This window comes from Lissotriton vulgaris, chromosome 5 (genome assembly GCF_964263255.1).
Source record: "Lissotriton vulgaris chromosome 5, aLisVul1.2, whole genome shotgun sequence".
Lineage (NCBI taxonomy): Eukaryota > Metazoa > Chordata > Amphibia > Caudata > Salamandridae > Lissotriton > Lissotriton vulgaris.
In genome coordinates this window covers 1,613,163,712-1,613,307,890 of record NC_141693.1, presented here as the reverse complement: position 1 = coordinate 1,613,307,890, position 144,179 = coordinate 1,613,163,712, and the positions used below count along the sequence as shown (strand labels likewise).

The 144,179-nt window shown below is 46.0% G+C and overlaps 2 protein-coding genes across 2 annotated transcripts; both read right to left on the bottom strand.

Annotated features, from left to right (window-relative positions):
- Window positions 1–25,362: 25,362 nt before the first annotated feature.
- On the bottom strand, window positions 25,363–127,846 carry LOC147716824 (uncharacterized). Its single transcript, XM_086919781.1, has 2 exons — window positions 127,741–127,846; window positions 25,363–26,177 (listed from the first exon to the last, which is right to left on the bottom strand). The coding sequence occupies exons 1-2, from the start codon at window positions 127,844–127,846 to the stop codon at window positions 25,363–25,365; spliced, it is 921 nt and encodes a 306-aa protein (XP_086775907.1).
- A 34-nt stretch (window positions 127,847–127,880) lies between these two features.
- LOC147716823 (olfactory receptor 6N1-like) lies at window positions 127,881–128,801 on the bottom strand. Its single transcript, XM_086919780.1, has one exon. It carries the CDS (start codon window positions 128,799–128,801, stop codon window positions 127,881–127,883), a length of 921 nt encoding a protein of 306 aa, XP_086775906.1.
- Between the last annotated feature and the right edge of the window lie 15,378 nt (window positions 128,802–144,179).

The following is a 144,179-nucleotide window of genomic DNA, read 5'->3' as shown; positions in this document are numbered from 1 at the left end:
AGGGCTTGCTGTGGAACTTGCCCCCTGAACTGCGCCCCAGGAACATTGGGCGCTACCCCCCTGAAGGAAGCTGCTGCTGGCGTGTGCTGCTTATCGCTGCAGCGCTGATCGAGGAGACCGAGAGCGTCGTGCCTCCCTGCCGCGCTCCTCGTGACCCAGGACATCTGTATCCCCCCGAGCACCGTGACCGTGGACTCAGCAGATCGCATTAACAATGTGAGGCCCAGCCCGCCGCTGGCCCGAGCACCGTGACTGTGCCTGCCCTTGAGCCCAAGAGAACAAAGCGAAGGAGGACCCGTCTGGTCCAAGCACCGAAATCTACTGAGCCCCGCGCCGTAGATTCCTCAGCAAAGACGGACTACCGCCCTGTGTCATCCCCCTCTGATTGGCGTCCTGCCAGACAGCCCCGCTGAAAGGGCACCACCGCGATCGGCACTTTGGCTGGGTACGTCCGGCACTTGGGGACCGTACTGCCACTGTCGCCGCACTCAGCCGCCTCCTTCAGGGCTGACGCAAACACTCTGACCCCTCTGACCCCATTAAGCACTGCCGCCCCGGGTGACCCGTGACCTGCACAGCCTCGAGCCGCAGCTCGCCTCGCCCTCCAGGGAAGCAACGCGACGTGGGACAGCCCCCCTTTCAGCCGTCCGCTTCAAAGATCACCAAGACTAAAACTTAAGGTACTGGGCGCTGTAAGGGGAACTGTGCGCCTTGAAGTGCCCCCAGCGCATTGCCATACATAGACTGTGTGCCTTCTGGAAGTAATCAAGAACTGTGCGCTTTGAACTGTGCGCCTCGAAGTGCCTGCGTTTCCCTGACTCCCGTGTGCGCCTCGTACTCGGCCCCATAAACAAACCGCCCTCGCAGCGTACAAGAGAGCCGTACGCCTCCCCCAGCTGTCACAAAGATTTAGGGCTGGGTGCATGGTATTGCCACCCCCACCCTGAAGCGTGCGCTGAGGACCGTTCGCTTGTAAGGCCGGTCCGGCTTGCCTGGTTCAAAACGACCTGTACGTCTCGTTGCCATTGACTGTACAGTACGCCGCTCACGCGAGATGCGTAAGGTTTAGGGGGGCACTCGGAGGAAAGCCGAACGAAGCGCACAGCAGCACTGCAAAGCACACAGAAGCGCTAGAAGGCACAGTACCTTATTGAAACTGGGCAGAAGGCCCCAAGAACACCTTTTAAGACTATTTTGAAACGCTGAATAAGATCTATGGTATATTTACAAGTTGCTGGAACCTTGCATTGAAAGTAACAAGACTGTATTTACAAGCCTATGTTAAATATATATATAAAGATATATTTTTACTAAAATACAGTTTGGTGTCATTGTGTGGTGGGTTAGTGGTCATTGTGTGTGATGTTGCAAATGTTTAACCCTATGTACTCCAGAGTTTAGCCTAGACTGCTTGCGCCACACTACCTAGAGGGTGAGCAGGGGTTATTTCTGGGAGTAATCCTTTGCCCTGACTTAGAGGAGAGGCTCCCTGCTTGTCGCAAGTACATACCTGGCCAACCAGAGACCCCCAATTCTAACACGCGCTATACAAATCTCTGACTTGACTTGACTGTAATTACTTATCTCAATACCTATGACTCCCTCACAAAACTCCTTCATCAATGTTCTTTTCACCCATTTTACCTTAGGTCTTGAACTTTTACAGGGCTCACCCAAGGGCAACACCAGTCCAAGAGTGTGTACAAACAGAGGGTATCCCCGACTAGAGTTCCTAATTCGGGATAATTCAAACAATTGGAAATACGGAACAATTAGGAACTGGTTAAGGTGAGGGCTATGACTGACATTAGACAACAAGAATAGTGTTTAAACCAAAGTTTGTGTACAAAAATATTTATTCTTTATTTAATCTTAAACGTTTGTTTTTTAAAAAAAAGGAGAAACTTTACATGTGAAGAGCTTTCTACATGTATTGAGTACTGTGGATTCTTCAAATACATTTCAGTACATATTAAAACATGGCTATAGGTTACAGAGTACTACGCGCGTTTCGGCTGTGAGCCTTCATCAGGAAGCCATGATTGTTTCCAGTTGCCCTGTCCGGTAGATGGATAATAAACTCCAAAATGGAGTTCCAAAGGAGATGTAGCGAAACGAGAGTCTGGATGGTAGATACAGGTGCAACAATAGGTGTAGGATAATGTCTGAGGTTTCCTTTTGAAGTGTATATATTTGTTGATCAATCGGATATCAGACTGTTACTGATGCCTCGTATTGTGGGTCCGCTATATTAATTCTGTTTGAATAAAGGACCAAGCGATCCAATAATGGATTCCAAGTGTTGTTGGGCATGAACAAGCTGGAGTTAGAATGCCTCAGTTCCGCTTCATGGGATCTGTTTGAATGGAGAGCCGAGCGATCCGATAATGGATTCCATGTGGTGTTTATGTACGAGCAACCCTGAAGTCGGAGTGCTGCGATTTCCGATCCTGGCGAGTGAATGCTTTGCAGCCAGGCTTGTTGGCGATCCGATGGGGGGTTCTGAGTGGCGTCTCTGGAGGAGGTTCCGGTGACACCAGTCCAAGAGCCACATCATTGGTCCTGTTATGAACATTAGAGTATGTCCCATTAGACAAGAAGAAAAATCCTGGGTGTGCATAAATAGGCCTATCATAATCCGATGCAGAATATTGAGTATTTATTCTGACAGTACTTAGAACATCTTCCCTTACCAATGGAATTGCCTCTTTATACAGCACCAGTCCAGAACAATGTTTGTACAATGTCAGTACTGTTGATAATAGGACAACAAGCAGGATAATAACCAGCTTGCCGTCAATTTCTTTGTAATTCCAACCTAGCAACGTTATATTTTGTTCCTTCATATAGAAATTATCACAAAAGGGTGTTGTTATCACAGTGAGGATAACCCTCTCCCAGTGGCTTTCAATGGTACAAACATGGTCTTGAATAACGAGATCCAAACACTCCTTTTAGCTCTACAATGTCAGGGGGTTCAGTATTTGTATAATTTACTAAGGATAACAGATATGCAGTCCATAAACTAGTGACAGAATCAGTGGGTTAGCATGCTGTCCCTTTACCAAAGAATCTGTTATGTGCCTCCTAGAATATATTACTCAAAACAACTCTCTTATTTCTTTTTGGAAAAAGACCTTAACCTCCACTGCATGAAGGTACGCTATAAGCATTTTCCTAAACTCACAATACCACAGATTGTCATCAACAAAATTGCAAAAATCACATAAATCAGTTTTCTTTCAAAGGTTCACACCACATTATGTTGAGCAACATAAACCACCACCTGCTCTTCCTCTGCAATCAACCTATCAAAGGGATGCATAATGAATGATGAAATGGGGATAAAATGCAAAGGAAGTATACAAGTTCCCAGTGTCAGTCAGAGCCTCACTGGTACAGGCTCCTGTTGTTCATCAATACGTTGGTCCTCTGGGGCACCGGCGGTGGAGCTTGCTCTGTCCTAAGCTTGTATCCCACATTGATCATTGAGGTGTCCCTTCACTGTATAATTCTATTTTCCATTTAGTGGGTCGATTCCGATTTGGGAAAAAGCGATCCGATTCGCTGTACGGAGAGTTTTTCCCGTACGAATCGTACACCTACAATGTCCCCGTACGTACGAGCAAGTACAATTCCAACCCAAAGCGCCACTCCGTACAAATCGTACCAAACACTGTACAACTTTAAAGTACATACGGATTGTCTCCGGGTGACGCTGTACGCTACGTCCGTATGGAAATAGGCAGCCATTTCCGGACCCGGAGGTACGATCCGTGTTGACAACACTCCGTACGGCCCTTTTGCTGCGAGAGCTGTAAACAGCCGTAAATCCGGATTTCGGCCCGAACTGCACCCCGGTATACGACATACACGACATGAACCCCTTCGAGCGTGTCTTCCCAGCCCTGTACGCCTACGACCTTGTATATATAGAAACCGATGACGGCGCAGAGGGTGAGTACAACGTACCGCAACAACGGAAGTATACCTGTACGGTCCGCCACACGCTAGCGCATATCGACATTGCTACAGTGATACGTGCCACACATACGCCATTAACGTCGGGTATGGTGCGCCACGCGCTAGCGTATATCACCATTGCAATAGTGATACGTGCCGCACATACGCCATTAACATCAGGGTACGGTGCACCACACGCTAGTGCATATCACCATTGCAATAGTGATACGTGCCGCACATACGCCATTAACGTCGGGGGTATGGCCACCAACCTCACGAAGTGGATCAGCGACTGCCCAGACGACCTCGCCCCTCTGAAGACCCCGCCCAGCAGACCCGACAGCAAGAAAGCCCCATGGTTTACCGACAAACTCAAGAGCTCCAAGAAGAACTGCAGAGCCCTCGAGAAAGCCTGGCGCAGAGACCCAACACGGGACAACATGACTGCCCTCAAGCTCGCCACCCGAAAACACCACCAACTGATCCACGCCACCAAGAAAACTGCATTCAAGGAACGACTGGACAACAACGCACACAACAGCAAGGAGCTCTTCAACATCCTTAAAGAGCTCTCCAACCCCAACGCCGGAAACAACGACATCACCCCTTCGCAAGACCTCTGCAACTCCCTTGCCTCCTACTTCTACAACAAGATCGCAGACATACATAACAGCTTCAGCACTCAACCGAGGCACGCCATGACTGAACCACCGCCCCTCACCACCACCCTCCACACCTGGACCCCGATCAGCACCGAAGACACCGTCCGCACGATGAACTCCATCCACTCCGGATCTCCGACCGACCCCTGCCCTCACCACGTCTTCAACAAGGCCGACGCTGTCATCGCACCCCACCTGCGGGACATCATCAACACCTCCTTCGACACCGCTACCTTCCCGGAGAGCTGGAAGCACGCCGAACTCAGCGCTCTACTAAAGAAGCCATCTGCCAACCCCACCGACCTCAAGAACTACCGCCCCATCTCGCTGCTCCCGTTCCCTGCAAAAGTCATCGAGAAGACCGTCAACAAACAGCTGGCATCCTTCCTCGAGACGAACGGATCCCTCGACCTCTCGCAGTCTGGCTTCCGGGCCAACCAAAGCACCGAGACCGCCCTGATTGCAGCAACCGATGACATCCGAGCCCTGCTCGACAACGGAGAAACAGTGGCCCTAATCCTCCTGGACCTCTCCGCGGCCTTCGACACTGTCTGCCACCGTACCCTAGTTCAGCGCCTCAGCAACGTCGGAATCCAGGAGAAGGCACTGGAGTGGATCATCTCCTTCCTCGCCGGAAGGGCACAGAGAGTCGACCTCCCCCCGTTCAGATCAGAAGCCACCGAAGTCATCTGCGGCGTTCCTCAAGGCTCCTCGCTCAGCCCAACCCTCTTCAACGTCTACATGAGCCCCCTCGCAGCCATCGCACGCCAGCACAACCTCAACATCATCTCCTACGCCAACGACACCAAGCTGATCCTCTCCCTCACCAACGACCCCGCCACCGCCAGAGCCAACCTACACGAAGGGATGAAAGAGGTAGCCAAATGGATGAAGAACAGCTGCCTGAAACTGAACTCGGACAAGACGGAAGTCCTCATCCTGGGATCTTCACCCTCCGCCTGGGACGACTCCTGTTGTCCCCCCGCCTTAGGCAGCGCACCCAAACCATCAGACCACGCACGCAACCTGGGCTTCATCCTGGACTCCTCCCTCTCCATGACCAGACAAGTCAACGCCCTCTCCTCTTCGTGCTTCAACATCCTGCGCATGCTACGGAAGATCTTCCGGTGGATCCCCACCGAGACCAGGAAGATGGTCACCCAGGCCCTCGTCACCAGCCGTGTGGAATACGGCAACTCCCTCTACGCCGGAACCACCGCCAAACTCCAGAAGAGACTCCAGCGGATCCAGAACGCCTCAGCACGACTCATCCTGGACATCCCCCGCCGCAACCACATCTCCGGACACCTGAGAGACCTGCACTGGCTTCCGGTCAACAAGAGAATCACCTTCCGTCTCATACACACAAAGCCCTACACAACCAAGACCCAGGATACCTCAACAGCCGCCTCAACTTCTACGCCCCCAAACGCCAGCTCCGATCGACCGGCACCGCCTCGCCGCCGTCCCCCGCATCTGAAGAGCCACCACAGGGGGAAGGTCTTTCTCCTACCTCGCCGCCAAGACTTGGAACGCACTCCCGACCCACCTCCGCCTGACCCAGGACCACCTCGCCTTCAGGAAGCAGCTCAAGACCTGGCTGTTCGAGCAGTAGCAGACCCCCCTCCCCTAGCACCTTGAGAGCCTCCGGGTGAGTAGCGCGCTATATAAATGCTTTGATTGATTGATTGATTATGGTGCCCCACACGCTAGCTCATATCACTATTGCAATAGTGATACGTGCCGCACACACGTCTGAAATGTTGGGGTCCAGTGTGCCACACGCTAGTGCATATCACCATTGCAATAGTGATACGTGCCGCACATACGCCATTAACGTCCGGGGTATGGTGCGCCACATGCTAGCGCATATCACCATTGCAATAGTGATACGTGCCGCACACACGTCTGAAATGTCGGGGTCCGGTGCGCCATAAGCTAGTGCATATCACCAATTGCAACAGTGATACGTGTCGCACACACGTCTGAAATGTCGGGGTACGGTGCGTCACATCTGAGTGGTGGATGGAAAAGACCCCCAGCAGTGCCCAACAGTGCCCAGCAGTGCCCAACAGTATAGGGGGTAGGTGCACAGGACTCCCAGCAGTGCCCAACAGTATAGGGGGTGGGTGCACAGGACTCCCAGCAGTGCCCAACAGTATCGGGGGTGGGTGCAGAGGACTCCCAGCAGTGCCCAACAGTATAGGGGGTGGGTGCAGAGGACTCCCATAAGTGCCCAGCAGTGCCCAACAGTATAGGGGTGGGTGCACAGGACTCCCAGCAGTGCCCAGCAGTGCTGAACAGTATCGGGGGTGGGTGCACAGGACTCCCAGCAGTGCCCGACAGTATAGGGGGTGGGTGCAGAGGACTCCCATAAGTGCCCAGCAGTGCCCAACAGTATAGTGGTGGGTGCACAGGACTCCCAGCAGTGCCCATCAGTGCCGAACAGTATCGGGGGTGGGTGCACATGACTCCCAGCAGTGTTCAGCTGTGCCCAACAGTATAGGGGGTGGGTGCACAGGACTCCCAGCAGTGCCCAGCAGTGCCCAACAGTATAGGGGGTGGGTGCACAGGACTCCCAGCAGTGCCCAGCAGTGCCCAACACTATAGGGGGTGGGTGCACAGCACTCCCAGCAGTGCCCAACAGTATAGAGTGTCGGTGCAGAGGACTCCCAGCAGTGCCCAGCAGTGCCCAACAGTATAGGGGTGCGTTCACAGGATTCCAAGCAGTGCCCAGCAGTGCCCAACAGTATAGGGGGTGGGTGCAAAGGACTTCCAGCAGTGCACAGCAGTGCCCAACAGTATAGGGGTGGGTGCACAGGACTCCCAGCAGTGCCCAACAGTATTGGGGTGGGTGCACAGGACTCCCAGCAGTGCCCAAAAGTATAGGGGGTGGGTGCAGAGGACTCCCAGCAGTGCCCAACAGTGCCCAACAGTATAGGGGGTGGGTGCAGAGGACTCCCAGCAATGCCCAGCAGTGCCCAACAGTATAGGGGTGGGTGCCCAGGACTCCCAGCAGTGCCCAGCAGTGCTGAACAGTATAGGGGGTGGGTGCACAGGACTCCCATCAGTGCCCAGCAGTGCCCAACAGTATAGGGGGTGGGAGCACAGGACTTCCAGCAGTGCCCAGCAGTGCCCAACAGTATAGGGGTGGGTGCACAGGACTCCCAGCAGTGCCCAGCAGTGCTCAACACTATAGGGGGTGGGTGCACAGCGCTCCCAGCAGTGCCCAACAGTATAGGGGGTGGGTGCACAGGACTCCCAGCAGTGCCCAACAGTATAGGGGGTGGGTGCAGAGGACTCCCAGCAGTGCCCAGCAGTGCCCAACAGTATAGGGGGTGGGTTCACAGGACTCCCAGCAGTGCCCAGCAGTGCCCAACAGTATAGGGGGTGGGTGCAAAGGACTCCCAGCAGTGCCCGCAGTGCCCAACAGTATAGGGGGTGGGTGCACAGTACTCCCAGCAGTGCCCAACAGTATAGGGGGGGTCCACAAGACTCCCAGCAGTGCCCAGCAGTGCCCAACAGTATAGGGGGTGGGTGCAGAGGACTCACAGCAGTGCCCAGCAGTGCCCAACAGTGCCCAACAGTATAAGGGGTGGGTGCAGAGGACTCCCAGCAGTGCCCAACAGTATAGTGGGTGGGTGCACAGGACTCCCAGCAGTGCCCAACAGTATAGGGGGTGGGTGCACAGGACTCCCAGCAGTGCCCAACAGTATAGGGGTGGGTGCACAGGACTCCCAGCAGTGCCCAGCAGTGCCCAACAGTATAGGGGGTGGGTTCACAGGACTCCCAGCAGTGCCCAGCAGTGCCCAACAGTATAGGGGATGGGTGCAAAGGACTCCCAGCAGTGCCCGCAGTGCCCAACAGTATAGGGGGTGGGCGCACAGTACTCCCAGCAGTGCCTAACAGTATAGGGGGTGGGTGCGCAGGACTCCCAGCAGTGCCCAGCAGTGCCCAACAGTATAGGGGGTGGGTGCAGAGGACTCCCAGCAGTGCCCAGCAGTGCACAGCAGTGCCCAACAGTATAAGGGGTTGGTGCAGAGGACTCCCAGCAGTGCCCAGCAGTGCCCAACAGTATAGTGGGTGGGTGCACAGGACTCCCAGCAGTGCCCAACAGTATAGGGGGTGGGTGCACAGGACTCCCAGCAGTGCCCAACAGTATAGGGGTGGGTGCAAAGGACTTCCAGCAGTGCACAGCAGTGCCCAACAGTATAGGGGTGGGTGCACAGGACTCCCAGCAGTGCCCAACAGTATTGGGGTGGGTGCACAGGACTCCCAGCAGTGCCCAACAGTATAGGGGGTGGGTGCAGAGGACTTCCAGCAGTGCCCAACAGTGCCCAACAGTATAGGGGGTGGGTGCAGAGGACTCCCAGCAATGCCCAGCAGTGCCCAACAGTATAGGGGTGGGTGCCCAGGACTCCCAGCAGTGCCCAGCAGTGCTGAACAGTATAGGGGGTGGGTGCACAGGACTCCCATCAGTGCCCAGCAGTGCCCAACAGTATAGGGGGTGGGAGCACAGGACTTCCAGCAGTGCCCAGCAGTGCCCAACAGTATAGGGGGTGGGTGCACAGGACTCCCAGCAGTGCCCAGCAGTGCTCAACACTATAGGGGGTGGGTGCACAGCGCTCCCAGCAGTGCCCAACAGTATAGGGGGTGGGTGCACAGGACTCCCAGCAGTGCCCAACAGTATAGGGGGTGGGTGCAGAGGACTCCCAGCAGTGCCCAGCAGTGCCCAACAGTATAGGGGGTGGGTTCACAGGACTCCCAGCAGTGCCCAGCAGTGCCCAACAGTATAGGGGGTGGGTGCAAAGGACTCCCAGCAGTGCCCGCAGTGCCCAACAGTATAGGGGGTGGGTGCACAGTACTCCCAGCAGTGCCCAACAGTATAGGGGGGGTCCACAAGACTCCCAGCAGTGCCCAGCAGTGCCCAACAGTATAGGGGGTGGGTGCAGAGGACTCACAGCAGTGCCCAGCAGTGCCCAACAGTGCCCAACAGTATAAGGGGTGGGTGCAGAGGACTCCCAGCAGTGCCCAACAGTATAGTGGGTGGGTGCACAGGACTCCCAGCAGTGCCCAACAGTATAGGGGGTGGGTGCACAGGACTCCCAGCAGTGCCCAACAGTATAGGGGTGGGTGCACAGGACTCCCAGCAGTGCCCAGCAGTGCCCAACAGTATAGGGGGTGGGTTCACAGGACTCCCAGCAGTGCCCAGCAGTGCCCAACAGTATAGGGGGTGGGTGCAAAGGACTCCCAGCAGTGCCCGCAGTGCCCAACAGTATAGGGGGTGGGCGCACAGTACTCCCAGCAGTGCCTAACAGTATAGGGGGTGGGTGCGCAGGACTCCCAGCAGTGCCCAGCAGTGCCCAACAGTATAGGGGGTGGGTGCAGAGGACTCCCAGCAGTGCCCAGCAGTGCACAGCAGTGCCCAACAGTATAAGGGGTTGGTGCAGAGGACTCCCAGCAGTGCCCAGCAGTGCCCAACAGTATAGTGGGTGGGTGCACAGGACTCCCAGCAGTGCCCAACAGTATAGGGGGTGGGTGCACAGGACTCCCAGCAGTGCCCAACAGTATAGGGGTGGGTGCACAGGACTCCCAGCAGTGCCCAGCAGTTCCCAACAGTATAGGGGTGGGTGCAGAGGACTCCCAGCCGTGCCCAATAGTATAGGGGGTGGGTGCAGAGGACTCCCAGCAGTGCCCAACAGTATAGGGGGTGGGTGCACAGGATTCCCAGCAGTACCCAACAGTATAGGGGGTGGGAGCACAGGACTCCCAGCAGTGCCCAACAGTATAGGGGCTGGGTGCACAGGACACCCAGCAGTGCCCAACAGTATAGGGAGTCGGTGCAGAGGATTGCCAGCAGTGCCCAGCTGTGCCCAACAGTATAGGGGGTGGGTGCACAGGACTCCCAGCAGTGCCCAAAAGTATAGGGATGGGTGCACAGGACTCCCAGCAGTGCCCAGCAGTGCCCAACACTATAGGGATGGGTGCACAGGACTCCCAGCACTGCTCAGTCATAGGGGTGTGCATGTCCAACATCATACAGCAAGTGCATGCCTGTAGGTGTACATCCCTAACTGGGAACACTCATGATAGTTGCATATCAACACATCACATACAGCAGTGACCTACTCCACGGAGAATGGTATCCTGTCACACACTGGGTGACACACCACATGTGGGTGTATTATCAGATCCCACTTGTATATCCACCTGTCTACTTCACTGGCACACACCGCTCCATCATGACTCAATAGTGTGTAGTCATGTAACAAACCACCAAACAAATGAAGCACAAATGGACTAATAAAGTGTCATGTACATCCCGGACATGATGTGAATGTCCAGGTGGTGCAACATGTACTCCCTCATGGATGTAACAGGGTAGAAATCCCCTAGATACAAAGAACCAAAATGTATTTTGTGTGTCCAAATATTAAAAATGTACAATCTGAATTATAACGTCAAGGCTGCTAACATTTTCATGCATAGTGTGATAAAGTATGATGGTCTCCCTGAAGGCATTACTACATACTACAAACCCAAGTACAGTGAGTAGCATGGATGGCACTGACCGATTATCTGAATTCATTTGTGAGCAGGCATGGCCATTGCCGAAGGGAAGGTACAAATCTATAGGGAATCAACACAAACGTCATCACAACAATTGCGTAACTGTCCGTAGTGAAGATCACATGTGGCACTGAGGAAGGGACACTCTTTGGGACAATGTCTGCATGCAAACTGCACACACACCAATCTAGATATTTTGCTGAAACATTGGGATAGCACAAACATGCAATGGTCCTCCTCCTTACTATCAGGAAATAGACATATGTTACAATACCCAAAAATGAACATTACACCAACTCGTAGGCACACAGCAGCTAAAGCAATTTCCTGAAATGCAAAAGTTCAGAATGAAAAATGAAAAGCTTTATTCAGCGCCACAATCAAAAATACGAAAATAATGAATCCAGGCTCACAGAAGGCCAATGGCCAGTCCAAATAAATGTCCTCAACAGTGGTGGCGTTGTGGATGTTGTCACACCCAAACTTGCCTGCACATGGAGTTCTGATGTCTGTGGACACATAGGGGCATCATCGGGGCAATTGTCCGGGACCCCAGGGACAGGAGAGGGAAGGGCAGGTGTAGTGGGTGCAGGTGGGGTGGATTCCTCCACAGTGGCCGATGCAGCGCAAAAGGATGACAAATATTCAGCGCTGCACACTGCTGCCAGTTCAGACAAACTACCACCTGAACCAGGGGACACAATGGGGGTGGAGGTAGAGGGCTGTGAGTCAGGTGTTGTGTGTCTGTGGATGCATGTGTGACATCTGTCCCCTCTCCCTGTGGGTGTGCCTACATCCCCTTGAGATTGGGTTTGTGGAGATTTGCGTTTCGACTGCCGTGTGGGTGTGCTGGGTGTGTCTGTTGTGGTGTTTGACCTGTGGCGTCTGTGTGTAAGTTGGACTGGTATGGGAGAGGGTGAAGTGGATGGGTCTGAAGGAGGGGGGGGCTGACGCTGCAGGATGGACAGTGCTGCTGTCAGTGAAGACTCTATGGTTGCCAAACTCCGACTTTGGCCAGACATGGCTGATGACATGCCCTCCATGCATGACAAAAACTGTGCCATGATGTGTGTTTGGCCATGGAGGACAGTCAGCATTGACGTCTGACCTACTTGGATCTGCCGGAGCAGGTCCACAGACTCAGCACTGAGGGTAGCAGGGGAGACAGGGGCAGGGGCTGCGGTGCCGGGGAAAAGGGAGACACAGGGGGTAGCACGGACTCTAGGGACCATAACAACTGGGAGGGTGGAGATGAGTCTGGAGGAGGAGGGGACAGGCATAGTTGTTGTAGATGGCATAACTGCATATTCCCCCTCCTCCTGGGAGTCCGAATCCGAGACATCCGCATGGTATGATGTGTTGTGCTCATGAGGTCCGGCCGCCTTACTCTCCTCACCCTCTGTGCCACTGCCTCCGTCTGACTCCTCAAATCTGGTGGCACTGTTGCTGGGTCCCTCTGTCTGGTCCGTGCCTGTGTCTCCTCCAGATTGTGGTGATGATGCTGTTGGCAAGGAGAAAATGAAAAATATATCAGTCACCTGTACACATCAGACATATCAGCAACAAATCATTTGGGGACATTTCTAATCATGGCATGCATCATGAGTCACATGCCACATAACTCTGCACATATATAAGTCTAGTAATGCACAATTGTAATAGACACAACGCTCATTGTATACAAAGATACAAGTAACAGACCAGGCCACAACTTGGATGAGAGGATAGGTGTTGATCAATCACCGTTTAGTTGCCCACTCTGCCACCCAAGTCCAGACATGGTCATGTTCAAATCAGTTTGACCCTGTGCCACATAGGAAGAGTCCTGCCCGAACTGCCATGTGATGCCATCCCTGGACCTGAAACAAGTTTTCCATCACCTCTCACTGACATCACAGCTGTCTACAGCTAGGCTTGTGTGAAACACAGATGTGTATTCAAACAAGCATGGCTGAAGACGGCTGTAATACCAGAAAGTGGTTCCAGGAACCTTGTTCCCAGTACAGCGAAGGCATGGCTTGACAATTATGGCTGGACTGTTCCCATAAGGCACATTGACAGACAGATTTGCACATGACCATGTTTGAACTTGGGGGGCAGAGTGTGCAACACAGAGGTGATGGATAAAACCCTGACCTGTTGACTGGGTGTAAGTATATGAGTGCTACAGAGGCTCCCTCAATCACCACACACTTTAGTGACACTCCTCAAAGGGGCATCTATCACCAGACTATAGAGTTGCTAGAACATAACACACACTGGCTGTCAATTGAAGTGGCACACATGTCCAAAATCCAGAAAAAGACAAAGCTAATGTGCCTACAATTGTGAATGTGAAAAACATTGATGCATACTTGACATACCCACAACCACATGGGAAATGAAAATACAGTAGTGTTCACACCAGGACAAAACTGCGTTGCACCACCAATCCATACATGTAGCAAACAACGATGTGGAACAATCATCTCTGTGAGCCAATAACATCGCCTGTAAATCCAACAATGACTGCATTGTCCAGCAGCACAGGCTAAGTGCATAGTGACAAGTTCACATCAGAAATAACATACATAGCACACCACTGACAAGGCTAAACAGTCAGGCCCATCACACCTCCCATGCACAACACCCCAATCACTCCATCAATGTGAGTGATACAGCTCAAGTAGTGAAAACTCACAATCTGGGTATCAATAACTGGGCAGCTATATTAAGTAAGCCAAGGTCACATTGTGTGGCTGCCCATTAATATTAGTCCCCAACAACCTGCAACATTTCTTGTGAATATGCACACACGCACTGCCCAGTGTGAGTATGCACAAACCAAATTTTGTATACATGGACAGTGTGCACATGTAGCTAACACATGAGAAATACAAAGTATACCAGGGACAAAAGCCACTGAGGCAGACCCGTGCTGAACTACATGTTGAGACTCATGATCAGTGCCAAAATATCATGAAGGGCAAACACAGTGCACAGGTTGTGGAACAGGTAAGGTACGAACACGTGTCACAGGCCTCCATCCAACATGATGATGTGCTAAGCAATATGCATACTAATACATTGCACCCTAGGAGGACATGCGCAAAAATGAAATACCCAAAGCAGGGGACAAATGTGGAGGAGGGGAAGGGATGTAAAAGAGTATCTGCTGAATATGGGGCATTGAATTGACAATGCATAAAGTGCCTGTCTGACCAGACCACCCCAACTGTGGGAGTGTTACCAGGCTTCGGAGCACTGCAGATAGCATGTGACAGACATGACAACAAACAGACATGTACCTAACCCCTCCTTGCTGCTGTCCCTCCTGCAACTGCCTATGGAGGTTCGGAAAAACCTCCTCCTGGGAGTCCGAATCCGAGACATCCGCATGGTATGATGTGTTGTGCTCATGAGGTCCGGCCGCCTTACTCTCCTCACCCTCTGTGCCACTGCCTCCGTCTGACTCCTCAAATCTGGTGGCACTGTTGCTGGGTCCCTCTGTCTGGTCCGTGCCTGTGTCTCCTCCAGATTGTGGTGATGATGCTGTTGGCAAGGAGAAAATGAAAAATATATCAGTCACCTGTACACATCAGACATATCAGCAACAAATCATTTGGGGACATTTCTAATCATGGCATGCATCATGAGTCACATGCCACATAACTCTGCACATATATAAGTCTAGTAATGCACAATTGTAATAGACACAACGCTCATTGTATACAAAGATACAAGTAACAGACCAGGCCACAACTTGGATGAGAGGATAGGTGTTGATCAATCACCGTTTAGTTGCCCACTCTGCCACCCAAGTCCAGACATGGTCATGTTCAAATCAGTTTGACCCTGTGCCACATAGGAAGAGTCCTGCCCGAACTGCCATGTGATGCCATCCCTGGACCTGAAACAAGTTTTCCATCACCTCTCACTGACATCACAGCTGTCTACAGCTAGGCTTGTGTGAAACACAGATGTGTATTCAAACAAGCATGGCTGAAGACGGCTGTAATACCAGAAAGTGGTTCCAGGAACCTTGTTCCCAGTACAGCGAAGGCATGGCTTGACAATTATGGCTGGACTGTTCCCATAAGGCACATTGACAGACAGATTTGCACATGACCATGTTTGAACTTGGGGGGCAGAGTGTGCAACACAGAGGTGATGGATAAAACCCTGACCTGTTGACTGGGTGTAAGTATATGAGTGCTACAGAGGCTCCCTCAATCACCACACACTTTAGTGACACTCCTCAAAGGGGCATCTATCACCAGACTATAGAGTTGCTAGAACATAACACACACTGGCTGTCAATTGAAGTGGCACACATGTCCAAAATCCAGAAAAAGACAAAGCTAATGTGCCTACAATTGTGAATGTGAAAAACATTGATGCATACTTGACATACCCACAACCACATGGGAAATGAAAATACAGTAGTGTTCACACCAGGACAAAACTGCGTTGCACCACCAATCCATACATGTAGCAAACAACGATGTGGAACAATCATCTCTGTGAGCCAATAACATCGCCTGTAAATCCAACAATGACTGCATTGTCCAGCAGCACAGGCTAAGTGCATAGTGACAAGTTCACATCAGAAATAACATACATAGCACACCACTGACAAGGCTAAACAGTCAGGCCCATCACACCTCCCATGCACAACACCCCAATCACTCCATCAATGTGAGTGATACAGCTCAAGTAGTGAAAACTCACAATCTGGGTATCAATAACTGGGCAGCTATATTAAGTAAGCCAAGGTCACATTGTGTGGCTGCCCATTAATATTAGTCCCCAACAACCTGCAACATTTCTTGTGAATATGCACACACGCACTGCCCAGTGTGAGTATGCACAAACCAAATTTTGTATACATGGACAGTGTGCACATGTAGCTAACACATGAGAAATACAAAGTATACCAGGGACAAAAGCCACTGAGGCAGACCCGTGCTGAACTACATGTTGAGACTCATGATCAGTGCCAAAATATCATGAAGGGCAAACACAGTGCACAGGTTGTGGAACAGGTAAGGTACGAACACGTGTCACAGGCCTCCATCCAACATGATGATGTGCTAAGCAATATGCATACTAATACATTGCACCCTAGGAGGACATGCGCAAAAATGAAATACCCAAAGCAGGGGACAAATGTGGAGGAGGGGAAGGGATGTAAAAGAGTATCTGCTGAATATGGGGCATTGAATTGACAATGCATAAAGTGCCTGTCTGACCAGACCACCCCAACTGTGGGAGTGTTACCAGGCTTCGGAGCACTGCAGATAGCATGTGACAGACATGACAACAAACAGACATGTACCTAACCCCTCCTTGCTGCTGTCCCTCCTGCAACTGCCTATGGAGGTTCGGAAAAACCACGGCCTGGACCCGGAGCAGGTGGGGTGAGGTGACGTGTGCCGCCATGCCGGTGTGGAGCTTCAGCTGCACGCGGGCGATACGGCGGCTCCAGCACCGGATGTCCTGCCACCTCTTGCGGATGTTCCGGATCTTGCGGTGGGGCCCCCCACAGACCTGACATCCCTGACAGCCCTGGCTATGGCCAGCCAGATCTCCCCCTTCTCATAGCAGATACCTGTCAGGAAGACAAAGTGAAACAATATCAGTACACCTGTTCCATGTCCCAAAGACACACACTTGCACCACATTGACGATGGCAACAGGGAAGAGGATTCTGACAGGACTTGCATCATTGTCCATGTGAATGTGGCCTGTGAGCAAACACCAATGCACTACATGCCTTTGAAAGGCAACAGATTCCCTAAGGGGTGCAAACCACTCACTGAGCATTGCTAACACTGAACAAGATATGCAACTTCAGGGGGGTGGACAGAACGTGACATGCTGTCACATATCCCACTACACCTAAGAACTCTCAGCAGACCACACATGCACGCCCTGGCACAGATCACTTGCTTATCAGTGTCAACAGTGTATACAACCTCATTTTGCACATGTCACACTTTACAAAGATGTAACACAGGCCTCATGCTAACTGTCCAAGTCATGCACACGGCACTGCATACTTGTCATATCAGATGGGTACAGCTGTGGCATACGCCATGCATCAGTGTTGCTAAACATCACATACACAATTAGCCTGGAGACAAGGAACATACACACTCTTCAATGTCCATGACTTCAAAGCATGCATTTGTCAAACATCCACACAGGTCACGAGAAACAATTGACAACAGTGAGTACATTCATTTGTCACTCTGGGGGAACACTGTTACACCTCAGTAAAATGGCCAAAAACTTGCAAGGTGTGGCACAGCAAAAAGAGTGATTCACAATGCATTGAATGTCACAGTTAGCAGTAAACACTATTTAGCTATGGAGCACATTGATGAAAGTTCCCTACTCATGAAGAGTTGACCGATGTCAAGGGTGAATTCTATGCCCTGGGACACATGCCACATGTAATTGGGTCCATTGATGGGACACATGTTGGACTGGTGCCACCGCAGGCTCAGGAGCAGGCCTTCCGCAACAGGAAACATTACCACTCCATAAATGCCCTGGTGGTGTGTCTTGCTAACATGATGATTTCCCATGTTTGTGCACGTTTTACATGATCGTGCCACGATGCATTCATCATGAGGCGGAGCAGGGTACCACAGATGATGCTGCAACTGCGCAACCATCTGGCATGTCTTGTTGGTGGGTAAACACTGTTCCTCATGTATGTCTCAACGTAATTTATCTCTCTCACGGCTTCTCATTACACACTCATGGCCATGATGTAGTGTTGTAGGAGACGCCGGATATCCAAACATGCCGTGGCTCATGACTCCACTATGCAACCCCAGATGGGCACCATCCGCCACAGCGCCGCCGACTTCTGCATATCGAGCTATTACGCTCCTGATCCAGACGACTCTCCACGCTGGACAAGGCAGTACCGATTCCTCCATTGTTCATGGAATCTGCTGATCCGATGATTTGCCTGTTGTAATACGCAATTGCGTTAAAAGGCAGTGTAATATTTAAAGACAACAATGACTATATTTTTGTCCTGATGATGATGCCCCTCACTTAACTTAGGCATTGAAACGTCGTCGACCAAAAAAAACCCTTATGCAATATGACATTTAAAATATTGTGAAATGCAATGGTGTGGTTATGATAATCTCTGTCTGTAACACTGACTACAAGTACACAGACATATTTTTGCTTTGCTCCTTTTACCATTCTGTTCGTTGTTTTGTCTGAATGTTGTGGGTCACGGCTGTGCCCACTTGTTATTAATGTGTTCATTCAGTTTTATTAAGAAAATTGTTAAATAAATTCCTTGTACGGCTGGACAAAAGACATAACACCTATCAGGTGTGTGATTATTAGCTCAGTATACCATTGTGTCCACGAGTAGGGACCACTGTTTTTTGTAACATGTTATTGTCTTCAGAGCAATGCCACTGGGCATGTACATTGGCTAATGCAGCATGGCCTCACAAACAACGTTATCCTATTGTGTAGTAAGTGTGTTTACCACACTACATTGTGCCTTATTGCTGTCAACGCACATCTCTTGCCAGTCTGCATGCGTTCAATATGGCATTGTTTACGATGATTGTTCATATGTGTTTACGTGTACAGTAACAACATGAATGTTGTTGGTAATGGCAAATGTACCTTATAGTGCCTGACGTACATGGTTGTGTATGTGTTGTTTAGCTTGCTACACACAACGTGCAGGCTACACCTGCTGACGCTGTGTGTCCTGTGCCCCGCTAGGCCTTAGGCTGCCTAATCCTGTGCTCATGATCTTTGGCGACTGTTCACACATTTTGCTCACGGTGACCCATGGGTAACCAGACACTCCAGCCTTCACATACACATGTCACTTTGTGCCCTGCTAGAATCCTTGATTTTGTGTGCTTGTTTAGCATGTTGTCTCACCCCTTCTGCCGTCATGTGTTCACTCATTCCTGCTGTTGCATCCCCAGCCACAACGCAGTACCGAGTGGCCAGATCCTGCACCACACACGCCTACAAGATACTCCTCCATCCACGTATTCTTAAAGCATGCCGCAGCTTGTCTGTGCCACTGTTGCACAACCTCCATGACAAAGGCAGGTCCGTCAGCACCGGCAACAAGCACACTGCAAGACACTCAGCTCATTTCCTGACTCATGTGACACAACAGACTCTTGCTCCAGCCACCCTCCACACAGTGAACACCAGACAATCATCCACCTGGTATCACGCTACCACAAACACACCCATGACAGCTTCTCAGCCTGTGTGTGCAACTCATACTGGCAACACGATGCCGCCCCACATAACAGTGCGTCTATGTACAACCAGGTTATTTTTGTATTTTTTTTAAATTCCATTTTTATTGCAGAATCAGAATTATACAGCATACGTGTATCCTTGCCCTTCTCCGCTTATCACCCACCCCGTAAGGTTACTTCAGCATCACACAGCCATTCAGCCCACATCCCGGAGGCAGGGCGGCGAGAGTTAAGGAACCGGGAGTAAGCCAGGCGATAAGACAACAATGATAACAGTGAATCGACATCAGTCTATGTGGGCTTGTCGAATGGATCTGCTTTTTTAGAACCTACCCCCCCCCCAAACCCCCAACCAACAACTCACCCCTACCGGTTAGCATTGAGGAATAATGGACAAGGCCAGCGCCCTCATTCCACCCAAGGAAACTGGACCAAATAGACCCATTTATCTGCCGCCATCCGCTGTCCATGCACACAGTAAGCATCCTCACGCCTCCCTCGGGGCCCCCCCAACCTCCCACCCCCCACCCATTCCCTGAATTGCCACTGGTGTGAGCCATCTGCAGGACTGTAATCTGTCATTCAGGAGCTGAGGGAACCACACTCATGCAACCGTGCGCCATCCGGGAACTCACTATCGGCCTCACTCTGCCTTGTCCTCGTTATGTTATGTTATGTTACAGTCTTTTGTATTGCGCACAGCTGCCCCAGCTAAGGGGCGTCCTGGCCCATATGTCCTGTGACAAGTATTCAATCAGCGCTTGCACCAAACACTCCCATGCCCGTGCCATTTCCAAGCCTCTCTCATCAGCGGTGCGCGCTGCCTGTCTAAGCCGGATCATACTTTCACTCTTGGCCCATTTACTCAATTCCATCGCCCAGCGCTTACTGGATGGGCCCTCTGTGGATTTCCAGCGCCAGGTGAGCTCTCTTTGAGCCAACATCAGCCTGTACAACCAGGATATGTGCCTCGTACAGCACACACACAACTTCCAGCAGCACCACATTGTACTGTGTTACCTCGTCAACACAACAGCACCACATATCGCCTTCATTACTGTAACGTGTTAGTACGCAACATCAGCACACCACTTCTACATAGCCATCACAGACGGATAGTCCAAAACCCACAGGGACCACACACCAAAACCAGGATTATGATTGGTCCAACTTAACGAGGTACACCCTCAGAGTCACATACAACACCAAGGAAACACTCCGCATTGTCAAACATCTGCACATCCGGTATCACACCAACAGCCTGACTACCCTCATTGTAACTATCATCTACAGCTCACCAATCCTACACACACAATTTGGCTAAGCCATCTATCAAACAATCAATCTATTCAATTTTTGAGCGCCCTACCTACCCGTGAGGGTCTCAATGAGCTGGGGGGGGCTGCTACAGATCAAAAAAACAGGTCTGGAGAAGTCTTCTGAAGGCCAGCAGGTCCTGGGTCTGTTGTAGCCTTGTAGGGAGGGTGTTCCAGGTCTTTGAGGCAAGGTAGGAGAAGGTTCTGTCACTGACGGTGGTTTTCTGGAAGTGAGGGACTGTGGCAAGTGCGAGGTTTGTAGAGCGGAGGCTGCGGGTGGGTGTGTAGAAGCTGAGTCGGTTGTTATGGTATGCTGGTCCGGCGTGGTTAAGAGCTTTGTGTGCGTGGATGATGAGTTTGTAGGTGATCCTGTTGTTGACAGGGAGCGAGTGCAGGCCTCTCAGGTGTGGTGTGATGTGGCCGTGTTGGGGAACTCGAGGATCATACGTGATGAGGCGTTCTGGATGCGTTGCAGCCGTCTCATGAGTTTGGTTGTTGTAGCTGCATAGGGGGAGATCCCGTAATCCTGTGAGATCGTGGAGACGGCCCAGATGACTGTTTTGCACGTGTTTGAGATGATCCATATAAAGATCCTGCGGGGCATTCAGAGGGTGTTGAAGCAGGAAGATGAGATGGCGTTGTCCTGCTTGGTCATGGTGAGGGAGGATTTGAGGATGAGCCACAGGTTGCGTGCATGGTTGGTGGGTTCTGGGGCTGTTCCTAGCGATGTTGGCCAACAGGAGTCATCACAGGCTGAGGTGGTGGGGCTGTGGATGAGGTCCTCCGTTTAGTCAGAATTGTGGTTCAGCCTGCTGTTCTTCATCCATTTGGCAATGGCCTTCATTCCTCTGTGGAGGTTTCCTTTGGCAGTGTGTGGTTCTTTGGTGAGGGATATGATCAGCTGTGTGTAAATGGCGTAGGAGATGATGTTGAGGCTATGTTGTAGTGCAACATGGGTGAGTGGTGCCATATGGATATTGATCAACGTCGGGCTGAGGGATGATCCCCGTGGGACGCTGCAGATGGTCTCAGTGGTCTTGGAATGGAAGTGTGGGAGGCAGACGCTCTGGGCCTTTCAGGGGAGGAAGGCTGTGGCCCAGGCCAGGGCATTCTCTTGGATTCCGGCATCATGGATGCGTGCTGTTAGGGTGTCTTGGCAGACCGTGTGGAAGGCTGGTGATAGGTCCAGAAGGATGAGGGCGGCTGTTTAACTTTTGTCCATGAGGTTGCTGATGTCGTTGTTGGCGGTGATGAGGGCGGTGTCCGTGCTGTGGCTGCTGCGGAATCCAGACTGGGATGGTCCCATGATGTTGTTGTCTTCGAGGTAGCGGGTCAGCAGTCTGTTGACAATCTTCTATGTGACCTTTTCTGTGAAGGGGAGATGGCCCTGAAGTTCTTGAGGTATTTGTGATCCGCATTTTGTATATTCACTAAGACGTTGATCTCAGCATTCTCCCAGCTCCCACTGAAGGTAGCTGTCTCGAAGGAGATGTTGATTGTTTTTGGGAGAAGAGGTGCGCTGGCTTAGCTAGATTTGTTGAAAATGTTGAGAAGCCATGTGTCAGATGGGGATCCGGAGTGGATGGAGTCCATGGTCCTGATGGTGTCTTTGTCGCTGACGTTGTGCCAGGCGGTCAGGTTATTTTTGTGGGTGTTGGTATAAGGGGGGGTGGATTTGTTTGTGTGTGGGGGGTAGCGGAGTGGAAGCTATTGTGGATGTCGATGAACTTACGGTGTCAGAAGGTGGACAGTGAGTCACACAGGTCTTGTGATGGTGCTATGTCATTGGTGTTGTTGGTGGGAGTTGTGAGTTCAATCACAATGTTGATGTGCTGTTTGCTGTTGTGTGTGTTGCTGTCTAGGCTGTCCTGTTGGTGGTCCTGATGAATTGGTGGTGTCCGCTCTTGTGTGCGGTGTAGCTGTATGGTGTTTGGTTGCAGAGCCAGCTCCTCTACAGCTTCGGACAAGTGCACTTGGAGGTCCTGAGGTCTTTGGTGAATCATGCGGCTATCTTGTTGTTGTGATAGGTGGCGGAGGTCTTGAGTGTGGCGAGGGTGTTGGTGCAGTCGTTGATCCACTGTTTGAGGTTGATGGCAGCGGAGTCGGGGTAGGTTTGGTCGGCGGGTGGTCCCAGGGCGAGAGTGGCGGTCAGTTAGTCCACGGTGGCCTTGCACCAGCAGCGGCGTGGCATGTGCTGTGTGCAGGGTGGTGTGGTGGGTTTACTGAAGATGAAGTGGAGGCATCTGTGGTCTGTCCAGTGGTGTTCGGTGGTGTGGTTGAAAGAGATGTGTGGAGTTGCGGAGAAGATGGGGTCCTGTGTGTGTCCAGCGGTGTGGGTGGGTATTGTCATGAGTAGTTTTAATCCGAGGTTGAAGAGGTTGTTGATCATGGCAATGGAGTTTGCATCGTTGTTGTTCTCAAGCTGGAAGTTCATGTCCCCGAGGAGTATGTAATCCGTGGTCGGGGTCCAGGTGGTCTGTCGATGAGTGTTCCTCTGAGGGTGTTGTTGGCTTCAGTGTGGATCTGTAAGTGCATGTGCTAGGCGGTGTGGAGGGTGTCGTTGGTGTTGGTAGTGACTCTGGGAGTGTTCATATGGATGATGGCGATTCCTCATCCCACTCTGTTGGTGCGTTGTCTGCGGGAGATCTTATAGCCTTCTGGGATGGCTATGGCGATGTCTGTTGATGAGGTGGTGTTCAGCCTGGTCGCCCTCTATGACACCAGCCAGCCCAACTACAGCAAGAACCACCACCTCAAGTGCAATTCAGGGAAAACTGAAATCTGAAATCCTCCCTTTTGGCCAGGACAACCTTTTCTCCCCTAAACACTGGTGGCCCCAAGATGCCGAAGTCCCGCCGAACACCATCAAGTCGGCCCGCAACCTCGGGATCAGGTTTGATGAAGCACTATCTTTCAAACAACAAGAAAGCACTGTGGCAGGGTCCTGCTTTAACATTATCAAGGTCCTCAGAAGGTTCTTCGACCTCCTCCCCCTGACAGCTAGAAAGACGGTAGCAGTGGCCCTCATCACATCCCGTCTGGATTATTGTAACAGCATCTACGCAGGCTCCAACAAAATTGTTCTGCACAAACTACAGATGGTTCAGAACGCTGCCGCCCGCCTAGTGTTGAGACTTCCTAGGAAGTCATCTGCCTCAGCAGCACTCAGAACCCTACACTGGCTACCTATCCACAAGAGAGTGCTATTCAAAATCTTACTTATCACGTTCAGAGCCTACCACCAGTCGGGTCCCACCTATCTGTCCCAAAGGTTTGGAAGATACACTCCCTCCCGCTCACTCAGATCCTCCAACCTGAACCTACTGGTGGTCCCCAGATTCAGACTCTCAACTAAAGGAGGAAAATCCCTAGGAGTGTTGGGAGCTAGAGCCTGGAACAAGCTCCCAGCCCACATACGTCTGATCCCCTCAGAGAACCTGTTTCGTAAGGCCCTCAAAACCTGGATCTTTAATGCCTCTGACACCCTTTGTCTAGCACTAATTTAATTCAATTTAACCCCCTCACCGCACAAATTACTTTCAGGTCCACTATCTTTCCCTCTCTCCTGGTGCTATGAGCATTTCCTTTCTTTCCTCCTCTGTGACACGTTATTACTAGCGCCAAGATGCTCCGTGGAGTGTAAGTCGCGCTCTATAAAAGCCATATCATATCATATCATACACAGGTACAAGTAACAGACTCCAGGAGTACTTGTGCAACTCCAGGGTGCATGCACACACCTCATCCTCAACATCCCCTGCAACAGCCACATGACCTTCCACTTGAGATACCTACAATAGTCCCACAGTCAACTGCAGGTTCACTTTCATACTCCTCAGCCACACTCAGTAGGCACTCCACAGGCCCAGCCCAATAAACTAATATGGACGTCTACTATCCAACACCCCGTTGCCCGCAGTCCGTCCTGCCGCCCTTGGCCTGGGCACCATTCATGACATCCACAGTACAACTGAATGCGGCTGATAGTTCTCATACCTCTGAACACAGATCCTGGTACTCCCTCGTGGACACCTACATATTACCCATGATCTGTACAACTCCAAGTGACTCTTCTGTCCCTGTCTTTAATTGCAGTATTGCAAGCCAACCCCCCCCTTCTACATTTTGTAACCATCACAGGTGTGCATTGCTATCCATGTATGTAGTTGTTGGAATATTGTGACCTATGTGTGTCCTCAACCGGACTCAGATCCCAGTGTGTGGATGGCTGCAGTTTGTTCAACACTCTGGCATTTTTTACATGTCCCCACACATATGTTTTTGCATCTGGGTACAAAACGTCTCCATCACTGCGTATTATGTTATTTATATTTATTTTCTGATCTTGTGCGTGAAACATGAGTAGGTGCTGTACCAAAAGGGGGGGAATCCAAAGTTCACAGCTGGAGATTTGATGCCTTACAGGTTGAGTCAACAGAGTCCAGGCCACAGTGCTTGGCATCATTGGGCACACTGCGACCAGCAAGTCCATGTGGGAGAGGCAGAAAGTCAATAAGGTGATGCTGTTGCACACGAAGGCAAGATGCCAGACCAGGTGACCTGGGAGCCTGGGAGTTGTGCATGGCCCTATGCCTCTCAACGTCTTGTCCATGGATGACCCACCTTCCTTGGGGTACCCTCACGTGCAAGTCTTGACGATGCCTGGGATGCTCCGTCTGACAATTCCTCCTCCTCCTCCCTCCCTGTGCCTGTTGTTGGTCTTTGCCTAGATGTTTCTGGCCTTGTGACACAGGGAGGGTGCTGTATGTTGACAGCGATCAGACGGAGTGATTGGTTAATTTCCCTATGCACCGTCATGAGCTCATCCAGTCTTGCCTCCACCCGACCCTGGTGTCGTTCTTGACTGGCATGTAGCTTGGCCTGCTGATTTGTCATTTTGTTGAGGGCCTCCACTACCAGGCTGAACTCCCTTGTGTCCCGCTGGTATACATCCATGATGTCTCTGAGTTCTGCCATACCGCGCCCTGCAGCTGGCTGGTCAGGTTCTCGCCTCCGCCTTGCGCTACTCCCACCACCCCTGTCCACACCAGCCCGGCCTGCATTTGTGGGCACATCAGGTCGATGGGACCCATGAGTGCTGGCAGTGGTGGTGTCGTCTGCCACCTCCTGGGTGCCCGGCGAACCTTGTCCCTCATTGTCAGACTGGCTCTGTTGTGGATTATGGGCAGGACTCCGAGCTATCTGCTGGGATGTGGCGGGAATGGGTGTGGTGGTTGGCACAGATGTATCTGTTCCAGCTGCTGCACGGGTTTGGGATCCAGAGGGGCCAGGTTGGTTGGGGTCATCCACAGTGTGTTGAGAGGCATCGCTGTCGGTGGGGTCAGGGCCGTGCTGAGCCTGGGACTGTGATCCATCTCCCCCCTGGTTGGGGGTAGTTTCCACACGTTCCCCTGTGGGTGTGAGAGACAAACACTGTTAATGCACTATCATGCAACATCCAATTTTGATATCCATTGCCGTTAGCACTGTTCTACCTACTTTGGATTGTTGTAATTGTTCACTTGTGTATGGGTATGCTGTGGGATGAGATTGACATGTGCTCAGGGGTGCTTGACATGTTGGGTACTGTTTACGATGACTGGCACAGCCATTGCTGTGGTTTGTGTCGCCAGCACCACACAGATATAGCTGTGCTCTGTGGGGCCCAATCTGCCCAATGCAGCGTCAATCCTTATGCCTGGTTCAAGCATGCACAGGGTTTTAATGCAGCATGTTTATGATGGAGACTGAGTGGAATTTTGCTGATTTCATTCAGCAACTTTTGAGAGGTGTTGCTGTGCCGTGAGGGCCACCCACTGCCAACCCCCCAGGACCAGTACACCTACTTCTGGCACAGGGCTTTAGAACATGGCACTTCTCCAAGATGCATTACCTTGTCAATACAGAGGTCCATGGTGCTACTTGAGTGCATCCACAGCGTTCCAAAGCTGTGGCAACAGCATTGTGTGAGAGGCACAATGGACTTGTGATTCAGCACTGTGCTTTTTTTGCTTGGATGCGTCATCAGATCAGTCTTTTTTATGTTGTGTTACATGATGATTGTGACAGTGGTGCACTCCATTGCCTGTCCCCAGAGGCTCAGTTTCTGTAAGGGGTGTGTGTGACAGGCCATGCTAGTAGTTTGAGTGTGATTTGCAAGTGGGCGTCCCTTGTGGTGTATCTGTCCCCCCATGAAGCATGCTGCCATGATAGTGGTTGTGAGTTCCTGTGCAGGATATCTGACCTTGTCCTGGTATTAGTGTTTGCACGGGTCACAGGAGGTCCTTGTGCTGCCTACACCAGGGCCCAGTGTCCGCTATCTTGTCAGTACTTTCACACTCCCTGTGCATTGAGCATGGTGCATGGGTGTGTACCTGGGCCATATGGGTTGAGTGCAGCCTCCTACACTACACCTTGCACCCTCTCACCCTCCCCCTTGCAGCCTTCTGGCACTCCCCTTACACCCACCCCCATACTGTTAGACACTGCTGGGAGTCATAGCCACACCCCCCATACTGTTAGGCACTGCTGGGAGTCATGGCCACACACCCCCACACCACCCCCATACTGTTAGGTACTGCTGGGAGTCATGGCCACACACCCCTACACCCCCATACTGTTAGGCACTGCTGGGAGTCATAGCCACACACCCCACACCACCCCCATGCTGTTAGGGACTGCTGGGAGTCATAGCCACACCCCCCCACACCACCCCCATATAGTTAGGCACTGCTGGGAGTCATGGCCACACACCCCATACTGTTAGACACTGCTGGGAGTCATGGCCACACCCCCCCACACCACCCCCATACTCTTAGACACTGCTGGGAGTCATGGCCACACACCCCATACTGTTAGGCACTGCTGGGAGTCATGGCCACACAACCCCACACCCCCCACACTGTTAGGCACTGATGGGAGTCATAGCCACACACACCCACACCACCCTTATACTGTTAGGCACTGCTGGGAGTCATGGCCACACACCCCCACACCACCCCCATACTGTTAGGCACTGCTCGGAGTCATGGCCACACACCCCATACTGTAAGGCAATGCTGGAAGTCATAGCCACATACCCCCACCCCCCACCCATACTGTTGGGCACTGCTGGGAGTCATAGCCACACACCGCCACACCACACCCATACTGTTAGGCACTGCTGGGAGTCATGGCCACTCACCCCATACTGTTAGGAGCTGCTGGGAGTCATGGCCACACACCCCCACACCCCCATACTGTTAGGCACTGCTGGGTGTCATAGCCACACAACCCCACACACCCCCATACTGTTAGGCACTGCTGGGAGTCATGGCCACACACCCCCAAACCACCCCCATACTGTTAGGCACTGCTGGGAGTCATGGACACATACCCCCACACCACCCCATACTGTTAGGCACTGCTGGGAGTCATGGCCACACACCCCATACTGTTAGGCACTGCTGGGAGTCATGGCCACACAACCCCACACCCCCCATACTGTTAGGCACTGATGGGAGTCATAGCCACACCCCCCCACACCACACCCATACTGTTAGGCACTGCTGGGAGTCATGGCCACATACCCCCACCCCCCACCCATACTGTTGGGCACTGCTGGGAGTCATAGCCACACAAAGCCAAACCACACCCATACTGTTAGGCACTGCTGGGAGTCATGGCCACTCACCCCATACTGTTAGGAGCTGCTGGGAGCCATGGCCACACACCCCACACCCCCCATACTGTTAGGCACTGCTGGGTGTCATAGCCACACACCCCCACACACCCCCATACTGTTAGGCACTGCTGGGAGTCATGGCCACAACCCCCCACCACCCCCAGACTGTTAGGCACTGCTGGGAGTCATAGCCACACACCCCCACACCACCCCTATACTGTTAGGCACTGCTGGGAGTCATGGCCACACACCCCTTACTGTTAGGCACTGCTGGGAGTCATGGCCACACCACCCCACACCCCCCATACTGTTAGGCACTGATGGGAGTCATAGCCACACACACCCACACCACCCTCATACTGTTAGGCACTGCTGGGAGTCATGGCCACACACCCCACACCACCCCCATACTGTTAGGCACTGCTCGGAGTCATGGCCACACACCCCATACTGTAAGGCACTGCTGGAAGTCATAGCCACATACCCCCACCCCCCCACCCATACTGTTGGGCACTGCTGGGAGTCATAGCCACACACCGCCACACCACACCCATACTGTTAGGCACTGCTGGGAGTCATGGCCACTCACCCCATACTGTTAGGAGCTGCTGGGAGTCATGGCCACACACCCCCACACCCCCCATACTGTTAGGCACTGCTGGGTGTCATATCCACACACCCCCACACACCCCCATACTGTTAGGCACTGCTGGGAGTCATGGCCACACACCCCCACACCACCCCCATACTGTTAGGCACTGCTGGGAGTCATGGCCACATACCCCCACACCACCCCCATACTGGTAGGCACTGCTGGGAGTCATGGCCACACACCCCATACTGTTAGGCACTGCTGGGAGTCATGGCAACACAACCCCACACCCCCCATACTGTTAGGCACTGATGGGAGTCATAGCCACACACCCCCACACCACACCCATACTTAGGCACTGCTGGGAGTCATGGCCACACACCCCCACACCACCACCATACTATTAGGCACTGCTGGGAGTCATGGCCACACACCCCATACTGTTAGGCACTGCTGGGAGTCATGGCCACACACCCCCACACCCCCATACTGTTAGGCACTGCTGGGAGTTATGGCCACACACCCCCACACCAGCCCAATGCTGTTAGGTACTGCTGGGAGTCATGGCCACACACCCCCACACCACCCCCATACTATTAGGCACTGCTGGGAGTCATGGCCACACACCCCATACTGTTAGGCACTGCTGGGAGTCATGGCCACACCCCCCACACCCCTACATACTGTTAGGCATGACTGGGAGTCATACCCACACCCCCCCCACACCCCCATACTGTTAGGCACTGCTGGGAGTCATGGTCAAACACCCCCACACCACCCCCTTACTGTTAGGCACTGCTGAGAGTCATGGCCACACCACCCCCATACTGTTAGGCACTGCTGGGAGTCATGGCCACACACCCCATACTGTTAGGCACTGCTGGGAGTCATGGCCACACACCCCCACACACCCCTATACTGTTAGCCACTGCTGGGATTCATAGCCGCACACCTGCACACCGCCCCCATGCTGTTAGGCACTGGTCGGAGTCATAGCCATACACCCCTATGCCACCCCATACTGTTAGGCACTGTTGGGAGTCATAGCCACCCCCCCACACCACCCCCATACTGTTAGGCACTGCTGGGAGTCATGGCCACCACCCCCACACCACCACCATACTATTAGGCACTGCTGGGAGTCATGGCCACACACCCCATACTGTTAGGCACTGCTGGGAGTCATGGCCACAGACCCCCACACCCCCATACTGTTAGGCACTGCTGGTAGTCATGGCCACACACCCCCACACCAGCCCAATGCTGTTAGGCACTGCTGGGAGTCATGGCCACACACCCCCACACCACCCCTATACTATTAGGCACTGCTGGGAGTCATGGCCACACACCCCATACTGTTAGGCACTGCTGGGAGTCATGGCCACACCCCCCACACCCCTACATACTGTTAGGCATGACTGGGAGTCATACCCATCCCCCCCACACCCCCATACTGTTAGGCACTGCTGGGAGTCATGGCCACACCCCCCCACACCACCCCCTTACTGTTAGGCACTGCTGAGAGTCATGGCCACACACCCCCACACCACCCCCATACTGTTAGGCACTGCTGTGAGTCATGGCCACACACCCCATACTGTTAGGCACTGCTGGGAGTCATGGCCACACACCCCCACACACCCCTATACTGTTAGCCACTACTGGGAGTCATAGCCACACACCTGCACACCACCCCCATGCTGTTAGGCACTGCTGGGAGTCATGCAACACCCCCCCACCCCCCCATACTGTTAGCCACTGGTGGGAGTCATAGCCATACACCCCTATCCCACCCCATACTGTTAGGCACTGTTGGGAGTCATAGCCACACCCCCCCCACACCACCCCCATACTGTTAGGCACTGCTGGGAGTCATGGCCACCCCCCATACTGTTAGGCACTGCTGGTAGTCCCCCATGTTACATGTGTTGTTTGTATACTCACCAGGCTCCACGGCTCCTTCGATTCCATGAACTCCCACCGTTGGTAGCAGGGCCATGACTTTCTCCTCCTAGGGATGGCATTTTGCAGGTCTGCGGGGAAAACCACCTTCAGTGGGATGAGCGTTGGCGTAGTCCTCATCCATCTTGCGCTTGTCCATCCTCCGCAGATCGTACCACCTGGTCTGGCAATTCTTCCTGGTGCGCCTGATGGGTGCAACAGCATTGACCTTATTGACGATCTTCTTGCACAGGCGTGTTTTTTCAGCTATGCTGGTTTGTCTGACCAATGCACCAAACAGCTGTGGCTCAACTCTGATGACTTTATCTGTAAGGATCTCCATCTCCGGGTTAGTGAACTTTGGATTCTTTGGTGTGGTCATGGTGTGGGGTGTATGTGATTGGGGGGGTGATGGTGTGTATGGATGAGGGTGTGTGGGTCTGTTTGTGAAGGGGGTGGTGTGTGTGTGAATGAGATAGGGTGTATATGTCAAGGTGTATGGCTGCAGTTGTTGGTGTGCTATCAGTGTCTTTGCGCAAATAGGTATGTTGCAAAGGATGATGGGTTGTATGTGTGGGCCCTTTTATTGGTCCATTTGTGGGTGTGGCTTTTTTTAGAATTTTTGGTGGGTGTGTTATAAGGGGTGGGTGTGACTTGGGCCCTCTGTTTGCCTGTTTGGATGTAGCCAGGACATTGGTTTCCTATGGTGTGTACACAGGAGACATGTTTTGTGGGGTTGTGCGACTCGTTTGCACCCTCTTTGTGCTGGTTTTGGGTTTTGTGTGCGCTTTATTAGTGGGGGGTGTGCAGTTTGTTTTTGTTGTTGTTGCTGGCTCATACGGGATATTTTTGGGGTGTTTGCGTATGCTTTATTGAGTGGTGTGCGGTTCGTATTTGTTGGTGCGTCTGGCTGTTACGGTCCGTTTTCGGGGTGGGCGTTCGTGCACGCTTTATTGAGGGGTGTGCGGTTCGTATTTGTTGGTGCGGCTGGCTTTTACGGTCCGTTTTCTGGGTAGGGGTTCGTGTACGCTTGATTGAGGGGTGTGCGATTCGTATTTGTTGGGGCATCTGGCTGTTACCGTCCGTTTTCGGGGTGGGCGTTCTTGTACGCTTGATTGAGGGGTGTGTTTTTTTCATATTTGTTGGTGCGGCTGGCTGTTACGGTCCGTTTTCAGGGTGGGGGTTCGTGTACGCTTGATTGAGGGGTGTGCGGTTCATATTTGTTGGTGCGGCTGGCTGTTACGGTCCGTTTTCGGGGTGGGGGTTCATGTACGCTTGATTGAGGGGTGTGCGGTTCGTATTTGTTGGTGCGGTTGGCTGTTACGGTCTGTTTTCGGGGTGGGCATTCGTGTACGCTTGATTGAGGGGTGTGCGGTTTGTATTTGTTGGTGCGGCTGGCTGTTACGGTCCGTTTTCGGGGTGGGGGTTCGTGTACGCTTGATGAGGGGTGTGCGGTTCGTATTTGTTGGTGCGACTGGCTGTTACGGTCCGTTTTCGGGGTGGGGGTTCGTGTACGCTTGTTGAGGGGTGTGCAGTTCGTATTTGTTGATGCGGCTGGCTGTTACGGTCCGTTTTCAGGGTGGGGGTTCATGTATGCTTGATTGAGGGGTGTACGGTTCGTATTTGTTGGTGCGGCTAGCAGTTACGGTCCGTTTTCGGGGTGGGGGTTCGTGTACGCTTGATTGAGGGGTGTGCGGATCGTATTTGTTGGTGGGGCTGGCTGTTACGGTCCGTTTTCGGGGTGGGGGTTTGTGTACCCTTGATTGAGGGGTGTGTGGTTCGTATTTGTTGGTGCGGCTCACTTATACGCGATGTTTTCTGTACGAATCATGCTTCATGCCCGACTACGTTTGCCTGTACAAATCGCGTACTTGGTCCCTGGTCTGGATCGTACTTGTTAGTTCGTACGGCATGTTTACACATCGTACAGTATGAGTTCCGATGACATTTCCTACGGGTCTTTGATTGTGGTTTGTACGGTTCGCTGATATTCGGATGTATTTTCGGGATTCAGATCATACTACGCAATTCGGACAGTCTTTTTTCATTCATACGGAGACGGCTACGAATACGAATCGTACGACGTTTTTTTCTCCCGAATCGAAATCGGCCCAATGTTCAAACAACTAACTAAAGTAAGCAGAGATTCTTCATCAAACTCAATAGATCTCAGTTGATACTGTAACTCAGTACAACCTTTCTTATTCAGTCCATCCCTAATCTCTTTTCTCCTTGGATGCACTTTCTTTCAGCTGAGAGCGCAAATTGTACCTTGTAGCTCTAGGCACAGAATGAGGTACAAATAAGGGCTCCTGGATAGCTTGTATTTACGGAGGAAGAGCCGCATTCAGTACATTTTCATTCTCCTTATCTGTTTGCGTCCAAGTCAGTTGGGCATCCCTGAACAGGAGTCCCGATGCCATCCTTCACCCACTGGTCATAAGGCAAAGGCAGAGGGACCCTGCAGCAATGGGTAACATGGATCCACTTCTTGCGGCCAGTGACCTTCACTGCGATGCGTGTTACTAAAATGCTCTGGCCCCTTCCACCACGGCTACAAACTCTTCTTCCGCTGGAAATTCTTAGTCAATACGAAGTCTCCATATCATGGCCAGGTCCCTCTGGTGTAGAGGGCAGGGAATCCCGGACCTGTTGGTGAATAGAGCGTAAACTTTCTGTTAACTGGCCAAGATAATCCAACAACAGAGGGTACTCAATATCAGAGAACCAAGGAAGTCACGGGATGCCCCAGACATTTACCCGGTTTTCAACCATGACCTCATACAGTGACAATCCTGTTCTAAAATGAGCTGTAACCACTGTTACCCTGTCGTCATGAATGTTTGCCAATTTCAGTTTGAGAGTACAATTGTACTTCTCAACCAAACCTGCTGACTGTGGATGATTGGAATCATGACATTTTTACTTTATATGCAATCCTTCACAAATCAATTAAATCACTTTTGCATTAAAATTACTTCCGTTATCACTCCAGATCACTCGGGCAAGCCAAAACAATGCAAGAAATCCTTCAGGAGTACCTTTGCATTCGTAATGGCCGTATTTTCTTTAGTGGGTTATAATAAGCAGTAGGATTTTTCCTTGGAAAATTAGCTTTAAGGGATAAAACCTCACTCCTCTTCCACGGGGTAAACACCAATTGTTCCCGAAAATGCGCCTCTATACCTGGTCTGTGAACATTTCCACTGTGGTCCGTTAACTCTGGTATTTTTGGGTGATATATAGGGCGAACCTCCGGCATCGGAAACTGAAATACCAAGGTGGGACTCTTCTCATGCAACCAACCCCTATAGGCTATTAAGGTTGTGATACTTCCAAAAACTTGGCCAAGTTCCCTTCCACTAGCATATACGTGATCTTTAATATCAAATAGAATTTGTGGTGCATAGTCCCGAAAATGTTGCTGCCAGACCTTAATTAATGTAGCAGACATATGCTTAAGGGTGTGCTGCTGTACGAAGGGCTCATAATCTTTCATCACACTCCAAACATCCTCCACACTGTAACTAGGATTCCGACCCCATGGCGCAGCCTGATTGGCTACTACCTTCTTCTCCTCATCCCACACCTCAGATCGAACAAATGGTTCCATGCACTCCATAAATCTCATCAATTCTCTATCCTCAAGTCCACGAACCAGTGTTTTACTACTTAAAGATATGGGGGATGGAAAACCAGGGAAGGAGAAGTGACAGAAGTAACAGGTATAATTGTCGCTGGCACTTGTACTGAAGGGGAGATAGTAGAAGAGGATACTGGAGTCTAGACAGCAGGTGTGCTAATAACCACAGTTGCCAAAGATGGCGAGGACAAAGAAGAAGCAGGAAGTGCTGTGGCCACAGCCGTGGAAGCAACAACTGTAGATACAGGAATGGTTGGAACAGATGTGGCAGGCTACAGTTACTGTGAGGAAACAGCGGGATATATCCTCTACGGGACATACGGAGGTGGGGCCGAGTAACTAACAATTTTTCCACAAAGTATAATTTTCTTCTTGGGCCAAATACGATCTGTCAATTTGCAACTAAAACCTCCTATCTGCACATTCAATTTCTGTCTCCTGTTTTTCTTCATCCTATGTTACTGCTTTCTGGGTCAAAGTCTGTATCCTTCCTTTCCAAGCATCTTTTTCCTTCTTTAACCGCTTCTGTCTAGCTACTTTCTGCCATGTTCTAAGAGAGTCTAACATAGACAATCTACTTAATCTCTTAAATAACTGTTTCTATAAGAGCCAATCTTTTGTTCATCAAATGTGCTCATCAGCGGCCACTGTAACTCGGCATTCTCCCTCGTATATTTGTGCCATAATGTACTAAACATAATAGGCCAAGACCATGCTTCGCATACATATCAGAATTCTGAGTGCCTTCTGGAGGCGCTGGCTTTGTTTCTTCCCAATCGAGCATTTATAGAACATCAGCAACAACATCATGAGAAAATCTTACTGATGCCAGGCATTTTTCAAAAAGAAAACAAGTTAGCTATTTATGCCTGACAAAGCAATTGCAAATGCTTTTATCCCAAAACGGTTCTCAGATGTACCAAATTCAAACCACAATGGTACCATATCCTCAAAGAACCAAAACAAACTCTCCTGATATGAGTAGATCAAACAATTCTTTTCTCCACTGCTGACTCTTCAGACAAAACGGTCAGATCCAAATGTTTCGCCGTTGACGACTCAAGTCGGGATGACCACTGGGCGAGGCACAGTCCAGCGGTAAAAAGGGACAGCTGCGAGTATCAGGAACTCTTCATGCAGGGATCCGTGATCCGTCAGTCCAACCCGATGATAGCCTCGACCTCCCCCCCTGTCCATGAGAAGAGGATGATTCACTCACCAAAAGGAGTCCCTGTTTGGGCGGCAACTAAAGGAAGTGGCCCAATTTGGGTCACTCACAACCCCCTCTCAGCCTTCCATACCAAATGAAGAGTCGGTCAGACAGTAGAGAATACAAACCAATATTTGTTTACTCAGGTACACTCAGAGTCGAGCTCAATCTGCCCAGTTGCTAAGACTGCTGCAGAGGGACTGAAATCGACAAGCATAAAGATGCATTATGAAATTTCCAAACTGGGATAGAACACATCCATAATGGAATTTACTAGGCAGGTGCTTCAAACTTGCAAAGTAAAAAAATATAGGAAATGCGTTTCGGTTCTGAGGCTGGGCACACACTATCTACTACTTAGTGTTGCCCTGCCCATACCTGCCACTAGATGAGTGGGAGACGGCCTTATCTAGTGGGAAAGGTATGCGGTAATAAGGACAGTGTATTCATTAGTGAAGCAAATTCAGCAGAGGCCTTTTCTCAGAATTGGCAAAAGACCAATTTCAATTGTGATTCAAAATGGCGCCCAAATAGAAAATGGTGCAGCGAATGCTAACTTACATATGATATTATAGAAACAAAATCATTTCTATTCTAACAGAAGCATACCTCCCACACCGTTTACGTGCAGATCCTATATAGGTTTATAGAAACTAGATGACATGGCTCCCCCTATGTTGGTTTGGTACTTATTTAACTGTCAAATCTGAGTAGTTCAGCAGTGCTTTTCTCAGAGACCCCCTACTTGCATTATTCCAGAGACGCCATGGGAGGGAAAGATCGGCCGCAGCTGACTAGGCATATCCTTTCTATTGGCTGTAGGTTTATTCAGGCTTGAAGGACAAATAGTTCCTATTCTGCTTAAATCCTTATCTCAGTTTCCTTGAAACTCTTCCTTGAAACTTTGTCAACAATGGCTGACAAAAATGCCACTGGGCAAGCACAGCATTCTGCAGTCAGGGATGAAGAAATAGAAGGGGAAATAAACATTTTAGAAATTGTTAGGTATGGCTTTTCTCAAAAGGTAACAGACTACGGAGTCACAGCTAGGTGTGGGACAGTAACTTTCGGGATTGAGGCTCACAAATCATATAGAAGAGAGGTATTCTATTCATGGGTTAAATTTCCACAAGCAGATGCTCAAACAAATACATGTCATTCTTACACTGAATATGAGCCACCAAATAATTACTGTCTGTATGAGGACATTGGAATTCCGCTCACGTACCGGGAGCACATAAACTGGTTTAATAGCACTCTTCTCCATAAAAAGGACAATTCAAGACTAGGTCCACTCAGAAGAGATGGAGGCACATGGCAAGTCCTTGTGGCATACACACCACATCCAGAGATTGACATATGGCCAGTGGCAGACCTAAGTCTACATCATAAAGAAATAATAAAGCTTTACAAAAACCTGACACAGTATGTGATGAGAATGCTCACACTTCAGCCAACAAGACCTACACATGTAGTCCAAATTCTGGGTTCTACAACTTTAATGACACCACAGTTGCAGTTATGGGCAAAATGCCCCCTAAACATGAGCAAGTGCCATCCTAGATAGCTCAGAAAATAACACAGCTAGAGGCAGTATTTCCACACACAAGCCCTCAAGAAAAACACAGAATGCTAACAATCTGCTTGCCTATGGGGATAGCTCCCCAGATAGAGGATTGTATCACTTGGGATACAGTTTTCCCTGCCATATATACCAGAACTCATGGTACCCCGTCATTAGCAGTAAAACCAGACATATTAAGACAAATACAAACTGAGTATGGAGCAGAGCCTGCTCTGAACTTAGGGATGAAATTATTAGGTAATTCTGTCCCGGTATCCGCTATAATATTAGCAAACAAAACAGAGGAGACAGATGCAGTGGCAATATGCCAACGCCTGAGGGATTTCACACTTATGCTCAATTTGGCTGAGATAGTTTGGGAGCTAGAGCAACAACACCTCAAATGGGTGGTCCTTGAAAAAGAGAACACCAAGCAAGCACCTGATTCTTCCAAGAAGAAATGGGATAATAACAATAAAAATAAAGAAAATTGAGAAAATAGATCTCTATCTAGGAGTGGGTCTCCTCAACAGGAGCCCTTTGAAAGGAGATACAACCTTAGGAATAGAGATACCATTAAAAAACCTGACAGGTATCAGGATACTGGTACATGTTCCTCTCGGTCCTTTTAGGGCTCACCAAGAAACTCCGAAGAAGAGGATGGTCAGAACACAGACAAGAAGAGCATTCAAAGTCCAAAGATGCGCCACAGGCTTACAGCTACACTTCTAAAAAAGAATACAAGCCACAATCTAAACCTCAATTTAAAAAGAAGAAAGTAGCAGGTCTCAAAGTTAGACATGCCCAGAATTCTGAGGACTCAACTACTGAACGGGGAATGGGCGCTGGCGATGTTAGACAGTGCAGCAGAAGTAACAATAGCTCGCCATATTCTGATGGGATTTCTGGTGACAACGGAGTTGAATGAGCATATCAAGTGGAAAAACCTGATACGTATGAGGGTAAGTGTCCCACATAGGTTACATAAGATAACACTCAAAATTGAGGGGGACAAACCCAGAAAAGTTACAGGTTTCTTTTGGGGGAACTGGACTTACTGCTATGACATCCTTTTAGCTGAAAATGATTGGCCACCTGAAAGGGAGAAATTGTATTTTTACCAGCTTTTTTCAACCAGGTTCCAATATACTTAAAACATACATGAGTGCCGCAGTGGGCGGTAGCCCTTGCTCCAGCACTTTCTCGCAACCATATTTGATGGGATGCTGAGTCACCACACCATGTAATCCCAGAAAAACTAGTCAATCTCCACAGAGACAGTACCCAATAAAAACAAGAAGTGAAAAAACAGGTCAGGGAGATCTTATATCAACTTTCACCTCTCCGATGAATAATCCTTTGTTTACCATAATGAAACCCCAACAATTTATACAGTCTAGTTTTAGACTATCGACATCTGAACACACGCACAAAGATATTTGCAGTACAGAATGCACATAGTGCCGCATTAATGAATAACATTGTGCTGAAAAAAGCCAAAACAACACTAGATATCTCAAATGGATTCTTCGGCCAAAATATAGCGACTGAAATCAGGTCTCTAGCAGCATTTTCCACACTAGGTTCCCAGGGTCAATTTTGTTGACTTCCCCTGGGGTATAAGAATAGCCCCGGGTTATTCAGCACTAGGGTAACAGAAATACTTCAGAACTTGGATGATGAGCCATTGTCCTATATAGATGATATTTATCTAACGGATGATGATTTACAGGCTCACTTGATCAGGGTGAGCACCATCATTTTGGGGTTTGCCTCAGAGGGCTACAAATTCATTTTAAAAAAATGAAAAATAGCCCACCTCAATGTCCTATTTTTGGGATACGAGCTATCAAGTGAAGGAAAAAGCCTGACTCAAAATGTGGCACAATTAAGCATAAAATGCTAAGGGAACAGGTAGCTGAGTTGAAAAACGAACTACAGAGAGCTCACGTGATACACGCGCTGAGTCACCAACGTGATGGCTTTCACGTTGAAGGGATATTATTGGCTGATGTAGCCGCAAAGGGAGCAGTACGAACTGCTGCTGTAGCTGCAATCACTGGTTCAATAACGAGTATCAAAGGACAGATATTGGTAGCTGTCATTGCTTCTCGCAAAAACAGCCCAGCCTTAGTGGAAGGTTTTCAACTGAAATACTCCTACAAGTTAGATGCAAGCAACATTCTATATGCTCAGATTCCAGGAGGGGGGGATAAAGTAATACCAAGCATGGATCGCAGATTATGCCTAATACTAGCTGCACACGAGGGTCTAGGTTCTGTACAAGCAAGGATTACTGCAACAGTTTCTTTACTGAAACAACACTATTGGTGGCCTGGTTTAACAAAACAGACAAAGACTTTTGTCTTAAAATGCGACATCTGTCAGCAGATGAAGAGTTCCACTGTAGCACGTCTAGTGCAGACACCTTTGCTTAGATCAAACAGACCACTAGCATGTGTCTATCTGGACCACTGCGGCCCCCTACATTCAGATGGGGTTCACAAGTATATATTGGTGGCTGTGGATTCATGCTCAAGATTCCTATGGGAATGGCCTCAGCTCTAGGCTGAACCTCGAACTGTTATAAAAGGTTTGCGAGTCTTCATAATGACATACGCAGTTGGCACATTACATTCTGATAGAGGCCTCACGTTTAACTCTAGAGCTTACAAAGAAGACATTGAAAGGTTTTGGTGTGGCATTGCGGTCCTTCTCCTACCATCCCGAGGGAAATGTGGTTGTGGAGATGAAAAAACAGGATTAAAGCAGTCTTTAACCCTTTCGATGCTGATGACGAGCTCTGCTCGTCATCACCCACGGGTGTTGTGTGCTGATGACGAGCTGAGCTCGTCATGAAACCAGCAAAATGGTAATTTGCAGCACAGCGCAAAAATCACCGCAGCAGCGATGCGGTTAACAGCAAGAGGATTAGGCTGGGAGGTAGTTGGTTCAATCACCTATATAGGGTTCAATGTGCCCTCAATACCAAGAAGTTCTCTAGGGGGTGTCACTCCTTATGAAGTCCTATTTGGGACAAGAATGTGGGTACCTGAGATCGATTGTGAAGGCACAGTGGTGGATGAAAAACCATTTGACATCAACAAACGTTTGGCTGTTTAACAGGATCTAGAGGATCTGAATGAATCCAGAGCACTACTAAGCAATGTGCAACAGAAATAGACCACCACTGGGAAAGTCAAACCAGCCATGGCAAGACCTGTCTGGATCCCAAAAGTCAGGGATCTGGTCAGAGAAATGATTGAAGACAAGAAGAATTTAGGTCATTCTACAGAAAGCCTATACCTGTCCTGGCTGTCGAAGGAACAAGAACAGTACTTTTTCCGCCCCTTGCCGAAAGAAAAGAAAACAGATTTGTCTCCATTGCCTATACTGAATAGTAGGCCTCCTGGGCTCCTGAGTAGCCGACACACTCTTCTTGCTACCATACAGGAAGTTCAGATAGAAAGACTCATAACTTTCGAAGAGTCACCAATACGATGTGATGGAATTTCCTACATTGAAATGGAACTCGTTACCATGGAAACAGAACTGCAAACTACAAGTGAAGGACAAATATCAATTTGACCTAACACTTATGTCTATATCAATATGCCTCAACAAGAGACACCTGTCGGTTCCACAAAACCTGATGAGCTACCAAATGTAGACTGAGCTGCATCTGGCTACTTCATCAATTTTGATACCTTCTCTCTTGATCCCAGTGAACCTGAGACTACGCCAGCTCCAGTTTCCTGTAAGCAACAAATTCATGGGTTTTACACTTCTCTCAAAAAGATTTACTTAGTTTCACCTTGGCTCCAGCTCTGGATAATATCTGGAATATTGTTTTTTCTGTTCTGTATTGGCCTAGTGACTGTTTTTTACTTACCCATAAATGGAAGTTATCTCCCAGATTTCTCTGCAGTATCAAATGTGAACTTGGTCCTGAAACCTCATACATTATTTCACCGTGAACAATGGGACTTGTTTTCTGTGAACATTGCAGCTGTCTCAATTACTGATGATATTGTTTGGAACAAGGTTGATTTTGATGTATTTGGCCCTACTGAAAATACCACATTTATTTGAAATTTCTCTCAATGATATCATTACCTCCTGTACATTTTCTGATGATTGGGATACTGAAACTGTAAATAATATGTTGCCTGATTTGAAAAAATCTGCTGCATTTTCAAACAATTAAATGTTAGAAGACACATCCGACTTTGATAGGATGTACTGTTACCATCATTGTGGACAATAATTTTTATGCAAATTCAGTATCCCTCATAATGTTTTCACATACCGCCAGTGGGAACATTGCCCAACACACCGAAAGTTCTCCTATTTGTTGGGGTTTAACACTTGACCTGACCTCATTTTACTATAAGGCTGCATATACACCTGCACAGAAAAATAGGTTGACTAACATTAAAAAAATGTTTTCTCCATCCTTTACTTCCCAATTGTCTGAACAAGATTTTGACTTATAGAAGGACACTTTAGACACATAAACAGTCAGGGGTTCTAAGGAATGGCAAGTTCAGGGAACAGAAGCACTATTTAGAGTGCGCCTCATTGCGCAACAAATGATATTTCTGAATGAAACTGTGCAACAGCCTTCCTGTCTTGAACTAGCCAAGAACAAGGATTTGAACACACCACGGTTTCCCACACCTTCACACATCAATTTTACATTAAGTGGAGGGGATACAATAGATGACATTGTTCTGTACAATACATCAGACCCCAATTGGAAAGAATGGTTAGTTTGGCCCATAGACACAAACAGATGTCAATCAAGATTCAGGGGAACAACCGAAGGGTTTAGTATCCATAGTCCAGACCCACGACATGTACAAAGAGAATATCCAGGGATAGTGACATCATACAGTATTGAGAAGTTGTGCCTCGATTGGCTAAAAACCTTGACACTGTCGCAGGTGAAACAACACTAATCTTTAATCTCAGATAGGGTGGAATTAAGGGATTTTTTACTAGGTACCCGAAAGCCATATCAGAAACGTTTCTATTATGCTGTCTATAATGAAATCTGGAAAATTTCTCAACAAGAAGCCGTAGAGAGACCTGTGAAATAGATAAAGTTAACCTAGAAAAGGCATTAGCAGTAGTTGACAACGGTCTGACTACATTAACATCCAGGATTTATTCACTGGGCAGCATTGTATCTTCTGTTTTAGATATACCACAACAAGACTTGTCCATAATACAACAGAGACAATCTCAACTATGTTCTATTAATGGTATTAAGCTGGACGCTGCAATCACTGTGTGATGGTTATGTGCCTTGGAGATTTATCAAGAGTATGTCTCTATTTTCAGCATACAATATAACTGAAAAACAGATTACGATGGCACAAAGAGGAGCAAAATGTTCAATGCTTCGTATTGAAAAACTTGACAAATTACCTTTTACTGTGGCAGAGTCACCAACAACAGAATGGTTAATTCATGGCCATATAACACTACTGGTCCCAACTTTCCAGTTTCAGTATTTCCTAGAGCACCATCAGGCAGGTAGAAATGAAGCGATGGGTAGGGAATTCATCAAGGAATCTTGAGAATTGCTGTACACATTTCGATGTAGGAATGGGGTCATGGAAGTGTTCCTTAGTGGTACCAACTGCGAGAATTCCTTAAGTGGATCTCTCATAGGCCAGGATATCATGCTTCATGGGGCCTATATTGGTTCCGTTGCTAACTTATCCTGCCACTTGGAAGGTTCCCCAGCTGCCGTGATGAATCCGGTATTCGAGTTACTTTTAAATGGCAGTTACTTGATGCTGAATAATCAAGGTTGTTTTGGGATGCTCCCGGGCATCACATATCCTGTCACTGTAAGCTCCAAGGGTTACTTGCTGTATGAAAGTATTGTTTCCACCGACCCATACAGTCAGGGAGGTGCCGTTATGGCCTTCATTGAATGTTTCCTTTATACGGTTTTACACTCTAGCAGAATGAAAGCCATGCTTCTACAGTAAACGTGCCCTTAAGCTCTGCCTGAGAAAATTATGATCGCCAGGTTGCAAGGTCCTCGGCTGAGATACAGGCAAGGGTAAGAACAAACTGTCCTTGCCATTTCACAGAAATGGTACAACATATCTTTAACATGTCTGATATGACGGTATTGTCCACCTATTTAAGACCATAGGTTATGGATTGTTAAGCACCTTACAGGCAATCCTCAGAGTTGTTCCCAACTTTATACACTCTGTATTCTGAAGCATTTTTGGGGGATTCTCACTGATCCTGTTCCTAAAAGCAGGTATCCTGATTGTCCTTTTCCTGCTATGCAATGGACGTCCCAGTCACCAAGGAGATGGAATGCACGCTCTTAGAGCGCTGATACCGTGATCTCATGGTAATCCATCTGTGCACACCTCGTCTTTGAGAACTAAGCAAGTCTTGGTTCTTGTTATTTAGACCAGTCTGGATTGACTGTATCAGGTGGTAGGAAAATTCTACCTTTTTCCACATCAACCAAATTTGGAATTTTAAACAAAACACTTTTTCTAAACTGCATGCGAACATATTTAGTAGACTTCTATTGCATGCACTAGTTTTCTTTTCGAGCATTTTTTAGAAATGTTACAATTTTAAGTTCTATTTTTAATGGACTTATTATTAGTTACGCACCCCTTTTAGGTGTGCAGAGAATTTTTAGTATGTCGCCCAGTCGGATGAGGAGTGGGTGTTAGGTTTCATATAGGTACCCCAATATAGGCTAAGGCCATCACCTAGCCTTGCACCTATATTCTCCCCTACCAGTACACTACATAATGGTTCTTAGTACTGACCTTTTACCTGGTTGCAGTAATGTTCAAAGAAGACATGGGGTTTTCTCAGAAAAGCTCAAGCTTCATTCATTATGCATGAGGATTCTTGTCATCACAGCCCGACAACAGGCCTACCATCTCCTGCATAAAAACTATGTATAAGGGTCATTCCTTCCCTCATCCCAGTACAACATGAAACAGAAAGGTGAGTCCTCAGGGGCTACCACTTTGGGTATATATGCATCATCTCTTGCTGAGACAGGCATAGGAGAAAAGGACTTCCATGCCAACACACTGAAGCGAGACGCTGAGGCTCCTGAATGGCAACACTTCAGCTCGCAGTGGTCCTGCATCCTAGGCGGGGTGTCCCTCTCGAGACCAAGACGGGATCCCACAGCCTCTCACTTCAGGTATTGTGGTTGACTTTATCATAGGTAGATTATTGGCTTTTACAATCACATACATGCTAGGTACATTCAGGTTAATCTATTTAGGGATGCATCTTAGGGGTACGCATTCTACTATCATGTATTTTGTATACTTGCCTGTATTCATTGTTTTAGCACGATGGTAGACATCTACCATCCTTTTACGCTGTTGATACTCGTAATCATTTATATCTGTTATTGTCTAATGGTTGTTTCAGCACGCCTATTTTATACTAGAATGACGCTGGTTCAAATGCTTATTGAAAAACGTTCACAAACTGTATTCTGTGCATCTCTCTAAGTTGAAGTGAACACGAGTGACTGAGCGAAAAGTAGTACACTATTGCCACAATTCTGAGGGATCAGGGTTTTCATGTTCAATAGTTGCCAAGAACTATTCTCTCCTTGGTAAGAGGGGTTTCTAGTGGCACTGTGAGCTAGCTGGTATACAGTCTAACATACCTGGTAGGGGTATCTAGAATCAGTCCGATGCAAAAACCACAGTTGATGGACAGAATGCCGAACAATGTCATACATTCACCCCAGTACAGAGATCTGGTCCTAAATCCATCATTTTTTTACACTCCACACCACCCGAGTTCAGACATGGCCATATGCAAATCAGTCTGACCGTGTGCTTCATGGGAACAGTCCAGCCCGAACTGCCAAGCCATGCCTTCCCTGGACCGTAACTGGGGCGGTGAGAAGTGCAAAAAAATGATGGATTTAGGCCCAGATCTCTGTACTGGGGTGTATGACATTGTTCTGCATTCTGTCCATCAATTGTTGTTTTTGCATCTCTCTCAGGGTGTCCAGCTCGTGACCAAGACAGGGTCTCACAGTCTCTCACTCCAGGTAATGGGTTGGCTTCAGCCTAGGGGGATTCTTGACTCTACACCTATATACATGCTAGGTAAACGTAGGTACGTCTAGTTAGGGTTGCATCATAGGAGTACACATTAGTATTGTCATGTATTTATATGCTTGCATATATTCAATGTTTTACCACCATGGTAGAAATTTACCATCCATTTATTCTGTTGGTGCTTAATATTGTTTATATCTGTTTCTGTATTATGGTTGTTTCAGCACACCTATTTTACACTATAATGACGCTGGTTCAATAAATGCTTATTGAAAACGTGTCCCCAACGTTTATTCTGTGCATCTCTCTAAGACATAGTGAGCACGAGTGAATGAGCGAAAATTATTGTACTGTTTCCAGGATCCCTGATGGGACAGGGTTGTCATGTTTGATAGCTGCAAAGAACTATTCTCTCCTTGGTAAGAGTAGTTTTACAGTGGCACTGTGAGCTACCTAGGTATACAGGCAAACATACCCGGTGGGGGTGTCTGGAATCAGTCTGGACACCAATCCCACAGTCTATCTTGTCTAAATGAATTGATCCTATATAGGTTTATAAGAACTATATGACACCTCGACCACAAAAACGGCAGCAGATCCCAGATTGGGGACCCCATGCTGTAACAGGTGTCGAGTAACTGCCATGCAGCAGCGGGCTGGAATCGCAATGGGACTAGCCATGAATCAATAGCAAAGGATGCAAAAGGTAGCACAAAAGTGGGTCAAAACCTTTTAAAATCAAAGCTGAAGCCCCTACAGCAATAGGAAGACCCTACAAATTGAGGAGGCACAGCCCCTACACCCCGGACATCTCTGGGAAATTGTGTGAGGGCACTGTGGACAAGCACAGGTGCTATTCAGGGGTCTCGCAAATAAGTACCAGACCAAACGTTGGTGCCGCAATGTTGCAGGGATTCTGAAAAATCACAGAATTATGCTTGGAACCATATAACATTAGTAGGGGGGACTGAGTTATCCTATCACCTTAGTACCCATGATCCTGGAACCAATTAGCTACAGGGCCTCACATGCCCTTCTACTCACTCGCCGAGGAACAAGTGATTAAACACCCCAGAAAACAACACTCCCAACTCTCTCAGGAATTGTAGTGACAGGCCACACACTTTTGCTCTCATACTTATCCACAATAAGTTTTGACAGAGACACGAGAAAAGTTTAAAATATTTATTTTAACTATCATGCTCTACCATGCAGTATACGTGCCACAATAAGTAAGAAGGTGCCTAACACAAATTCGGTCAGCATAGTAAGTAGTCCTTAAACTACAAAAAGAGCTGTCATAGTATTGGACTGGGTAGACTAACCCCTCCTCCCCTTCTACAGAAGTAAAGGGATTGTATACATATTATCAAAAGATCTCTGGATAAGTTCTACATCTCAGGTGTAGTCGTGATCTTCTGAAAAAATATCCCTGCAAGTGTGTTATTGTATGTCTGTTCATATCTATATGACAAAGAGTATGTGTTCCCAAACATCATCTGTATTTGTGTGTTTTTTCTAGGTGCTTGAGCCTGACCAGAACAAAATAACAAGGGGCATGGTTGTTTGCCCTTCTCTACAGTGTTCAGACTAAATCCCAGGAAAGAACAGAATGCAAAAACGTCAGGTTCTCTGTGAAAGTACGAGGCATAAAGCTAAATAATTTTGTATACTTACATGTGCAAAGCAGAGTGCATCCTACTTAGTTACATTACCGCCTTTTTCCATTTATATTCTCTTTCCAATATGCATAACCTTGTTCTGAAAACGAATCAATAACCTGTGCAGCATGAATAGACCTGTGATTTATAATTAAAATCTTTTTCGCCATTTCTGGCTCTTGGGACGAACAAAAAGCAGATAGGTCAGGTGACATCACTACTAAATTGAGAAAAACATAGAAAACCTCTGGGAAACTTAATCAAAAGAATTCTACAACGCTCATATTGTGTGTCATTATATATTTCTCTTGGACTGTTGTATCAATCAGTGTAGTGGTATTCACAGTTATGAAAACAAAACAGTTTGTGATAATGCTCCACATTTGGATACGGATCAAAATTGTGCATGCAGCAAATAAACGTAAGTCAGCAATTAATTATTTGACTGCATTAATGCCCACTGAATTTGCAAAAGGACCGGAAAGGATGTTTACCAAGGAGATTTTTTTTAATGTAATGAATTTGAATCATTTTTTGTCATATCCGTAATTTGAAAATGAACTCTTTCACGAACGACATCATCTAACACAGGATACAGAGTGATTTTAACAGCATGATAATCTATTTTTGCTCTGTATGAAGAAGAATGTGGTTGCAATCTCTGAACCACTTACAATAAAAAAATCATAATCAAAATTATAATCCATATTAGGATGTCCATAATTACAGTAGCAATCCAGATATATGATCATGGTAAAAAAAAAGGTAACTTTCATGGAACCAGCAACAAATAGAGCAATTTGTAGCATTGATTAACTGGGAGAATGTTTATTCCACTGGCTTCAAAATCTGAATGAATGTCGTTTGCTTATAGCACAATTCTTTCCACTTGGATCATTTCCATTGATGTAGATTCTATTTGGTGGTTTACAATACATAACAGTTGCAGATATTTCATTTGATGATATGCAGCATTAGACTTTCTTGGTGAAGATGGTGCTTGCATCATGTTGCCAAATTACTTACTTGATGAAGTAGGTACTAGGTTTAAAGCTGGAGATACAGCAGGTCAGAAGTCGCCAGAATGGAGGCAATGCTTTCAGTGTGAGTGTTTGCTCTTAGTGTAGTTCCTCCAGAGTACTGAAAGGGCATATTGGTCTAATATGGAGGCACTTTGGTGTCATTTGGGGGCTGATGACAAAATCAGCCACATTGTGTTTTTTAACGCGATCAATGACCACCTTCATATTTTTCTTCACAACTTTATTTTTAATGGTGGTCGAGTAAGAATTCTTCATGTTGGACAGCTTTTTTCAAATTTCCTGAATCCAAGCATCACAATGAGAAAGGTGAATTTGGTTGTGACTCTGCCACCCATCATGGGAAATCAAGATCTGGTGCATACATTATTATTTCAAAGAGCAACTCGGATGGGGTGCAGCCACCTAATACTCATCTAGGCAAATTATTTAGCTCTCTCTGTGCCCACTACAGATTGTGATACCATGACAATTATGTATTCAATGCCCTAGCAGTCAAGGCTTGTTTAACCATGCTGTTGGCTCTCTCTATGTCAATATTTGATTCCAGACTAAACAGGGGCAATATTAGTAGTCATGCTTCCAGAGTAGGCATAGCACCTCGGATTGCCTTAATCAGACCCTCCAGCTTATCGCGATTTCGCGATTTGCAAAAAAATCGCAAAATCGGCCGATCCGTGCAAATGCCGCGATATTTACAAAAACGGCCGCGAAATCCGCCGTTTTTGTAGCCAGTCAGCAGCAACGTCTCCTTTCCATCTCGCATCTGAAGACCTCGGGCTACAGTTACCTGGTCCAACCCCGGTTTGGCGGTTGTCCAGAGTGCAGTTATCTTTAGAACGTGTAGCCTTTGATTGTTTAACGCATCCTTGGGCACTCCATACAAACCGGATGCATGAAATGGGCGTTTGATGTGTTGGATCCGGTGAGGTTTTTTTTCCAGTTTAGGTCCTGCGCACTCTACGGCTATCATCAGGGTGAGGTCACAGGAGGAGAGGCCCTCGGCCTGAAAACTCGAGGGCCCCGCTAATCCTCTCATTACGGCTCCCGTAATCCACCGTGACAATGAAATGTTGATGGCCCTTCTCCGAGAGGGCCTACGGGGCTCTCTCGGCAGGAGGCGCACCTCGCCCTGGCAGGAATCTGTCCTCGCGGATTAGAGACTGCTCCAGCCCGGTGACTGCTGGAAGATGGAGGAAGGAGCGTCTGAAGGGGGGGACGGAGAGAGAGGGGGAGCTAGAGGAGTAACAGAGAGAATAGAAACTTGAGGAAGGAACATCTGAAGGGGGGAACAGAGAGAGAGAAGAGAAAGAAAGAGAGACAGGGAGCGAGGAAGAGAGACAGGGAGAGGGCGAGAGAGAGGGAGGAAGAGAGAGAGAGGGAGAACGGGGAGAGGGAGGGCTGCAAGAGGACAGAAAGGGAGTGTGGAGAGGAGCTGGAGGAGTACCAGAGAGAATAGAAACTAGAGGAAGGAACATCTGAAGGGGGGAACGGAGAGAGAGAGAAGAGAAAGAAAGACAGACAGGGAGGGAGGAAGAGACAGGGAGAGAGAGAGAGAGAGAGGGAGGAGGGGGGAAGAGAGAGAATAGAAACTATAGGAAGGAACATCTGAATGGGGAACGGAGAGAGAGAGAAGAGAAAGAAAGAGAGACAGGGAGGGAGGAAGAGAGACAGGGAGAGGGAGAGAGAGAGAGAGAGGGGGATGAGGGAGGAAGAGAGAGGGAGAGTGAGAGAGCGAAAGGGGGAGGGGGGTCTGCAGGAGGAAAGAAAGGGAGAGGAGCTGGAGGAATAACCGAGTGCACGTTAACACAATAATTTTTTCAGATCAAGTTAATCGATATTAGAAACCATTAAGATATTGTTTTCTCTGCAAACAGCTCTACAAATTCTTCTTCAGCTTTCATTTTCGAACGCTAAGCTGCCAGCTGTCTCTTCTGCCCTGTGAGTTGTCACTTTAGACCTACTTCACTCTACAGCAGCACTCGGTCACTTGCCACACCTTACACCTGAGAGATTGCGCAGCTTCATGCTGGTATTTCTTAAGTCCACTAACCATTGCTTTTTCATGCACGTTACAGCTTTGATACCCAGGCTTTGAGAGGTCTACTCCTACACAGGAACCTAGACTTGTGACCACTGATAGTGTAAGATAGTGTCAGTTTTTTTTGTCGGTTACCTATGCCGTTTTCTCCAACGGCAGTGTAAAGTGTTATAGAAGTCGAATCTTTCTTTAACGCTATCAGTGTCTTTCCCAAGCTACGCCAGGGAGGAGCACTGTCCTTGCTTGCTACCAAAAATGGACCAGCGGCTCGAGACTATTTATGATCCCGTGTCTGCAGTTCCGGGGGGGGGGGCGGGGGCTGCTCCCCGCCGCGAGTACGTTTGTTAGCCAGACCCTCCAGCTTATCGCGATTTCACGATTTGCAAAAAAATCGCGAAATCGGCCGATCCGTGCAAATGCCGTGCAAACGCCTGCAAGGAACACGGCACAACTCACAGCAAGAAGGGAGAGAATGCTTTTCGAGGGAAACAAAGTGTCTACATTGTAATTAAACCAAATATACATAGCTTCATGATGTTAAATAACTAAAAAAGCTAAGATATCTGTGTTTCTTGTAGGAAAAATGGCCAAATAAAATGCCGCAAAATTGCCGCTAAATTTCCATATTTGTGCCGCTAAATTTCCATTTTTGTGCCGCTAAATTTGCGAATCCATGCCGCTATAACCTGGGGGGTCTCTTAATGGTGAAAGCAGAACCGTTGTCTGAGGGAAATGTATGTACTGCTCCCAATGCTACCAGACACTGCAAGTCTTTTATGATTGCCGGTGGCAATTGTTTGTGTTTAAACCCAAAGGATTCTAGGGGCAGATGTAAGAAGCACTTTACATATTTCAAATGGCCCATCGGACCGTATGCACATAGTAAAATATATTTTGCCATGTACAGAAGGCATTTTGCCTTGTGCAGAAGGCAAGCTGTAACTCTATAACTTGTTACTCAATCGTATTTTGCTTTTGGAATTCGGTATTAGGAAAGGACGTGTTTAGGGAGTCTCTTCCTAATACTGAATAGCACTGTAAGTAGGAATGTTTTGCGACCGGGAATACGGAAGCAAAACATTTGCAGTAACCACCAACTTCAACTTGGTGATAACCCATTTGCAAATGGGAAGGGGACACGAGGGGCCCCTTCCCCATTGTGAAACTGGGAGCCAACATTTTTTAGGAGTGGTCCCACAGATCACTTCCTACTCTTAAAAAAGGAAAAGGTAGCTTTTCATTTTCATTTTTTTTAATGCATCCCATTTTTCTTTAAGGAAAACAGGCTGCATTTCAAAATAAAAAACTGCTTTATTTAAAAAGCAGTCACAGACATGGTGGTCTGCTTTTGAACTTTGCTTACATGTTCTCCCAGCTATGTTCTTTTGTGCTTTCCATAGCAGACTGCCGATGCACACTTGCCAGGAGATTTCTGTTTAAATGGATCCCATATAGGACAGGCCTTAAGGCAGCTATATCTGAGACTGGTCATACACCTTGTTCTGCATAGAGGGGGAGCGGCTGGGTTTCATGGCACAATTTTCTTAAAAGTTTAGAATGCTTTATTGAAGTAATAACCAGAGTAAAACATCAGTACATGGTCATGTAGCACAAAAAGGAAATAATATATATATATATGACAACAATGCCATTAAAGCCCTCTGAAGGTACAACTTGTACTTAAAGAAAATGCATTGTAATATTTTAGCATTTTAAAGAAAAGAAAGAAGAAGAGGGAAAAGAAAAGAAAAGGAGGAAAAGAGGAGAAAGGGGAAATGCATCAGAAGTAAAAACAAAAATACATAATATTTAAATAAAAAGTTGAACATTATAAAGAGTAAAAAGGTAAAATTGTTACCATAAATAGAAGTGAAATCAAGTAACCAGCCTAGATAGAAAAGAGGTTAATGGTAACCACAACAAGTCTTTTTTGATTAACAAAGGTAATGTAGTGGCATGAGCACGATCAAGCCGATGATGGTGCCACCAAGCTTGATAAGAAATCTTGGAGGTGTCCTTCCAGTTAGTGGTGATGACCTGAAGGAAATAGCTCAAAACAAGCCTATACATTTCCTTACATTACCCTGAACATCCCAAACAGGCAAGGTACTACCCAAAAATACTTGTATAATATCAAACGGAACATTGGTAGATATTATTTCATTCAATTTCAACCAAATAAGAGACCAAAAAGACTTAACTAAAGGGCAAAGGAAAAACATATGAAGGACGTCACTATTCTCATGAATGCAAGACCAGCATTTTTTCGTGTCCAACAACTTGAATCCGTGAAGATCAGTAGGGGTAAAAAAGAGTCTATTAGAAAAATAATGTAAAGCCTGCGTTGTGTTACCTGCGCTAGATGCAGTATGTATTTTAGACCAAATGGAGTCCCAAATTTGAAATGAAAAATTGTGCGCTAATTTATTTCTCCCATAAAAGTTCTAAATTGGATTTAGTTCCAGCAACCACAGGATGGGATATTAACTTATAAATGACAGCTGCTTTATACTGGGTGGAAAAGTCAAGCGGGGAAGGGAGGGTCTGGTCAGGTATGTCAGAGGAACAACTCTGGGAAAGGAGACAGTTCAGAGACGCCCTAAGTAAGGGGTAATGAGGTGCCTGTGTAGAAGAGATACCATAAAGCTCTCAAAAATCTGAGAAGTCCAAAGGTTATCCGTTGTTAACAAGTGGTCAAGAGTAATGATACCTTTATCAATCCACTCCTTCCAGAATAGAGCTGTTATTAATCTTTAAATACTTGTCATACCAAATAGGTGTGCAAGAGAGTTGGACCATAGAAGAGAGATGGGTTCTAAGCAAAGATGTTGCAAGTGCTTTGGAATAAGTGAAGATAGGTGAAGAAAAACCCCTCAGAGGTTGGGATAGACGAGTAGCTGTTATAAAAGAATAAGGTGTGTATTGAGTTAGTTCTAACAAGCTCCAGACATTTTCAGGTACAAGTGCAGATTCAGATAGAAGAGTCCACATTTGTTTCAGAGTGAAAGAAGAATGGTACGGCTAAGATTAGGGAAATTGACTCTACCTAACTCTTTGGGTTGTTGTAGACAAGAAACTGAAATCCTGGCCCTGAGATTGTTCCACAGAAACTTGATCAAGGTACGATTAATGGCACTTAAAAAGGTGAGCAGGAGGGAGACCGGGAGCATAGAGAGGTAAAAATTAACAATAGGGAGGAGCATAATTTTAATTGTAGCCAATCAACCCCACCAGGATAAGAAAAGTGGAGACCAGCTTTCAATGAGAGCAGAGAGTTGTTTTAGTATGTCAGCATGGTTAATTTTAAAAGTTTCTCTAATAGTGTCAGAGGACGCCTTCCTCAGGATCTGTTGCGTTGATACAAGGGCCCACCTCTTGATACCTTCAACTCTGATTGTGTTAATCACAGAGGATTGAAGTGATCAAGTGAGGGGACGGGGTATTAGGATGGGAACAGCGGGGAAGGAGATCTGCAAAGAAAAAATTAACAAACTACACAATGCTTGTGACGTTTACCATTGAAATACAGCTTTCAATCAGTTCACTATATTGCCAATGGCATCTTGGCGCTTCTGCACTACAAATCGTTACTATCCTCTAATACCTTTTTAGAGTTATCTCAAAGAACTCCTGTGTTCTTTTCAAATCACGAGTGCAATTTCAGGCTGATCAAGAAAAGGTCATTCAAAGATTTACATACAAATATTGTTCGTTCACACTCAATAAAGAATATTTTGAGTTAAAGTTATTCATCCATATTCAATTAAATAATAATTGAACTTCTCATATAATAGTTATTCCTACTTTGGTCAAAACTATGGATAAATGTGATGAGAAAACGCATGTTCTAACCACTCGGTAATAAGAAAATCAGCAAGGTTTAAAAGACAATATTGTTTTATCTTACTTATCGTATGATTTCTTTTGCCTACCTGTAGAGTACGACCTACTCTACTTAAAATGAACCTTATCAATGCGGGAGCCGGCTGGAACCTCTATGGACGTGAGTGAAGATATCCTCAACTGCGGGAGCCGATAGGCGACTTTGAAGTATTCCGCCGGAAGATTGCGATTAGAATTTTAAAGATTAGGGACACTTGGGAGTGGGCTTGGAGCAAACCCTTTTTAGAACTAGACAGTTTGAGAGTCAAGACCCATGGGAGCACCGAAGTACTCGTGTTACCTCACCCAGGGAATCCGGGTGCATAGGTGTTGTTTCGTTTCGGGTTTTGTCGTCGTTTTCAATAGAGAGCTGTGGAAAATGGCTGCAGGCGACCAAGTGGAAAGTGACTGGATAAATCCAAGGGTAGATCAGAGATCTGAAGAACCTGAAAGCAGAGGGGACAGAGTCGGGGTCACTAGCCAGTGACCAGGAAGGCGATGAGCAGATACCCACCGATGTCGGGTGATTTCAGGTGCAGAGGTGAAGCTTGATTCTTCAGCAAAGGGGACCAGGAAGTGTCGACAACAACCAGGAGCTGGATTCAAGCTGTCCCATGACAGATGTCACGTGCTGGGTATCTGGAATGGAGCCAACAAGCCTTTGCAACAGCAACCCATGCAAAAAGCAAAAATATGCTTCGGAGCAGACCAGCAAGGTCTGAGAGACTCACCCTTTGGAGGGGAATCAGAGCAAGTGTGAAGCAACCAGGAAAGCCCAAGAAACAAAAAAGTTACTTTTGAGGGGACCCCCAAGTCAACGGGCCAGGGATCGCGAAGGGGCCTCCAGCAGTAATGCCAGAAGCAGGCCCATGGAACACTCGTGGAATCTAGGCCCACCATCTTCAGTGCAAAGGATGCTCGGGGCTTGGACTACACATAGTCCAATGCACAACTTCGGGAAAGCTCAGGAAGTGGGTGTACTAGCAAATGTGCATGGTGTCCAGGAGTTCCGGTCCAATGTCTCTTGTGAGGGTTGCAGGTCTCAGCTTTGCTGTGATCTCGTGTCGGTCTCTGAGATGTCTGGAAGTCCATGTCCTGAGTCACAAAACCTTCAGGATCCATCTGGAGCCTTGGAAATGCAGACTGGCAAGATGCTTTGTTGGTGCCTGTTTAAACAGGGCTGTCACTCCTTTACCCCAAGGGAGATTCTTATGTCTTCTAGTCGAAACAGAATGTCGAAGTTCCTGGATATATGTTGCAGAGTTTAGGTTCATCCATGGTAATCTAAAGTCCTAGGGACTGGGTTCCTATACTTATACTAAGTTTAGGGGTTGGACTCACTCTAGGGTCCCACCTATGGGAAGACCCGGTGGGGGTGGTTACACTCCTACCCCTTTGTCCAGTTTCGCACCAGAGCAGGGGCTGAGTGCCCCTGTAACCGGTTTGAATTGGGGTATGCACAGGGACACCAAATGTGCCCCCAGCATTCTATGAATGCACCTACCCAGCCCCAATACACTAAAGCCTGTCTGGGAGGTGGTTACACCTCCCTGTGACAGGAAACCCATTGCCCAGGCCTCCCCTGCCAGAGTTTCATCCAGCAGCAGGAGGTCAGACTCGTGTCTGTGGCTGCAGCAGCCGTTTTGTGTTGCTGGGGCTCTTTTAAACCATTATCGGCCAGGTAAGTGGGTACATATGTTCTCCCTCTAGAAGGGTGGAATTCTACCATCGCCACCAGGACTGGCAGGGGGGGGGGGGTTGGATTCCAAAGTGTTTGACACCAAACACGACATGTTTCCATGCAGCCATTCCAAAGTTAGCATTTACATCGAGGTTTTAATGCACTTAAGAGTATATGATCTGGCTGCATTACAGAACAGCCTAGGAGAATAGACTCTGAAAGCTTCAGAGGGGCTCAGCTCATGCTTGGGCACCCTTTCACACAAAACCAAGCACTCTACCTTCAGGATTGATAAGGCCTGCCATAGGAGTGACTTATAGATTTACATGTGTTAGTGATTAAAGGTAGATATAGGTAGCCTATATCTTAGTAAGGGGTGCATGCACCACCGTACCCAGGCTGCAGTAGCAGACCTGTGGTGCCATTTTGGAAGGCTTCCCAGGGGTGGCATAATACATGCTTCAGCCCCTGGTAGGCCTCTGGGGTACCTATGTCCTTGGTACCTATGGTACCATATACTAGGGACTCACAAGGGTAACCCAGTAACCAATCAGGACTGTACCTAAAGTACGTGCAATCAATTTAGAAAGGAAGCAACTAGGCTGGGGTCCTGATTAGCAGGGCACCAGCCAGACTAATGTCGAAAAACAGTGAAACAACAGCAAAAAGTGGGGGTAACCATAGTAAGCAGATCCTACTCTCCAACACTGCGCGCCTCATCCATGGCCCAATTTTAACAAGGTGTGAAGGAAAATATGTTCTGCTACTTGCAGGTCCCTGTATTTTTTATAACTCCAAATCTATGCACCATAAAGAGCTGCCGCAACATTTTTCTGCCTATAGACCTTCAAGGCAACAGTTAAGCGTTGACTGCCTATCTTTTTCGAATATCTAAGGACAGTGTTACAACATGCTCTGAACTTAACTGTGGAATTTTCTAGATGAGGCATTCATCTGAGTTATGGAAACACAAACCCGGATAGTCGAACTGATGAACCTTCCATTGTAGTTCTCTATTTATCTTTAAAGACCTCCGTAAGTGCAGACTTCATCACAACGACATTTTCTTTCTTCGCATTTGTATGTAGACGTTGTACTCTACAGAACCCAAGAAATGTACCGATCGCAGCATGCATGGTGTTTTCCTTTAAAAATAACAGCACTCTGTCATCTGCATATAACAATATTGGTATCCTCTCACCTAATAGCTAGGAAAATCTATGCCTGTCTCCTCCAGACAGGCAGAAACATAATCTGTGAATAACCTAAATAGGAGAGGGGTCATTACACAGCCCTGCTGAACCCCAGAGGGGATGAGGAAGGGAGGGGCCTGGGTTCCCCATCTGCTGATCCCCAGAGGGGTTGAGGAAGGGAGGGGCCTGGATTCCCCATCAGGACAAGACGGGACTTGCACTGTATTGCAAGAGTGAGACTTTTAATGATTTTTCAACAGGGATGGACCAATGGCATGCCGGTGAAGCCTTTGTCTGCATACCAAATTAGATGAGGTCGATAAACATGAGTTAGAGTGGACATTTTTTAACTGGCACTTTTAAACGGCATACATTTTATAGAATTGAAATGCCAGCTCCATGGTACCAATTCCTTTTCTTAAACCTGCATGGCAATTTGGTAATACTTTTTCATTTTTTGTGCATCAGCCCAATTGTGTAAACGAGTACTCGCCCAAATATTTTTCCACCCAATCTAAAAGGCAGATGGGTCTATATTTTGCAGGGTCACTACGGCTGCCTTTGTTATGCAGGGGGGGGTCAATATTGTAGATTGCCAGGACTGTGGAATGCAGTCTAACTGGAGGCAGCATTACAGACCTTCACCCTGAAATCTGGCCCCACAAGGACCATATCAGAACCAGGAACTTCATTAGACTTTTCCTGCCTTATAGCTCTTGATACCCGAGGGCCGAGAAGGTGCAAACTGCTGGTACTGCCAGCATCAGAAATTTCTGGCACACACTTGACAGATTCAGGGACTTGCCTACATAGCTCAGTAAATTTGGTTCATGCACACATTCGCCCCAAAGAAGTGTTCGACCTTTTGACCATGCTCATTACACCCCAACAAGACCATCTTCCAGAACTTGAAATCATGTGCTCCTATTGAAGCCAATAAGCTATTCTATACATTTGCCTGACCCTCTGTTGTATGTTTTCTTTAAATACAGCACGCGTGCTTCCAGCGCAGGTAAAGTTTTACACATCATCAGAGCCCCAGAGAGCTCTTTCTTATAAGTGTAGCATTTTTCTTCAAACCAGTCCAGTGGCTTATTACTATTTGGGATTTTCCATCTTGAACGAGTAGGTTTAGTCGAAAAAGGTGCAATTTCCTCCATCATTATACTGAAGGCTTTTAGAGTTGATTCAAAACCCAGCTCATACCCTGCTATTTAGCTTAAATAAGGTGTTATAATGTGCATGAGGGTAGGCTGTACATTTTTGTATATTGATCTTGACCACCATACCGACCTTCCATTAAATGTTTTTTTGAATGCCACCGAATAGAGCAGGCTACTGTTGTGTATTGGTGTCACCTTTATACGCTCCGCGAGTACATCAGCAAGAAAGAGCTCATGATCAATTTCTGTTCCAGGGCTTATCTTCGAGTCAATCACTCGGTGCCATTCCTCGATGTTAATCAGCACATAGTCCAGCACACATTCTGTACACTCCTGCCTAGAGATGCAGTGTGCTGGACTGTCACACTGGTGCCTCCTACTCAAAAAGTGTATGCCTGAGCTCAACAAAAGAGAGGCAAAGCCAGCCCTTCATTTAATTATCCTTCCTTCTGGAATAATTGCATCTGGTGCCCCCATATACAATCAGCACACCCTGACCCCATCAGGTAGGTCGCTCCCCTTCTACACAGCACTGCCTGTGCCTCCCTGCCCCAGCTGCCGCTGCTGAGGAAGTTCGAGGCCCTCCTCCACCCGCAGGCTACCACCTGCGCCTCATCCCTGGTGGCCAGTGGTAGGCCTTAGGTTTGTTTGTCATTCCATTGTATTGCACTCTCTTGCTGTCCGTGACTGCTGTTGTCAGTCTCCCCTTTGTTGCCCCCGTGATTCTGTGCCTTTTTTTCTCCTTCTGTCCCCTTCGCCGCCCCCGTGATTCTGCGCCTTTTTTCTCCTTCTGTCCTCTTCGCTGCCTTTGTGACTCTGTGCCTTTTTCTCCTCTGTCCCCTTCGCTGCACCTGTGATTCTGTGCCTTTTTTTCTCCTTCTGCCCCCGTGATTTTGTGCCTTCTTTCTCCTTCTGCCCCTGTGATTCTGTGCCTTCTTTCTCCTTCTGCCCTGTGATTCTGTGCCTTTTTTCTCATTCTGCCCCTGTGATTCTGTGCCTTTTGTTCCTCCTTCTGCCTCCGTGATTCTGTGCCTTTTTTTCTCCTTCTGCCCCTGTGATTCTGTGCCTTTTTCCCCCTTTGCTGCCCCCGTGATTCAGAGCCTTTTTTTCTCCTTTTGCCCCGTAATTCTGTGCCTTTTTTCTCCTTCTGCTCCGTGATTCTGTGCCTTCTTTCTCCTTCTGCTCCTGATTCTGTGCCTTTTTTCTCCTTCTGCCCTCGTGATTCTGTGCCTATTTCCCCTTCGCTGCCCTCGTGATTCTGTGCCTTTTTTTCTCCTTTTGCCCTAGTGATTCTGTGCCTTTTTTCTCCTTCTGCCCCCGTTCTTCTGTGCCTTCTTCCTCCTTCTGCCCCGTGATTCTGCGCCTTTTTTCTCCTCCTGCCCCCGTGATTCTGTGCCTTTTTTCTCCTCTGTCCCTGTAATTCTGTGCCTTTTTTCCCATTCCCTGCCCCTGTGATTCTGTGCCTTTTTCTCCTTCTGTCCCCTTTGTTGCCCCCGTGACTCTGTGCCTTTTCTCATTCAGTCCCCTTCGCTGGCCCCGTGATTCTGTGCCTTTTTTCTCCTTCTGCCCCTGTGATTCTGTGCCTTCTTTCTCCTTCTGCCCCCACGATTCTGTGCCTTCTTTCTCCTTCTGCCCCCGTGATTCTGTGCCGTTTTTTTCTCCTTCTGTCCCCTTCGCTGCCCCCTTGATTCTGTGCCTTTTTCTCTTTCTGTCCCCTTTGCTGCCCTCGTGATTCTGTGCCTTTTCTCCTTCTGTCCCCTTCGCTGCCCCGTGACTGTGTGCCTTTGTCTCCCTCTGTCCCCTCCGTTGCCCCCGGGATTCCGTGCCCTTGCTTCCGTTCCCACCACTGCGTCCCCCGCGGCCCCCGCTGCCCGACCTCCCTGACTGCCCATTCGCTGCCCCTGACTCCCTCCTCCGCCTCCCAGCTGCTCCTCCCTTCCACCTGCCCATATATGCTGGCCGCTGCGCAGTGAGGACAGCTACCCTTGACCCCACAAGGTAGGTCACTCCTCCTCCACACAGCACCGCCTGTGCCTCCCTGCCACTGCTGCCGCTGCTGAGGAAGTCCGAGGCCCTCTACCACCCGCAGGCTACCACCTGCGCCTCATCCCTGGTGGTCAGTGGTTGGCCTTAGGTTTGTTTGTCATTTGTCATTCCATTGTATTGCACTCTCTTGCTGTCTGTGACTGCTGTTGTCTGTCTCCCCTGTGTTTCCCCCGTGATTCTGTGCCTTTTTTCTCCTGTACCCTTCGCTGCCCCATGATTCTGTGCCTTTTTTCTCCTGTCCCCTTTGCTGCACCTGTGATTCTGTGGCTTTTTTTCCTTTTGTCCCCTTCGCTGCCCCCGTGATTCTGTGCCTTTTTCTCCTTCTGCCCCCTTCGCTGCCCCTGTGACTCTGTGCCTTTTTCTCTCTCTGTCCCCTTTGCTGCCCCCGTGATTCTGTGCCTTTGTCTCCTTCTGTCCCCTCCATTGCCCCCGGGATTGTGTGCACTTGTTTCTGTCCTGCCGCTGCGTCCCCCGCGGCCCCACCCCCCTGAATGCCCATTCGCTGCCCCCGCCTCCCAGCTGCTCCTCCGTCCCACCTAACCATATATGGCTGCTGCTGCGCGTCTGCGCAGCTGGCACACCAAAGACGTCCCTAAGGCGAACCAGTCTGCGCCCGTCCGCGCCTGGACCGCGCCCAGCGCCAGAACCCCTGGCCCCCACACCCACCGCGATGACCGCTGCCGCTACGATGCCAGCACAATGCACGCCCTCAACTCTGGAAGAACCCACACCTGCTTCAAGGCCGCACCAAAATGCACACATGGTCCCTTCACCTGCCGGAACTGCAGCTACACAAGCCTCAGAGCCTTTGAACCGCCCGCCAAGGAAAAACTCAACCACCTCCGATGCATCCTGCTGAACACCCGCTCCGCACGCAACCATGCCATTGAGCTCTGGGACCTGCTCAGCACATCATCCCCGGACGTCGTCTTTCTGACAGGGACATGGATGAACGACACCTCCGCACCCGACATTGCCATAGCCATCCCAGACGGCTACAAGATTACCCGCAGAGACCGCACCAACGGATTCGGAGGAGGAATCGCCATCGTCCACAAGAACAGCATCAGGGTCTTGACCAACACTGACGACACTCTCAGCACCGCTGAACACATGCACTTTCAGATCCACACAGACCCTAGCACCACCCTCAGAGTTACCCTCATCTACAGACTCCCCGGACCCTTAATCCCAATTCATCGACTCCATTGCCGACTTCATCAGCATGCACGCCCCAACCTCCACCGACTAAATCCTCCTCGGAGACCTGAACTTTCATCTTGAGAATAACAATGACAGCAACTCCACCACCCTGATCGACTACCTCAGACTAAGGCAGTTCGTCAAAACGCCTACCCATTCAGCCGGCCACACGCTCGATGCCGTCTTCTCCTCATGCTCCCACGTCTCCTTCAGCCACACCACCGAACTCCTCTGGACCGACCACCTCTGCATCCACTTCACCTTCCAGAAACCCACCACACACCACCGCACCCAACAGATCCCTCGCCGCTGCTGGAGCAAAGTCACCGAAGACCAACTACATGCAAACCTCGCTCTCAGCCCACCCACTGACACCTCCAACATCGACCATTCCGCCTGCAACCTCAGACACTGGATCAACGACTGCGCCAACACCCTCACCCCGCTGAAGAAACCCACCCACAGAAACACCAGCAAGAGAGCTAGCTGGTTCACCCCAGAACTCCTAACCTCCAAGTGAACCTGCCAGAAACTAGACAAGAAACAGCACAAAGAAAAGACACCGGACAGCCTCGCAGCCCACAAAGACGCCATCCGCAAACACCATCACCTCATCAGGTCTGGCAAGAAGACCGCATCGACAACAATGCACACAACAGCAAGGAGCTCTTCAACATCGTAAAGGAACTCTCCAACCCCAGCTCCAACACCAATGGCATCTCGCCGCCGCAAGCCCTGTGCGACTCCCTCACCACCTTCCTTGACCGCAAGATCACTGACATCCACGACAGCTTCAACGCCCAGACAACGCGAACAGACAGCAGCACAACAGACCCTCTGCACATCATCGACCATGACCACCTGCCAGCCTGGACCAACGTGAACATAGATGACACCATCAAGGCCATGAGCACAATCCACTCCGGCTCCCCGTCAGACTCACACCCGCACCACATCTTCAACAAAGCCAGCAGCTCTATCGCACCCCACCGGCGGAACGTCATCAATCTCTCCTTCGAGACCGGGACCTTCCCAGAGAACTGGAAACACGCAGAGATCAACACCCTACTCAAAAAACCCAAGGCTGACCTGAGAGACCTCATGAACTTCCAGCCCATCTCCCTGCTTTCGTTCCCAGCCAAGTTCATCGAGAAGATTGGCAACTGACAGCTAACCCGATACCTCAAAGAAAACTGCATCCTGGACCCATCCCAGTCAGGGTTCCACAGCAACCACAGCACTGAGACTGCCCTCATCGCCGCCACCGACGACATCAGGACCCTGCTAGACAACGGTGAGACCGCTGCCCTCATCCTCCTGGATCTCTCTGCCGCCTTCCACACCATCTGCCACCACACACTACGCACACGCCTCCATGATGCAGGGATCCGAGACAAGGCCCACGAATGGACCACCTGCTTCCTCTCCAGCAGTACCCAGAGCATCCGCCTCCCCCATTCTGATCCGAAGCCTCCAAGATCATCTGCGGCGTACCCCAGGGATCATCCCTCAGCCCGACACTGTTCAACATGTACATGGCCCCTCTTGCACAAGTCGCCCGACAGCACAAACTCAACATAATCTCCTACATGGACGACACTCAACTGATCCTCTCCCTCTCTAAGGACCCCCTCACGGCAAAATCCAACCTCCATGAAAGAATGAAGGCCGTCACCGAATGGATGAAGATCAGCCTACTGAAGCTGAACTTTGGCTCCAACCCTTCAGCCTGGGAGGACTCCTGGTGGCCTATGGCACTGGGAGCAGCCCCGACACCCACCGACCACGCACGCAACCTGGGAGTCATCCTCGACTCAGCACTCTCCATGACCAAGCAAGTCAACGCAGTCTCCTTCTCCTGCTACAACATCCTCCACATACTCCGCATGCTCCGCAAGGTCTACAGGTGGATCACAACAGATACAAGAAGATACAGATACAAGAAGAACAGTCACCCAGGCCCTCATCAGTAGGAGACTCGACTATAGAAACGCCGTTTACGCGGGAGCCCCGGCCAAGCTCATCAAACGACTGCAACGCATTCAAAACACCTCTGCACACCTGATCCTTGACGTACCACGCCACAGCCACATCACCCCCACCTGAGAAACCTGCACTGGCTCCCCATAAACAAGAGGATTTCCTTCAAGCTCCTCATCCACGCACACAAGGCACTCCACAAGACCGACCCAGCCTACCTCTACAGACGACTCTTCTTCTACATCCCCAACCGCGAGCTTCGTTCCGCCGATCTCTCCCTCGCCACCGTCCCTCGCATCCGAAGAACAACCACTGGCGGCAGATCTTTTTCCCACCTCGCCACCAAGACCTGGAACACAGTCCCACTGAGCCTACAATAGACCCAAGACCTGCTGACCTTCAGGAGGCTACTCAAGACCTGGCAGTTTGACCAGTAGCGCCCCCCTCCTTTTTCCCCCAGCGCTTTGAGACCCTCACGGGTAAGTAGTGCGCTCTACAAATTCTTGATTGATTGATTGATTTATATGCTCCGCGAGTACATCGGCAAGGAAGAGCTCATGATCAATTTCTGTTCCAGGGCTTATCTTCGAGTCAATCACTCGGTGCCATTCCTCAATGTTAATCCAGAAAACATTCTCTACACCCCTGCCTAGAGATGCAGTGTGCTGGACTGTCAAATTGGTGCCTCCTACTCAAAAAGCGAATGCCTGGGCTCAACAAAAGAGAGACAAAGCCAGCCCTTCCTTTAATTATCCTTCCTTCTGGAATAATTGCATCTGGTGCCCCCCACATACAATCAGCACACTGACTTTCTGAAGCTCTTTATCATCACAGATCTTAGTAACAATGCCCTCCAGTGCAAGAAGAGGGCTGTTGATCTTGCCATAAAACAAGGTTAGTATACACACATTCAGAATATCCAATCTATCCTTTTTTTGAGACTGTACTGTTAGCTGTACATGTTGGATGTTCCATCGGAGGTCATTGACTATGAGAAGTTGTGCTGTTACATGACGTTTTGTTGAAATATAGATGCTAGACCACCCATTGGATGACCCCTCCTTCCCTTACTTGCCGTAAAATGGTAATCAGTGTAGCCATCTATGGCCCAGGCTGCAAGTTCCCAGTCTCCTGGATGCAACATATATCTTCTCCATTGATGAACCGTACCCAATCTTGGCCATACACTCTGCCTGGCAGGCCAGCAATGTTACATGATAATATACATAGGTTTGCTACCCCTGTTATGTGACCCTTCTTTATTATGAGATTGCATAAGAGACCTGGGTATTAGATTGTTAAATATAAATCACAGGCAGCAAATATCTTTTCCTGCTTATTGTGTCGTCCAGAAAACAAAAATTGGTAGCCAGATCCAATTCTCCTTATTGAGGGTCTGATTATGATGGTGGGTGGACCACCACCAACAGGATGTTGGTGGCGGTCTCTCTGCCATTGTAATGTAGTTTTTGAAGGTGCATCGAAGTGTGGTGATCAGAAAGACCGACCGCCACGATCCAGACGGGCAGTGAAATGGATGGCGGAAACGGATTATCCCTGGTGCTGGGACAAGTGCCCCCTACATAACCCAGCACAATGTGGCCGCCACGGCACAGCGCCTGCCACGTAGTGCAGGGATCTGTAACCTGTCTTTGTTTTGTACTGCAGTGGGTGCTGTAGTGGCCACAAAACAAAACCTAGGCAATGTGACCACCTCAGTGGCGGTCGCATCGTAATGCGTACTGTGGGACTGCCGCCTTGAAGGTGGGTGGTCCTAAATACTAAACAATGACAAACAGACTCGAGTCCATCCACCATTTCTTATCAGACCCCAATTTATTCCACTCTGTTATCTTTTGGAGGATAGTTTATATCAACCAATCTGGCATCATCTCTCCTTGTGCTTTTTTTTTAGGATTCCCTTTTGTAGGACAATACACTTGCAGAGGTCACACTCGGCTGTAGTTTATTACAACACATGCCTGGCTGTCAAACAGCAGGGAAGAGCTTTTGAGGCACCACATCCAGTCCCATGATTTGAAAGTGATCTACCTTACTGAGGATCAATTGGTAAACCAGTCATCTGTCATGAGATTTGGTTCCATCCTTTTTATATCACGAGTGACAATATTTCTCCTGATTCGAACCAGCTAAAGCAGCCTTGACCTGTTCAGTGGAGTAGAGACTGGTACATCGGGAAAGAGAATAATACAATTTAATCAAGTAGTTGATGTTTACACTTCTTCATGGTACTATTTTCTTTCCATTGTTTTACATCCTCATGACAGGAACAGTACTTCTGAGTTATAAACCTGTCCCATTGCCGTTTTAGTTGGTATATAGGCCTGTGCATTGACCAATAGGTTATGAATCTACACTTTACAATTGATGGCTGGAGAAAAGGTGCACACTCAATACTGGTACAGTAAGAAGTCCATGGTTAAATGCACATGTTTATTCAGTTGGTGCTCAGGAGGGAGAGCCACCAAATTTTCCTCAACTGGAAAACAAACTTTGCCTCAATTTGATCAAATTGACTCCAAGCACTCAAAGCAAAGAAAATGAGTATGATTTTATGTATAAGTGTCGAGTGTCTTTTATTCAGACATCAGGCTTTCTTTCAGGAATTGAAATTTGCCATCCATGTTAGTCCTTGACATCATTACAGCTCCTTCCCAACATGTGTTTTGTCCGTTAAATATAATTAGACTTCATCAGGGCTGAAACACAAAAGAATGGCATCATAAGGAATGTGGGGAGTAATGGGATCAAAAGTTTAACCCATCTCCAAAGTAAATCACTGGAATTGTACCATGCACAGTATCTCGGTATTTGTGAAATGGTAGCTATTATCTGTTAGCTATGGGGGATCCTGGAAGTCTGGGTGCTTCCTGTTCCTGTTTCCTGCCCTGGAGTCCTGGAGGTGGGTGAAGAGGACCTAGAAGGGACAGTGGCACACATGTTGGTGATTTTCTTTTCTTTTAATTCCCTCCCTGGGCCCCCACAACCCGCCGCCCCCACTGCTGTTGAGTAGCAGCCGCTACTGGACAAATGGGTACTCCATGCTCTCTTCACTAGCTACCAAATCTATATACTTGGTACCAAGAAAAATCTCCTCAAGCTTAAGACACTTCCTCTTAACCATTGGGCAGAAGCCAATAGTATCCCTCAGGGCAGATACTCTCCTATTGATACTAACTTCCTACACAAAACACATTGTTTTCAGATGAATGTGCTTCAGAGCATCGGGGCCCCTCCCTAAATGTCCATAGCTACTAGGGTGAATGTAACCAGAACCCCCTGGATCCCTTCTCCAATGCAAAGAATACTCACTATCACAGGTTTAGCTGGTATGGGGCCGTTTACCTGGCAGTCTCCCTTAAAGTGTCCCACCTGGTGGCACTTGAAGCAAGTCAACATGTCAGACTTGGAGGAACTTCCCTGTCAACTTCCCTGTCCTCCTTCTCAGGATGTTACTTGCTAAACACACCATTACCATTGCCATTTTTCCTGGGCTCTCCTTGGGTCCCATGAGAATTACTCTGGCCCCTACCTTCAGCTTTGGCACCACGATGGAGAGAGCATGCCTCTTTCTTTGGCCTAAAACCATTTTATTTCAGGCCCTTGTTCACATTATTAGCTAACTACTATTCTGCCAACACTGCCACCCCGGATCCCTCTCTGTCCAATCTGACAGGTATAGCTTTGTGGGGTAGAACACTACTTGAGTCATTCTGTCACCATCAACGGGTTAAAGGACTGAAAATCCTTGGGCTCCATCCTTCTCTCTGACTAATTTGAATCTTATAAAACACCATGACACCATTTCTCAAACAAAACAATACCAATTCTCTTGCTTGAACCTTAAAAGGTACTGAGCTAGCGTCACCTCAAACATCCATATCAGAGCTTCCTTCCTTCATTCATAGATCATCTGCTTTTTCACAGACATCCTTACATTGAAGGCTGTTCATTCCAATGGCAACCCCTGCTCCTCAAAAAGGCAGTTACCCTGGACACTTATTTCAAGGCATGCACCTTACAATCAACCTTAAAACTCCACAACCATTCCAAGTTGTCCTGGCCTTCCACATGCACATGCACCAGCCCTCTTGAAATTTGGCCACAACCTAACCTGACCAGGAGTAAGATTCACTTATCCCAGATGGGATATCACTGCTGCCACCCTAAGCTTCTCTATCCAGGGGCTACCTTTTACCTTTTCAGCTCTCTTTCTCCTTTTCCTATTCCTTTCCCTTTCCTTCCTTTCATTCTGATACTCCTCCCTCGCTCTCAATTTCTATTCCTGAGCCCAGTTCTCCTTCTCCCACCTCGTCTCCTCTTATTCCTGATAAGCTAGCTGCAAAGTCCCCCTATGAAACCTCCTGGCCTTCTCATCCTGCTCAGCTTTAGCTTTCTGGGTGAGCCAACTGAAAGCTCAGGATCTCTGCCAGACTCAACACACCTAAGAGATGTTTCACCAGGATTTGGTGACAGTGGTAGCTTAGAAATTAGAGGTAATGTACATCCCTGAGAGAGTGTAGAAACTAATGGGGTGAAGCATATCTGGGAAACTCTCGAAACTTCATTAGAGGACACACCTAGCACATGTCTCAGCTACATCTGTGCAAAAAAACCCACAAGATCCTTTCTACACACTGCTCTCATCCTGGGTTCCTAACCCGGTTAACTACCCTGGGTCTACCCGAGCCTCTTCCATTTCATCCAGTGTCTCAAACCGATCACTATTGAAGTCAGCAGGGACCACTCTGTCCCTACTCTTGGGAAACCTCTACCCTCTCTCCATACATTGATCTGGAATTTGATCTACAAATATGTTGTTTAGGCTTTTTCCGAACAATTTGTTCTCTAATATTTATGTGTAGACTTCATGCATAAAAACTGGACTTATTGTACTGTTGGAAACCTAATTGTTAGGCATCCCACTGTTGGCTGCCAATTGTCAAAACCTCGTTCAGAGGGCATGTGGCAAGCTTCCTGTGTCCAACAGTGGTGGCTGGTGCCTTTTACTCCTGATGGCCCAAAGCCCAGCTAACTATGGGCTGAGAAACTGGGCTAATTACACTTTAAGCACTTGACTCTCGGTGGTAGCATGGGTCGAGCAGTCCAAGGCTTCTCAGGGAAGAAATGGGTGTAGATTGAGGACAGGCTTGCAACTCAAAACTCATCCATCTATCCCAATAAATGACTCTCCAGTCAAATACGTGCTGTTATATACCAGCTTAGTATTTATATATGAACACAAAGTATAATACGGCACAGCTAAAAAAATATACACAGCCTCTCAGGGGAGGTCCACTAGCATTAACCATGTCAGCGTCTTAAGTGCTATCGCCCTGTCTTGTAGATCATTGTTATTCCCCGGTTAGTAGAGATAACATCCAGGCTAGGCCCTGCTAGTGAGTTCAAGTCTTAGAAGTTTCACAATAGCTTTGCAAACATTAAGGTGTCCTGAGCTGTAGCACATCAGTCAGAGCAAAGTCTCCAAGAGGCCTGGAGGCCAGGCAGTCAGTCATACTGGCTCTTGCTGGACTGATGGTTTGGAGCCCCCAGGTGCGGGTTTGTAGCCAGGCTATAAGAAAAGTCTGGATGTCACAGTCAAAATTATAGGAGTCCACTGTACTCCTCTGGTGATGTAGTAAGTCTCTCTCCAAGTCCAGCAGCAGGTCTTGGGTGCTCTTGGATTCAGGTAATTGAATTGTTCCTTTTCATCTACAGGACATGCTTTGTGTTCACTGCTGCACGCTTTCCCAGGGTGATGACCCTCTCACTTCACTATGCCCCCTCCTACATTGATCAAAATAGCACAAACAGGTTGATGGCCTCTTCAGGTCACAATAGAGAGCAGGACAGCTAGCCCTTTTCATGAAACAGCAATACATCAGGATACGGCCTTCAATCTTGGGGCAGCTGTGCGCTCTATAAAATACACATAATCTTCACTTCAGTAACCACATGGCATAGGGGGTTGAGATCAGTATGAATAAGGCCACGCCCCTCTTCAGGTAAAGGTTCAGTGCAAAACATGGTTGCTCTATTGTTAGTATTGGTGAATGCGATATCAATAAATGTCTTGATATGTACAGGTCTGACAACAACAATATCAGTAAATGCAATGTGAGCATTTGCCATAGCTTGTGTCCACACAATGCCTGTCAGTGCAATTTCAGTGTAGACTGTAACCTGTGCATACACAGCAGTACTGACATAAGCAACAGTGATACCAATGTATGTAATAGTTCATTCTTGTATGATAATACTGTTGTTACTACAAAGACCAATATCAATGTAAATTCAGACCAGGGCAAACATAACCTCATTAAAAACCAGTATGAACGATATCAATGTACAACATGACCACTGTAAATGTAATGTTGCTAATGTTGATAAAAATGATACCAATGGCTGCCATATTATTTTTAGTAGTTCCAATGAGCTCACATCGTTGCTATTGGATTTACCCAAGGTGACCTCCCCATCAACCTCGAGTCAGAGATACATAATATGGCAGGTCCTGCAACAAATTCCCACTTTTAAAGTGTAACAAGTCACAGGTAGGGTCCCCATAAATAACAGCCAAACACACACCCAGGGAAAACCCTGATCGATTATAAAGATAGATAATTGCACCACAAACAAGCCCGAGAAAATTGACCTCAATAAAACCTGTCTGGCCAAAGGCTCCTGTTCCCCAGAAATATCACAAAGCTTGATACCACATGTAGATAGGTACACTCAACCAATAAAGACATAACAAGCACACCACATGTAGCGATCACGTGATCCTCACACCGACCATCTGCACACATACACACTGTCCCACATTAAGCTCTCCCCGAGAGCCACTGGTGTCATATGTGTACATGTGATTTATTTATGACTAAGATGTTCTCTTAGAATATAGACCACATTTTATTGTACCTCATGAACTGTATAAAGTGATGGCCAAAACTTTGTACATTGAGAGATTTTAAGTAGACGCATTCTGTCTGGGCTCTCCCAGCCACAGCGTTTTAATAAACTAACGTGTTCCTGTTTTCTCAAACACCTCTTGTATTGTCATTTATTTAAGGAAAATTCAAATCTGAGCAACACTATTCTGCCTGAGAAACACCCCCTTAAAAAAAAAATCTTGTGACATTGCAGGGAAAGAATTGCACAGATATATATTACTTACATAAAATATGTGTGAGCAAACACATGGGACTGCTATTTACCCACCACCAGTAAATCAGCAAAGTCAGAAAAGAAAGGTAAATAAACTTCAAAAGTGCACCACCTACAAACAGCCCAAACCAACATCAATTACTCTTTCAGAATACTTTTACAAGTTGCAGAAATAAAATGTAAAGAACAGTATCAACCATGTCATAATGAGGCACAATTTGAGATAGTATTACTTTATTGTTTTGTCCTATCATTCCTTTTATTTCGGTTTATAAAAAATCATAACATGCAGCAATGTACAATCATGCATAAATAAATACATAAAACCAAATACATAGATGTACATATAAAAGCAATAAAACATGATGAGTGCTAAAAAAGGATTACGACCCTCTCAGCAGAAATGTATGTAATTATTGTTTTGTAATTTTTACACTTGTGTGAACATTGGTTGTACTTCATGAGTACCTATTTAACTCCCAAATATAGCAATAAGCTACAGGAGGATGACCAGTAAGCCTTCACAAAGGGCTCTCCACTGTCCTGCAACACATATTGATGTGTTTTAGTAACTTTTGAACTGTTTAAGCTAAAACATATGTTTTGTTGTTAAAATCTGTAGAATATGCAGCAGATAGTGAATTATGTGGCAAATGTGGCAAATCTATAATTATGCAGAAAAAACACTGCAGCCGAATAATTGCATAATTCCAGTGTCCCTGCCAATGACTGAACAACCCAGAGAGAGGAATCATCAGGTAGGGTATAGGAAGTTGCTACTGAAAGAGAGATTTGATTTGCTGGAAAATAATGTTTCATTTAGGAATGCTTCAGTTAAACTACCTGGGACAAAACAGGCATCATTGACATTTCTTAATGAAATGCTTCAGAAAGTGCATGTTTATTTTAGTTGCAAAGTCGCTCCCAGAGCATGCATATTTCTGTCTTCAAAAAATCAATGAAAATACAGCTTCAGCCATTGTCTGTTCTAATGCAATTGAATGAAATTGGGTATTCCCTTCGATGGGGAGGATGTTCTTTCTGTTGCAAGTTTCAAGGTTGCATAGCGGTGGGTTCAGTGCAGTGGAACCAGCTATTGTATTCCAGTGTTTCATAATACATGATTTTATTGCGTGAATTAATTATGTATTGCTTTAACCAACAGAATGTATTAGGAAGTAAGAGTTACAAGGGGTGTCTCACGAACTGATATTTTGGCTGGTTGTAATGAATGAAATATTTCTACTTCAACCCTTCTACATTATGTCATGGCATGAAATGAGTGTGCCTTCTGTTCCCAAAAACATTATAAAGATGTGCTATTTTGGAGAAGAGACAGTCATTTTGTTTTGCTTAGGCGAGATCTGTTTGGATTTTCTTTGGAGATTGACTCTATATCAGTCTATTTGCAGATCTATTTAGATACTAATGATTATGCTAATTTAATTAATTTCTTTTTTTTTTCTTTTTTTTCTATAATGATACTTTTTTAAAAAAATAAACTCATGAGGTTGATAACTTCAAAATAATGTAAGGTGCAGCTTTTATTGATTACCTGGACTAAGTCTATGAGGGACCCAGATAATCCCATTGCTGCCTAACAACCATCATAGGGGCACATGCATCATTGTTTCTTGTCTTCAGGACACAAGAGGACCTCATCGCCCCACCAGCAGTGAGCCAAGAGGCGCGTTTGAAGAGTGGTGTAAAAAGGGGCATGTCCTCTAACCACCTCTCAGCAATCTCACTGAGTGGGGCTTACCGGAAGTACCTGGTGGGCTAGTTGGCCCCTGGGACCCTAAGGAATGAAGGGGGCTTAATTTCCCAACTTAGTATGTGCCTGCGGTGCGTTTGCAGAGTGCTGTAGGGAGGGGATGGAGCCTCCAGCAAGTCGCTGGCTTTTCTTTTTTTTGTTTTTAAATAATTAAATATTTGGGAGGGGGCTGCTTGTTCCCCCTTCCCTGAGCCCTTTCTGGCCCCAAGGACCCCATCCCCTGGGGCCTGGCCAGCCTTTAAAAAAAAAAATATTTTGAAGGGGGGCCACGAGGCCCACCTCCTAAGGCCAGTTATGGCCCCAGGGTCCCCATCCTCATGCCTTATTTTTTTAATATCAAAAGGGAGGGGGCCTTGGAGAAGGAAAAATCATGTGTCTCCAGTTCCTCCCACCATACCAGCCCACCTCCATCCCGACCACATCAATTCCATAACTCCCAGCAGCTAGGATCCACTACTGCCCAGCAGAACAACGCACTATTCTCATCATCGGCATCGACAGACCTCTTCCCCAGCTGCATCCTACGCAAACTGCTTTGGTGTGGCCAGAAGAGCCTGTTGAAGAAATTGGCCTGCCTACACATCCGCATGCATGCCCTCTGAGCCTGTTTTAAAAGGACTTTTTTGATCGGAGGAACTGTGTTTTTGTGGGTGGAGATGGTGGGAATTGGGAAGGTAGTTGGTGAAAGGGTCGGACATGGCCGGACATTTGGGGGTATTTGATTGGAGAAAGGGTTGGGCCTGTTGTGGGCTGAGAGGGTGATTTACTTTGTAAAAAAGTTAATTTTCTTTTCTTCCTAATGTATATCTATCACTATCTGTCTTCTGTCTTTGCACTGCTTTTTAGCATAGCATTATGTTTTATTAACAAAAAACTGTCCTCTGAATGAGTCACATACTATACATAACCTTTTCCCCCTTGACCTTCCCTACCTGAATTCCCTTGCCATGTACTTATTTGCTAGGTTACTTTACTTACCTCTTCCTGAACTCCAGTATCCCCCGCTACCAGAGTGGGAACAATAGGTTTGTTTGACTTATTGCTTGATGATGTTTTGCCACTTTTGCAGCCCCAAGCCATATATAAAGTGTATACTAGTTGGTTAATAATACCCTTGTCCTACTATCCTCTGAAACTACTGACCACTAGGGGGTAGGTCACTGCCTACAATGGGCACAAAAATTATAATCTTATTTGACTGTCTCGAATTTCTGAAAACAACTTCAGTATAAGTTCCTAAGTAGTTCAGGTCTTAGTTCTCACTTGAATAAAAGAAGTGACGTCTGCTATCTTTACTCAATATTCCAAAACCTTATTGCAGGGTTTCCTAAAGGGCCTTCTTAAGGGTGGTAGTACTAGTGAGCTAGCGAATTGGGAAGACATCACACAAGAGAGGATCCAAATCCACCTATTCAGAATGAGTAGAACTCCAACTGTAGGATTATTCAGAATAAGTATCTATCACAGGCAAGTAGACTGAAAGAAAACCCAGTTAGTGGGTTATCATAACTTTTAAAGACTGAGACCAGACCACCACCATACCAAACAACTCATATTAAAAAAACTATCAGTAGTAACTTCTAGGCAATCTGTGGAGCTAGTATTTAACTTTTTTTAAACAATTCAAATGAAACTTTCGAAGCTAGTGGTCAGTACTAGAGCAACACAAGGTGGCCTGAATCAGAAAGGCAAAGTATGTTACTCTTTTGGTGTTAGTTTACTCTTGCAGTGTAAGTTTACGACTAGTAACTTTTTGATCATTAATGATATAGATTAGCAACTTTGCAAATAGCAAGTAATCCCTGTCAATTTAAAAGGATTTACTATTATAACTAGTAAGTTACTACTAAGGTTACGTACTACTTGTAAAAATGCTGGTAGTTCCTTGAAACTTTTAGAGTGAACTTTCACGAAAAGTGTAACTTTACCTTTGTGAGTCAGGCCACATAGTGCTCACGAGTGTTACCTAACATGTGACAGACATTGTTCATCTAAGGCTATGATGATGTTGTTATCCCTTTCATGCGTAGGTGGGTAAGTGGTGCTGGTGTGGGCTATTGTTCAGGTAAGAAGATCAGGCAGTGAGTTGGTATCGCTTTCACCACATCCATCCCTTCAAATATCTGATGCATTCATGATGTAAATTCGTAAGTCACAACTCAATGTATCACAGACCTTGGGGTAAGAGGGTTAGGGGTTGCGATGAATGTATGGGAACAGGAATTAGGGGAATGGTGTGACCAAGACAAACACAACAACAACATTCATTAGGTTGACAAGCAGCAAGTCATCATCAAATCTGCCATGGAGAAAATGAAGGAATTACACAGTTCAGTTAATAAATGCATTGCAAACAGTCCTTCAGCCCCAGAGTTCCAGTCATTATTTAATTGTTCTGACACCTAGGTTTCAACAATACAAATTAGGATTGACCCATACAGTCCTAAAAATCAATATTGTTAAGAAAAGAAAAATGATATCGAAAATAAATGCCAACATGGGTGGTGCATCTCCCTTCTTCATCGCAGAATGTCCATCTTGTGGGCATGAGTGAACTTGTACGGTAAGCAGGAGTGTTATGAAGCTTTTAGCTTTAGTGCAGAAAAAGAAAAGACAGGTGGATTACAAAACATGTCAATGGAATGATCCTCAAGAAATGAATGCTAGTGTGGCCATAGGGCAGGCAGGAGGTGCAGGGAGTAATCCTTAAACATGGTCAAATGAATGGTGGTGTGCAACTACTTCAGGCAGTGTGTGCAGAGACTGAAGGAATAATCCTTAGGAAAACGAATGCTGGTGTGTGGCTATGGCAGGCAAGAGATGCAGGGGATAAAGGAGTAATCCTCAAAACAAATGATGTGATCCTCTGGCAGGGAGTGCTAGGAAAAACTAAAGCATCCTTAAAACATTAATGCTGGTGTGCATCTATGGACTAAGGGCCTAATTACGAGTCTAGCAGTCCAGAACCGCCAGACTCACGGGGCGCAGCGGTGGCAGTCCAGCCACTGCAGAACATGTGACCCGACTGCCCAATTACAACTTTGATGGTCGGACTTCCATTGCACCACCGCAACCACCAGGAAACTGCCATTCCCTGGTGATGGCATAACGGTCAGAGGCTCAGAAATATGCTGGTGGTACTGCTGCTATGTGCATGGGGATGCATGCAGAGGGGCACAACATGCATCCCAGTCACTGCATGGCATGGACCTCATAGTTCATGCCGTGCAGGAACTATTTTTGGTGTTCCAATTGCAGTGTCCTTTTTCAGTAGCACTGCTGTGAAACAACCCAAAAAAAGACTGCCATACAACTCGTAATCTGCCAGGCGGTGCACACACTGGTTTGTCGGTACGGGAGTGGGCTTGCTCCTGCACCACCAAGCTTGTAATCAGCCCCTAAGAGACCAGAAGTAGGAGGTGGCGCAGAGAAAAATTGAATAATCCTTAAAAAATAATATTGGTTTGTGCCTATGTCCAAAGAGACATAATAATAGGCAGGTCGTGCAGAAAAAAAATAATTAATATAAAGATTTCTGGTATCTCACTAGGGACCATGAGAAATCCTTTGGAAGGCAAGGAGGTGGAGGGGTAAGTGAAAAAAATGCAATATAACATTATATAAACACTATACATACATACATACAATCATCCCAATCCTTTTCAAGAACATTAAACTGATATCAGGGAAAAGGCGCAATGACCACTAAACACAATGTCCACTGGCGACAAGTTCAAACAACAACAAGCGAGGAGGCATGGACAGCAAATAATACATGCAAGCCTATAGACACTGACTACCCAAAATGGCCACCGGCTACATGACATGGAGAACAAAGACAAAATGGCGGCATATGGCAAACAAACACACACACTGGCCAAACAAGAAAATGGCCACTTGTCCAGCAAACAAAGTAGGCATGGTAAACAAAGAAGTAAAAACTATCAAGAATTCACAAATGCCAAAAATGAAAATGAAGTCAACAATAAAAAAATTCCAACCCTAAGCATGCTCCCAAGACATCAAAATATTACCCCACTAAAATGCACTTTTTTCAGACAAAATACGAAATACAAATAAAACAATGTTTGCATTTACTCCAATTACATCCCTAAATCATAGATGTTTTAAAACAACATATTCCACAGAAACAGTTGTTTCATATATACAATGCCTAGTACTTGCTGGATGGCTCATGGATAGACTAAGCCACATGGTAAAATAAATGAATAGTGCAAATTTCACAACCATGGAGAAAAAGAACTTAACTGCTCAACCTTTTTTTCTCCTAAAAGCAAATACTTGAATGCAAAAAATAGGCCCCTACTGCATGTCCAGGTCACCCACCACCATCAAATTTAAAAATTTAACAAATGGTACAAATATATACTGGGGCATAGCAAACAACACCCTTTTCCAATTTTTGTAACCTTATTGTGATATAACAAAACAAAGTCCTTAAAATCCAGTGGTATATGAAGCAGGAATTCCAGACAAAGAGGGTGATCCTTTTGCCTTAAAATCAAAATGAAAAGTGACCAGGAGATAGAGAAAGCACTGGGAGGAGCCTTCTGGACAGGAGGAGGAAGTTGGGGCCTCTGTGGCACATCCTTCTTGCTAAAATAAAAAAAGTAAAATGAAAAAAGTGTGCTTCCCATTAAAAAAACTATCTGAACCATCAGTTTGGGTAGAATATTCACTTGAAAGGGTATTTTTGTGTTTAATTACCTGCTTCTCAGGTAGAAAATTTACCCAAGAAGCAGCCCAACTGCACATGGCCAGGGTTACAAAATGGCACCGGATGGCTCCCTTGAGGCCAGAAATCATGCCAGGGGCAGGCAAATCTGGAGCCAGTGCTTGATGGAACCTTGCATTGATTGTTCCCATGAACATCACACTGCTTGCACAGAAGAACAAATCTGGCACATGGCAATTGTAAGAATTTAGCAGGAACTCCCCATTACAAGCATAACACGGAGTTACCAAATGTTGCCAAATTCACTAGCGAAATTGAAATTCCGCCTGTGCCTAGCCAAAATTATCCTTAAGTCTGGTGATTGCCTGGCCAACATTGATGAACCTCCCTGAGGCAAAGGTACTTTCGCAAAGGGCTCATGCATGCTATTCCCTGACAAACATTGAAAGGGACGATTAGAGAGTTAGGTTAATGATCAGAGGATGTAGTGTCTTAAGCCTGCAGTTGATGCAGAATAAAAACCTCTGCAGCTTTTGAGATGTAATACTGACAATAGAGATTAGAAGACTAATTGCATTATTCTGAGATTCCAGTGTTTACTTGATCTGATTTATGCTTACATGACGCATCAATGTTGCAAATTCTTGGTTGTGGTGTTGTCAGTTGCTATTTCTGTTTCTATGCTTGGGATGTCTATCTGCTGGGTGGTCCTATCCCTCATACTCCAGTAAACTTTACAAATAAGCCTGTTGTCAGTACACCAATAAAAAAAATTACATTTCCCACTTTCCACAGCATGAAATTGTTTATAGCATTAATGTTTACTTTCAGATTTAAGCTGAGTATGTAAAGGATAAACAAGTAGAAAACTGGTATGTGTGTTTCTACCTTCCAGCCTCTGTAATTGAAGGGGTGGCATATTTTTTTTTACCTCTGTCCTACTCCTTTTCCTTTTCTGTTTTGCTCAAACTTTTCTACCAGCATTGCTTGATTAAGCTGTATTATTCTACTTATGACAAACATTTAGAAGATGTACCAATTGTAACTAAGGCAAATATGTATATGTGGACTACTAAACATGCTTATTGTTCTAACAAAGCTTTTAAATGCAGGGATCAGTGTGAGTATATGATGAAATTAATTCCTCCTTTAAATAACATGAGCACTACTAACCAAAGAATCGCATAACCTGTGGAATTAGTAGAGATGAGAGAGTATTCGTAGATGACTTGATCAAGAGGGTATTATCAGATGACCAAAAAGGGGAAAGGAAAGTTAGTTCAGATCACATTAATGGGAAAAGAAAGGTGATTTTACACTAACTACACCCTAAGTTGAGCACTGTAGTTGCCAAGAAGGGGTGCTTATGTACGATAGGGAAGCAATAAGGAAATTAGACCATTGAGAATTTTGGGGTGGAAAGAATGTTTGCATAATTACTTAATCAAAGGCAGGAGATTTGCTGAATTAGAGGTAAATATTAAGAGCATCTATTATGTGTGTGCTAAGTCAGCTTACTTCCAGTTACCACACAATTTGGTCGATAGTTGCTACTCAGCTTTCTCTTTTACTATAATTTATCACTTTAACACACTAGATTTTCCTCTTGATCACTACATAAAATGAAGTAAGCAAAGCTTTAAGCAGATCCTTAGAGACTATGGGCCTTATTAGGACGGCGGTGAGTCTGCATCCTCCGGGCCGGCGGAAGCGGATTCACCGCCGCGGCCACAGAAAACACCCACCGCCAGATTAGGACGGGGGTGGGATTGCGGTGGGACCAGTGGCGGACGGCAGGTCCGTCCCCCGCTGATCCGCGGGTTTTGGAGGGCTATTTGGTGGCGATGTTTGCAAGACACCGTCAGCCAAATTAAGATGTGCATTGCTACATGCTTTTCCACGGTGGCTTTTCCGCCGTGGAAAAGCATGTGGTCTTTGGTGTTTGGGGGCCCGTTGCGGGCCCCCAGGGTGTCGGGGTGGGGGTTGCACATGGGGGATACCTATGGTACCCCCCCCAGCATTTACATGCACAAAGCGGCAGGCACCGCGCGGTGCCTGCCGCTTTGTACATGTAAATGTAAAACATGCATTTTTAACCTTGCGGCGGGTGCTGCCTCAAGCAGCACCGCCGCAAGGTTAAAGATACAGGATGTGACCGCCAGGGTGGCGTTCACATCCTAATTGCACCGGAGGGACCGCCGCTGCCCCTGCAGACGGTCCCTCCACCTCGGGGGTGGCGGACGGACGCAGGTCCGTCCGCCATCCTAATGAGGCCCAATGTTTGGAGCACTTATCCCGTCAATATAAGGTGCATTAAACAATGTTAAGATTAGAAGGCTATCCACTTTTGTAGATCGGCTTGATAATAACACTGCAGGAGCTTTAACAGTTATAAATAAAGAATTGCTTGCTGTGAGAGCTATGATTATGCAAATTCATCTTGCTTTGGATTTGCTCCTCACAAATGAAAGCAGAGTTTGAAAAGTCATTGAAGCTCAGGAATGCTTAGCTTAGATCCTGAAAATAGTTAATCAGCTTGATAGTTATATTACTAACATTACAAACATTGCACATGAACTAACTGAATTGAAAGGGACAGGTGTATGGGAAGGAATGGGCTCTGTATCTGATCTATTGGGAGAGAACTGCTAAGATAGGAGAGAGGCTTGGTAGTATACGTGAGGGAATAATAAAATTTGCTCTTAACTCCTCTCTTTGTTAGAATAATTAGCATGTGTGCGCGGTTTCTTACAATTTTACAAGGGAACTTCATTAAGCAAGGGTATGGACCGCGGGTATAAGAAGCTGTCAGCACTGAGAGGAAAAAGAAGAAAGACATAACTGTTAAAGAGATGCATAGAGGTTTCTATGACACCTGGAAGAACCTGGGAGAATTGATCAAATAAAAATGCAAAATAAAGGAACGCTGTATTGTGATAAGGATGTAGAGTGATGATTTAGAAATCATCAGGGATGGGGTTGTGAGAGCTGTTGTTCCTTTGTTCATTTTAAATACATCAAAACTGAGTTTGTGCTAACATAAACTCTGTTTACAATATCCTTCAGTTTGAATCAATGTTGTAATACACAACTTGATAATTATTACTGTTGTCCTAAATAAAGAATCGCAAGCTTTACACTGATATAGGAAGAAAGTACTCAGAGATTTCTTACCTTATTGCACCTAATCAAGGACATCTCAACCACCCCAGGCTTTCATTTGTGCAATGTATCAGTTGTAATGCTCGAATAAACTGTAAGAATGAATGAATCAATGTAACGGTACTATGAGAGATTGTTCAAATGTATTCTGTAGTAAAAGTGTTCTACTTGCTTGTTCCCCATTTGTGCATATCCTGAGAACCATGTACTAATGTAGTAATGTGTGAAAAACATGGTCCAAAGTCCAATAAAATGATGCAGCTTGCTCTGTACCCCAAAACCCCGATTTCTCATTCTGAGGTGAATATATGCTGGATTTTCAATAGATCTTTACTAATTTCTTTTAACTTACGATTTGCATGCTCTGCTGCTAAACTTATTGATGGTCAATTTCATGTATTTTGCCTAATTAATCCTTGTTGGACTTGGCCCTTTTTGCAGGGTCATCCCTGAACTTTTTGCCTTCCTCCCAGCCTTTTTTCTGACATGGTGTTGGTGGTTTTAGGACTCAGGGCACTTTAGCACTGCTGTTTACTGTAACGTGCGTGTGCTCCCTGTGGTAAATATGGTAAAGATTGTTCAATATTTGAAATTGTTCTATTATAGGTCTCTGGCACTCCTGTTATTCATTGTTCATTAGTTTACGTTGTGACTTATTCCAAAGCTAATGTCCTTCTTTTGCGTGCTGCTTGGTAGCTCGGGGCTGCCTGTCCCTGAGATTATCAAAATTGTTTGGGGATTGGTTTGTGGTAACAATATCACAACCTTACCAGGCGCACAGCTAGTTTTGCGTTATTTCCCCCTATTCAATGATTCTCCTGATTCAATGTTTTCAAAGTTTTACTTAATTCTCATATTTATTCTGGAACCTTTTTTATACAAATCATTCAAAATTATGTTTCAATGCATTCTATATAATAAACTTTCAATTGTTTTTCACTGTACAAAAATCATAATCAATAACTTCTTAATCATCACAGTACATTCATGATTAAAGATATTCGGCGATTGCTGAATTTATTGGCCCGATGCATTTCGGGACCCACGTCCCTTCTTCGGGGGCCTATTTTTATCGCAAATGCTTAGTTGGACATCACTGTGTTGATGAAAGGAGCTGATCCGTGTAACTACTCTGCTCTTCAGAATGTAAAACAGCGTATCGATAGTTTCCAAACACGTTCGAGGATTCCCTTCCTGGGTGTGCCTATTCGTAAATGTTGCAACATTTACAAATAGGCACACCCATATCTTTAATCATGAATGTACTATGATGATTAAGAAGTTATTGATTATGATTTTTGTACAGTGAAAAACAATTGAAAGTTTATTATATAGAATGCATTGAAACATAATTTTGAAGGTTGTTACCACAAACCAATCCCCAAACAAAAGATTGTTCGATACCTGTTTGGCCTATTTAATTTACCGGTCAGTCCCATGTAAACTGGTATCTCATACACCCTGGGCTGGTAAATTAAATGCTACTGGTGAGCTTGCAGCGCTGATTGCACAACACACCAAAGTAGCCTTTCAAACCTGTCTCAGGCCTCTGCCACTGCATCCCCTGTGCGTGCAGTGTTACTGCCGTTGTGACATGGCACCTAAAGTATGTGCCATGTTTGTGACCCCCCTTTTACTGCATGTCAGTCACCTCTAAGGTAGGCCCTAGCTAGTCCTATGGGCAGGGTGCATTGTAGGTAAAAGGTAGGACAAGTGTGGCTCACTGGTTAGAAGCGGCAGACCCTGTAGCAGAGGTCGGCCCGGGACCAGGGTTCAATTCCCGATGTGGCAGGGTCTTGGGTCAATGTCCGCAGACTCGATAATTCTTGCCTAGGTGCCTACGATAACCATGGGTCCCACTCTGCAACTCTGGGCAATAGCTTGCTTAATCTCCACTATGGCCCTAGCAGCGCCGGGGATGCCTGGCTTCACCTTGGGGGTGCCCTCTTACAGGGAAAGCCAGGACGGGTTCCCCAGCGATATACAGCGCCAGGACGCCATGTAACGAGGTAACAGTGCGCTTTACAAGTATACATACATTACATTACATGTACCTTAAGTGTGTGACATGTACTGGTAGTGACAAACACCCACTTTGGTTTCTCACTGCTGTGAGGCTGCCCTCACATAGGATTGCATTAGGGATTCCCTGATAAGTGTTTTGGTGGTAATTTCTGATATGAGAAGAGCAGTGTGGTCAAGTTTGGTATGGTTGGAATAGTGATAATAAATGCTACGCAATAGTGTGCACAGATTTATTATAACTATTTCAGAAATGCGACTTTTAGAAGTTGGCATTTCTGTGTGCTATGTGGCTGCCTGCCTGATGTGGATTGCATGTCTGGCTTTGGAGTGACAGGGGCTGGTCAGGTGTGTGTGGCTCCAGAAGGGGCTGGGTGAGTCAGCCCTAGGCTGAATCGGTCATCCGCATTTGGAGTAGTGGGAGGAGTAGTCCCCTGACCCTGAATGGGATTGTGCCTGACTGGGTAAATGCTGGCTCTGCCCCCCTGTGGTGTATCTGATGGCAGAGCCCCCATCTCCCAAAGAAGGGTATGATCACTGTAAACAGAGTGCTCCAGAACCAGTTGGAACTGGTTCCCCCAAGCCCTGTGCTTTACAGGCAAAGATAAATGTGGTATAAATATAGGGACTGTGACCCCATGGGTTGTGCTGTTCCTGTGCTTACTGGGGCTAGTTTCTGTTGCTGGGGCCCAGGAGGAACTGCCATCAGGGCTCGCCACCGTGCTGGAGGGCCCTGTGAGCTGGCCTCCGTAGGCCCAGCTATGCCCCATGGATGTTAAGGACTTAGCGCCTCATGAGCGCTTTATCTGATTCCAGAAGGAGTGTGTTCCTGCAGCGCGAGGCCGCATCGTGTCTAGAGGAAACCCCTGGCGTAGGCATTCCCACTTGCGCTTTGTGAAGAGCAGGTGCTCACCCTGCTTTTCTGCATTTTGGAGCAGAGGGTGCCCACCCCGCATTTTTTTTTCTGTCAAGCGTACCCCCACTCCACAGTCCTGAAAGTGGAGCCTTGCCAGAGTAAGTGGGAAGTTGCAGCAGGAATTGCCTTCCTCAAGCCCGAGAAGAGGGCTCCAATGTCTCTCCGTTCAAGCAGGTAGTCAGGCAGGGAGTGAGCCTGGCTGCTGGCTGGGGCCAGAGATGGAAGGAGACGAGACAAAGACTTTGCTGTAGAGGACTTTTTGAGACACAGGGTCGGTGCCTGTCCCCACCAATGCGGAATCCATAAGGGGCGCATCCCTGAGCGGGGCTCCTCTGAGAAGAGGAGAGCCCTGTGTGCTGCTGGATCAGGTGGCACTTCGGAGTGGGAGCGTAGCAGGCTCTTTCTCAAAGTCCCGGGTCCCTGGAGGAGGCCCAGGTAAAGTTAGGGGGATTCCTGAAGACCGGAGGAGTCCCTGAGCAGCCCCAGGGAGTGGGGCTTCACTTACACACCGTTGGTGCCAATCGAGGGCACATGGAGGAGCCCGGAAAGCGGGGCTCCCCAGGCACAGTGAGTGCCAGTGCTGGTTTGCTACACAGCTGCACCACAGTCGCGGGCTTCAACATTTGGGGGCCATTTATCTTATTAAGAAAGGGGTGAGGTGCACCCCAGCCCCCAGAGGGTTGCACACCTTGCTTTGCTGCATTGGCAGCTACACCCTGTCATTTCTGGACATAGGGCATTTGAGCCCCAGTGGAAGGCCAATTGGCCTGAAGTTATAGGTATGATGGTGAAGGGGCGCAAGGCCCTAAGGGGATGTATGCACCTTGTAGTAGTGTTACTGTGGTGCACTATTGAGTTCCTGCCAAATGTGTTAATGCACCGTGACTGATGCGTAAATGTTTATGCTTATGAGGTGATTGCATAATGATTTATGCTGGTGATACCTAATGCGTAATGTGTTAATGCGTATGAGGGAAGGCATAATGTGTTTTTGCTGGTGAGGCCTTTTGCGTAATGTGTTTATGCTAATGAGATTTGGGCCTAATGTTTATGATATTTTAGGATGGTGTCTAATGCTAATACTAGGTCATTATGATACCAGTATTTGCTGATTGTGTTCTATATTTACAATCAATAAACAACAAGAATCCACCAGATTGGGCGATGTGTTCCCTACAATGGTGGGGAGCACATAGTGTTTTTAAAATACCCCTCACACACCAAAAGGACCCTTGGTGTCATGCTTCATCATTGGGGTCTTCGCACCCCTCTACGGGATGCGGCGTGCTGCGACCTACAACTACGAGGGAGCACTGATATTAGACTATGCGTGGTGTATGTGAGGGTTGGGTGTGAGTATGTGGTGAGGAAATGTGAGTTAGTGAATGTTTAAAAAGTGCCTGGCTCGTGGGGTAGGTCCGAACTAATTTATTGAGCCCCTGGGCTGGTACTATTAAAATGGGTGCAGAATGAGGTAAATATCTGATATTAAGCACAGTACCTCTTTGGGTGCGTCGACATGTTTCGGAGATCAACTCCTTCTTCAGGACAGGGTGCACCACACCCCACATTACTCACGTTTTTTTAAAGTAAAATGTGTATTATACAAAATAGTGAAGTTGTAGTACTATGATGTTCCTACAATTAGAATGAAGTTATGCCAATATGCAAGTAACCTAGAAGGAAAAAGAAGACCACGATTGTAGAAGTCAACTAATTAATATTTACACAAGGTACAGTGACCTGTGAAAAATAAAGGTGAGGGTCACTAGACAAAATTGATGTCATGCAACTAGTGCAGGTGACCCTGTTGAAAAAAGGGACAAAATACAATACAAACATACACAAAACATAAAACACATACTCTAGGGCGTTAGATTCCTTGTGCCTATAGGATATAACTTTATAGGGTGAAAAAGTCGATTTTAAGAGGATAAAAAGAGGTATACTTCTTGTCTTAGGTACAATGCCCCATGAGCCTCCACAACGTTGGGGGTTGCTCTGGCCCAATGGCTCCTGTAAAACAATACAGAGTATAGCAGTTGTTGGTACTTACAGGTTGGAGAAAGAATGGTTCCACCGTTTCAACAAGATTTTACTCACGAATTACAGCAATCGTAATGTCCTTGTTCCCCCGAACACAGCTCCTCAGTGAATGCGGTAGAGCGCTCTGGCGGCCGAATTTATAGTGAGTGAAGATCCCGTTTGTAAGGTTAATTGGTAGGTTAATTGGCGTAAAAGCCTAATAAGGGTGTTCCGTTAGCCCGATACTTGCGCTGTGACCCAAGGATCAGCAAGGCTCATCCGCGATGATCACCTAGCGGTGTCTTTGTTGTGCGCATGCGCGGTGTCGCATCAGGAACCGCCCATGCACAAGATCGAGATGTTTCACTAGTTTCCCTTGGTTTAAGCCCGGCCTGAGGAATGCCCAGCGGTAATGTCCAATGAAAAGAGTATATCGGGTGTACAGAGCAAAACCAGAGGTCCGCCCAGCTAAAACATTTCCCGAAAGGATTTGGATCCTAAATGAAGCTCCCGGGTGCAGAAAGATATGTTATCTGTCCGAAATGGGGGGTGAGATAAAGTCGTTATGGAGACCAATACCCCCTATATTTAATGCATAATATCTGCTCCGAAGAGGAGGATGAGATAAAGTAATTATGGGGAGACCTATGACCCACATAGTTAAATGCCCAGAAAGAAGATGGTAGACTTCTCATTTCCAGAGCTGTATAATTCAGTTTCTGGAATTCAATTATTCTTTTAGGAAGCAGAAAGACGCAGTGAATAGACCACTAGTCTGATTATGGATGGTGATTCAGGTGACCTGGCCCCAAGGGATGTCATCATTGAGTCCGTCAGTATGTGTTGAAAATCCAACGTTGTTCCTTTTGTAACATGCCCTTATCTGTTGGTAATTGTTCAATTACTGTCCATTTTATGTCATTGACACAGTGTTGTGCTTCTAAAAAATGCATTGCCATTTTTGTAGTACTTTTTTTACACCTGATATTGCTCTTATGCTCATTTATACACATTTTGATTGCTCTTGATGTCATTCCCACGTACTCCAATGTACAAGGGCATGTAATCATGTAAATTAAATTTTTTCTGTTGCAGGTGGTGAGACTTCTTTGTTCCCATGTCGTGCCGTTTTTGAAGGTTAGGTGTTTGGTCTTGCTGGTGAGGTGGCAACTGCTACAATTCCCAAATGGGAAATGTCCATGTATTCCATGTATTGAGGGTGTAGATGGTTGGCACTCTTTTGGGCGAGTGTGGACCAAAATGTCTTTGAGATTCCTCCCACGTTTGTGGGCGAACATAGGTTTTTCAAAAGTCAGTGGCCACAGTTCAGGATTCGCCAGTTCTTGTTAATGATTTTCGTGACCTCATTAGAGTGTGTGTTGTATTTTGTCACACATACTTGTCTTTTTTGTTCACTATCTGTTTTTATCTTGTCTTCAAGGAGAGCATTGCGGTTATTGTTCCTTGCCCGTTTCATTGCGGTATCAATTATGCGGTCTGGATATTGCCTGTGCTGTAATTTTGTTTTGAGGTCCTTTGCTTGTGTTTTGAACTGGGCAACATCAGTGCAATTACGCCTGAGGCGGAGGAATTGGCCATATGGTAGATTTGTTCGTAGGTGGCGAGGATGGAAACTGTCAAACTTCAAAAAGCAGTTCCTGGCAGTTGGCTTAAAGTGGGTAGTTGTCTTAAGTGTGCCTGCTTCTGGGTCAGTGCTTTATTTGTAAAAAATTAAGTGCCGGGGCTAAAAATTTGCTCTGAAACTGTTGTGGCCAGCGCTGCAGAAAGTCGTGATGCAAAGTACCAGGGCGGGGTAGGTTTGAGCACCCTTCATGCATGTTTAACATATCACCAGACACTCCCTGCCCCTCTATTTCACTTCTGCATGTACTTTGTCATCTTTGCTTCTTATAGCAGCACACCAGGAGTTACCTACCGTTTTCCTAACTCAAAACAATAACGCCGGAGTATTGATTTTTTAAAGAACTTTGGCAGAGAACAAGAAGCACAACAAGCTGTGCAAAACACACGACAAAGAATTGCATTTCATATTCCATTAAACTCAAGCGGAATCAACCTCCGCCATGGACAGGTACCTCCGCCGTGCCCAGTAGTAGCCCTCATTAATCCAGAAGTGAGCCCCCAGGCACATACCTCACCGAGGTACCTCAGCCGTGCCCGCAGCATCCCTTGATATGCCAGCAGGTAAGCTTTGCTGTCTAATTCCCCCATCCCACCAGAGCGCCCCAACCCAACCCTGCTGTGCCACACTCTCTACTGTTACTGCAATGAATCCAGAGGCAGCACTTCCAATGCACTGCAATCCCCCTTTCCAGCATCCCAAATATTCTAAGTAAGCCCTGCATTTAGTTCTGCTAATGCGCCTTGGTCTTGCATTCCAAAGCGCCTCGATAATGTCTTGTATCCATTACAGCGCCATGCGTTTTCAAGGCACACAGCTCCCCAAATGCAGCTCAGACCTGTGGCACCCCCTGCACTTAGAGAAGCCCCGCATACAGCTCTACCAATGCACCTCACCCACATCCTAGAAGTGACGTTTTTTTTGTGCACTTTTTATACGGCTCGAATTAGAACCAAAGGTATTGGGGCGCTTTGCACCAGCACAGTTACATTACACAAGGACGTATGCGCACCCAGCACTACAGCGCTATGATGCATTTACGGGAGGGACACACACAGTAGTGTAAGTTAAATTGTAAAATGTGACGTGCTCCTGGTGCGCAGGGCAGCAGATGCGTGTAGAGTGTAGACCCGGCCCTGTCATATAAGTGCCGGTGCTAAGCACCGGAAAGCACTGGCACAAATTAAGCTCTGTTGTGGGTATATGTTCAGATCTAGGAACACTAGGGACTCGTTAGAGGCAGAGCTCGTGAATATGAGGAAGGCATTCTGGTTGTTGAGCCATGTCATAAACTCAGAAACTGACTGTAAATTACCTTCCCAGATTACAAAGACATCATCTATGTATCTCCTCCAGATCAGGATCTTGTCTCTGAAGGGGTTGGTTGGATTTAAGATCTTACTGGTTTCCAAATGATGGACGTACAGGCCTGCTATGCTCGGGGCAAAAGAACTGCCCATACTGTATGGGCAATACTTTTGCCACGAGCATAGCGGAAACCAGTAAGATCCAGTAAGATCTTAAATCTTCTGCGAACACATACTGACGGACTCAATGATGACATCCCTTGGGGCCAGGTCACCTGAATCACCATCCATAATCAGACTAGTGGTCTATTCACTTCGTCTTTCTGCTTCCTAAAAGAATAATTGAATTCCTGAAACTGAATTATACAGCTCCTGAAATGAGAATTCTACCATCTTCTGTCTGGGCATTTAACTATATGGGTTATAGGTCTCCACATAATTACTTTATCTCATCCTCCTCTTCGGAGCAGATATCATGCATTAAATATATGGGGTATTGGTCTCCATAACGACTTTATCTCACCCCCCATTTCGGAGCAGATAACATATCTTTCTGCACCCGAGACCTTCATTTAGGATCCAAATCCTATTCGGGAAATACTATAGCTGGGCGGACCTCTGGTTTTGCTCTGTACACCCGATATACTCTTTTCATTGGACATTACCGCTGGGCATTCCTCAGGCCGGGCTTAAACCAAGGGAAACTAGTGAAACATCTCGATCTTGCGCATGGGCGGTTCCTAATGCACCACCGCACATGCGCACAACAAAGACACCGCTAGGTGATCATCGCGCATGAGCCTTGCTGATCCTTGGGTCACAGCGCAAGTATCGGGCTAATAGAACACCCTTATTAGGCCTTTCCTTTAATTAACTTAACAATTAACCTAACAAACGGAATCTTCAATCACTGTAAATACGGCCGCCAGAGCGGTCTACCTGCATTCACGGCGGAACAGCGTTCGGGGGAACAAGGACATTATGATTGCTGTAATTCGTTAGTAAAATCTTGTTGAAACGGTCGGCCCATTCTTTCTCCAACCTGTAAGTACCAACAACTGCTATACTCTGTATTGTTTTACAGGAGCCATTGGGCCAGAGAAACCCCCAACGTTATGGAGGCTCATGGGGCATTGTACCTAGGACAAGAAGTATGCCTCTTTTTTATCCTCTAAAAATTGACTTTTTCACCCTATAAAGTTATGTCCTATAGGCACAAGGAATCTAACGCCCTAGAGTGTGTGTTTTATGTTTTGTGCATGTTTGTATTGTATTTTGTCCCTTTTTTCAACAGGGTCACCTGCACTAGTAGCATGACATCGATATTGTCTAGTGACCCTCACCATTTATTTTTTACAGTTCACTGTACCTTGTGTAAATATTAAGGAGTTGATTTCTACAATCGTGGTCTTCTTTTTCCTTCTAGGTTACGTGCATATTGGCATAACTTCATTCTAATTGTAGGAACATTATAGTACTACAACTTCACTTTTTTGTATAATACACTTTATACTTTTAAAAAACGTGAGTAAGGTGGGGTGTGGTGCTCCCTGTCTTGAAGAAGGAGTTGATCTCCGAAACATGTCGACGCACCCAAAGAGGTACTGTGCTTAGTATCACATAATTACCTCATTCTGCACCCATTTTAATAGTACCAGCCCGGGGGCTCATTAAATTAGTTCTGACCTACCCCACGAGCTAGGCACTTTTTAAACATTCACTAACTCACATTTCCTCACCACATACTCACACCCAACCCTCACATACACCACGCATAGTCTAATATTAGTGGTCCCACGTTGTCGTAGGTCGCAGCACGCCGCTTCCCGTAGAGGGGTGCGAAGACCCCAATGATGAAGCATGACACCAAGAGTCCTTTTGGTGTGTGAGGGGTATTTTAAAAACACTATCTGGCAGATGCATCAAAAAAAATACCGGGAGCAAACGGGCAGATTCTCAGAATCTGGCCGTTTGCTCCCGGTATTTTTGCATTTGGGATGCATCATCCCAAATGCAGAAATCGCAATTTAAGGAATCTCTAAATAGCGATTCCTTAAATTGCTCTTGTATTTAAGGAATCCCAAAATGAGATTTCTTAAATGCAATGCATGAAGCCCAAAAAAATAGCGATTTCGCTAATAGGGGGAGCAAATTACCATGAAGTTGAACTTCGTGGTAATTTGCTAAAACTTTGAAAAATGCACTTTTGTGCATTTTTCAAAGTTACATGTTGCGCACACACATGCCCTTAGGGCATGTGTGTGTGTGACTTTTGTGCACAGGTCCATTTCAGGGGTGCAACAGGGTGTCCTTTGGACACCCTGGCACCCTTGAAATAGCGGAACATTAGTGATTCGGTAATAGCTAATCGCTAATAAGGAATGGCTTTCCCATTCATTCCTATGGGCCCTTAGGCCCATAGGAATGAATGGGAAAGCCATTCCTTATTAGCGATTAGCTATTACCGAATCGCTAATAATGAATATGTAGGAATCGCTAATAACATTGCGATTCCTACATGCATCCCGTTTTGCGAGTCTTTAATAGCGATTCCTTAAAATTCGCTACTAAGGACTCGCAAAAAATAACTTTGATGCATCTGCCAGTATGTGCTCCCCACCATTGTAGGGAACACATCACCCAATCTGGTGGATTCTTGTTGTTTATTTATCACCTTAGCTGCTTTGGAACGTCCAGCTCCAGTGCTGAACGTTCCATTGCGCAGGTGCAGCTGGAACGTCCAACGGCCGACGGCAGCACTCCCGAGGTAGTGGTGCCGCCGGCCGCTGGTATAGGCGCAGCACTTAAGAGGTTATACTATCTTGGAGAAGGAATCCACCCCTACCTCTCTCTCTCCCACCCTTGTTTTTTATAACTATATTTACTATCTGCATTCTGATGGTTCTGACCGAGGCCCAATTGGCCTGGTCGTGTATATAATCAGAACCAGGTGCCCTGCTTCCCGCTGATCCTGTTGCACGCTCATCCCGAAGATCATCCTGAAGCTGCTGGCACTTACAGCCTCAAGCTGGGTCTTCTTGAGAGTGGAGGCCGACCCTCCAGCCTGGATCGGTGACTGCATGCCGGGCTCTGCTGTTCGTGAGCCCCCTGCCAGCTGCCCGATCCTTATGTGGCTAATGAGAACCACAGCCTACCCCCATGCATCGGCTCTCCTGTCTGATTGTGAACTCGCTGCCCCACGCCTCAATCCGGCGGCCGATGAGGAGGACGGCCGATGAGGAGGACGGCCTCCGCGGCCTCCTGTGACGCATTGGCTCTGATGCTTGTGAGCCTGCTGCCTCGATCTATCTGCAGATGAAGCGGACTGCATCGCATCGGACATCTTGGCTATGTTCCCTCAGGCCCGCTGGACTCCTCGACTCCAGGTCTCAGGCAGCTCATTCCGAGTTGTGTCTATTTCTTGAAGGCTACTGGGGCTGTTGTTTTGAGCCTCTAAAGGGGGCTTCATTTGTTTCTTCTACCACAGCTCCCAATATGGCCACCATTTTGTGACTGTCTTTGCCTGATTTTGCCTCCTCTCTGCCCACTTTCTAAAACGGCCTCTAAAACTCCTAATTTGCACTTTTGGGCCCTAATCAAAATGGCCTCACATGATGAATCCTTAATCCTGTTTTACTGGTCTATATCTCTGACTCCTACCGAAAATGGCTGCATTTGTTACCCGTGAACAGTATTCATTTTGGCCCTACTCAAAATGGCCAGTGGATCCCATGAACCTTGTTTTACCTAAACGACCAAGATGGGTTACCCTGACCCTTAATGTTTTACCCGGATCAAAGTCTCAGCTGTGTAAAGGAACATTAGAACTTGAGCCAAGCCTTTGGAAGCTGGCCTCTTACTGCTGCTTAGGCTGTAGAGTGTGCCCAAGCATGCCTGACCCTAAGAAGTCGCCTAAAGCTGATTCAAGCCCAGCAAATTGATGAGCCCGTCCTCCAAGGGGGAGACACCCACTTCAGGTCAGCAGGAGTGATGAGTAGTGATGGTCGATGGCCATGCCACACAGAGGGTATAAATACGACAGTACGTGGAGAGGTCATCAACCAGACCTGGCGCATTTCCCCCACCTCACCCCTATCCAGCTCACCATTCTAGACATTCAATCTGTGAACTTGCTACCGACAGTGGAGACCTAGCACTTTGACCGATGCCCTGTCGAGGTACCTTGATAGCTACAGAGGAGATGGTCTATGGACTTCCCACTCAACCATCACCTACCCAGCTGGACATTGGGCAGACATTTTCCTTCGTCTCCCTGTTTTATCTCCTTCCTCGTTTCCCTTTTACCCATACCTTTCCTCACGCCATTAATCTCGTTTTATATGCTATTTAAATGTTTCGAGCAACCAATGTAACCTCTAACTGATGTAACCTAGAGACCTAGCTATCTGACAGATGCTCGATGGAGCTACCTTAAGAGCTAAAGGGGAGACTGCCTGTGGATTTACTCCTCGGCCGTCACCTACCCAGTTGGTCGTGGGCAGATTTTCCCTTTGTCTCTCCTAGTGTCTACCACTCCTCTCCTCTCCTCTCCCTTCTCACTCCTCTTTTCCCCTATCCGCTCTTTTTGTCTCCCCTTCCTGCTCTTTAATGTGTCGCATATATTTATCTATACCCCCTTACCCTCATAAGCTCCATTTATTTCATCTTCTACTCTCTTGGAATTTTTTTTTCTTTCTAGTAACTGATGTAACGTGTAACTGATGTAATTTTGTAATTTCTGTGGAACCTTATGTAAAGCGATCTGATACCTCCGGGTCTAGCCAGCGCTATATAAAACTCTCAAAATAAATAATCCCCTGTGAATATTGCCAAGTGCCAGTTGGCACATTGTATATTGTGTGATTATGATTCTAATGTGTTTATGATAATATAAAGGCTATTTATATTTTTTTATATAACCTCAGGTGGAGTTTCCTTTGTGGTGTGCCTAACGTGTTGGTGCTGTGTGTTGCGCAAATGCTTTACACATTGCCTCTGGGATAAGCCTGACTGCTGGTGCTAAGCGACCAAGGGGGTGACCAGGTGTTATCCTCAGCGTGTAACTCCCTTGCCCTGACTAGAGTGGTGGTTTCTGCATGGCTTAGGCACATGCACTGGCCAACCAGAAATCCCATTTCTAACAATACTTTTATAATCTTTTAGAACTTGGACTCGTGTCTGCCATTCTTTTTGTTTATAATTCTTTTTATTGAACAATCTTGACACCAAGGTACATTGCCACAATGATTAAATATAGGGTACAGCAGGTTACAGAAAAGAAGTCCAAGATTTCAGTATCATAATTTTAGTGGAAATCACGGGGAGGGGCGATCTTCACTGTTCAATTCACAGGGAGGAGCACAAATGTCACCACAGTATGCATTCCAGGGGGCCCATACCTTGGACCACTTCTGAGGGCAGCCCCGGGCCACATAGACAGTCTTTTCTCGTAACATACCCCAATCAAGATCTTTTTCCCAATCAGTAACCGTAGGCAAGTGGGCAGCCCCCAGAGCTCAGCTATGTTCCTCTTAGCAATCATGCAGGCGAGAGTGACCCATTGTGTTGAAGGCATCTGGACGTTTCTGGCTTGACCTCAATCCCCAATGTAACGCTCATGACTGAGTGAATAGCATGCCAGTATTCCTGGATCAGATCACAGTGCCAGAGAATATGCATAAATGTGCCTGCCTGGGGACATCCCCGCCTACATAAGCCATCCATCTAACCACGCATGTGTACTAGTTGAGGGTCGGTCACATAGACCCTATGGAGGCTCTTTAGTTGTAAGAGGTGGAATTTAGCCGGGATAGCAACAGTCTTAGGGGAGGAAACTGCTGTCTGCCAATTTTCGCCATCAAGTTCGAACCCATCCTCAGTCCACTTCTCATGCAGTACCAGCAGATTTGAAGGTAGCGACAATGCTCCGAACTCACAAGGGATTATTGGTTTTGTAGCATGGCAAATGTTTTCACGCCCTCAGAGTTCCACAAGTTTCTGATATGGGAGATGCCGATCAGGTCCCATTTATCGAAACCCTTGGATTTTCTCAAGTCCCCTAGTTTCTGCGAGTCCCACAAGGGGGTGGCGAGGGTCATTTTGTCATTCCAACCCAGGGATCTGTTTGCGGCGTGCCAGATTTTAACAGTGAGTGTGGTAGGGCTGGTGAGGTGGTATCTTCCTGGTTTAGAATACAGTGCATGGGCAAAAGTCTCATTCGGGAGGAGCCAACAGTCCATATGAAAACCCAGGTTATCTGGGCGGCCATATGTGCAATGGTTAATGGCCTTAAGGTGTGCTGCCCAGTAGGACTTCTTAATGTCGGGTAACCCAATACCGCCATCCTACCAACTGAGCGTGAGTTTTTGCAAAGCACTGCGCGGTCTACCACCCCACAATAGGTCTCGCTGAAGCCCTTCGATCTCTTTGAAGTACGTGTTTGGGACAGGGTCGGCAGAGTTTTGTAGGGCATATATAAACAGAGAGAGCGGGAGCGTTTCCAATGTGTGATGTTGCTTTTAAGTCTCTGCAGGGGGGGGCAACGTTACGGGCTTGTCTGATCGATGGGTCAAGAGAGATAAATATTCCTGGGAATTTGAATCTTTCTGAAGCTATAGGTATGGGGCAGCCCCGGGGTAGTGGGGGAGAACTCCCATGTAAAACATAAAGGAGAGATTTCTGCCAATTCACACGGAATCTGGAGTATCTGCCAAAAGTGGCTGGGATATCAAAGAATGCGATGAGGGATCGTTTGGAAATGCGGTCTTCCCAGTCCGCCGACCATCTCATCCCTCTGATCATTACATCATTGCGGACCCAGGCTGCAAGGGGCTCAAGTGCTAGAGCAAACAACAATGGAGAGAGTGGAAACCTGTGACGCGTTCCACAGCTGAGCTTCAATGGTTCCGATTTTTTATTATTTACTACTACCTGAGCCATAGGTCCGCTATACAACAGACGCACCCATTGACAGAAGACCGGCCCAAACCCCATTTTTTCAAGTACTGCGAAAAGATAAGACCACTCAAGTGTATCAAATGCCATAGTAGCATCTAAGGAGGCTATGACCGCATCCTCACGTATGGTAAACGCTCTAGCCAGTACCCCATGCAATCTACGCAGGTTCAGAGCTGTATTCCTGCGTGGCATAAAGCCTGATTGGCCAGGATGTACTAATTCCCCATTAACTTTGACTAGTCTGTTAGTTAGTATTTTAGCTACGATTTTTGGCTCTACATTGAGAAGGGATATGGGGCGTTAGGAGGCACAGTCTGTCTTTGGCTTTCCGTCTTTATGGATTGTGACTATTGTGGCGATTCTTTGATCAAGGGGCAGCAACCCCTTCTCGAGGCTGTCTTCATACATGAGCCTCAGATATGGGGCTAATTTATTGGGGCAGAGTTCGTACAGCTCAATTGGAATCCCGTTTGGGCCAAGGGCCTTACCTGGCTGGAGTGACCATATTGCCAGTGTGATTTCGTCAGTGGTGAGGGCACTATCAATGAATGTGCAGTCAGTGTCCGAGAGTGTTGGAAGTGAGATGTCCCTGATAAGGGCAGAGGAGTCCGATACTGTGTAGGGCACCAGCAAGCTGTAGAATGTATGAAAGTGAGCTGCAAAGTGGTTCACTATGTCTTGGGGGCCTGTGATAGGAGATCCATCAGGATCTCTAGGCTCTGGGACAAGTCTACTGGCCTGGTCCCTTTCGTCAAGCCAGGCGATTATTTTCCCGGCTTTGTCTCCCCAGTCATAGATGCGGCCTATCTCGTCTTGCCCCAGTAGTTCTGCAGGGTCTTAAACCAGGGGCCCGGCATTTATCTTGACCAAGGTGTAATGAGTGGAGGGCTTCCGGGGTAGCATCAGAGTTTATTTCTTGTTCGAGGTGATAAATCTTTTGCTCAGCCTCTGAGATGGCTTTAAGTTTGTCTGTTTTGGATCCTGCTATGAGTGAGAGGGCCTGACCTCGGATCATGGTTTTAAATGCTTCCCATAACGTCTGGGGATTCAACTGTGCCCACACTTGCCAGGAAGTAGAGGTCTATAGATTTGTTGAGGTCTTTTCGGATTTTGGGGTTCTTAAGGTACCAAGGGTTGATGGGTGCAATGCGTCCGACTTGGGTGTGATCGAGAACAATGTGCGCCCATAGGGGGGAATGATTGGATATACCTCTGGCCATGTGACGGATCTCATGGATAGTTGAGACTTGTGAGGCCGGGACAATGATGTAGTCGAGACGTGAGAGACTGTTATGGGCCCCAGAGTGAAAGGTGTATTGGATCTTGTCAGGGTTGTGGGTTCTCCGGCCGTCTACTAAGCCCATCACCTCCAAAAATCCTCAAAAGGCGTGGGCAGTCTGGGGTAGTATGCGAGGAGGCTGCCTATCAAGCGAGCCTGACAAAACTGCATTAAAGTCGCTGCTGAGCACCACGTGCCCATCTAACAGTGCTAGAAGAATAGTGCTGATGTCAGTGAATGTTGCAGCTTGTAACCCTGATGGTGCGTAAATGGACATGAAAGTGTAAGTTCTGCCCTCGCAGGTGCCCGTGATACCTGCATACCTCCCACGGTCATCCACAAATGTGGATGTGATGGATAGGGGAAATTTCCTTTGTAGCACCCCCACCCCCCTGGAACTAGATGTGAAACCCGCATGCACCACCATGTGATATTGATATCTGTGCAGTGCTTTGCATGCATTACCTATGAGGTGAGTTTCCTGCAATAGTACAATGTCTGGCGAGTATCTTTTGATATATTGTGATACCACTGTTCTCTTAATTCTGTCCCCCAACTTGTTAACATTCCAACTTAGGACTTTGAATTCGTGGTTCCGCTGCGCACCCATGGACATGTGTGTATAGTGTGGCAAGTTACATTGTAAGCAAGGACTATACCATTGAGACAAAACAAAATACAACAAACAAAAAAGAGTCCCTTCAGCTGCAGGTTGGTTGTGATCAGATTTTTGATGAACAGATCAATAGCAGGCCCCTCTGCGTTTTCCAGCACTCCAAGGACGCGGATGTCATTGCGCAGCAATCACCCTTCATAGTCATCAGGCTTATCCTCAGTGATTTTTTGTAATGATTGCAGTTCCCTGATGTCCGTCTGTAATTGCGATGTGTCATCTGCTAGACTGGCAGTGGTGAGTTCCAGTTGATTACCATTTTTCCTATTTTTGGTGAGGTCCGCCCTAATCAACGTCACTTCAGAAGATAGGGCATCAATGGATGTAGAATTTTTTACAAGTAGAATTTTTCATTATTTATATTGCACAGTTACCTAAAACCATTTGCAATACATCTTGCATGCCAATAAAAGAAAGGTTAAAAAGACGAGAACTATATAAAAGACATAAAATAGAGCAATAATTCTAAGAGAAGACATTTGTATATAACACTCTCAAAACAGTATGTAAAAGACAATAAATGTTTAAGTATTTATATCTATACATTTGGTAATTACTAAAATAATATCTTCTCCGTCTGATTAATGGGACAAGTTGGCTTATTAAACTGAGTTGGCATTTATCTTGCCTAACCCCTCGTCTTCCATAAACCTATTTTGAAGTTCGGCCATATATTTCCCGAACCTGGCCAGGTCCGATGGAAGAGTACAGGAGAAAAGTACCGAAATGGCTTATTTTACTGTTCGAGCCCCATGTCGTAACCATATTTGTTTTAAAAGGATCTGTCAGGGCGAAAGCATCTCAGGGCAGCAACAAATCATGTGTAGCAGACATTCGTGTTTATAGTTACAGAGGTTGCATCTTATTTTCTGTTCAAGGACCTCCACCCTGGATTTAGCTCTTTTATTTGAAGGGGCACTAATCTGGCCCATATGATGTTTTTAAGTGCTTTCCTTCCAAGTGCTTGAAGAAGATAGTGCTGGGTTTTATGCACAATATATGATGTTGCAATCCGGGTGGCCCTCTTCCTGTTACCAATTCTGCTAGGTCATTTGTATGTGACAGATGGGAACATTGTTTATTTATTGCATTTTTAATCGCCAGATAGTTTGTTGGTGCGTCCCTCCAATTTTCAATTGCCAGCCCCAATGTGTCCACTGCTTTATCCTTGTAGCTTTGCCACGGGTTGATGGTCTCTCCATAGATTGGCTTGAGCATACCTTTTAAACTTCCGGCTGGAGCTGTTATAAGTTGATAAAAGTATTTTGCATGTATTCCCAAGCATTCCTTGCTTTGTTGCTTTAGGCCGAACTCCAAACGAATTAAACTGTTACGAGTGTGTCTGGGAAGTTTAAAGATGCGTTTATAGGCCTGGCACTGCACTTTGTCCAACATTGCCTCCATTTTTCCTGGAAATGCCTGTTGTGCGTACCCTGCAGTTGCCCTGATCTTGGCTTGTAATACTTTTCTGATGGGTCTTGACGTCGGACTCTGCATAAGCTCGTTTAGTTTGCATATTAAAAAAATTGTTGCCTGTGCTCTGGCCTTCATTTTATGCGTGTGTAATGTTGCTTTGCCAGTTTCGCTTACCCATCATCCGAGATAGTTGTATGAACGCGTGGTGTTAATAATTTCCTTACCCACATGCCATTTCAGTAAGGCGTTTTTGGGGAAGTGGCCAAAGATCACAACCTTCGTTTTTTGAGCATTTATTATGAGTTCATTGATTTTGTTGTACTTATTTAGAGAATACAAACCTCTTTGCAGCCCAATTTTTGTGTGGTCCATTACCACTAGATCGTTAGCATATTGTAACATTTGCAGTTTATTTCTCCCGATTTTTGGGGTCACCAGACTAGCATTCAAAAGCTTCTTCCCCAGATCTGCTGTGTATAAATTAAACAGTGTGGGGGCGAGTATGCATCCTTGTTTTTGTCCTCGATTTGTTAGGCACTTCTTTGTTATAGTGTTGTCGGCTAGATTTACTTGGATCCAGGTATGACTATATAATGAAATGATGGCATTAAGGAGTCCTGCTGGGATATGCCAATTGCTCAGTTTTTCCCATAGCTTGTGTCGGGGTACCCCGTCGAAGGTAGCTGAGGATTGACAAAGCATGCGAAAATTGGTTTGTTATTTTTGCTGTTGGCTTGCTGGCTCAAATATGACATGGCCACAATGTTGTCAATTGTAGAGCAGCCCTTACGGAAGCCTGTCTGATAGTGGGGGAGTATTTCATTCTCTTTGATCCATTATTTTAATTCCTTCACTAGAGTACTAGCATAGGCTTTCCCTTCAATATCCGGAAGGGCAATGAGCCGGTAATTTTTTGGGTCTGTGTTGTCCCCCTTCTTAAAGATAGGGTGCAAGAAGGACCCTCGCCATGAGTCTGGTACTTTTGCTTTTAATCTACATTCATTGTACAGTTTAGAGAGAATTCTACTCCAGAAAACTGGATCTTCTCTAAAAATAGCCCCTGGTAGGCCATTGGGCCCAGGAGCCCCGTCTCTTCTTATCCTTTTTATCACCTGTTTGACTGAGTTACCATCTTGTTCTTTACCAAGTGATCCCGTGGTGGCCACCGTGTCTGTGTCTTCTCCAGTTACGAGTTGGATCTCATATTGTTTGTCAACTGTAGTAGCTGATTTCTCAGTGTAGATTGAGGCAACATGCCTTGTCCAAGCATCGGCGTGTACCCAATTATGCCTATCCATCTTGCCGTTCTCGTGGTTTGCGATGTATGGCCAAAGTTGTCGTTGTTTGTGGGGTTTTTTCGAGCTCCTGTATTGTTACCCAGTCTTGCTCTAGTTTTTCCTGTTTGAGCGACCATAATAAGTGTTTCGTCTTCTTGGTTAAGTCTGTACATTTCTCCCTTGTTTCTTGTGTTTCTCTGATGTTGTGTAATCTCTTTGCCCTTTTTAGCATATGTGACAGTGTAATAAGATTTGTGTTGTTATGTCTAAACCATGAGGTAAACATTTTATGGCCTGGTGCACTGACCCTAAAATTGTTGACCAATTTCGCTTTTAGGTGTCCAATCCACTCTGTCCAGTTTTCCATTGTGAGCAGATTCCCCTGGCCCGTCTCTTGTTTTTCTTTCCAAACATTGAACCACTTTGCTTGGGTCTTGTTCCATTTATCCTTTTGACTAGGGAATGTTCTTCAATCCCTGTTGACCGCGATACTGCCACAGCTTGCTCCCTCTGTAGTAAGCTCAGGTTTAGGTCCACCTGCAGTAGTTTGTGGTCACTAGTTTCATGTGCTATTATGTCAGCGTTGGCAATTTTCTCAGCTAGCTGATTACATAAAAAGATATAGTCAATTGAGGAACAATTCCTAAATGTGGCTGTGCTCAAGAGCTTGGAGTCTGGACATTTTGCTATGTCCTTCACAGATTTTAGGTCGTAATTTTTTAAAAAGGAATTAAAGACCCTTTCAGGACTGGTTAGACCAAGCCTGTCACTCTGATGTACTCCCAGGTGGTGCAGGTTAAAATCTCCTACTATCACTTTGGGCAGGAGCGCGTTGGAGTATATAATTTCCTTTATTAGTGTTATGATATATTTTGTGGTATCTAATGTGTTCTTTCCATGTGCATTTAGATATAGATTTATAACTAATATCGGTACACTATCTTTTCGGACTCTGTCTCCCTCTATTATTAGTGCCTGTAATGCGTCAGAATTTGTTTTAACCCTCTTTACTGTCACCTGCTTTTGATGTTTTACGTAGATCGAAATACCCCCTGATGGTCTCCCGAAGTGATTGTTTTTGGATGCCAGTTTATGAAAACCAGCATAGCCTTCCAGGTGTACATAGTCTGTTGCCCAAGTTTCTTGTAGACATACTATGTCTCCTTCCTGCAATATTTGTGGGACAGTTTCGTGTTTCAGTGCTTTTTGTAATCCTGCCACGTTCCAAAAATGATTTTAAGGTTGGAAAGCATTTTATGATTAGTATGGAATACGCACAATGGTTCAGATGTTACGGGTTTAACTATTTTAGGCCCTTGTCGACACCCTTTAGGTTCTAGAGTACCCCCTTGGGCATCAGGAATAATGAATTGTTCTTTGTGGCTCTTGACTTATTCTATTTAAATGAACATATGTTTGCGTTCTCATTGAACTATCGTCTATGACACTCCTGCTAATGGTCGCATCCTCTTGTCTCTTGACTGATATGGTCAGTTTTTTATAATTTTTGTTTGCGATTATTTTTGATGTGCCTCTGAGTATTCCTTGAAAGGACTCTTTAATGTTCTTTGTTGTTATATTTACTAGCTCCTGAAGAATTAATGGGTACTTTTCTTGTTCTGGTTGACTCACCCCCATACCAGAGTTTTTGAAGATGTCCTTTTCTCTCAGCACCATTTCCGCCGTGCTTTGATTTAACCAAGTAACTATGGTGTTTTCTTTGTTGGTGTCCTCGTTATTTGGTTCAAATTGAATACATACTATGTCTTTGGTTTTTTTGTGCGAAAGTGCAGGTATGTATTGAAGGAGCCGTAAGAGGTTCCCACTATATCAATGGATGTGCAAACCCCTGTTATCGCCACCATTAGGTCTTTCATTGTGGGTTTCGAGGGATCTTGCCCCGTGCTGTTAGGCTGTTTGTCGCTTGCCCCTATTTTGTCGGGTAAGTCAGCCTTTGCACAGGTGCAACGGTCAAGTCTACTCTGTTGAGAAGTCCTCGAGCCTTTTGCATTGAACATGGCGAGGGGTGGTGCACGTGTGGCCAGGGAGGTGCCGCTTGGCCGAGGCACTGGATGAAAGCTGCCCGTCCGCAGCAGCCAGCGGCCAGCAAGGCTATCGGTCGGAGAGTCACTCTGGGGTAGGCACCCCGTACGATGCACACAGTCCAGTGGGTACAATTTGTGTGTCTTAAGCTGCCTCTCGTTGCTGCCCACTACCCGAGCACCTCGCGATAGCCCCTGGGGTAGCAGGCCCAGCGCAGGTGGCTCAGAAGGTCGTGGCTCAAGGTGCAGAAGAACCAGGGCTCCCGCCGGACCTCTATGCAGATGGATGGGCCAGAGGAGCAAGGTCAAAAGGGGAGGCAGCGCGAGGGGCCCTCCCGCAGCCGTAACAGACGAAGACACTGAAGCAGGGGGGCTGCCCAAGTCGCTTACCTCCGTGCAATCAGTCCCGGGGAGCACACCGCTCCGCGTAGTATCCAGAGGCTCCAGGCGGGGGGAGGTAAAAGATCCGCAACACTGGCTATCGTTGGGCCGTGTGGCCTGCAGGCACGGTGCGGCACCAGAGCGCCCTCGGATTGCACGTGGCTTCACTCAGGCAGTGCCGGCCATGTCTGGCACCAGCCCACACAGCAGAAGGAGCAAGGCCGCTTACAGCACCACCGCCGCCTCGGGCGAGCCCTCCGTCACGCTGCAAGGTTCAACACCCCACCGCCGACGATCGCACCTATGGCCAAGATGCAGCAATCGGGGTCTGGCTCAGGCCCTCTTGGTATGGTGTCCCGCCACCGGCCGCCAAGCAAAATGTCACCTGAGTGGTAAGCGGAGCATCGGAGGTGTGGGAGGGGGCATACTGACAACCCCGACACTCTAGGCGGCAGGATCTTCAACTCGAGGCCCCGGCTCCCATGAGCGTCAGGCCTCCCGACTGCAGAGCGCATATCTCCGGCCTACAGTGTCCATTCTCGCACAGAGTTGTGGTGTTAGGCACTGCGTAGTTTCTGACATGTAGATAGCACCATTAGCTCGGATGAGTGTGGAGGATTTGTGGGGTAGAGGTGGAGGGCCCCGGACAGACCCTAGCAAGCGGCCATCTTGGTCTGCCGCGAAGCCACACACCCATGTCTGCCAATCTTACTGAGAATATCACCAGACTAATTATTGAAACTGATCCTACATACATTGGAGACAGGTCAAATTGGGTATTATCAAAATCTTTATAGGGACTACACCTCTCTCGGTCCTAGCTGTAGGAATGCTTTTTACATGTTTAGTAAAAACACTAGTTTGTGCATTAACATTTTTTATTTGGGTGGACGTTCAAACACCTCTAGGAACAATAACACTATCCTGTCAGGATGAACTATAAAAATCACTAATTTAATATGAGCCAACCCACCTGTAGCTACGTCACAGAGTAGATAGACTTAAATTAGGGCAATGTGTAAAGTATTTATGCTGTATCAAAACAGTATTAAAGTCAAAACCCCAGACCAAATTAGAAACGTCAAGTACATTGTAACCCTTTTATTGCTAGGCCTTCCCCTTAGTATGCTAAGCCCTTTTTTGGGAACATTTGGACTAGGACTTCATAACTTTTTTCCACAGTATCCACGCCAAATTTGCATACTTTTTTCCAACATCTTGAGGCCTCCAAAGGTAACCAGAGTTCATGGATTCCCCTCAAAAGGTCTGATAAAATAGCCCCAATATAGCTAGATTTGGGAAAAATAGGAAAAAAGTACTCCATAATATGCTTCTGTTTTCTTTCCTAAAAATGGTATCAACAAGATGTTTGTTAAGCTAAAGTCGTAATTTTCCCCGCTTTTAGGAATATGCAGAACTGAATCATAAAAAACATTTTCTTACCAGAGTTTTGGAATTTTGAAGGAAAGTGTATGTGCAGTAAGGTCCCCCTTCATGCATATGTACAATCTTCATCTCAACTCAGACACCCCTGTACAATGGTGCATGTGTGCCGGCATCGGTGGTGGCCTGCTAACTTTTTCCCCTTTTGTGTTAACAATTTGGCTGAGCGTGGTGTCTAGGAGGCCAATGCGACACTCTACAAACTCTCCAGTCAATATGGCTGACTGTTTGTTCATGAGATTCAGCCCTGTGCTCCCAAAGTGACATAGAATGTAGTGAGTTTCTGTAGCATAAATACATGCATCACCACTGCATTGAAAATATGCACCCTTGTGCCTTAAAGGTACATATTCCATTTTGTCCCAATTCAGTATACTCAAGGACTATTGTGATGTACAACTATGAGCAGAAGGGAAATGCATCCAAAAGTACAGTCTAAGGACTCTGCCTATCAGGAATGTGTCCTATTAAAAATAAAACAAGTTTTGTCTGTGTGCCATGCTCACAGAACCATACAGTCCCTGTCAAGGTGCATGTCAAGTAAAGTATGACACCGAGCAAGAATTACAATGTTGCACCAATGCATGTAAACTTGCTACAGGTCACCATCACCTGATACATTAAAATGCACTCATCCACATCAAAGTATCTACATGTGTCATATAGTTAACAGCATTGTACAAAAATCACAGTTCTGGGGTGAGGTGGCCATTACAAATTGACATGCATGGAAACCAGTCTTTAGGGAAAGTCAACAGTAGCAGTGAACAAATGCATAGGCAGTCATGTCTGTAAACATTCTTACACAAACAAAGGCATCCAATCAGCCTGAGCAGATCTGCATGTATCATCCATGTGTTCATCAAAGAGGCATATTTCAAAACACCCATGCACATGCCAATATCCCTTGCTGTGACATTGAGGTGCTGATAGGGGCTTACCACCACTTACAAGCCACTGTAAACCAATGCCATATAACAAAGGCCCACATACACACTTCACGTGGTGGTAAAGGTGAGGGTAATATGTGTTGTGTTGGGTGTTTCCCCTGCAACACCCATAGAAAAACACACTGCCCTATACAAACGAGAGTGAATACAATAGGAGGCTAGTAAGAAATGTATGCAAGAGAAAACATGATCCCTAACATGCAAATATAGAGAAAATCCTAATTCCCCAAAATTTTTGATGTTTCGTTGTGTACTGCATTGTGCATTATCATACTTGAGACGCACATACAACAGCATCTCCCCTTTACATTGCAGAGGGAGAAACAGCACCTCCTGTACAGCAGCCTGTCCCACTCTTCAATGATGAAGATTAAGACATCTCAACCATCAACCAGGACACCCACCAAGAGCTGCTCAACTCCATTGGCAGCCCATCTCCAGAAGCGGGACATCCAGCAGCGTCGTGAAAGGTCCAACCCCTGCACAAAATACCCAATAGGAAGCACCTACCACCACAGCTGTCTCCCAGGACCTTGAGGACCCACTCCTAACATTTCAATGTCATGCGGTAGAGGTCGAGCAAGAGCTGGCTGGTCAGGTGCGGGTGGGGTTTGACAGCCTGACGGTCAAACGTGGGTGTCTCAGTCACATTGGGGACCACCTAGATCCATCACAGGCACACACAGTCTGCTCCATGCTCTCCAGCATTCCATGGCTGACATCACTGGAGTGCATACTCAGAGACAAGAACAACTGTCCAGTCAAAGTGGCTCCAGCTATGTCACCAAGGAGTTGTGTGAAATGAGAAAAATCATGGAGAACATGGAGCGGATGCAGGCTTCACACTTGGCAGCCATTGCTGCATACCACAGAGACGTTGCTGAAGTCTTGCAAGCCCTGCAGCTTATCATCACTAAAGTGATGCCTCATCATTTGGCACAGATGAATGCTGCTGCAACTTCCACCTCTTACCTCCTGAAGTTTCACAGCCTCCTAGAGCTCCAGCCAATACACAATCATGCACACAGGAGGTACATAACACATCAGAGGAGGAAGATGTGGGTGAATCTCCATTTTTGCAAACCCGTCAGCTGTGGCATTCATCTGGGCCACAGGGACAGTTTCTTCTTGGACCTGTGCTTAACATCATGATTCGGAACATCAGCTTTTACTGTCCTATGAATGACTCTCCTACAGTCACCTTGATCTTTAATAAGGACTGCTAATTTTGGCATTGTTTACAATGACTCTCCAATCTGCCTACCGACTGAACTCTGCCTCTTCCTCAACATGCCTCAGGACATGTTACCCCCAAGGACTCTGTCTGGCCCTTCACTGGGCCTTTACACAATGTGGGGGTTGTTTGTCAAGAACTGGGCCAGTCTTCTACCAATGTGAATGCACATGTAAATACAAAAGTCATACAGTTGTATGTTGCCTATGACCATTCAAGTATGATGTGTTAGAAAATATTTGATCAGTATATTCATTCAAATTTACCAAGAGGGACATTTAATAAATGGTCATGTTGAGTGTGTGTCCCAGATAGGCAGTGAGATTACAGTGTATGTGTGAGCCATGCCCTCATACCTCAAATACAATATTCTTGCAAGAATTCAACATTTCCCTACGTACATGATGGGGATAGGCACTTGCTGCAATATGTACAAGTCAGTGTCATGCCACAAGAAGTGTCTTTACCTGCATTGCTAACAAGTCTTACTTGGAGGATCTACTCATACTCAAAGGTGTGGACAAAGCTTGTTGTGATGGGAATCATGGCATGTCACATCTCAAGATAGAGCGTAAACCATATTTACAAAAATGAGGAAGGGTAATGGTGCATATTTACAAACCACTATTGAAACCACAATGTCACTTTCATTGAGGTTGTGTTGGCAATAGGGCTTTCTACTAAAGTACAAGGCATCATTCAGCCACTTAACATGTCTTAACAATGCCTTGCAAATAAGGCACCATTAATGCTGTGCTCACTGTGAAAGGGGAGGCCAATGTGTCTTGCGGTGTGTAGTGCACTGCAATAACCCTAGATTCAGAGGCTGTAGCACAATTTCAAAGGTGGCATTAATCGGAGACAGTGCCAAGAGTAACACTTGAGAAAAGCAGATATAACACTGGCACTACAGGGAGAAATGCATCATTTCCCTGTGTGTTTGCTGTTTCATTGTGTTCTGCCTTGTGCAGCCCACATTGGACCAGCTAGCTGACAACATTGTGTATGTGCAGAAAGGCTCCTGCACATTTACATCCATTTCACAAATTCAGACACCCTTGCACTATGTAGCAACGGTGCCTGCATTTTTGCTTGGCAGGTGAACTCTGCACCAGGCTCATGTGAAATGCAGTGTGAAGCATTCTTGGGAACAAAGCACATACATCCATTTTCACGATGGATAAGCATTGCAATTTCAATGCTTGCTTAAGCTCATGTTTCTCTATTGTTTTGTAAATGTGCAACGATGTGGTGTACAACTCTGTGAGAAACACATAAGATGATAAAAGTTTCAACAGAGTATCCCTCTCCAAGGGCATAACTCATAATTGGCATCTGAAATTCATGCTTGTTTCCTGAACACAAAACAACTGTATCCTGACAATTTCCATTCACAAAAATATCATGTCATGACCACACTTACACATTCTAATGATTGTTGAGTGTTTGACCTACCCTAAACTAAAACTAATCACTACAGCTAACCTAATCTGAACCAACTGGTTCTAACTAAATGTTACTCTAAACTATCTACCTTAACTAATAATAAACACGCAACAACACAGCTAAGACATCAACCCCTCTCCCCCCTTAAAGCACATCATCAACAGGACAAATATATGTTAACTAAACAGGAACTAACTATACATATATCTTACACAAATATATATATATTTTCTTATTTTATAAAAGAAAAATACATCAACCCCTTACCCAAACGAAAAGAAAACTTAGCTTAAAATACTTTATTCAGAGAATAAAAAATCTAAAACCTTGCCTAAAAATGACACTAGCTATGTCTACTCTACAACTACACTAAGTAACACATAAAAACCTACACTAATATAAAAACATTTGTACAAAAACTATAGGGGGACTGTAGAAAAGGGGGAAGCATCACAACCTGTCCTGCTCAAAATGGTAGCCCCAGGGCACCCTTGATGTCATGGAGGTGGGTGTTCATGTCCGACACATCCCTTTCAACGTGTGCCAGTTGCACATTCATATCCATCATGCACCAACAGTCCCTCTTTGCAAATCCTACAGCATGTGTCCATGCTGCAGATGGTAGTGTGGCAGTCGCTTGAACGTGTGGATGTGAGGGGGCACCTGTTTGTGTGCCTGATCCAGTTTCAACAGGTTGGCTGTGTGGAATCTGAGCTTGAGTGACAGATCGGTGTGAATGTCTGGACCCACACCTGACATTAGAAGGGCTTGGTATGGCCTGTGTATCCATTCTCAATGTTTTCTGTGCACATTCAAGCAGAGACTTCCATCTCCCAGCTGCCCAGACATATCTGTACCTCTTTGCCATAGCACAATATCCCTTGGCCACCCAGCGTATGTGCATATATTGTTCCTTATGGATATGAAATGATTGTGCCTCCTCTAATATGTTGTCTGAAAAATAAGACAAATGACAATATGTGAGTCCTGAAATTTATGTCAATGTTCTTCATTTAACTTTGATCACAAGGGAATTAATACATGGACCCTGCACTCTATCTAAAGGTTATGAAGTTCAGAATTTACCTGAACAATGCAATGTGGAATTAGGGATCAATTGCAGCCTGATGGTGTTACTGACCTGACAATGTATGTCATGGGACATGTCAAGGGCAGAGTAAAGTCACAACATTTTAAGATTGTCAGAGTCAAATGATGGTCTGTAACATACTCAGACTGAGTCTACCAGGGGAATGAGCCCAAGGAGACAGTTTGACAGCACCATTACAGAGCCAGGCCATGCCAGATAAATACATAAGGCCATCTCCGCCAGGTGTTTGTGGAGTGTGCCTTTGGTCTCCTTGGCTTAACACTACGCCCTGCAACTTCAACTTCAGGAACACAGGTTTGTACCATACCTACAATAGTATGGTGCAGGCCTGTGTCTGCCCCCATGCTGCAGGAGAACGTTTGCCTCCTTGCCCCCATGCAGGTCCACTTGCACTATGGTGCAAGTGTCTCTGTGTTGATCTGGAAGCTAATAATGTGCCAGAGGGTGCCCCTTCCTCCACATAACCATTATTTAAATGATGTCCTGTCACTTCTATGTGTGCTGCATCATGAAGGAATATGATGATATGTTCATCACAGATGGGTTATGTGATATAAGGCACACCTTCATGCACAAAAACAATCAATGGTGTCTTGCTGTTTCCATGGGTGCCATGCAATGCAGCAAACATTGGAACAGCAACCATTCTCACTACTGTGCATATTCATATAGAATTCGGCAAGGGTATCACACAATACGCACTCAAACACATTCAAGCTAGGCTTGGAGAGAGAGTCCAGACATAGAAAATGCTTGCTGTCCATGTATTCATCTCCCAACATTAGCACACAAGATTTAATGCGAAAAGGTAGTGTTGAGCACTACTGGGCTTCATTCTCAGGCAGCCGACTAAAGGCAGCATTGTAACCCAGGATATGGCAATCTTGCTAACGCAATGTTGTACAATGTAACATTGATGAGTAAATGGTGTCCTTGAAAAATGCACCAACATGTCAATGATACGACATATCAGAGGAAAGATACTGACTATTGGCAGGAATCCAAGGCTGGGACATTACTATTACATTCTTTGATAACACTTAACTGGTTCAAACTCAAAGAGCCAGTCGTGTGCCTGCCTATAGGGCTGTGCTATTTTATAAAAATAATTTATTTAATTGCGCCAATTTGACATGTGCGTAAAGCGCACTATAAAAGAACCAGACGCTACACGTAAGACACAATGATATTGAGGTATTTGCCCAGAATCACAGGATGTAGAGTCAATCCTGGTGAGGAAAAGTGTTTTTTCATTGCCATCTTGTGTCAAACACTTCCACACGACCCACTTGGTCGCTTCTGCTGATGCCTGAGGAAAATCTAACTGACACAACAAAAACCATCTTGCAGCCTCCATTTCTGCCCAGGAACTGTCGCACACCCACCCCCCCCCCTCCCCACCCCCGTTCTCAAGCCCTGTGTTAATGATTTGTTTTCCATATCCTGCTCCCAGCCTGGTAAACATCCTTGACACCGTGAACAGGTTATCTGGACAATGGTCTGACTGCTGGGCCTTGTTCAGGTTGAACAATGACCTGATAGACCAGGCTTTGATCAACCTGAGTGGACAATGACCTGAAAGACCAAGCTTTGATCAAACTGAGTGAAAAATGATTTGTGTACCAAGCCTTGACCAGGTCACCATCTACAAACATCATCTGGATCTGGTCATCGACTGCAAACACTGTCCTGATTGAACAATGAACTAACAGCCAAAAGACTGGAATGAAAAAGTATAAAAGGCTTGTAAGCAGCGGAGTAAAGCAGCAGCCCCTTCTGTCTTGTTTCTAACGAGCTTGGGACTCTGTTCCATAGCCCAGGCTATTTGAATAAATCTGGGTTCCTCCGGCAGACGAAGGCTCCGGTGGCTCCTTTGTCTCCTTTAACTACGTATGGAGGGTATGGAAGACTTGGGCGGTTCCCCCACCGCCGAGACCCGGTAAGTGGGTTATTCCGCTACTTCACCGGGATGCAAACCTGTTTCCTAGTTCCAAAGTCTCAAAATGTGGCCACCCCTAGGCCAGAGAGGCCCTTGAAATACAGCAACCACACCGTCCATCTTACCAGTAACAAGTGTATTTAGCGTTTAGGTTTAAATTATAAATGCATATAACTGGTTCTCCCTGCATCATTACAAAATATCTCAATTTAAAGAAACCCCTAACTTTTCTTAAGTATAGTTTTTTTGCAGTTTCATATATCCCGAACTCTCCCCTAAGGTATTAGAGAGCTTTAGCAGAGCACAAGTTACATTACATCACATTGCCCAAAGACACATTCATTCTTGTTAGGCACGGGGAGATTAAGCAATTTACCCAGCATACAGGATGCTGAGGCGATCCTGAGACTTCAGCCTAATTCCACACTTCCACTGTCCACAGCTTTTGTCTGTCAATCTGATAATATTTAATAGGTATTACCTCAATAGACATTTAACTGAAAACGCGGCTAAATGTGAATATACTACCAGTGTCTTATTGAGTGATTGTGAGAGAAATGCTCACTTCGGGTGCTCAGTGACTCCTGAGGGCTGACAGCAGCCTCATTAATCACCTCCACTTAATCTTCTGCACAGGGAGGGCACAGGGAAGGCATTGTGATGTCCGAGCCTGTATCCTCCATTCTCTCTTCCTTCACAGGGCACCACATCCACCAGTGGGAAAACCAGCAATCATAAAAGAAATGATGGCTGGGCACTCAACAGTGAAGGTGAGAAGTGAATCTGCCTGCCTTACAATTCTGCCAAATGGCCCCTCCTAGCCAGCCCTGTTTTTCCGGCCAGCATGAGTTTGCATTCTGGGTGCTGTAGTTCTTGTTTCCGTACTAGAAGTTTGGGTTTAGAAGTCCCGGTGTGCAAAATCTGGTTGGTAAACAATTCCTCCATAGTAGTTACTGTATCAGATTTAACTGTCTATTTAACTGTCCATGTGTAAGATAGGAATACATGCATTAATGCATTAATGTAGATCCTATAGTCTATTACTATATACAGTGGGATAATGATTCCGCAATAGTGACCCGTCTGGGACCATATCCAGAGCTCTCAAGTGGCTCCATGTCGCCTGGTATTTTCAGCCATTGGTGACAATTTATTCAACATCATTAGACATGCTCAGTTCTTGAGGCCATGTTTACAGTGTCACAAGTTCCATGATGCAGCATATATTGGAAAAAAGCTAGGCGTTGGTGAAGAGGCCACGCATACGTGGGCACTGGACACCTTGTCTTTGGCACAGTTCATATTCCTGGAGCCATGTATCACTCTAAGGTTGCTAAATTAACTACTAGCATTAGCGCCAGTGCTTGTCCTATGACAGATATAGGACCAACAAGATTTGGAGTCTTCCCTGTGACATGTCATATTATGCGAGAAGATGGAACCCATGCGTACCCTAGAAAGATTTTGCAAGTCTTCAAATAATTGTTTCCTACTTAGGGCATAGAACTCCAAGCCAACTTGTAATACTTTTTAACTCAAAGTGGTAGTATTATATGTACTATACCACTGAATCACACCTTTAACCAAGTCCCTGCCCCTGTGAGATCCTTGGTCCCTTTAACTTTTCTTGTCAAGAGCTGCTCTTGTTGCAGGTAACCTGCAATGCACATTAGATGTGCTGTAAATATAAGCACGCCAACGAGTAACCTGTTATTTACTGCAAACACTTGCAGTTCAGTTCACACTTTCAAATGTTCTACTGGTGGGGAGCACTTTCCTCCTTGTCTGCTAGCTCTGTGCGTATATATGATTTGCAAAGTGCCAACCTAGACAAAAAGCCCTGGAACGCGGTACAGGGGTAAAAGCAGAGATGCAGTCAGCAAGTGAATGGAAGGGTAGCTGGGCTTAGAGGGTGGAATTGACTACTTCATCCTGATGAATTGTCATTTGAAAAAGTGCATCACCATGTACTTCCTAAAATGGAGCATGGCTGGCATGGAACTCTAAATCCATAGTGTAGATGATGTTATTTCTTCTGGTTTGTATTACATTATTTATGCTGCTTTGTGTTTATAGTGTTGCAGTTGCTGCACTGATCTGCACATGGGGTATAGGTAACAGTGCGATCACAGCAGTGCTCTGCATGCTAGATAAGGTTAATACTGGCACTGTCACACTGTTGCTGCAAGTAACACAGCACCTTTCACACATTTTTCTAATGCTGGTAGTTATGTACATGTCGTTTTATTTCAGTGCAAAATACTCTGGCATTACTACTGTTGTCACACTGTTCTCGGCTGGTATGAATATACTGCCTATGTTGTGTTGTGTGCATTCGCCTGGTGCAACACTTCAGTGGTTTAACATTTGTACATTATAAAATAATATGATGTGTATAATAAATGCAACATGATAGCTATTTGAACTTTAGAGTTTGAGTGCTAAACCTCTGCTATATCTATGTTTTTTAAGAAACAGCTTCACCAGTAAAAATACACACAAATCCTGCACCTTTCCATTTTTTTAAATGTATTATCAAACCCTCACTCTTAGATGACTAAATGAAGTTGTCCTTCATTTTTCTAAAACACCTTAAGTTAACTTTCACTGCAGAGCTTCAGGTGAGTCCCATGGATCGCCGGCCAGCCCTTCATTCCTAATAGAGATCTGGCAGGTTTTCAGCTAGTTAAATGGTCAACTGTAAACTGACATTGTGATTTGTTTGTGGGATGCACTTACCAGGACTGAAAACAGTAGAACACAGTGTTGCCCTTTGCTGTGTCCCAAATACAAGCAGAGTGCATCAGCTGGCTAAGAGCCCATGTGTTTCTATACACAACCAAATCTGGCATGCAGTTCGGGGTCCTGCCTGCCATCCTCCGTTGTTGTCCTCACACTCCTCCCATGTTATGTTGCTTTCCCCATTCCCACCTCTTTACTGCACTGTATGCCAGGTATTGATGTCCTTGTTTTCTATTGCAGTGTGTCAGAGCAGCCTCTGCACAGCACTAGCAGTATTCTCATTCCTCAAGCAATGCCCAGCACCATACTTGCTGTCTTTGTAGGGCGGTCAATACAGCGCTTGCGCGGTTAGTCTAGCTGTTGTCTGTACTTTGTGGGGTCTGACTCCTCCCAGATTTTGCATTGGCTTTTGTGTGCATCTTTAAAAATTGTAGCCTGCAAATAGCTAAAGGTAGGTGCATGTTCCACCTTTCCTGAGAAGTTCCCTCGATGGAGTTTTGCCTCGGATGCGAGCACAGATGTGCATGCAATCCCAGTGTGCAGTCTGGTGCATTATTACTGCTGCGGTGCCGATCGTTGTCAGGAAGCAGTGCTGAAGCTGTGTGACCCCTCCCAGCCCAGCCCATACTACAGCTTCTTCCCTCTCTGCCTACAGCTTTTTTTCCTTCGCAAATCTGAACTTTATCAATTGACAGCTAGATAACACAAGAACAAAAATCACTGAACACCTTGCCAAATGAATGAAGCTTTCAAATCCCATGAATTAGTTAAACTGGTTAGGTGGTTACTTTCATCGCTGAGCTACTCTGATGGCATTATTTTCTCTGAAACACCCACGGAATTCACGTTTTTTCCCCATATACAGGCAAGTGTCAAACCCCGCCCAAGCTCCGTTATCACTGTCCAATCAGAGCAGCCTTTGTTTTAGGGAGAAAGCTTTGATATTTAATGACAAGTGTATGACTTAATCTGGTTATATTTATACAAATGTTTTTGACTACGCTTACGTGTGCGGTTTTCCTTAATTGCGACAACAAGCTTATGAAAAGACATTTTTGTTTGCGCATATCCGCTAAGCTCCTATATTCACCCCACTTATCTTTCACTCTTTCATAACTACCATTTTTCTTCTCTAGTATTTCGGATTTTTATTTCTGACATTACCTACACTTTTAGTTCTCAAACATTCTCTTTATTTTATTTTGAAACAATACGTTTGCAATGTTTCACAACAACTTTTCACATTCTGCCCTTCACTACTTTCCTTTTCTCCCTAATTTTCATATATTTTCATACAATTCACCATATCCATAATATTCGTTTCTATCCCTTTCGCACTTCCTCTATCACCCTTTCTCTTCCTCCACTTTCTCTCCGCTGTCTCTTTCCAATAATCCTCTCACCATGCTTTTCTGGTAGACTACTCTTTTTCCTCTCAGTCTCTACTCTTCTACCTTCTCTCTTTCTGTATCTTTCAAAGTTTCCTCTCCCCACCCCAAGGCTAATCTAAGGCCTGTACCTATTGAGGTTTCTGAACAAGGGCAAGCTTCATCCCCTCATCCATTCATACACATCATCACAGTTCCACAAAATAATTGTCCTTACCAGGCCCCAGCTGTACTGCATGGTGACTTCTCCCCAGTCAAGCAAACATACCTAAAGCCTACATCAGCAGAAAACTCTTAAGAAGTCCCCTCATCCTTCCCTACAGCTTCTAAACCACACTCAAGTTAAGCGTCCTTAGCAGTCAAACGTTCTTCTCCAGGATCACCACTCCCCACCCTGCGGACATGTTTCTGGCCTCAACCTCTACCCATCTTACCAGAAACTTCCTTCCTTCATTTTTTGCAACATATCCCCAGAATACCACAAAATAAGCGTCCGTAGCAGTCCAGTGCTTTTCTCCAAGGTGACCTCTTCCCAGCCCACCTTGCATGTCTTTCTCTCTGTCTCTTTATTTCTCTAACTTTGTCTTGTTCTCTATCTATACTTTATTTCTCTCTCTTCACTCTCTCTCTCTCCCTTTATTACTAACTCATATTTGTACAAAAATAAATTGCTTATAGTTAACAAGGCTTTCGCACTTTATCTTCCGGGCACACATTCATCTGAGTCTGTTTGCTACAATTAAACTTTGTGTGCTCTGGCACTTCTCTGGTCCATGTATTTTTGGATAGCTTGAAGTCAAATATTTAATATATTAGCATTTCTGCTTTTCCGGACAATGTGTTTTTGGTTCCACAACAAGTCGGCATGATCATTTTATATTTCAATATTATACACAACTAGTCATTTTTAGGTCGACCATTCGAGACCTCTTGTATATGCTTTAGTATATACTTATATATTAGTATATACATATATGTGTATGTATTTTTTGGGCTCTAGAGATCAGCCCTAGAAGTTATCTGATTCCCCTTAAGGACTTTTTTCTGTTCAACGGCCTCTATTTAACTAACTTAATAAAAAAGTACCAGTAGAGGTCAGTAAAATACCAGTATTGCTTTCTGCTGAGGGACCTTCTTTTTTTAATATTTCTGGCAACTGCCTCTATTTAACTTTCTTGATAGAAAACGACCAGCAGAGGTCAGTAAAAAGCCAGGACCACTTTAGCATACTCCAGATTCCAGTCGATAGAAATTGTCTTCCACAAGCACCAGTAGCCAATATTATTTTTTTCACATCTTGTATTTTCAGTGATATGACCACCGAAGGCCCTGATTTTATATTAAAAACAGAGCTTTGAACTATACCATATCCAGTTGAAAGGCAATATTTCTCTCCATGTGCTCCCATACCTGGCGTGTCACGCAGTTTGGTGCTTACTTTCCACCATGTTAAAGAACGGTAGATGATTCAGCATCCAGGCTAATGTGCTGCATAGCTAAATAAATATGAGGTCCCAAAGGCGAGAGTGATTGCATTGCAAATGCTTGTTATAAATTGATGTTGGATTTTTATTGTCTCTTGCTTATTTAAAGTATTTGTGTTTTTAAATGGTTTACACACCTGTCTTCTAAGTTAAGCCTGCCAGCTCATTGCCAGCTACCAAGGGTTGAGCAAAGGAATAATTTATTGAGACCTTCACTGAACCTTTTTTGTGTTTGTGGCCTCATTACTAGTAGCAGGTCTTGTGAGAAGGTCATCCTTTTTGGCCTGATCACCCCCATTTGTTTTGCTTGGTACTGGTGGTAACTGACTCTGACTGCGCCATGGGCTCTGCTAACCATGCCCAGGGCCAGTGCTCTGAATATAAGGATATGCAAATCAGGTGCAATTATAATTGGTACTGATAACCTAGCTGTAAGTTCTTAGAATATAGATTTAGAGCCCAATAGACTTAATGCACTAAAGTGTGTACTACTGTTGTTCCTGCCGTAATTTTAAAGGCAGCACTGCCTTCCAGGCTGTTTTTACCTTAAATGAATATTTAAATTTGGTTTTCGATTTAAAGGTCCTTCTAAAGGCTCAAACTACCTTATTTTTACATATAGGTTACCTCTAAGGTCGCCCCCAGGTGCCCCAAGGGTAGGATGGTTTGTAACTATAAGCAGGGACATTATAACATATGTTTTATAAGCCCTGGTGAGGGAAAAACTGCCAATTTCTGTTATCCGCATTGTAATGAATGGCTAAATAGGCTAACATTATGATATAATATTTAAGTATAAATATTGATAGGAGCTACCTAAAAATATACTCCAAGGTATCTAATTATTAGTTAAGATAAATCCAACAACTTGTCACCACTGTTAGATTTATAATAACTATTACAGAGAAGTTATTAAACTTTCTTTTCTATGAGCTTTCCAGCTGCCCTCTCCTGATTGGCCAGCCTTTCCCAGGCTGCGCCAAAGCCACTTGATGAGGAGTCCAGCTGGTCTTCAATGAGAGAATGACAGTTTAGGACCAGCACTCAATGTCCCCCACATCCTGCACCCACATCCACACTGGAGAATCAGTAATTAGGTTAGTCAGGGGTTTGTAAGGGGTGTGTTAGTGAAAATTAGCCACACCATTGGGTTGGCTTAGCCAGATCTAACCTTACAGGACATGTTGGGTTTTGAGAGAATGGTGTTTTCTGGGACAAAAATATGCCACACTTTGGAGGAAGGATTCTTACACCTGGTTGGCACCCTGAATTTCATTGGTCGGGATGCCCCCCCTGCTTAACGCCCAGGAATGTGGATAAATATGGTGGAGGAGCTGCTTAGCTCCTCAGATCTGTTGCTTGTGACTACAAAGAGAAGAGGGAATGTTCTGCTGGAATCCTGATCTGCATCCAAAGGACTACACTTTGAAGGACAGCACCTACTGCACAATTTAGTACCACAGCCCTAAGGGCTTTGCTTTGCTTCAAGAAGAATTAAGGAGTGGACTCCATCCAAGTTATAGGTTAGCAGAGCCCACCTGTATTATCTCCTCCAAGCGTCCCCATCCTGGAAGTGTGTCCAGAGAACATTTAAGGATTTGGCAAGGTGTATTGGGGGAATTGTAGTCCAGACCTCCCAAGGTCCATCTAGAAGATTCCAGAACCTTGGATTTATGTTTTGGACACTTTGAACCTACAAGACGAACTTCATGAAGAGGTTCCATAAGTGTGGAGCAACTTTTGGAAAAAACTCCATATGGTGACCAACTTGACAACGAGAGTCAGGCCGGCAATTTTCAATTGCGACCTGACCTGGATTTCAGGTTCAACCCTCTGAAACCTCTGGAGCGCCAGACTTTCAGGATTTGACAGAGGCCTCACAGAGATTCAATCAGCGATATGCATTGAAATTCGCCTGCTGGAGGGGAGCGCTCGGCGTCAAGAGAAAAATCCTCCAGAAATGTTCAAAGGTACATTTTTAACAAGTCCTCCTGCTTAGTGTATCTGTTCAGGGCTCTATCGCGGTTGGCCTCAATTTTTGACTCTGTCCCGGTCAAGTGTGACCATATGTCTTAAAGTGGCACTATAGGTTTTTACACAATAGAGCGTGTATATTCTTTCAAAATTCATATCTCCATTTCCCTACATTGGATTTTTGACTTTTTTGTGTCTATTTGTTCATAAAGATATAATCTTTTTTCATAAATTGGAGTTGGATTTATATTGTGTTGTGTCTTACTTATTTAATGAATTGATGTTTTTAAATGCTTTACACACCTGTCCCCTAATTTAAGCCTGACTGCTCTTTGCCAGCTACCAAGGGTTGGGTAAGGGAATAATTTATTGAGAACCTAACTGAACCTTTAACTGTGTTTGTGGCCTTTTACTTGTGATAATTCACTATGTATCACTATTAATAAGCCACTTTCCAACAGGTTTCTACTTATCATGGCTAATAAGCCACTTTCCAACACTACAGAATTTTCTACAGCATATGGTTGTACATTCCCTGGTCCTGCTTTGGGATCTGCCACTAGTTCAGCAGGGTTTGCAGGATGCTCCTTTTTAACCTTTGGAGTCAGCCAACATTAAGATTTGTTTGTGCAAGGTTGTTTTTCTGGTGGCCATTCACTTTGGGAGACAGGTTCAGGAGATTTGGGAGTTGTTGTGTTCACCTCCCTTCCTTAGGTTTTTCCAGATAAGGTGGTGCTTTGCCCTAGTCCAGCATGTCTCCCCAAAGTGATGTCCTCTTTTCATTTGGATTCTGATTTATTTTTGCCTACCCTTTTTCTGTCTCCTGTGTCTGATAATGAGGTATGTTTACATTCTCTGGATGTACATCGTATGCTTTCTGTGTATTTGCAGCCCACTGCTGTGTTTCGCAAATCTGATGCCTTGTTTGTCTCCCATAGTCTGGTGGAGAGGGGTTACAAGCCTTTTCTCTTTACCTTGTCCTGCTTTCTTAAGTTGGTAATTTCACATTGGTATTCCATGGCTGGCCAACCTGTCCCTGAGTCTTTTGCTGGAAGGTCTTCTAGGGCTGTTTCTGCCGCCTCAACTGCATTTAAGGGGGCCTCGATTCGGGACATTTGTTTAGCTGCCGCTTGGGTTTTGCCCCGCGCTTTCATGACCTGTTACCATTTGCAATTGTGTGGAGATATTTTCTCTGATTTTGGTGCTGCTGTCTTGAGCTCTGTGGGGCTTCCTGCACTGTAATGTTGTTTGAATCACTGAATTACCTTCACTTGTTTTGCTATGTCTATGGTGTGTTTGTTGAAATCAGTTTCTTGGCTTGGGCATGTACTGATACGTAAGGGACTATGATAGGAAGACGGACGAGGAGGTAATGCCTTGTTACTTACCAGTACATTTAATTACTTCCAGTCCATGTCTTCCTCATCACAGTCCTGAGTTATCACCCGAATCTCTCTGCTCAGCTTGTTTCTTTCGATGCTTAATTATTTCAGAAAGTCCTTTCCAAGAAGTGAGGCATTTGTACCCATGTGGATGGGGCCATTTTGGATTGGGAAGGAAGTCACGTTTGGTGATTAGGGGCCCGATTCACAGAACTAACTTAAGACAAAATCCTAAACTTACTACTTTTGGTATTCACAGAAGTTAGGATTTTGTCTTAAGTTTGTCTTAAGACAGACTTAAGACAGACTTAAGTTAGGATTTTGTCTTAAGTCTGTCTTAAGTTTGTCTTAAGACAAACTAAAGACAAAATCCTAACATCTGTGAATACCAAAAGAAGTAAGTTTAGGATTTTGTCTTAAGTTAGTTCTGTGAATCAGGCCCTAGGTTCTGTATGAATGGAGGTAAACTCATACCTAAGAACTATGATGAGGAAGACATTGACTCGGAGTAATGAAAGTTACCTATAACTAATTAGGCATTCACTCCCACTCCTATTCCTGGTCTGTCAATTGTGGTGTATTGTGGTTGTTGGCAGTATGGCACGTCGGAGAACAATATTGTGCTTCTGGGGCAGATTCTAGTCCTATAGCCTGATGGGAATAGGTAAGGTCAATTACCTTGCTAGAGTTTCTCCAATGTGACTTTTGTGTGGTTAAAGAGGTGTATGCTGTTGAGACTGGCCTGTTATGTATGCTGGATGACTCTTGAGTGTGCAGTTTGTTCTCTAGATTTGATCCCTGTCCTCTTTATTGAGGGAGGTGTGACACATATACTATATAGAGTTTGTAGGGTTATGCTGTTTCTTTGTTGTCTCTAGATAGGTTTAGAGGAGGTGAGGTTAAATCAAGATTCTTCTGAAATGTTCTGCCGGTATCAAAGTAATCTTTTGGTGCTGCAGATTTAAACAATTCATTTGTACCTAACAATGCTTGTTCACTTTAGGCAAACCGCTGGTACTCCTTGCACTTACATTTTACAAACCTAAAGGAGGTGAGTCTATTTAGAAGATTCTTAACTACCGCACTATTTCACACTATTTTAGCTCCACAAATAGAAAGGAAGGAGGGCAGAGGATAGGAGTTTTATCAGATTTATAAGTGCACAACTTATTAGATGACCTGGCAACATTCTACTCCAGCTTCCATTCCACCGCCATGCTAGAATTTTTGATGTACAGACCTTCTTGTGAATAAATGTGATTGTTGAAAGAAATGAAAACATGTCAAAGATGGAAGAAAATATATTTTAATTGAGAACAAATCTGTGATCGTAGTAAGCACAAAATAGAAGGGAACTTGCAGTTTCTGAATCTCATGTGCAGTTGATACGTACGTAAATAGCATTTAATGTTTCAGTTGCTTATCATTATAAAGACTAAATGAAAAGCGGCAGCTGGGTTCCAGGCAGACTTATTACATCCCACGATGCGGGTGGAGCCCTACCACCCATTCTGCTGAAATGAAACCGCAAACATTTACTAGATAACCCTATATGTTCAGTTTTTTCTCATAGTGGCCCATTATGATGGCGGACGGACCTGAGTCCGTCCGCCACCATAGAGTAGGAGGGACTGTCCGCAGGGGCAGCGGCGGTCCCTCCGTGCAAATTAGGATGTGACTGCCACCCTGGCGGTCACATCCTGTATATTTAACATTGCGGCGGGTGCTGCTTCAAGCAGCTCCCGCCGCAATGTTAAAAATGTACGTTGTGCATTTGCATGCACAAAGCGGCAGGCACCGCGCGGTGCCTGCTGCTTTGTTCACGCAAATGCAGGGGGGTACCATAGGTACCCCCATGTGCATCCCCCAACCCCCTTCACCCAGGCGGCCCGCAACGGGCCCCCGAAGTGTAGGTCCGTATGCTTTTCCACGGCAGAAAAGCCGCCGCAGAAAAGCATACATCTTACACCATGCTAATATGGCTGGCGGTGTCTGATAGACACCGCCAGCCATGTTAAAGCTTTTCCGCCGCGGTCGGAAGGCGACCGCGGCGGAAGAGCTGCGGACAGATTTCCAGACCCACCGCCATCCTAATATGGTGGTGGGTCTTTTGTGGCTCAGCAGCGGTTTTCCCACATCCTCCGAGCCGGCAGTGGCTTCCGCCGGCCCGGAGGATGCGGGAAAACCCCTTAGTGTGTGTAGCTCTTCTAACCTTTTGGAGGTACCAGCACTGCATGTCACCTACTGTGTGAACTTCTTCAAACCGAACAAGGATTAGCCTTATATATGACTGATTGCCACTGCTCCACCAGCCTTCATGAAGCGCTGTTCTACAGACTTAGCTATCTATGTCTTCCCAGTCACATGTCCCTAAAGTGCTGCATTAAGACAGCTGCACCCAGTTGTTCTAGACATCTGCAGGAGTAAGGTCTTTATGATAAGCTCTTTGCATATTGCATTAAAATATATTTTTCGTAAACTTACACATAAAATATTTTCATCAGACTATATTTAATAACGTATGAATGATTTAGAACAATTTTATGTAGCAAACAAACCTGTGTGAAATATTTCAGCCTGCCGGTCAACTCAGAATCTACAAGTAACAATGGAATTCCACAGCTCCTGGTGTCTTTCTCAGCTGTTCAGATGCTCAAATGCACAGAAGAAAACATGTGGAACATCAAGTGCTAATCCATTATTGATGTTATTCTGCATTTCTCCAGAGCTCATGCAGGATGGGCCACACCACAATCATACGGATATTTACTTTGAGATCCGTACCTTACCTATGGTATAAATACACCTGGGATGCCAGGCTACCGCTGACATTGGAATGCAATGTCACTGTAATCGGGATCTCAGTATCACAAAATACAGTGTTACCTATGGATTTCTACAAGGTCCATGATACTGATACAGTGTTTATGATTGCTGTTAGATCTGGGGGTCTCTAGTTGGCAATGGTTATCACCTTTGTCCAAATAGGGACCCTAACGTCTAAGTCAGGATAAGGGGAATACTCTCCTTAATAACCCCTGCTCAAACCCTTGGTAGCTTGGCACAAGCAGACAGGCTTATCTCAAAGGCAGTGTGTTAAGCATTTGTGAATATACACAGTATTACAGTGAAAACACTACAGATGGACACAACACAGGTTGTATAAAAAATAAGTATTCTTTATATAGACTTAACACAAGACCAAAAAAGACAAAAATCCACAACACTTCACTTAAGATTACTTAAAAGATGATTAAAGTCTCTTAGTTCAAGTTGTTGGTAAATGCGACAAAGTTCTCAACAAAGTACCTGGATGGGTAACGCAAAGTGAACAATAGGCTTGCAAAAGGGGAGATGCGACCCGGGGGAACAGTTACGTCCTTCCTCAATGCTTGCGCAGAGTAGGGAACTCGTCATGAGCCTTACCGGTGCGGAGGTGATGCATAGATTCTCAGCCTGTGGGCCCGTTGTGGTGCGCAAGATGGCGCCTTGATGCGATGCGATGATCCGGTTGCGATGAGAGAAGATAGCGCGACAGGCCCTGCGACACGCTTCTCCGGTGATGCGATGGCAACTCTCTTGATGGTGTCACGCTTCTCCGGTGATGCTACCGCAAACAGCTTCGATGAACACATGCTTCCAGAGAGAGGCGGCGAAGCCTCGCTTCTCCAGCGTTGCAATGATTTCAGCTGCGGCGGTGACACACTTCTTCCCAATGCATCGCACTTCCAGCTCCCAGCGGCACGTAAGTGTCTGTAGTCAGAGTTCCCCGCAAGGAAATTCAGGAGGGAGCTGGAGGTGAAGTCTGTTGTCCCTGAGACTTCAGCAGGAGGCTAGCACAGTTCAAGCCCTTGGTGAATATTCTGTAGATGAAAGTCCTTACAAAGTTCCTTCTCCTTTTCCTTGGCAATGAAGCAACCACTGCAGGCCAACCCAGCAGACAGCACACTGGCAGAGGGGCAGTACACCTCCTGCAGCTTCCTTGGTTCTTCTCCTTGGCAGAACGGTTTCTTGTTCCAGAAGTGATCTAATTTCTTGGGATCAGGGTCCCAATATTTAGACCCCAAAATCCTTTGTTCTCTGAAGGCAGAGAGTTCTCTGCCTAGTCCAAACCAGTTCCTGAGCACTTTGTTTACATGACTCTCTTCTTTCTTTCAGTGTGCAGGGCAGAGACATCAGCTGCCCCACAGGAGGTGGAGCCAGCAGAGGGGAGGGAAGATACAGCTCTGGAGCACTCTGTTGACATGATTCCTCCTCTCCTTTCATAGTGCAGGGCAGAGACATCAGACAAGCCACAGGGGTGGAGCCAGCATTGTAGAGGGAAGGCCCAGCCCTATTCAGGTCCCAGGTGCAACTCCTTCCTCCCATCTAGATGCAGATGTCTCTATTCACCACTGGGCTGCCCCAGCCTGTCTCCTGGAATTCCCCAGCCCTGTCACTTACAAACCCAGACAAGGAATACACAACCCAGCAGAGGTAGGCCTGGATAGTTAGGCAAGAAAATAACGACTTTCTAAAAGTGGTATTTTCAAACACAGAATATTAAAATCAACTTTGCTAAAATATGTATTTTATTATTCTTAGTTCAGGCATACTAAATTCGAATTTCTACCATGTTTCCTGAGTCAGTTAGGATTATAAGAATGTAATAATCTAATTGCCCATTCTGGCCTATGTTAACAGGTAGCCTTCACTAGTGAAAAACGAAAATGGCTGTAATTCACTATTAGAACATGCTACACACATCAGAGTATGTCCTACCTTATACTTACAATGAACCCTACCCTTGAGCCTACCTTAGGGGTGTCTAATATGAAGCTAAGGGAAGGTTTAGGGACTGGCAAGTGGGTGCACTTGGCCAAGTCGACATGGCAGTGCTAGACTGCACACAGACCTTGCAATGCAGGCCTGAGACACAATTCACAATCTGCTTCTGTGGGTGGCACAACCAGTTCTGCAAGCCCACCAGCAGCATTTGATTTACACGCCCTGGGCGCACATGGTGCACTGTACTAGGGGCTGACAGGTAAATCAAATAACCCAATCATGGAATAATCAATTAGTACATACATTTAACATAGGGGGCACGTGCACTGTGGCACTGATTAGCAGTGGAACAGTGCCCAAAGCATAAATCCAGCAAAAACATATCAAACAGAGGATGCAATCCGTCAAAAATAGAAGGGAGACTCACGCCAATGATGTCAGGTCTAACAGTGATCAACAATGTACCTCCATTCAGAGCTTACAACATTAGACGGACATGTGGCTGCCTGCACTTCATCTACTGTTATTCGAGAAGCACTCTACTAAAGCCCTATACATTGGAACGCCTGCTCGAAATAGGGAAGGTTTCAAATGTATTGACTTAGTGGTTATGTAGCAGCTGTGCTACTATGTCTTAGATTTCCAACAGCTTCTAAATGGGGTGAGAGAACACCGGATTTAGTTGGTGGGGGCCCTAATAATTTACAAATTGGTCACTTTAGCCAAACTCAAAATAATCCTCTGAAGCCCCATTATAAGTGTACCCTTAATTATGATTGAGCCAGTAACAGGAGCTACTGCCCAAATTGGAATTATGAGTACCTACCTGCATGCACACAATCTTCACTCACAGACATTTCATCTACTGCAAAATGTGAAGGGAACAAAATGGGAAAACATTTAAAATTCAGTGTGGAAACACAGAGACACACAATATTCTCTATTTTATTTTTCAAGGGCAGTCTTATAATTGCATAGCATTGGCACAGCTCCGAAGTACAGATCGCCACGTGATTGTTTGTAATGGAAGACTTAAAGAGTCATTTAGATGTGATCCGGCCAAATCAGGAAAGGCCCTAGACTCAGCAGCCCTGGCCAAGGATGGTTGGCCATAGTTTTAGACTTCCCGCTGCTTGACGTCTATATTAAAGACATAATGTAGGCAGAGCAGTTTACCTAGCATGTAACATGTTTCTGTTGCTCCATTCTGCAATCTTTTTTGTTTTTTTCTTATAATAAACAGCAAAAGTGCCAATTTTTGGTCAAAAAGCAACTATCAATGTCCCTGAAATACAGAGAGGTTTGTCCCTGTGTTATGACGTTGATTTATTTCCCTGCTACTTCCCTGTTATATCCCTGCTAGTGACCACCACAATTTGTGAGGTTCCAGTCAGTGAACTCTGTACAGTGGGCTCACGCCTTCTCTTCAGGGTTTTCCAAAGGTGGAGCCAGTTGTGGTAACCCCACTTTTAAATGTGGTGGGAGAAGAGCAACTTCAAAAGGAAGGGCACCTACACATTTTTTTCCTTTGGTGCGCCCCATTCCCGCACTGCCAAACCTATGTAGGAACGGTCCACCAGATCAGGGCTTTTCTCTTGTCTGGTAGGCCGTTCTTTGGAGTTCCCAGGGCAGATCCTATGAAATAAGCACCGCAATGGGAACGTCAAAGTCAGTGCCTGCATGGTATGAACTGCTTCAGTGCATGCCGTGCAAGTACTGGTTTGCATGCAAAAAGGGGGCCACATATGGTGCCCCCCAGTGTGCATCCAAATGGCATGAGGGGCCACCTTTGTTTCCTCACCCCATGTTGTGCCCCCTGTGTGCATCTACATGGCATGAGGCACAATGGAGCCTTTACAGGGCCTCCTTTGCTTCCTCACTGCCACACTTTTCATGGTGGCGTGTGGCAGTGAGGAAACTCGTAATAAGCTTGGCTCATATTGCAGCCTAAATACCACCACATCGCCACCATGGGTCTCTGATCCCTGGGGGTTGAGGTGGTCCCAGGGCAGCGCGACCACCCTTGTTGTAATGGAGCGGTCGGAAGACTGCCACCACTGCTCCCCCATGAGTCTGCTAATAATAAAGCCCTATTTGACTCCCTTTGTCTCTTCATTGATCCACAGACACACATACCTTTTTTGCTAATATTGGCCACAGATTTTGAAAGAAATGCTCCTGGCCAAAATAATATAGAAACTTTCAATGTGTTATGGTATGTATGCTCTGTAGAATGCCACACAAATAAATCAAAAAAGTATCATAAAGTCATAATTGATTTTTCCAAGAAGAGATGCATATTTAACATACAATGGAAATCATAAGCAGGACATTATTTTAACAGATACTCAGTATTGTCCAAATAAACAGCTACTGGAAAAACTAACAGGTTTCAACTTTGAAAAGCATTAGTTGCCACTGACAAAAAGAAAGAAAATCTATACTGAAGATGATGGGCAGCAGCATCATGAAACAAAAAGGCAAAATACTGTGACATAATCACATATGTGCGAGCATGCATCACCACCATAACTATACATTATGACACAGTGGCCATTTTGACTGTGTTATATTTTACCATTCCAGGATGCTGGAATGGAAGATTTAAAAAAGGAAACAAAAAAGAACACAATATTGATAAAGGGGAGGCAAAGGTAGATAATTGAAGCAATGAGGGGCGCGTAATGAAAGAAAATTAATAATGTAGCTACCTGAATGTCAGCCATGGAAGAAGCTCAAGAAATTTGCAATGAGGGAGACATAGGGCAGACATTCCATAAACCAGCTTGACCAAAAGGACCTGATGAATCTGTATAGTTCTTTAATAGCTAAAGCACAGGAATTTTTGAAGCATCTGATTGTGCCTATGGAAAGGCATAGGATTGAGCGAATGGTCCCGAAACCTTCCGAGCCATTAGTTGGAGGTTGCCTGACAATATTACCTTGTGTATCTGACATTGATGACTAGAGAGAAAGGGATCAATCCTAGGAAAGGGTGACATATGTATAAAAAGGGAAGGTTTCGGCCTGGAAAAGGGTTTATTTTGCCAGGTCAACATGGCAGTGTTATCTGCACAGAGGCTTTGAAATGGCAGGCTTGAGCCATGGTTATAGGGCACATGTAGCACCACATTATTAAGGGCTTATAGGAAAACTATATATGCAAATTGGGGATGCTCCAATATTACCATGTTTAGGGGAGAGATCACAAGTACTTCAGCACTGCTTTGGAGTGGTAAAATGCACAGAGTCCTAAAGCCAGCAAACACAGGGTCAGAAAGTGATCGAGGAAGGCAAAAAGTTGAAGGGAAAGGCCACCCTAACGCTGTCAAGTCTAACATCAAAGGTGAGGTTTGAGGTTGAGACACAGTGGCAGCTCCATAATAAAGATCCTTAGCAGAGCAGCAACCTATGCCCAAAACATATGTGTTTCAACATTGGGCTGCTAGTTACTTTGGGGAGGCCAACATTATGGCCTGGTTGGCTGGTGGAGGATGAACACTCTAAAGAAACAGAAATTAATCTGAGCTTGGAAAGCTGTGTAGGCCAGGTACACGATCTTAAGAGCAACACATTGTTCAGTTCACGTCCAAACCTTGGTGTTATGATTAGAGCTCTATATATAAACGAGAAGGTGCATATTGCTGATCTGGTCGAGGCAGACATTACCACAACACACCTCATGAGCAGCTCTTCCATTAATGCAATGACAGACTGCTAATCACTCCAGTGTTTGGCTTATATTAAGTGGGAGTAATCACGTTCTGACAACAGTTCCTGAGGGTTTAGTGCACTAATGGATATTTGACACAGGAACAGGTTTTCAAAGAAGTCAGGGTCAGCAGCCTCCACCTCCTCAATGGCCATGGCCTTTTTTGTATGCTGATAACAAAAGGACATCTTAGGACATCCCTTTCCTCCTCATTATGTTTTCCAGACCCTGCTTCATCTCTCTATTACGAAGACTGTAGATGATTGGGTTTAACATTGGAGTCACAACAGTGTACAATAGAGAGAAGACTTTGTTCAGGTCCAAGGAGAAGCTTGCTGTAGGTTGAATGTACAGACAGATGATTGTGCCGTAATAGATAATTACAACTGCTAGATGAGAGCTGCAAGTGGAAAAGGCCTTCTGCCTTCCCAAGGCAGAGGGTATTCTGAGGATGCTTGAGATGATACAAGCATAAGACACCATTGTCAGGAAGAAGGAACTGAGGATCAATGTGGAAGCAAGAAGAGAAATTGCTGATTCTGTGAAATGTGTGTCTGTGCAGGATAACTTGAGCAGAGGCTGAGCATCACAGTAAAAATAGTTCACCATGTTGGGCCCACAGAAAGATAGCTGAGATATCAAAGCTACTGGAAGAATGGGCGAAAGGAATCCACAAACCCAAGAAGTGGCTGCCAGCTCCATGGAAGTACTGGTCACCATAAGCTGAGTGTAGTGCAATGGTTTACAAATGGCCAGGTACCGATCATAGCCCATCAAAGTGAGAAGGTAGCACTCAGAAGCTGACAAGGAGCTGAAGAGGTAGAGCTGCAGCATACAACCTAAGAATGAAATGCGTCCACTTTTTGAAACAAAGTTTGCCAGCATGTTGGGGATGATAACAGATGTGTACCATATTTCCATCAGGGAGAGGTGGATGAGGAAAAAGAACATGGGTGTGTGTAGCCGATGATTTGCTCTCACAGTTATGAAGATGAGGGCGTTACCAGTGACAGTGAAGATGTACATTATGAGGAAGACAAAAAAAAGCAAGGGATAAAGCTGCTCTAAGCTGGGGAATCCCATTATGATGAATTCCTTTACAGAGGTCATATTTTTCCCCATTTCTTTCTTTCGGTGGCCCCATTCCAACATCTCATGTGGGTTCCCTAAGACTCTGCAATACAAGAAGACAGCACGATTAGTGAACGACAGAGAGAGTGTAATCTATCTACAGTGGTGTGCAAACTCCATTAGATGCTGGTGAAATGAGAGTGTGTTAAAGGAAAGGCATAGGACCTTACCCTTTTTATAACAAGCAGAATGGACTGTACGGTGCAGCCAGGAATAAATACGCCCGACAACAACAAGTAGGTCTTCCATTCCAGGACATGGACTTTGATGTGCCTTATTCATAGATAACACTGCTGGGTCAACTCTGTCAGGGTACTATATTCCCAACCTCAAACATTAGCTGCAGTTTTAGTGATATTAAACACGCCCATATCTGCTGATGCGTGTTACAAGAAACCTGGACCTACAATGAGAACAAGAAAGGCCCTAGATCAGGAAGAATAAGCTTTCACTGTCTTCCGAAGTAACAGATGGTCTCCACAAGTCAGTGGATCAATGGCAATCGCTTCCTTAAAGTACAAGGCATAAAATGTAAACTCGCCCTATCTGGTCATGTTAGATTTGTCAGAATACTGTGCTCTCAAACGTGAGCCTGAGGAAAAGATTTCAATGTGACAATAGCAGAACGCCATAACTTGTATGCACTTCTCCAAGGATAGTCAGTATGGTGCTCTGAAAAGCTTCTAGCATGAGGTCATAATCTAGGAGGGTTTCTTTGTGTACAATAAAGGAGTGGATATTACGTGGTGCCCTCGAGAGGCACTGAGTGTTCTGTACGCATTCTATTCTGCTTCTAGAGACAAATATGGGCAGTGATGGGGTTTGGATTTTGCATTTTGGCTTTCTGGGCGTGCGTTGAGTTTGGACAGTGCATATCCTCTTTGGACTCAATGCAGCAAGCTGTATAACATGTAGATGATAACTCCTACTGCCTTTATGGAGTGCAGCTCAGGATACCGAATGTAACGCATTTCATCATATGGCGAATTTCACTTGGAATAGAAAGTCAAAGTATATTTATTTCAGTTAATAAAAACCATAATATATTACACATCATGACCACTAAAGATTGCAAATCCACTAGATGCTGCCAAGAACTTCTTCCTGTGCTAAAATGTATAATGTATATAATATACAGAAGCTAAAATTATATGAAGACGCAGATATCAGTGTGTTGGCGTGTTCATTAAAATCAGCTCCAGTTAGTGGCATTGTCAATTTGTTTAAAAATAATGCACTTTTCCTGCCATTTTCCTGGATAAAGTGCGGACAAGTTCATGCAAAGTCACCTAAAGTCAGTAAAATTATTGGTTTGTTAAATGTGTCGAAGTGCCCCTCCTTTTCCTGCTGTTTCCAAACGTTATTACAGACAAGTTCGTGCAGAGTATCTTAAAATGCCTGTCGGATTTTAAATCAAGAGTCCTCTGATTAGCTTGTAATCGTGTTTGTTCAAACCACCTAAAGTTAAACTTGCCCACCACCAGATGTACGTCGTTACAACGCATGCTTTTACAACGCATGCCTTTACGACGCAACTTTTACAACGCAAGTCGTTACAACGACTTGCGTTGGGGGGCGGTGGATAGTGAATAGTTTAATTTACTATTACAACTCATGTCCCCGTGGATAGTAGGGAAGGTGTTGGATAGCAAATTAAAGCTATTAGCACCCCCCAGCGCAAGTCGTTGTAATGACGTGCGTTGTAATGGTTGCGTCGTAAAGGTACAGCGTTGAAAAAGTTCCGTTGTAAACGCTGTTCCCCCCCACCACCTGTTGCTAAAAATATTGCCAAAAATACCACTATAGCATTCAATTGCCAAGATACTTCTAAAGATGCAGGCATCGAGATAAAATGTTGACAAACTACATGATGGTCATCAGACCCTTTGCTGACAATAACTGATCCACGTTTAGCAAGAATGTTATTCTTTATTTGAGGGGTTTCCCCTTTCATACAAAAAAGTAAGGCATGCCGACATGTTCTAATGCCATGCAGATTAAAGATTATTTTTAGTAGTGTCTTGCGTTCAGTTAGTAGAATTGGACAGATCAGTAAAATGTGTGCTAGGCTTTCTTTCTTCGTGTAAATGGCATAGTCCGCACTTAGTATCATGTGGTTTTGGCTGCCATTTAAGAATGTATTTCAAAGTTCGACATAAGCCAAATCGCAGGTGAAGTAGCCTATTTTTTATAAAAATATCTAAGTAATGTTGTTAAAGATGTCTGTGGGCGAAGTTGCATGTAAGAATTAATAATTGTCCAAGCGTGACTTATTTTACTGAACTCTTTTTTTTGTCTTTATGCCATGACAGCCTTCTTATTTGTTTATTAATTACGCTCTTGAAGGAGTTGTGAGGTAGCGCCAGTTCCCATATCTCTTCTATTTTTATGTCCTTTAATGCTGCGTCAAAGGCCCGGGCCAAATATTTAAATGTGATTTTGTCCCGTATTTTGTTTTCTTTCCACAACAGGGTGCGTAATGAAGCTTCGCCAGAGGGCCCTAGTAGTGACATGGAATAGAGGTTAAGGTTAAAATGATGGCTGACACTGACATGTAAACCTGGGAAAAATTCATGAAGAATGTGGCAAGCAACTTAGACATGCACACAGCCATTTCTTGTTCTTTAGTGTTTTTTTAAAATAATGTAATGTGGTATCCATATAGCTCGCCGCTCCTTCTTTCTGAGTGGCACCACCTTTTCTGTTGCAGGTTGGATCTAATATAACCTGCAGATATTAATTTGGTGTTGACTGTCAGAAACGTTTGCAGACATCTGTTGCTAAAGCAACCAGTGGCACAGCACACGGTAGATGTAGAAGCGGCTGTTATCTAGGTGTGTTTTATGCCTTCAGTCAATCAATCAGTGGATTTGTAGAATGTGACTAATCACCCAGGAATGTATCCAGGTGCTGCAGTTCATGCTGGTTCACAATGGAATCAGCTGAACAGCCAGGTCTTGAGTACCTTCCAGAATTCTAGGAGAGAGGTGGAGGTCCGAAGGTGCACGGGGAAGTTTTTCCAGGTTTCACCAGCAGGAAGGAGAAGGGTCATTTTACGCTGTAGCATTAGTGAATGCAGGAGGCGTGGGTGAGAGAGAGGGATGGGGATCGCAGGAATCTGGATGGTTGGTGGAAATTCAGGCAGTGGTTCATGTATGCTTGGCCTTGGTTGTTCAGTGCCTTTTAGGTGTAGATTAGCAGTTTGAATTGGCAACTTTTCTGTTTGGGGAGCCAGTGGAGTTTCCTGAGGTGAGGGATGATGTGGGTTTGTCTGGAGAGGTTGAGGATTAGTCTGGCAGTGGATATCTGTATGGTCTGGAGTCTCTGCAGAAGATGTGTGGTAATTACTGAGTGTGTTGCTGTAGTCCAGTCGACTGATGACAGTGGCTTGGGTGACAGTGAAGGAAAGTCAAATACAGGAATTTGTGAAGAATTTCCTTTATTCCTGGGGAGCCCGGAGAGGACACAACATCCCAGTGTCCACTCCGATACCGTTCTCCCAACTCCCCTGCAATCGAACTTCGAATACAATTGAAGATAATACATTCTGTAATTACAAAACTGCATGTGAGTACACGAGCATAACAAGGAACATTACCAAGCAATACAACACTTCCTCCTTCTATATACAACAACAAAAAAACAAATAAAAAGGAAAAAGGAAACTTACCAATAAGGGAGAAAGTGCATTAAAAAAATGACATATTATTAACCACATAATGTTTCAGCCAGCTGGGAGCTTTTCTCACTATAGGTGCTTCCTGGTTAAAAGAAAGTGGGACCAAAGGTGTAATCTTTTTTTCAAGGATGTTTTCACCCTCAAATGTAGCAGGAGGAACAGCAGGAATGATGTTCTCACCCACAATTGGATCAGCTTGAACAACCACTTCACCCTCCCTCAAGACAGCAGGATTAACACTATTACAATCAGTTATGACAGGGGAAGAAGGTGAGTGAGAACTACATGTAGCATTTAAATCATCCTCCAACCATTTGGAATTCTGAAAATTGGAACTTTTACCTAAAGAAGATCGATCCTTGTCAATCCTTTTACAATTCCATACTTCACCATACTTAAGTCTGACTGCATTGTGTAACACTTCAAGCACTTCTTCTGCATCAAAGAAAGCACTTTCACCTTTACAAACAAAACCTGGTTTCTTAACCCTAACCCAGTCACCAACTTCAATGCTAATGGGTTGAGTAGAATGCTCAACATTAAAATACTCTTTGTTTCATTCATGAATGTGTTGCATTCTATTCCTTACTTCTTCTTTAGACCAGTTGACTGTGCTTGAAGAAGATAACCAAGAAGGATTGAATTTTGACCTAGGTTTACGACCACGCATGATAATGAAAAGAGGTAAACCAGTGGCTTCAGTTGCAGTTACACGGTAAGCCCAAACAGTTTTACCAATCTGGGTTTTTCCAATCTTTAGAACCACTAACAGCAATTTGAATAATACATTTTAACACTCGGTTGAACCTTTCAAGCATGCCATTTCCACTAGGGTTATACAGAGACGTAGTTCTGTGGACAATTCCTAATGTAGTAAAGTACTTCTTAGCCATATTGGACACAAATTGGACTCCATTGTCAATAATCAAAGTGGCTGGAATGCCCTCAGAAGGAAAACCTTCATCTAAAAATTCAAGAACTGCTTGGGTATCAACTCTATCTACCACTTTAACAGTACGCCAATGAGAACAATGAGAAAAAAGATCTATGAGCACAAAAACATACTTCTGTAGTTCACTACAATGGTCTTTAATAGGTCCTAAAATATCAACCGCCACTGTATCCCAAGGTTCTCTAGGAAAAAAAGTATCCCTCATAGGAGGTCTGAAGGTCTTCAAGGACTTATCAGAGCTACCATACGCTACACAATTGTGAACTACTCTTTCAGTCTCAACGTCCAACCCAGGCCACCAAAACAGTTTTTTGAGAAGAGATTTGGTTCTGGTAATACCTGAGTAGCCTTCATGGCACAATTCTATAATGTTTGCACGTAGACTCCACGGAGGTATGATCCTTTCACCTCTTAACAGGAACCCGTCACAAAAGGAGAGTTCGACCTGACCTCCCAAAAGGGTTTAATATCATCAGGCAAACTATCCTTGCAAGGCCAATCATCTACAGTAAAAGATACTACTTTAGAAAATGTAATATCGCACTGGAATTTCCTATCCCATTCAGTCTTGTCAATAGCAGAACCACCTTGATTATGAATCAAAGCTTCTTGGAAACCATTCAACTTATTATCTTCACATTTTTCCAACAAAACAGGCATCCTTGAAAGAAAATCTGCTACTAAATTGTCCTTGCCAGGTGTATACACTATTTTGTAAGCAAAACTCTGCATTTGCATAGAGATTCTAGCGAGTCTGGAAGAAACATTAGACGAACCTTCTGAGGTTAGTATTTTGACCAATGGTTTATGATCACATCTTAACGTGCAGACTTTACCCCAAATGAATGATTTGAAATAGTCCAGGCCCTATTCGCATGCCAGAGCCTCTTTCTCAATTATGGGGTACTTCTCCTCACATGGAGATAGGGGTATAATTCACAAAATATGCTTTCCATTCTGTTCATTTTAGGGGGGTTCATTACCAGACGCTGAAAATGGTTGTGGAGAAGAAATGCTGAAGTTCGCTGGATTTGTTATGTTTGTGCCCATGGCTTCAGTAGACATGGTGAAGAGAGTAGAAGATTCACCAATTGGTAATTGGACTAATTAAGCTGATGTGCGACTAGAATAGTCAAGGAAGGGCCGAAGCGGTAGTGCACACAAAAAAAAACTGTGAAGTGTAAATCCTTTAAAAGGGTTAAATCCAACAACATAAAAAAGTTTATTCAGAACCTGTATTTGCATTCAATAAGGTTCCATTGTGAAGAAAATTGCTGGTGAAATAGTAGTTAACAACGTAAATCCAATGTTTAACCAGCTCTGATAAGCCGGTAAATAGGCAAACAACATCAGCACCCATGTCTGATTCCGAAGCTGCGTTCTCACTATCTGTTGCATATCGAGCTGTTAAAGCGGCAACTTTCTTTTTCTGAAACTGGGGTCTTTTCTGTGAAGAATCGTCCTGCTTGCCTTTGCCGTATTTCGGGCGGGGCTGGTCGTGACTCTGCTGGCCACCCCGACCTCTGCCGCCGCCTCCACCACCGGACGATGAGGCCGATGTGTCCTGTAAAGAACGAGGAGAGCATTGATCAGGAACCTGAAATCGATCAGTCGACTTAATCGTAGTGCGGTTGCGCAAATCATAAACGCGCTCAGTAGACGCAGGCACAGGTGATGGGGGACAGGACTCCTGTTTCTGTTGCTGTTTCCCCTGTTTTTTATTTCTGTTCCAATTTTTCTTTGAAGCTGTGGGTTGAACGTCTGTTTCAGACTTCGCACCCTGGGTTTGCTTTTTATCTTTAGCAGTAAAGGGCTTGACACCGAAACTATTGCGGCCAATGGTTTTATAACCAGCTGTAATAATTCTCGGTAACTGTCGGGGTTTGGCGTCATCAGGGACATCGCGTAAGGCATTAGCCACTAGAAAGTTCACTGCATCTCCCTTTACATTAGAAAGGACGAGATCGGTTGCTACATCAAACGTGCCAACGAGTCTCATTCCCGAATCAACTGCAGCCTCACGTCCGTGTTCGTTCTGAACACGTTTAATGACCGTTGGAAGGACAGCCATTGATGGAGTGCCGAAACATCTTGTGTACACTGCCACAAAAATCTTACTCCATGACACACAGTTACCGGCTTCTGGCACCAAGTCCTTGGGTGAACTAATTGTAAGAATCCTGTGTTTTTCTACGGGAGTCGAACTAGGAAACACGGCTTCCAGCTGGTCAAACTTCTCTGCAAGCCAAAAAGGCATATCATCCTTATCTTGGGGACGCTTGCCCATTACCGCATTGACCATCACAGGACTAAGCTTCATTCTGCTCAGTCCAGCTGGAAGGGCCACAACACCAGGGGCCCCGCCCTGAAAATTGTGGGTAATATATTGAACTGGGGCCCGAATAACTGTAATAGAAGAGTCATATAGGGTCCGTAACTCAGCAACGGGGACTTGCCCCGCACGAGGATGCGGGATGAATACAGCCAAAACCGGCCAGGAAGCGCCTGGATTGGACAAAGGACCCAATCTAATTGTCGTTACACTGTGGGGAAGGGCGCCATCAAACCAAACACGGTGCTGCCATGCACAAATCGGAATCTCCTGTGTTCTATAGGGAACATATTACTTGGGCACGGCTGAGTGAGTGTAAGTGTGAAAAACCTGCGTAGCCACTTCCACTGCAGGAATAGTCACCCAAGAGTAGAAAATCTCAAACGGGTATGCAACCTCAGCACTTACAACCAAAATCACTGTCATACCCTCCAAACCAACATTATATGCTTGCAAATGATTGCAAACCGCAATGCGGCTATGTTGCGGTATAGCAATGTCAGCCATAGTGACACAGGGAAGAAAAAGGCACAATGTAAAACGTAGTAGCACAACTGGGTAGTAATTCAAAAGGAAACCTTTTGAAAAGATTCAAGCTTGAAAAGACCTATGTAATTATAGGTAGGTTTGTTCGACACTACTATTATCCGGAAACAATAGTGAAGGGGTTAAGGACTGATAGAAGTACTACTCAAGTGTCATGTAATAAGACCACCATCTTATGGGCGCCATGTAGCAGGGATTCTGCTCATACACAGAACTGTGCATAGAGGCTAGGAACCTCAGTGAATTAGGGTGTACCAAAACTCACCTTAGTAGCCAAAATCCCCTACCAGACTAGCAATCATTGTCTCATTGGTTCTTCCATACCCCCAATGATTAGACAACCAAGAACATGGAACTTAAAAAACGTCAGGCAATGTGGAACACATGAACACTCTTTCGTTATACTCTCATACCAGTCCAAAACGGGAAGTAAATAAAGCACCGTGCAAGTTTAAAATATTTATTTCTAATGCCGTGCTCTCAGGCGCAGTATCTTAGCTAATACAAGCAGACATATTATAAGCAACAAGATAATCAGCATAGTTACTATTCCATAAAATACAAAAGGAGAAAGCATGTTAAAATGCTAAATGAAAAAGAGGTTTAAATTACACCTAGAAATCACCCTCCCTTGCTAGTAGGTTATTTTATATCTACAGAAGGTCTCTTACGTTTACAAGGGTGGACCCATACCTCTGGTCATAGTAGAAATGGATCACATCATTTTCTACACTAGCTCTCTGCATGTGAATGTTCTCCAAGTGTGTGAGCATGCCTACGCAGTGCATTATTAAACGCGCCAAAATCAGAGGTGGCCACAGCTGCATATATGTTATGTCTAGAACGTGCGATGATCAGACTAAACAACAACCACCATGTTGAAATAACCTAGAAGGCCTCTGCACTCGCTGTCCAGACAAGGCTTACCAAGCAAGGCTGCTAGTATAGAAAAACATATTATTCTCATGTGAAGCAAAACAGTCCGCTAGACTCTAAACATTTATAATAATGTGTGCCGTGTGCAAAGGCAGCAGAAAGGAAAATGGCGTTTAAACTTCTAAGAAGCTCATGCTAACTTAGCACAGTGTAAATGCAAGGCACATCCCCACGACACCGTCTACTTGTCTTTCTTTTTACAAGTATACCCATAAAAATGAATACTCGTTACTTCAAAGAGCTAGAAACTATTTTCAGAGAGTGTGTTTGTAGTAAGAAAGCACCCAGAGTTAAACTCTCTGCGCTACAACTGGATATCAATCAGGGTGGGTTAGCATTACCGTGAATTTGTACCTATTATGAAGCTGCTATTTTTGATTTAATAGCTTGTTTGCTGGCACCAAATGGTTCATCAGAAAACTTTTTTTCCCAATAAAATGGTGCAGGAATCTGGTTCACAGATCCCAATATGTCTAAGAACCTCTAAACTCCCCAGAGGACCAGATATAAGACTCTGAAGGAATATTCCCTTAGATTACAGTCTTTTTTTAGGCAAGCTGGTTCTTCCGGGTTTTACTATCTAGAATTAGGGGAATGTAAAGGTTTGGGTCTCCAAATCGAATCTATTCACCTCAGAAATTGGAAAGAATATGGTCTAGAAGAGATAGGGTATTTTTTAATCCAGAGTAGAGTAATTACCTCGCACGAGGTTCAGAAATGATGCAGTGACCGCAGTTAACCTGTTTTTTTAATACTCACAGATCATATATTTTCTAAATAGATATAATCCTTCATCTAGTGGTCCCCCGACTAAGTTGGTGACCGCCTATTTGGAGCAAAGGTTAGAGGGGTGGGTAATTGGTACTGTCTTTTGTGTACCCAAAGTGAATCTTCGCTGGTTGAGAAGTTCTTGGAAAGAGTAACCTGGGAAACTCAATGTACCTTTTCAAGTCAGGAGTGACAGGCAATATCTCAGTTGGGCAGCAAGGCTTTAAGAGCTGCCAATATTTAAAGAATGGCCTTTTTGTCTTGGTGGATGGCTCACTATACACCTAAGCTCTCAACAGAAAATATCCAGAAGTAGAGAATAGATGCTTCTGCTGTCAGGCAGAAGGGGAAGGGGCTTGGCTGCATATATTCTTTTGTGTCCAAAGCTAGGGCTATTCTGGGCTAAGATTTTTTCGACCATAAGCCGGGTGATCCAGAAGAGGGTAGATCCAGAGGCTGAGGTAGCCCTCTTCAGCATTACCAGATTTAGGGCAAATTTTACAAAAGTGGAGGAGACTTTTTTAGTTATTTCCTCCCTCATTGCTTGCTCCCTAATTCTCCAGAATTGGAGGTCGATGGAAGCACCTTCATATGCGAGATGGCTAAACAAGATGAAACAAACCGGGATTTTTGTAGTAGCATATGCAAGGCAGGTGGGCACTACAAAGAAGTTTACTGCGATTTGGAAATACTCAGTCAATTTTGAAACTACAACGGAATAAAAGTCTTATCTATAGTCTAAGCAGGATTAAATATATTTTAAGGCTGGGATTAATATTTTAACAAAAAAAACACACACGTTTTGGAATTTGGTATATCCCGTGGAGCGATTGCGCCTGGTAAAGGATAGGTTTTTTTGGGGGGTTTTTTCAAAAAACTTTATTCGGATAACTTTGTATCCATAAAAGTACAGCAGCAAGACAAATTATTTAACAAATGGAGAATAATAATACAATTTGTTAGTGTTAAACAGTTTATGATTATATAAAATACCAGTTCATACATCAGTTTAACAAAATGATCATACATAAATATAAGAACTCAGGGGTAGGACATCATCCTGCGTGCTCAGGTGGCAATTTTCAAAAACGTGCTAGTACGGAAGACCAACTCTTCATCGGCCAGAGTGAGTAACCACGAATAAGCATTGTCCAAGCTAATAGGCCTCTGCTTTAAAAAATTGAGTTAAAAGTCACTTGGTATATTTTAAATAGTATTTACAAAGAAACAAAAAATGTAAAATAGATTGTCTGCTCACACCATCACGTGGGCAGGGTACATGATCAAGATTGGAGTGGTAGCCAAGAGGAAAACATAACACAAATTTAACAGTGCCTGCTCTTAAACTAAATAAAGGGCTCCTTTCCAAGTGGCTCATAGATAAAGTGAGATAGAGATGTAGGGGGTGCCTATGCTGTTCTATAGTCATATAGCTTGAGGCAAGAGATTTTGTAGGTTCCATACCAATCCTTTCTGTATTATGTAATAGATAAAGCGCACTTTTGAGCTCATTCTTATGCAATGTTTCGGCTGTATTGGATTAAAAAAAATAAGGCCTTTATTGACACTACATAATCTTTGGTACACTCCAGACAGCCAAGGAATACCCATTCCTTTCTCACATTTGACACAGTCACTGATAATCTCTCTACTTAAGGAAGCAGCCTTATTCTTCCAAGCCGATAACCAAAAAAGAACAGGACGGGCCGTTATAAAATCATCAATAGAATGTAAATTAAGTTCCCTATGGCAAATGTATTGTGGAGTAGAGATTGGGACACCCAACAGCTTCCTGCAAAACCTATTCTCTTACTGCTGAATGCAGGAGCTGTTGACATTACCCCAAACCTCAGCTCTCTACTTGGCTACTGGGACACATTGCGAGTTGAACATTTTTAGGATAGCTAAAATAGTGCCTGTGTTCTTTGGGCGAGGAAGGCTAAGGATGGAATTAATGGCCTTTGAGAACTTGCTCCTGGAGTGAGCCATATGCTCAGTCCATGAGCCGTTCACAGCGAAGACCACCCCAAGATAGGGGAAAGTACTAGTAGTTTGTGACTGCCCGCAGTAATAAAGCTGAGGTGGCGCTTCCCGAGGCCACATGCGGGGAAAAGTCACTGGCAGACCGCCGGGCAGAGCGTCGTCGCTCTGTTGAATGCATGAAGAACAGGTCTTCTACAGATCCCCCGCTCCACGCACTTGCCCCCATTGTAGGACTCACTGGTAGTAATGAAGATTCCCTATCCCTGGAGAGTTTCCCTCTTTTGTTACGCGAATGTACTCCAACACCTCTAGTTCCCACAGTTCAGCCTATAACTGACACTCCTCTCTCCAGTCCGATTTTAATAGATGCTGACCCGACTCCCCGGACTTCGGTCCGAGTTAAACCTGCTCAAAATAAATCGAAAAAAACAGTGCCTGTTAAGGTACACGGCCCACCACCTGCCAAAAGAAGACGGAAGGGGGGCGATCCACAAAAGCCTAATCAACTTGCCAAACCTGGCACCTCCTTCACCATTGGTACCAGTTTTACAGGCAGTGAATAACACGGTTCAATCTGACACTCCTGTTGACCCCTCCACAAAGGATGCAACTCTTGCTGTCTCACTGGTTAATATGGAACACCTAATAAGGTCTTTCATCTTACCTATCATAGAGAGGCTGAAGAGGGTAGAGAATAGACTTGAGGACATTGAATCTGCAATTAGCAATCATGTGGGATTATCCAAGGTACTGGTGAGTGGGGTTGTCCCGCCCCCAGCCTTGGTTACAGCAGGCACTCCCATTCCTCCTAAAGCTTCTGTCCAATCCATTGATCCAAAACACCCCACGCAACAGAGGGCCCCACCCGCTAAGCAGGGTAATAATTTAACCCCAAATCCAGTTAGTGTAGCTATGAGGGGACCTGGAAAAGTATCTGCAGGAAACACACGGGTGACTGCACGGGGTACCACTAGAAATACCAGGTCACCTTCTCGCAAATGCCCCCAAGTAGAATTACCCCCTGAAGCTCTCCCCTACGTGGTTGTACTGACAGGGGTCCCTAGACTGCCAGATAATAAGAGGGAAGGGTTTTACCAGTTGAAAAATAAAATTATGCACTTGCTCAGCCAATTTAGACCACTTACACAAAACATTAATGGTGACATTGTGCATGTCCGGCGCCTCCCCTGGCTGGGCAGTAGGGTTAAGGACAACGAGGGAGACCTGGTTGTTGTAAATTTTAGAGACCCACGAGCGGTCAATTATATATTAAACTGGCCCCTAGGTAGTGGCACCAATTCCATCGTCCCTCGCCCCTTGACTTATTTTTACCCCAGATCCCTAGTGTTCCCCCCACCTACACTGCTGGCCAGGCACCCAATCAGATTATCCCCGTAATACCTTATAATACCAGATATCCGTTACAAGCTCCACACCTTTTACCCGCTGCTGACTCCTTCGGGTGGAATATGGTACCTCCTAGGCCTAAAAGAAATATGAATAGTAGAATGGATCACCTGAGACATTTTACACCCCTGTAGTCAGCAAACAGGTTTGATGTGTTCTCAGGTATGGATGACTGCGACTGAAGTTTACAGTCTCAACAGGGTATGGATGTCCAAACAAATGCCACAGGCAAGGGAGTGACCGGTGGGGAATTTAAATCTACCAAACCCCTTGCCGGGTTGGCGGACACTACTGTGGCTACCATAATTGATTCCCCTGCTACATACCCCGGAGAGTACACATCCCGTCTGTCCATTCTTTCATGGAATTTGGTGGGGCTTCAGGGTAAGTTAGACTCCCCTGAGTGGGGGTCGTTTATTGACGAACAGGACATATGCCTGTTTCAGGAGACATGGGCACGGAAGGATATATGGCGTTCAGGGTATGTAACCTTTTCAATCCCAGCCAAATGGGAGGGGAAGGAACGGCCCTCGGGGGGTCTTTGTATATGGGCGGCTTCTCATCTGGGATGCAAGGCTAGGGCCCTCCAAACTAATTCACTGGATGTTCAGTGCGTGCTGTTGGAATGGTCGAACCATACTCAACTCGCGCTGATAAACGTATACTCCAGACCGACGGGCATAACAAAGCCCTCACCCACTTGGGATGAGCTTTCTCTATTTATGCCCAGAATACCCCTGGGTGCTAGGATCTTGTTGAGGGGAGATTTTAGCTGTCAGTATGAGCCGCTAACCCTGACTATGGAGGGAGCACTTATGGAGGAGGATGACCAGTGGGGAATTCCGCAATTGGTTGGCCCCCCACCTAGGCCATGGTCTCCTTTAGCAACACAAATTATGGCACTAACTCTCAGCAATTCGATGAGGGCTTGTAATGGCCGACTTAAGAGTGACATCCCTTCAAAACCCACCTTTAACAAATCAGGGCAGGAGTCTCATTTGGACTATATCCTTGTTCAGACATCGGGCTGGAACAAGGTCTCCAACTTTGTGGTAGTCCAAAGAACTGACAGCGACCACAACACGCTGATTCTTTCGCTGGTTGCGCCCAGTGGTCACTTGGGCGACCAACCGGCAGAGGCATCTCTAGATTCTAAACTAATTTTAACAAATGATAGGTGCAGAGTGAGGTGGACTAAGCTTCTGGATAATCCTGCCCACATTTGCGAGCTCTGTGCAAGGATTCTCCCCTTATTTGAATGCGTCGGACCCTCATTAGTCAATCCTCGGCAGAAATTTTTTTCCCCAAGTTGGGCACCCTCCATACGGAATTGGTGGATACCCTTGTGGAACTTTTAAATCCAATCGCGCGGAAAGGGTTCCGCAGGGGGCAAAGACCCTCCTGGTTCAATTCAGCTTGCAGGAAGGCAAAGGCCGACCTCCTCGCTGTATTGAAGCATCCAAGGGACACAGAGATAATTAAGATTAGGAGGGCGGAACTAAAGCAAGCAATCCACCAAGCAAAGGTGGAATGGGATTACTCTACTTGGGAAAATATGCTGGCCTCTCTTCAGACTAGAGATGCTCGTAAATTTTGGCAGATAGTGAGAACAGGGTCTGCCGAGCCGACTCAGGCTGTGGAGGCAAATATAGCGGCTTTGGTTTGGGAGGACCATTTCCGCAGCCTCTATGAAGAGGTTAGCCCTGGCCCGCCCAAGCTCCAAGACGAGCCGACGTCTGAACACCTTCTACTTTCTGGCGGGTCAACCGCGCAATCTGAAACTGTGGAGGGCGCTGAGACACTGCAATTTTCACTGGGGGAGGTTTTTAATGTAATATCTAAATTGCCCTCGGGTAAGGCCCCCGGGTTAGACAAAATCCCGGGAGACTTATTTAAGCACCAACCTAGGGTCATGGCCCCGTACCTGTTGGAAGTTTTTAACGCAATTCTTGGGGGAATGGTGGTCCCTAATACTTGGCTGGGAGCAGAGATTGTACCTATCTTCAAAAAGGGCTGTCCTCTGCTCCCAGCCAACTATAGGCCAATCAGCCTCATTGACGTTTCACAAAAAACCTTCGCGAGGCTGATACTTGACCGCCTGGAGGAATGGATGATGGACCATTCAGTTTTAAGCACATTCCAGGCAGGGTTTAGGAGCAAGGTGTCAACTATGGACCAAATTTTTCGTTTGGTCCTTCTGTTTTGGAAGACGGTGCGGGTGGAGGGGGGTACGCTGTATACCGTCTTCGTTGATCTCCGCGCAGCCTTTGATTTGGTTCCGCGGAGTAAACTATGGACGGTACTCGCCAAACTTGGCATCCCCCCTGCTCTTTTAGACATCATTGTTCACCTACATACACACAATTATGCGCAGGTTAGGTGCGGGAGGTCGGGTAGCCTCTCACAAAGATTTCCTGTTGGCAGAGGGGTAAGGCAGGGATGTGTTCTTGTACCGACCCTGTTTTGCCTGTTTGTCAACGGGGTGATCGACTACCTAAATGATGTCCCCAACACAGATGCACCAAGGCTCGGCGGCAGGAGGGTGCCCGCAATTATGTTTGCGGACGACACCCTCCTGCTGTTGAAATCCCCAATGGGGATTCAGCATATTCTCGAGGGCTTTGAGGCATTCTGTGGAGAGCATGGTCTCGAAATAAATGGCCTGAAGACCAAGTACATGATTTTTAATCCCCCCAAAAAAACACGCCCCAACCCCACCATAGCCCTGAATAGGTTAGAAAGAGTCCTTACGTT

Excerpts from the sequence above, each read along its gene's own strand:
- LOC147716824 (XM_086919781.1), bottom strand. The coding sequence starts at position 127,846 with ATGGCCATTGAGGAGGTGGAGGCTGCTGACCCTGACTTCTTTGAAAAC. Across the intron at positions 26,178-127,740 it reads TCAGGAACTGTTGTCAGAAC|GGGAACGTGTGGAAACTACC; the intron begins GTGATTACTCCC and ends TCACACCCACAG.
- LOC147716823 (XM_086919780.1), bottom strand. The coding sequence starts at position 128,801 with ATGACCTCTGTAAAGGAATTCATCATAATGGGATTCCCCAGCTTAGAG.